General features: G+C 47.3%; 3 protein-coding genes and 1 non-coding gene across 7 annotated transcripts; 2 read left to right on the top strand and 2 right to left on the bottom strand.

Moving 5' to 3' along the window:
• Window positions 1-249: 249 nt before the first annotated feature.
• Ankrd9 (ankyrin repeat domain 9) lies at window positions 250-6,383 on the top strand. 2 transcript variants are annotated; one of them, XM_046453223.2, is made up of 3 exons: window positions 250-429; window positions 1,300-1,373; window positions 1,920-6,383. In XM_046453223.2, the coding sequence occupies exon 3, from the start codon at window positions 1,959-1,961 to the stop codon at window positions 2,922-2,924; it is 966 nt and encodes a 321-aa protein (XP_046309179.1). In that variant the 5' UTR covers window positions 250-429; window positions 1,300-1,373; window positions 1,920-1,958; the 3' UTR covers window positions 2,925-6,383. The 2 variants fall into 2 exon arrangements, with proteins under 2 accessions (XP_046309179.1, XP_046309178.1); XM_046453222.2 differs by having other exon boundaries at window positions 1,195-1,373.
• A 3,316-nt stretch (window positions 6,384-9,699) lies between these two features.
• Window positions 9,700-89,155, bottom strand: Tecpr2 (tectonin beta-propeller repeat containing 2). 2 transcript variants are annotated; one of them, XM_046453057.2, is made up of 20 exons: window positions 89,021-89,155; window positions 84,121-84,411; window positions 71,053-71,181; window positions 70,551-70,682; window positions 66,438-66,595; window positions 62,695-63,007; window positions 59,650-59,782; window positions 58,487-58,816; window positions 56,645-57,627; window positions 54,073-54,256; window positions 52,087-52,260; window positions 49,661-49,841; window positions 48,484-48,625; window positions 43,652-43,892; window positions 42,870-42,959; window positions 41,041-41,274; window positions 33,634-33,782; window positions 12,514-12,655; window positions 11,757-11,906; window positions 9,700-11,483 (listed from the first exon to the last, which is right to left on the bottom strand). In XM_046453057.2, exons 2-20 carry the CDS (start codon window positions 84,337-84,339, stop codon window positions 11,329-11,331), a joined length of 4,239 nt encoding a protein of 1,412 aa, XP_046309013.1. In that variant the 5' UTR covers window positions 84,340-84,411; window positions 89,021-89,155; the 3' UTR covers window positions 9,700-11,328. The 2 variants fall into 2 exon arrangements, with proteins under 2 accessions (XP_046309013.1, XP_046309014.1); XM_046453058.2 differs by lacking the exon at window positions 41,041-41,274.
• On the bottom strand, window positions 16,969-17,095 carry LOC124098378 (small nucleolar RNA SNORA11). The gene has a single exon (XR_006853562.1). It is a non-coding gene; the product is annotated as a small nucleolar RNA SNORA11 (small nucleolar RNA).
• Window positions 89,156-89,210: 55 nt separating the features above from the next.
• On the top strand, window positions 89,211-99,574 carry Cinp (cyclin dependent kinase 2 interacting protein). 2 transcript variants are annotated; one of them, XM_058582218.1, is made up of 6 exons: window positions 89,288-89,513; window positions 92,975-93,143; window positions 93,576-93,672; window positions 94,653-94,782; window positions 97,874-98,003; window positions 98,801-99,574. In XM_058582218.1, exons 3-6 carry the CDS (start codon window positions 93,611-93,613, stop codon window positions 99,001-99,003), a joined length of 525 nt encoding a protein of 174 aa, XP_058438201.1. In that variant the 5' UTR covers window positions 89,288-89,513; window positions 92,975-93,143; window positions 93,576-93,610; the 3' UTR covers window positions 99,004-99,574. The 2 variants fall into 2 exon arrangements, with proteins under 2 accessions (XP_046309029.1, XP_058438201.1); XM_046453073.2 differs by lacking the exons at window positions 89,288-89,513; window positions 93,576-93,672 and adding an exon at window positions 89,211-89,276.
• Window positions 99,575-101,426: the final 1,852 nt, after the last annotated feature.

The following is a 101,426-nucleotide window of genomic DNA, read 5'->3' as shown; positions in this document are numbered from 1 at the left end:
AGCCCGGCGCGGGCGGTCCCTCGGGGGCAACCGGGTTCCTGAGCCCCGCCCCCGGCCCCGCCCCCCGCGCCCTCAAGTTTCTCCGAAGTTTTCCTCAGATCAGGCTGTACGCCCCGCCCTCCGGCCCGTGACGCAACAATGGTGCAGCGCGGCCGCCAATGGGCGGCGGCGGGGACCCGCAGCGCGGGCCAATGGCGGTGGCGGGCAGTCCCGCGGTCCTGCCGGCCCGGGCCGCACTGCGCCTCCCGTCGCCGGCGCCGGCACCGCCGCCTAGCTACCCGACCCAGAGCTCGGCTGCGGCGGGCGCGGGCGGCGGCGGCGGCTCCCCCGTGCGGTCCGTGCTGGGACCTCCGCCTGCCTGCCGCACGGGGACGGCGCGCGCTCCAGCCCGCAGCAGGGACCGGGACGCTCGGCCCACCGTCCCTCGCGGTGAGTCCCCCCGCGCCCGCGGCTAGCAACCCGGGCGGCGGTCCCCGCCCTGCCCAGCACGCCACGGTGAAACCCTCACCGCGCCCGCCACCGGCCGGCAGACACTGGGCTCGTGGGGGTGACCCGCTGCGGCCGAGGTCGGGTCGTGCCCGCTGGGAAGGGCGGGGAGGAACTGGCGGGCGGCCCGGCTCGCGGCGCTGTCCTGGGGCCCAACCCCGTCGCGGAGCCGAGGCGGTGACTCTGCCCAGTGACGTGGGGCCGCCGAACTTTACGTAACGCGCCCGGCGCCCCACGCGTGCCCACTTATTGCACCTGGGACACAGAGGCCCTGACTCCAGGAGGGCACATGGCCACAGCCCAGCCCGCCGTGTCCACCTCTGTAGCCCAGTTGCTGCGAGGGGTCCACCCAGTGTGTGTGGATGTGGCCTGACTGCTGCCCCAGGGCCCTCCTGACCGAAGGCTTACCCTTGCCCAAAGACACCAGGGTGGTGGGGCCGGGGGCGGGGCTCAGGTAGGGGCTGGGGCATTGAAGGCAGGGTCAGAGTTCAGGCTGGGGTCCTCACCATGTTGGAATGAGCCCAAATTGGAACTGCTTTCACCATGACTTGGTGACTGACCTTGGATAAGCTTGTCCCCTGCTGGTAAATGGGTGGCAGTACCAGCATCCTGTGTGAAGATCCAGAAAGGCGTCGGCCGAACTGGAGGGGAGGGACTGCAGACTGAAGTGCAGCCTCTAGGTTGACTTCACCCTTTGCCTCCTCCCAGGGGCACTGACCCAGAGGAGATGTAGGGTCGGAGCCACTCCCCCACTCGCCCTGCTGGGGCTCACAGCCAGCCACAACCGGCCACAATCCACTCCCTCTCCTACAGATGAGGAAGCTGAGGTTTCTTGAGGGAAGGTGAAAGACAATCACGGAACCTGGTGATCGTGTGTCAGGAACCAGGTAGGTCTGATCAGCCTGGGAAGAGGCTCAGGGGGCCTGACAGTGGTAAGGGGTCCGAGGGCAAGATCAAAGCAGAGGTGGGATTGGAGTCGTCGGGGAGTTAGGGGCGGAAAATGGATTTGGCTCAGGTTGAGATATGGGCCTGAGTTTTCCTGTCAACTACCTGGCTTCTTATTCGGGGTTGATGGACCTGGCAGAGGTGGGAACAGGCACTCTTTCCCCCGTTTCCGGGCTGGAGAGGGGTGGGAGACTTTGAAGGGCTGACCAGGTTAGGGTTTCTCTAGCGGGTGCCAGAGAGCAAGACAACTTCAGGGAGGGAGATCAGGTGCTGCCAGATCAAGAAAGCAGGCTGTGGGTTTTGGGCCTAGGAGAGACTATAGGTAGGGGCAATGACTGCAGGGGCCAGGCTGAGGCAGGAGGCAGGTAGGAGAGTCCCAGACAGAAAGCTCAAGGCTCCAGTGGGGCTGTGGGGGTAGATGGGACAACCCACGTCAGAGGGTCGTGATGAAGCCGGAGCCCTCTCCTCACTGCACCCTTTGCCCGCAGGTTGGTCTGTCCTGGGGCCCATGCCTTGAGGCTGCCAGCATGCCTTGGGACGCAAGGCCTGGGGGCGGTGCAGACGGTGGCCCTGAGGGTGCCGGCGCAGCCCGCTCTCGGGCACAGAAACAATGCCGGAAGTCGTCTTTTGCCTTCTACCAGGCGGTGCGCGACCTGCTTCCCGTGTGGCTCCTGGAGGACATGCGCGCCAGCGAGGCCTTCCACTGGGATGAGCGCGGGCGCGCCGCGGCCTACTCACCCTCGGAGGCGCTGCTCTACGCGCTGGTGCACGACCACCAGGCCTACGCACACTACCTGCTGGCCACTTTCCCGCGGCGCGCACTTGCGCCACCCAGCGCGGGCTTCCGCTGCTGTGCGGCGCCCGGGCCTCACGTGCCGCTGGCTGTGCGCTACAACCGCGTGGGCATCCTGCGGCGCATCCTGCGCACTGTGCGTGACTTCCCAGCTGAGGAGCGCGCGCGCCTGCTGGACCGGCGTGGCTGTAGCCGCGTGGAGGGTGGTGGCACTTCGCTGCACGTGGCCTGTGAGCTGGCGCGCCCCGAGTGCCTCTTCCTGCTTCTGGGCCACGGCGCCTCGCCTGGCCTCCGTGATGGTGGTGGCCTCACACCACTGGAGCTGCTGCTGCGCCAGTTGGGCCGTGATGCAGGCTCTGTCCCTGCCGCTGGGGCTGCCTCTTCCGCCACTGCTGCCAACACTGTGTCTGGGGAGCCACGCCAGCGCCGCCTGCTACTGCTTGACCTACTGGCGCTGTACACCCCTGCGGGTGCCGCAGGCCCAGCCCGCCGGGAGCTGCTGGATGACCGACCGCGCTGGCAGCGGCTTCTGGGTGAGGACAAGTTCCAGTGGCTGGCAGGCCTGGCCCCGCCATCTCTCTTTGCACGTGCCATGCAGGTGCTGGTCACCGCCATCTCTCCTGGCCGCTTCCCTGAGGCCCTGGATGAGCTGCCGCTGCCGCCCTTCCTGCAGCCCTTGGACCTCACTGGCAAGGGCTAGACCCAGGGGGTGCGGGATTTGGGGACAGAACTGTTTTTCGGAGCATTGTACCTGCACTTTACATATACTGATCTCTGTACAGGAGAATCTGCTTCATCTGTCACATGCCATGGGGCAAGGCTCCCAGGTTTCCTGGGTGCAGCTGGATCCAGCTCCCCATGTTCCTGCCCAAGTGGGGCTCCGGTCATATACTCCCCTCATTGCCTAGCTCTGCAAAGGGGTGAGGACCAGCCTCCCACTCAGATCTGGAGCTGGGAGTGTCCCAAAGAGGGTGGCTGCTGAGCTGAGCAGGAATTGAGCAGGCACAGGGGGAGGGGACTGACTTGTGCAAGCAGGGGGACGGAATGTGCAGAGGCCTGGAGGCCAAGAGGACAGGCCCAGTGGGGAGTTATGACAGGAGGCTCTCGTAGTGAACTCTCTGGTGGGGCCTGGACCTGATCCTGCAGTTGAGGGGGGACAAGCAGGACTGGGCAGTCTGCTGTGCCAGGAGCTTGGCAGAGGCCTGACCCAGGCTGTGCCTTCCTGTATCCCCACCCTACTCTAGCCATGAGCCCCTTGGGTGTCACTGGCTTCCTGTATCTCCCACTGATAGCTGGCCCACCCAGGCCTGGCTCTGACTCTGTCACCACCTTTTGCTCTTTGCCCACAACTGGCAGGCAGTTTCCTGGGGCTCCTGCTTCTCAGCTCAGCCATTGTACCTGGTAGGCCCCAGGCCTGGGGCCCCCAGCTTCTTATCCCCTCCTGGGGTTAGGTGTGTTTTCCTCTTGGTCCAGGGATGACTCCCTGGCCCACTCAGAGTGGGCATTAGATGGTGTCCATGATGATGGAGGGGTGGGTGTGTCACCCCAGGGGCAGGCTTCTTGCCCGTGACTGGAGAGCTGATTTCTCCAAGAAGATTTGTTACCCTGTGAGTGTGCTGCCATCCTGCAGGATGAGGGGACTGACTGAGAAGATGTACCACTCCTGAGGAGCCTCAGGACCAGGCAGGGTGGCCAGGCTGCCTGGCTGGGGAATCCTGCTGGGTCTGCATGGGCTGGAGGGCTGTGATGTCCTGCCAGGGCACCTGCTGCCTGCCCTGCACCCAGTGTTCCTGAGGGGAGCCTGCCTGCCAGGTGGCAGAGTCTAGGAGGGAGGGCGGGGAAGGCCCAGACAACAGATCTTGCCTGGGGATCTAGACCCAATACCCACTTTCAGGGTGACCTTGGACAAAACCTCTGCCCTGGGCCCTGGTTTTCTCATCTGTCTTCAAGGGATTTTGGACTATCTCAGCTTATTGCCAACCCTGAAAAGGATGTTCCCCCATTGTGCAGGAGTGTGGGGTGGGTGGTATACTGTCCTAGTGGGAATGGAGAGGGAAAGATGAAGAGGGCACACGACCTTCTGAGCCCAGATCCAGACTGGAGAGGGTCTTCTCCCCTCCTGTTGTGCCCTGGACCAGCTAAACAGCCTCTTTGAACCTCTGCACTTAGTGGATACTAGCTGCCCAGCCCCAGGCCTAGGGCATCAAGGCTCCCTGGTTCTCACAATAAGGATGCCATTGCAGAGGACTTTCACTTTCTTCCTTTGAAGGACAGCAGTAGACTGCAGGACTGCTGGGGTGGGGCCTGTCAGGCTTTTGGGAGCCTGTCAGCCCAGCCATTCTGTCTAGAAAGCTGGACAGCTATTGGGTATAGACTTCACATCTCTCCTGTCTGGTGTTGTCCTCTGGGTCAGTGTGTCCAGGGCTAGATGTCCCTGTACTTCCCCTCCTTTAGTGACAACCTTTGGACCCCTGGCCTAGGGGAGGGTCCCTCTATAGAACCCATTGGGACAACCAGGAGGAGGCAGGTATGGGATCCTGCCATCTGGAGGAATTATGGGCAGGAATCCCCAGCTGCAGGAAGGTGCAGGGCAGGGTCTAGGGCTCCGGAGGGTGGTTTGTTTCAGGTACTCTGTGGGGTAACAGTAGTTGTGGGACAGCCACATCATTGCTGAGTGACTGGTTGACCCCTGTGCCCACAGGGGCAAGTGGGTAGAGGCAAGGACACCTTAGTGTTCACTGATTGGGGTGGATGAGGCAAGGGCACAGGGAGTCACAGGAGGCCACAGACCAGAGTGGAGCCTGACCCCGGCACAGCTCAGCAGCCGGCCTGGCCCAACCCTCCACCCTGCAGTGGAGCAGAGAACTTCACGTGGTGCTGGCAGATAAGGTTATCTGGTGCCTGCTGCTGGGAGAGCGAAGGGGGCCCCAGAGTTTGGCTTGCCACACCCAGGAAGGGCTGTGAGGACCCTGGTGCATCTGTCACTGTTGTCATTCCTGGCAGTGAGCTTGCAGGACTCGGGGCAGACCCAGAGGATTGGAGGGAGTCAGAGCCAGCCAGGCCCAGGCCCTTGGCGTATGGCAGCTCTGCTCTTGGTCCATGGCAGGTGACTGACAAACCTCATTCTCTGTGACGAAGCACATTGGTTTGTTGGTTTATTTCTTAAATGTCACTACTCTCTCCCCCTATGTATGACCAAGTGCCCAGCAATGTTCCAAGAGCCCTGAACCCAGCTCATTAAGAAGAGTTCAGTGACCAAGCCAGGGGCCGTGACACATGCCTTAATCTCAGCATCTTGGGAGGCTAAGGAAGGATGGAAAGTTGTAGGCTGGTCTGGCCAACTTGGTGAGTCCGTGTCTCAAAAATAAGAACTGGGAATGAAGCTCAGTGGTTGAGTGCCCCAGAATTCAATCCCCAATAATACAAAAACAAAACAGAACCGTGTATTAAAGGTACTAGCCCTTTGGCACATACTTGGTGCATGTTTTTTTTTTTTTTGAAGGTGATATGGTTATTTTAGCTGTACAAAAGTTTTAACTTTTATGTAGACAGACATCATGTTTATGATTTACGGGATTTTGTTTGTTTTTTGTTTTTTGTGGTGTTGGAGTTTGAACTCAAGGGGTTCTCTAAAGCGCCTGCCACACCCAAGGTAAAGCTACATCCCCCATTCTTTACTTTTTTTTTTGGTACTGGAGATCGAACCCAGGGGTGTTTAACCACTGAGCAACATCCCCAGCTCCTTTTTGTATTTTATTTGGAGAAGGGTCTCACTGAGTTACTTACCGCCTCGCTAAGTTGCTGAGGCTGGTCTTGAACTCACGTTCCTCCTGCCTCAGCCTCCCAAGCCATTTGGATTATAGGAGTGGGCCATTCCAGCGATCCTCCTGCCTCAGCCTCCCAAGCCACTGGGATTACAGGAGCGGGTCACTCTTTTAGATGTTGATGGACCTTTATTTTATTCATTTATTTATATGCGGTGCTGAGAATCAAACCCAGTGCCTCACATATACAAGGCAAGTGCTGTACCACAGAGCCACAACCCCAGCCCCGGTTCTTTATGAGACAGGGTTTTGCTCAATTGTGCAGGCTGGCTTTGAATTTATAATCCTCCTGCCTTAGCTTCCTGAGTCACTGGAATTATAAGTGTGTAATGCTACACTTGGCTACAATTTATTTATCATTTTGTACTGAGGGTTTAACCCAGGGGCACTTTACAACTGAGCTATATTCCCAACTCTTGTGTTTCTTTCTTTTTTTTTTTTTTTTTTTAATTTTGAGATAGGGCATCATTAAGTTGCTAAGGGCCTTGCTAAATTGCTGAAGCTGGCCTCAAACTTGTGATCCTCCAGAGCAGCTGGGATTACAGGCACGTGCCAACTGTAAGTAAGATTTTAAAGAAGTCTTTGGTGGTTTTTTTTAATATTTGACTCAACTAGCATTGATACAGTAAAGGGTTAATGTTAGTAGCCAGGTGCAGTGGCACATGCCTGTAATCCCAGCTGCTTGCCTCAGCAAGCTAAGCAACTCAGTGAGAACCCTATCTATTTCTAAAAAAAATATAAAATAGGGCTGGGATGTGGCTCAGTGGTCGAGTGCCCGAGTTCACTCCCTCCCCACAAGAAAAAGTTGATGTTAGAGATAGCTGATTTTTTTTTTTTTTTTTGAGAGAGAGAGAGAGAAATTTTTTAATAGATTTCGGTGGACACAACATCTTTATTTTATTTTTGTGGTGCTCGCATGCCAGGCAACTGCGCTACTGCTTGAGCCACATCCCCAGCCCCTGAATTTTTTTGAAAATATTTTTTCTTTTAATATTTTTTTAGTTGTCAATGGACCTTTATTTTATTTATTTATATGTGGTGCTGAGAATTGAGCCCAGGGCTTCACGCATGCTAGGCACGTGCTGACCACTGGGCCACAACCACAGCCCAGAGATAACTGAATTTTTAAAATGTAAATTTATTTATTTTTGGAATAAAATATTTACATGGCTCAAAATTCAAATGATACAAAAGGTATATGCTTACAAGCAACCACTGTACCAATTTCTTGTCCCCATATAGAACCTGTTTCTTCCCCAGTTTTCTCCCCTGGAATTGGGAAAAGCCGCAAGTCGGCCAGAAGGTTGGAGAGTGAGCACCATTCCACAATGCTGTCACCTTCCTCCCTCTTCTCATCTCCTTTTTAAAACCGTCGCACCCACACACGGGATTTCACTGACACAGTGAGGAGGGCCACTTGCCAGCACGCACCACACTTCGCCGGGCCTGCGCTCAGGTGGCCTGGCCCTCCCCAACGCAGGCTGCTTTCAGAACTTCCTTATGAGGAATGGGTGCTGGATGTCTTGGTGTTCTTGAGTGCAGGTTTCCAGAAGTGGAGTTCATGGTGACAGGTTTGGGTCCTTGCCCGGTGGTACCACGCCTGACTTTGGCAGTGTTTTTTTGGTGGGGAGGTACTGTGGATTGAACTTAGGGGCACTGATCACTGAGCCCCATCCCCAGCCCTATTTTGTATTTGATTTTTTTTTTTTCCAGAAAGAGAGAGAGAGAGAGAGAGAGAGAGAGAGAGAGAGAGAGAGAGAGAGAGAGAGAATTTTTAAATATTTATTTAGTTTTCGGCAGACACATCATCTTTGTTTGTATGTGGTGCTGAGGATCAAACCCGGGCCGCACGCATGCCAGGCGAGCGCGCTACCGCTTGAGCCACATCCCCAGCCCTTGTATTTGATTTAGAGACAGGGTCTCACTGAGTTGCTTAGTGCCTCACTTTTGCTGAGGCTGGCTTTGAACTCACGATCCTCTTGCCTCAGCCTCCTGAGCCGCTGGGATTACAGGCGAATGCCACCGAGCCCAGCTTTGGGAGTGCTTTCGACACGTGCTCTTCCATCTGCTTGTGTCTGATGCGTTTGTCCCGTGGGTTTGGACAAGGCCTGTGGTAGACACTCCACCTCAGGATCTTACTTGTCATTGCATCCCTCTTTGATTTTTGTTTGTTGTGGTACTGGGGATTGAACCCAGGGGTGTTTTACCACTGAGCCACATCCCTGGCCCTTTTTCACATTTTGAGACGGGGTCTAAGTTGCTTAGGGCTTTGCCGAGTTGTTGAGGTTAAGCCTCAAACTGCAATCCCCCAGCCCCGGTCTCCTGAGTTGCTGGGATTACAGGGGTGGACCACCACACCTGGCTCCCCGTTAACTTACGAGAGGTGTGTAGGTTGGCTGGCTCCACATCATGTTTGGTCTCCTGCTCTGGTTTTGTGCTCTGAGGATTGAACGCAGGGTCTCATCCATGTCAGGCAGATGCTGTATCACTGAGCCACATCTCCAGTCCTGTGCAGGATTTTTGATTTAGACTTTGCATTTTGAAGAAATCAAATTTGTACGTGGACTTTCTTTCGTGGCCTTGTCATGATTTCTATTCAGAAGCCATTCAGAAGACAGAGACTTCCTCCATTTCTTTCTTCCACTTACTATTATTTTGCCAGAATTAAGCAGTGGCCAACATCAGCTGTGAACCCCCCTGCCCGCATCTGCGGCACCTCCATCTTGCATCTCCGAGGATCTGGACTGCATGGTGCTGTGGGCCCTTTGACATGCCAGCCCTCCTGGGGCTCTGGTCACCGCTCTTTGCAGTTCTCACCTATTTGTGAGGTGGCATCAATCACCTGAGCTCCCTACACGAAGGTGAGCATGTTAACGGGATCCCGAGTCTCACAGGGCTAATAGAGGCTGCAAGGCTGCGAGCTCCTAGCAGCACACCTGGCCATCATGGGGCCGTGTGGGCACTTTGGTTATGTGGAGGAAACTTACTGAAAATGAGCTGTACCTGCAAATTTCTCTGAGGAGAAATTTCATGTTTGGTCTCCTGTTCTGGAGCATGAAACAAGTCTCCTTTTTTTTTTTTTCTTAAATATTTATTTTTTCAGTTGTAGTTGGACACAATACCTTTATTTTATTTACTTTTATGGGGTGCTGAGGATCGAACCCAGGGCCTTGCACGTGCTAGGCAAGTGTTCTACCACTGACCCACAACCCCAGCCCCTACAAGTCTCCTTTTAACACAAGTTTTCTCTGATGTCTCTAAAGCCTGGCCGTTTCTTGACACCGGTCTGACATTTCTTGTTCAGGTGGCTTCCTGGAACCTTGGATGTGGTCCTTTTTCAGATGTTAGTTCCTAGTAGGGCAGGGTCACAGAAACCCCACAACCTGCCCCTGGCTCCAAGAGGGCAATCCCTGTGCCCCACCCCACTTTAGGGCCATCCTTCCCAGGCCACCTTGGGTGCATCCTGCTCTGGAGCAGCCATCACAGTGACACCTCCTGGACATGCTGGTGCACATTTCAACCCCCACCAGGTCACGAGGCCAGGAGGCAGCACCCTCCTGCCAGTGAGGCTGGGCTGGAGCGCCTCCCAGCACATCCCTGGGAAATACCTAAGCGCGCCTTCTCCCAGCTCAAGCATCAGACCTGACCAGGTTTGGAAAAAGTCTAGTTTATTGCACGATCTCAAAGCACAACTAAAATTAAAACCAGAAATAAAACTGTGCAAAGCACAGAAGCTAAAAGTAGTCTAAAAGTATCAACTAGACTTGGGTTTAATTGCACTAAGGTCCCACGGGCTTAGGAGGGCGCTGCCATCTGGGCGGAGCCGGCAAGGCACAACAGATGCAGAAGAGGAGCAGCCCACCTGGGGGTGCCTCCACAGTCACCAAACTCTTACAAAAGGGCTCTATAAAAGTGAAGTGGGTTTCAGCATCTCCTGCTGAGATTTGAAAAGCCTCCCTCTCCATGGCTGCCGGGGGGGGGGGGGGGGGCCTTCCCAAGGCCTGTGGGGGCTCCCCAGCCTGGGCAAGGTGGGGTAGCAGCCAGCCGAGAGTCCAGCTGGGAGCTGCCAGGGGCGGGCTCAGGGTGGACACGTGGTGGAGCAGCCTCGTCCTGAAACTCAGATGCCTGTGGACCACAAAGACCACCAGGAGGAGGCCACAGCAACTCTCTACAGCAGGAACTGTGTCACCTACCCGGGCACCAGGCCAGGCTGCCAGTCAAGGACATTCTGGGGATGGCCATTGCTCTGAAGCCCCAGCCAAGACAGGACAGGCTCAGGCTAACCCTCTGGAAGGAACAGAAGGCCCTCCCTTGTCTCCAGAAATACACTTCTCTTCTAAATTTGTAAGATTTGATTTCAAATGAGGTATCTTATGCAGGTTTGTAATATAACAAAAAAGGCAATAATTAGGAGATCTGTCCTCCGAGGACATATCTGGCTTTGTGACATCCACCAGCAGCATTTGACAGCACTCCAAGGACATTTCTAAGCTAGCTACCACAGCTCAGCTCCCCTGCGTCTGACCAGGGTACTCCTGGGCCAGGCCGCCCGAGACAGAGCCTGACGCTCACTAGCTGGCCCCCAGCAGCCCTCACTGTCTGGTGAGGCGCGTTTGCCGCTGGCCGTGCAGGCAGCAGTGAGGCGTGGTGTGCCTGTGTGTGTCTTCAGCCTGCATGGCCAGCGCCCTCTCCCCAACATGGACGGCCCCAAGTTCCTCCTGGAGCAGGCAGTGTGCAATGGAACCTGCCTCTCAGGGAGGAAGTGGGGCCCTGTGAGGAAGAGGACACCATCACCAGGCACGTCCAGAGGTTGGAGGGCACTGACCTGTAGCTGCACTGAGCCCAGGACTACTCACGTGGACACAATCCGGGTGCCCTGTTGCCTGTGCTGGCTACAGGTGTCCCTGGATCCTGGTTCAGACTCGCCCTGTTCCCCACGTTGTCTCCCATAAACAGGACCTGGAGTGTGGAGAATTTGACCTCAGTACAGGGAACTAGTGCATGCAATGGGGCCACAGCCATTGCACCTGCTTGGAGGTGACCTTGGCAAGAGGTCAGAGGTGCTGCTGCTACAGCAACAGCTCCGGGCACTCAGCTGAGGCGCTGGGTGCTGGAATGAGATGGAAATCAACATAGATGAAGGCAGGTGTGGGGCGTCCACGAGAACAGACGTGTCTGGGCAGGGTTAATGAGGCATTGATGAGTGAGTGACTTGGAAATCAGCAGTGTCCACTGAAGAACCTTGGCATTCTCCCTCCTGAGTGGCTGCCCAGAGTTCCTTCAGATGACCTCCCATTCATCCTCCAGGTCCTCAGGGTGGGTGGTGGCCACCTGACTGTTCTTCTGGGTGCCATGTGAACGGCTGAATGTCTTAGTCAGCCGCTGGAGGAGGTAGCCTGGGGGGCCCACTGCCCACAGCTCATCGGACGCGGTCACTGCAAGACAAGAGGCAAGCAGAGACTGTTGTATCACAGGGCTGGGGTAAGGGCACAGGTGAGCTCAGGGACCTGGACAAGCCACTTCCCCAATTGTGTTTCATGGGCACACAGTACCCTGTGCTGGCCCAGAAGCCTGAGAGAGCCCACGTGTTCAGTCCCTCCCGAGTCGTCCCGCCCTCCGTCCTGGCTTTGGGAGTGCAGAGCCTGGTGGGAGCAGCCTCTTTGAGAGCCCCTCTGACACGACTCCGAGGATCCTTCCTGGGCACCTGCCTGTGAAACAGGACGCATTTCCGGGAATTTTCTTCCAGTAGTCCCCAGCAGGGTTTTTGTCTGTGATGCCGTAGCGCCGGGCCAGGTCACCATCTGGACAGCGGGCCCACACGGTCCTTGTGCTCAGTGCCAGCTGGCAGGCCTGCAGCCCTGTGGGAAACCAGGCATCCTGCTCAGCACCTGAGCATGGGACGGGGCACCCCTCCCTGACCATGGCACTTTCCGGGTTCTGCCCTTGTCTACCAGTACTTCCTGCAGGACACAGTGCCCGCTCCACACTGGGCACCAAGGGAAAGGATGCCCACTGTGGGGCTAGCCAAGCCACGAGCGCCTGAAGCCAAAGGACAGAGGGTCTGGCTGTATGAAAGCTGTCATGCTACCAGAGCACCAGGAAGGTGGCCTGGGTCTGCCAAGGAGGGAGTGCGTCTTTATTTCGGCGATGAGATTGAACTGTGGGTGTTCTAGCACTGAGTCGCATCCCTAGCCCTTATCATCTTTTATCCTGAGACAGAATCTTGCTAAATTGCTTAGACTGGTCTTGAACTTGCACTCCTCCTGCCTCAGCCTCCTGAGTAGATCACAGGCGTGTGTTGTCATGCCTGGCTAATGGAGTATGGTGCAGATTCCTGTCTGTCACCTGCCCAACAGGACACCGGAGGCAAAACAGAACACTGAGTGGGGCAGCTGCCACAAACATGTCGGTTGACGACTGTGGCCACGTGTGGGACACTGGGATGGTCTCATGGCTTCTTCCTACCAGGCACGTGCTCCCAGTCAGTCCCCACAGGCATCTCCTCGGTGATCCCGGTCCGGACATGCACGTTCCACCTGCTGTCGAGGGCCCACAGCATCTGGTCGTTGGGACTGGAATGGATGCTGACCAAGGTGACCCCGGCTGGCTGGAAGCAGGAAGAGACTTTTCTCAGAAAGGAGGGAGAAAGAGAAAGATGGGAGGTGTGGGGAACTGAGGACACATGGATGATCACAGGCACGCGGCCTGATGTCAGGCTGGGCGGAGGTGAGCAAACCTCGGGAAGCAAGGTGGATGGGGACTGTGCTAGCCCGCTCTTGCAGCAGAGGCTCAAACCATCCTAGAATGCTAGGCAGGCCAGAGGGACCTCCCTCCACAGCTGGCCCGAGCCTTCAGCTGGAGACAGAAGGGCAGAGGCCTTCAGGTCAGGGAGGGTGGAGCCATGTGAGAGGCACATGGTGGGAGGGTACTCTGGATGGCGCCACCGGCAGCCCTGCTCATGGCAGCAGGCAGGAGGGGACCCGCATCAGAGGCAGCTGGAGCCCTGGCAACCAGCAGAGTGGTTCCTCCTGCTCCAGCTGCCCTCCTGTCTCTGCCCTTGGGCAAGTGATGTTCCCTACTGCCTGGACCGTGGCACACTGGAGTGAGGAGAGTAGGCAGGAGCTGGATCCTGGGTGGATACGGGGACCCCTGCTCCTCAGGCAGCCTTGGCCCAAACCTTACATCTACTGGTCCACTTTTCATAGCACAAGAATAAATCTCTTCGGTGGACTATCCACCAGCCAGCTCCAGTATGACCCAGGGATGCCACCGTTGGTTGAACAAAGCCTCTGTGCTTGAGAGGGCAGAGCTCTCTGGAGGATCCAAGCCTCTGGTCACTGGCAGTTCTGGTGAGCTGCCAAAGCTCTGAGGGACTGGCTATCCCCCACTGCTGATGCTTCCTTTCCTGGACTCTGTTGTCCCTGCTCTGCACTTCGCTCTCTGGGGCTGTTGTGAATATGGTTACGCTACAAGCTACTGCCCGGCTCCATCCAGTGAGCTGTCATGACCCTGGTGGAGGGCTGGGGCTGGGGCTCAGGGGTAGAGCGCTCGCCTAGCACCTGTGAGGCCCTGGGTTTGATCCTCAACACCACATAAAAATAAATAAATAAAATAAAGGTATTGTGTCCATCTACAACGAAAAAATAAATAAATATTTAAAAAACAAAACAAAACACACTGGTGGAGGACTGGGGCTGGGGCTCAGTGGTAGCGCACTTGTCTGGCATGTGTGAGGCCCTGGGTTCGATTCTCAGCATATAATTAATTGCATATAAATAAGCAATTAATAAATAAATAAAGGTCTATCAACAGCTTAAAAAACTAAAAAAGCCCTGGTGGCTCCAGCCGCCAGACACTCTCAGGGCACCTCCAGGGCAGGGGCTCGCCTGCTCCTGTGCCCATCGAGGTGCACTTGTGCTCACCCTCTGGCTGCCCTCGTGGGGGTTTCCTATTGAGTGAGTGAATGGGGGGGTACCAAGTCCCCTGCACATCAGCTCCATGGCTGGTTGGTCCCAACGGGGCCCAGGGGATTCAGACAGAATCTCAAGGACGTGGGCATGTCACCACTAGGAGCCTGTGTCAGCACTGGCCTCGCCTGCCTCTTGTTTCTCTGAATAACTCAGGTTTGGTGTCTCAGAGCCAGATGGGACTGAGGTTGCTGCGTGGCTTGGCATCTTGCAGGCCACTCCTGACACGCTCCCAGAACAGGAAGCTCACCGCCTCCTCTCCCACCCAGGTCGGCCTCTTATGATGAGCTCACACCAGTTCAGGTGGCTCCCTATCAGCCAGCTCCAGTATGTCCCAGGGATGCCACCTCTTGGCTGAGTGCCCATCAGCTCAGGTCACATGTATACTATGACCATCCAAAAGAGTACGGAGGAAACAGATGTCCCTCATAACAGTGGCACCAGCACAGGCTCCATGTGCAACCATGTCAAGGGGAGCTGAGGCTGCTCCACGCGCTCTCTGGGTCCACAGACACCAGGCACTGGGGCATCGCTGTGTGTGGGGCAGGAGTGGGGCACGGGGCAGGAGAGGCAAGGCCAACCTCAGATCCTGAGAGTGGGGAGAGAGTGACTGGGTGGGGGGGGCAGCTCCTTGCACTGGCATTAGTGAGGAGGTGGCTTTAGGGTTGAGGCCTGGAGGACACAGGGCTGCTGTGAGGTGGTGGGAAGGAGGGAAGGCTGAGGAGGACTGCGGTGCTTATGCTGTGGGTCCTTACTGCCCATGCTACCAAACCAGTCCCCGTGGGTCAGATGGGAGGTGGGCATACACCAGAGCAGCCCTGGACCCAGTCACCTTCAAAGGTCAACCCCCAGATGCACTGGCAAGGTCAAAGGATAACTATATGCCACACATGTCACTGCTCTGTTTTGGTGACAGAATGCCCCTGGACCATAGACAGAGCCACAGAGAACCCTGGCCTGCCCTGACTCCTGGCCCTAGGTGCTGGTTGGACTGGGATCTACTGCACAAGGGCCATTCTCTCAACTTTGTTCACTCTACAGTTTAGCCCTGGAGTCCAGAGATGCAGATTGGGGGAGGGTTGTTCTAGGTCCAGCTACAATTCTACTAAGAGTGAAGGGGCTCCAGCAAAGGGAGGGGAGAGGCTGGCCACATGAGGATGCATTGCCAGCCCAACAGCACAGAGGCCTGCAGAAGTGCCCCCAAGCACCCTGAGCACCGCCTACATGCCTGGCCCATGCTGAACACCACCACCCCGGGGAAAGGAGAGCACGCCACGGCTTCAGGATGTGCTGTGTGCTTGGGATAAAGCCAACCCACAGGTTTGAGGACAAACACTGAAAGCATCCTCGGCCCCTATGGACCTGGCACGACAGGCTGTGGGTGGCTATGAATTCTTCAGCCCCACGGAGAGACCAAATCTGAGGCCTGTTCCCTAGAACCTGGGCTGCACCTTCTTTGACCAACAGGCCACAAGGGAAGCAGTACAGGTGGGCCATGCCTGGCTTGAATAGCAGGCAGAGGTGGCCAGCTTTCAGCCTGAGCTGCCATGAGGCCTGAGGCTGAGGAGCCCGCTCTCTCTGCGTCCCAGGAAGTCACCTTCCCAGGACCTGCCAGAGTCCCAGAACTGGAGCAGAGAGGAGCAGTTCCTGCTGGCTCCGCCCCTGTCCTGAGCCAGAGATGCAGATGGAACGTAACAGCCTGTTGGTGGAAGCCACTGACTTTTGGGTAGTGTATCATGGACAACCGGACAGACGGAAGGGACGGCTGTGATGCAGGGGAGGGGCAGGACAGGAAAGAAGGAAGTGGGACTGTCTGCGGGAGGCACTGGAAGGACAACAGGAGGTGGCAAGGGACGTCCCCCATAATCAGGCAGACCCAGGTCAGATGCCCCAGCCTCCCTCCCATGGCCTGCCCTCCTTCTCCTTGCCAGCCCTGCTAGGACACAGGGGACAGCATGCCTTGCTGCTGCAGTGCTCCTAGTCTCCCTGCCAACAGAACGCACAGAACTCCTGGCTTGGGGCAGCCCCATGCTGAGGGCCTGTCTCTGTGGCCTATCGTGCCATCGTGGCACATGTGCCCTGCATATGCCCAAGGTCACCTGGCAAGCTTCTACCCACGTTCATGACTCTACCACATCACCTTCCCAGCCTGCAGTGGGGACCCCCACGTCACCACAAGCTCCCTGAGGGCAGAGGCCATGTCTGTTCCCTCTGTCCACTCAGTGACCAGCCCAGGGTTGATCTTGATGCTGAGGAGGAACTGAGGCTACCGGCAACCACCAACGCATGGCCAATGTCCAGGTGCCTCACTTTTTCTTGTGCAATAAATAAAAAAATGTGTATTTTAGCCAGCGCAGTGGTGCACACCTGTAATCCCAGCAGCTTGGGAGGCTAAGGCAGGAGGTTTGCAAGTTCAAAGCCAGCCTCAGTAAAAGCAAGGCGCTAAGCAACTCAGTGAGACCCTGTCTCTTTTAAGTAAAAAACAAAATAGGGCTGGGGAGGTGGCTCAGTGGTCAAGTGCCCTGAGTTCAATCCTGGTATGGGGGTGGGAAAAAAAAGCTTATTTTGCTACAACTAAAAAAAAGAAAGAAAAGGCAGACGAGCCATGGTTGTGCAGTTACCACCAGGGGTTGGGCTAAGGGTTCTTGGGACTTCTATTATTTCTTTCTATATGTTTTGCAGGACTGGGGACTACATCCAGGACACTTGACCACTGAGCTGTATCTCCTGCCTCCGCCTCCCAAGTTGCCAGGATTGCAGGTGTGAGCCACCGAGCTGGCTTTTTTTTTTTTTTCTTAAAGATTCAAAGTCTTTATTTCTAGGATCTCCCATGTATAAACTGGACAGGCTCTAGGTGGCCACCTCCCCCGCTAAATACTGCAGTTTTCCCCAAAATATTGAGCCCTGTCCTACTGATCCTGTGTAGAAACCACATATGGAGATGCAGGGGTGCACATGTGGGGCATTTGCTGGTAGGGAAGCCATAAGTTCTGTGCCCTTCCTTACAAAGACCCCAGATCCCTGTTGGGTTGTTGTAAACAGAGGAACATTCTTCAGGCCCCTTGCTCCGAGCACACCCTTTTATTATTCCTTACAAATGCACATGAATCTATAATCATCTCAATTTCTTTTATAAATCGTGGTAAAATGCACACAATACAAATTCTGCTATTAGTGACATCAAGTACATTCACAAATTGCATAATCATCAATACTATCTGGTTTCAGAGCCCTTTTTTAATATTTATTTTTAGTTGTAGTTGAACACAATGCCTTTATTTTATTTTATTTTAAAATACTTATTTTAGGTGGTGCTGAGAATCAAACCCAGAGCCTTGTATATGCTAGGCGAGCACTGTACCACTGAGTCACAACCCCAGACCCAATACCTTTATTTATTTATTTCTATGTGATGCTGAGGATTGAACCCAGGGCTAGGCAAGCACTCTACCACTGAGCCACAACCTCAGCCCCTTCAGAGTCTTTTCACTGTCCCAAAGGAGACAAACTTTCAATTAAGGAAAAAGCAAGCATGCTCAGCATGGTGGTATACACCTGTAATCCCAATGACTCCGGAGGCTGGGCCAGGAGGATCTCAAGTTCCAGGCCAGCCTCAGTAACAAAGCAAGGTCTTAAGTAATTTAGCAAGACCCTGTCTCAAAATAAAAAATAAAAAGGGCTGGGGGTATGGCTCAGTGGTAAATGGTAAAGCACCTCTGGGATCAATCCCCAGTATCAAAACAAACAACAAAAAAAGCAGCTAAAATTTTGCTTATTCATATTAAAAAACTCATAGAAATGCAAAAAAGGAATAAAGAACACAACTTACAAAATGGAGCAAACAAGGGGTTTAAGAACCCTGTCTAGTGTGGTAAGCTGAGAAAAGGGGGAGGAGGGAAAGTGGGAGAGGGTAGGACAGACACAGGCCCACGCACGCCTGGGCTTGTGTTTTGTAAGTATGCTTTAAAGATAGGTTACAGGGCGGGTGGGAGGGAGCCAGGTCCTCTTTCTGGGCGTGCTGAATGATTTAATTATAGCCATCAACTACTTAGATGTTCACAGATCAAGGGGCTGCTGGTAGCTGTAAAGCTGCCTTTAAATAAGACCTTGTGGGGACACAGGAAGCTGCCCCATGCTCCCTAGCAGCAAGGCTCCAGGAGGGGTGCCAGTTAGGAGCAAGCAGAGCAGACATCCCTTCTCCTGAGACACCAAGGTCTAGGACATGATACTGCTCTTTTCCATTATTCAGAATCTTCAGTTGGAACCTCTGTGATCTTGTCTGGACGCAGAGTGAAGGGCCCAGTGTGCCCTTGACTCTCCAGAGCTGTGGAAAGGGCCCTGTTCCAGGTGCATGCAGCAGCCTGGACCACAGAAATGGTTCTCCGGTCTAGGAGTTTGTCTGAGTGTCAGGCGCTTCATTTGGACAAGGGGCGCTATGAGGAGATGGTCCACCCTGGACAGGGCCAGCCTGTCTGTGAGTCAGTGGACAGTATGTGGTGACCCAGCTCTAGCAGTGCAGGCAAACCTGGCACTCCCTGCCAGGAGAAGGGACTCTACCCACCACAGACACTGTCCAGAGGCTGCTGCTGCCCCTTTCTGTAGTAGGCACGGTGGCAAGGCATGATCGGATGTGGTCCCAGCCGGTGGCTCTCACTGGAGACCATTTCCCCTGGCATCTACTGAACCACAGGCACCACAGGCAGGGCTATGCTGCCTGGTCCAAGGCCTCACGTAGCCCTGGCCCCTCATTGGTGTCAGCAGGATGGCTTCGGGCTCCTCCCTGGGGGGCTGCCTTGATCATGGGCACCAGCATGCATCTGCCTACCTGCCAGCCCCAGTGGCTCCCAACAGGCTCCTTCCTAGGGCCAGTGATCCCCTGGGCCTGGGTATCTCCTGCTCCAAGAATGGGACCACGCTCTGCATTTCCACTGCTCCTACAGCTTAATGAATTAGCAACCAGAGGACAGCACGACTGAGATCCCAACAATACTTTGAAAAGGGAGGACAGTTAAATTAACTCTAGGCTGGAGAGAAAACGATCTCTTACTAACAGGCTGGCTCTTCTGTGATTTAGGGCTCACAAATATTGGGCCAAAAGGGACCCAGATGACAGTGAAGCCCAACTCCCTCACAGAAGAGAACTGATAAAAAGGATGCTGAGAGGCGATGGGACCTGTCCTGGTCAGAGTGAGCCTGGAGCTCAAACGTGTGGGCTGGAGCCAGAGTTCTTCGAATTTCTAACAGGATAAATCTTTATCACGAGGCGCTTCAACACGTGTGTGTACACACACAGTAGCACAAAACACAATCCCTCACAAACAGGCACACCCCTACACACATTTCCCCCAGCCAGAATGTGAGTTAACTCAGGTGGAACAAAGGAACCGGTGAGAAGTTCACAGTCAAAGGTTAAGTTTATCTAGATTACTTTGAGGACGCAGACAAGTTCAGAGGCGTGTGGCAGCAGCACCAAGTCACTGGCCAGCAAGCTTCCAAGCAACAGCATAAGCCACACTGGGAAGACCCTAGCTGGAAGGACTCCCAGTCCAGACTGCTCTGCCTGGCAAGTGGTGGGTGGAGCCCCCTGGGCTGCCTTTTCTTTTCCCTGTAATGTTATCTCCCTCCCTCCCTTTCTTTTCATTCCTTTAATCCACTTACAATGTGTGGACACAACCAGGAACAGTGGCACACCCCTGTTATCCCAGAGACTTGGGAGGCTGCGGCAGGAGGCCTGCAAGTGTGAGCCTCAGCAACTTAGTGAGACACTGTCTTAAAATAAAAAATAGAAAGGACTGGAGATGTGGCTCAGTGGTAAAGCACTCCTGGGTTCAATTCCCAGCACCCCCCTCAAAAAAAGTGAAATACTGAACTTTATTTTCCTTTGGAGTTCAGGGTCTCACCCTGATGCTGTCACCTCAGGAGCCACTAAGGAGTGTAGGTTTGTGGGGTTCTTTGTTACTGGCCCCTGTGGTAGTTATACTTTCTTTTATTTGGTCTTTTAAATTTTTTTTTAAGATTTATTTTTTAGTTGTAGTTGGACACAATACCTTTATTTTACTTATTTAGTGTTACGTGGTGCTGAGGATCAAACCCAGGACCTTGCACTTGCGCCTCTGCCGCTGAGCCCCAGCCCAGCCCCCTATTTGGTCTTTTTAGTCCTTCTGTGTTTTCCCTGTAGCAGATCCTTTTCCTGCTTCTGGTCTATTCCTCCTAGTTTGGATAAGCTTGAAAACCAGTTACCAGCGTGAACAGCCTTGTATTAAGGTCAGTCAAAGGGTGTGCCCAGGCCTTCACATTTGGTCCTACATGTGATTCCAGAACCCAGCAAGAAAACTCATCTGCTGACTGCAGGGAATGTGCTAGAGGACGACCCCCAGGCAGGCCTCCTGCCTAGCAGGGGCTGCAAAGCCAAGGGCCACCTCTGTTCAGCTCCAGACACCACTGGGGTGATGTGCCACGTGGCAGATGCTGACAAATCCCAGCCTGAGACTCTGCTCCCTGTGTGCTCACCAGGCAGGCTTTGGCTGGTCTACCAGATAAGTGAAGCCCGGAAGGGAAAGGTCCTGGAGGTGACCTATGAACTCAGCTTCTCTAAGGTCATAAGGTCAGCAAGGGACTCTGGTGTCAGTCTTTCCAGTTCTTGCAGCTTTTTTGTGTGTGTGTGGTGATGGGGATGGAACTCGGGGCCTCATGCCTGCGATGCACGCACTAACCACATTACCCCAGCCCACGTTCTGGCAGCTTCACTGGGGCGCACACATGCCTCTCTGGGTCTTCATTTTACCCACTGGGTATGAGTCACTCAAGATTGATGAAGGAGCCACTGGTGCTCACCTGTCATCCCAGCCCCACAGGAGGCTGAGGCAGGGAATCACAAGTTCCAGGGCAGCCTGGGCAACTAGTGAAACTGTCTCAAGATTAAAATTACAAAAGGCTGGGGTGCAGCTAGGTGGGGCAGAGTGCTTGAGAGGCCCTGGGTTCCATCCTCAGTGCTGGGGGAAAAAATAAAAAAGCAAAAGCAAAAGTGAGAGAGGAGGGGACTGCCGCAGGGAGGAGCACTCATGTCCTCTTCTAGGAACTGCCACCTTCCAGATTAGAGACGAGAGCCAGAGCCCAACATCCTAGAGGAGGCAGTGTTTCTTAGGATAGGTTGTTCTGCATGCTACAAGCCCTCTGCCGCAGAGCTTAGCCCTTTTGTGCCTCACTCTTACAACCAAGGATCGACAACATCTAAAGAGAGTCAGTGTCTGCCATGAAAAAGACTAAGAAGAGACAAAGCAGGTGTGATGGGGGACAAGGAAATCAGGAGGGGAGAAGAAATTTTAAAAACTCCTCAGGCCCCACGTTCCTACAGGAATGCTCAGCCAGCAAGCGCCATATCACGTACAACCACAGAATGCAGCCTACCCACGATGAGTTAGACTCTGAGTCAGGTACACTCTCTGTCATTATCCCTAAAAAGAACAAAGAAACAAAACATCCTCAGACAAAAGAGAAGACTTTACAATCATGAAACAATAACAGGAACTGAAGTGTGATCATGGAAATGACCTGACAGAAGGCTGCAGGAGAGGCTGGGCTGTGGCTCAGTGGCAGAGCGCTTGCCTGGCATGGGGGGAGGCACTGGGTTTGATCCTCGGCACCACATATAATAAAATAAAGGATCATCGACAACTTAAAAAAAAAAAAAAGAAAGAAAGGCTGGAAAAATAACAAGGAAGATACCACTGAGAAAGTGGACAAAAGCATGAGATGAAAAATAGGAGGGAAAAGCTACGGAGAGTGCAGGCAGTTTGGGAAGCCCACACCAGCAAGGAAGAATCCCAGTGAGAGCAAACCCAACAGAGAGGACAGAGAGGTGGGACAGACAGGCTGTGTGAGGTGGGCCCAGCACATGGATGGAAATAGGTCCTCGCTAAGGCACACCAGGAACAAAGAGAGCTAGCAACTACAGAGAGCAAGAACAGGTCCAATACCAGGAATCAGGGGTCAGAACAGCGTCAGTCTTCTTGGTAGCAAGGGCTTGATGGGGAAGACTTTCAAAATTCTAATGGAAACTGACACCAACCTGGTATAACCAGCCAGGTTGAGGGTGAAGGTCAATGAAAGATGTCGGTATTTCCAAAAGTTACTTCCTGTGAGCCTCTCCTCTGGAACAAAGTGGAGGATACCCCCCAAAACAGAGGCACCCCCTTGATGGAGACAGGGCTCCATCAAGAAGGAGGTGGGGCAGAGGGTGACCAGGCCAGATTGTAGCCTGCCGATGGGACCCAGGAGAGATTTCAGCAACAAAAAACAGACCACCTGGGGTGTCCAAATGTGTTGAGGCAGAGGTCTGGGGCTGAAGGTGGAAGAGCAACAGAGAGGGTCATCAAGTCCAGGAAAGCAGACACGGCACAGGCAAGCAGCCATCAGTGCCGTTCATCCTTCCCTCCTGTCACAGGGTGCAGGGGCAGGACTGGGGATGAGGGGTGTAAGAGCCTTGTGTTCTCCTCTGCCAGTGGAGTCAACTAAAAACCCCGGGGGAAGGACAAAAAGGTGCCCCTGTAGCAGCTACCCAGAGATACAAATGGAGAGCAGCTCTCCAGGGCAGGGAGCACAGCATACCCTGTAGAACCGCTGACAACATAACTGTTGGACTCCGACTGCGATGACATGGCACTGAGCCACACGTATAGACAACTGGTCCAGTCACCAAGGGATGAGACCATGGAGACCACAGATACTGGAGCAGGACCCTGGGTGTTTCCTTCCTGGTTGTTCCCCCAATCTGCTGCCCCCTCTTTGAGTCACTCATCATTACCACCATCTTCCTCTTCCTCCTCCTCCTCTTCTTTTTTTGGTTCCAGCCTTTTTTATTTTAAAATGGGGTCTTGCTAAGTTGCCCTGGCAGGCTTGAAATTATGATCCTCCAGCCTCAGCCTCTGGAGTAGCTGGGATCACAGGTGAGGGCCTCTGAGCTGGCTGCACTTGATTGTCGTGTACATCCTCATCTGTTTACCCATCCACCAATCCACAGTCCTTTTTAGATGCACCTCAAAGCAGACTGCAGACATCAACATCCTTCTCTCCCTAATTACTCCAACACGGAAGTCATTAACCAGAGCCTGGTATTTGTTTAATATGTTTTCCTGAGGTAAAATTTGCATGCAATAAATGTGCAATTCTCAGGCAGCCATTGCCTGAGCTTTCAGGAACTCCCTCTAGTAATGCCTCTTGCCCCTTGCCAATCATTTCCCTACTGGGCGACAATGGATCTGATTTCCATCAATGATACATTCTGTTTTGCTGTTCTAGAATTTCACTGTTTTGCTGTTTCTAGAATTTCAGAGGCGTTGAGTCTGAGTGCTGCAGGAGCCCGGAGACATGGCTTTTTTCTCTCAGGACAATGACTATGAGATACAACTGTGTTGTTGTATTTCTTTTTCTTTGGCTCATCTGTTTTTATTACCATCCCAGTCCCAACCATAGTCCCTCCGTCACAGAACTGAAGATGGAAGGTCAGAGAGGCTAAGTCGAGGCCATGGACCAGGGCTGTCTGGCGCTGCGGCCTGTGCTCCCTCCACTCCACAGTATCTCCCCTGCCACAGGGTTTGGGCCCCAAATGGCTGCTTGTTTGGGATCTGGTTTCCCATCCTCCTTCTCTGCCCTTCCTGCTTTTGGCTGTGACCTGACATACACATCTCCCAACAGGTGTTGGTGAACATTTTAGGGACATACCTGCCCCCTTCTGCTTCCTAAGTAGAGAAGCCCCAGTCTTGCATTTCGGGCAGCCAGCCCTATAGCTGGGGGCTCCTGCTCGGCACACAGGTGTTGAGCCTCACTACTGGTCCAGCCTGAGCCCCGTACTGACTCAAACACTGCTGTTCACTAGTAGGCCAGGCAGACCTCCCAAACCACAGGCTAGGCACCTCTGCACCATCTGAAATCTGTCATTAAGGAGAAAGCCACCAAGGATAGCGAGTGTCCAAGAGCTGGGCTCCTGCAGCATTCAGACTCAACGCCTCTGAGCTCCTAAGCCACCCATGCCTACTAGGGCAGCTGGTGCCCACCTCCAGCCAGCACCTAAGGCTGCCCGGTCTGGGATAGCAGCACAAGCCACAGAGGCCCCCCTGAGCATACCACAGGCCACCCAGCTGAGCTGCATTGTCTGCGCAAAACACATGGCACATTTCAAAGATTCAGCACCAACAGGGAGAGGCTCTGGCAGTTTTTTTGTTTTTGGTGTTGAGAAATGAACCCAAGGCCTCATGCATGCCAGGCCGGTGTTCCACCACTAAGTTGTACTCCTAGCCCTTCCTTGGTTTTTTAAACTACTGTGATTACAAGTTGAAATGGTAACTTTTTGGATATACTGGGTTAAATAAAATACATTACCAAACCTAATTTTGCCATCTCCTCTCCCACAGCACTGCTAGTCAGCGGAAGAGTCTTCGCTGTAGCTCCAGAACTCTGGCCCTCACTGTTCCAGTCCAATCCCCTGGGGACTTAACTAAAACAGGGTAACCTCCAGATGGCCACATCCAGGGGCCCTGCCCAGCCATGTCACAGGCAGGAGCACCGCATGGCCACCCATGCCCCAGCCTCACAACCGGCTTCCCACTTTCCTCCTACCATCCGCCATGCACTCTGCCTTGGCTTCCTTTCCTGGGCCCAGGCCCAAAGCCCTGTGGCCCTTCAGGGTTCTCTGCGGGCCTCTGCTCTTCCTGGACCAGTGTGCCTGCTGGCACAGAGATCTGACCACACCTACCTTTCTGGACCTTCAGCCTGACTCTCATGAATGTTGGTCCATCGGTGGACAACCCTGCCTAGAGGTCTGCAGGTGCCTGATCCAACCTGCTGACGCTCGGCTCACTGCTCTCCTGGAGCCCTCGTGCGTCCCTTCTCAGTTGGCTGGCGTTGGCCCTGTCCCTGCAATTTTGCAAGTGTTTCTTCAGCTCTATGGCTCCTGCCTTTCCATGTCCAGCAGATGTCTTCTCCAACGGCCACACAGGGGGTCCCCAGGAAACCCGTCACAGGCTCGAAGCTCCTTCCTTCCTTACAAACGGTGGGACCAGGCCATTCAACCTGGCTTTGAGTTTCCAGTGTCCCTGAATGGGTATCAAGATGACAGTGCCAAGCCTCCTATTGGGTGCCCCGCCTGTTCCTGGGCCAGGGTATCTTCCAGGCCAAGACTGTGTCTCATGCTCCTTCTGCTTGGAACACACTCTGGCCTGCCGTCCTACCAATACAGCCCTTGGAAGGGCGTTCTGGCTACCTGTAGACCCTGGGGGCACTCTTGCCCTGGCCAGTTCCCTGGCACTCTACTCCCAGCTCCACAAACACATGGACCAGGAGTTCTTTAAATCTAGTCAATGGGGCTGGGGATGTGGCTCAAGCTGTAGCGCGCTCGCCTGGAATGCGTGCAGACAGGGTTCGATCCTCAGCACCACATACAAACAAAAATGTTGTGTCTGCCAAGAACTAAAAAATAAATATTAAAAAAAATTCTCTCTCTCTTTAAAAAAAAAAAAAAAATCTAGTCAATGGTTTATGTGTCTCCACCGAAGCCTCTACGTGTCCCCAGATGGGGCTGCTCTTGAGTCCCTGGCCCCAGCAATGTGGGCCTCCAGGATGAGGGGTGAGGACTGCTGGCACAACCAGGATCCTCACCTACAGAAAGAGGTGGCTAGGCGATTGTCTTCCAAGGTCTCCTGTTAGTGTGCTAAGATTCTCTGTGGAGGTGCAGGGGAGAGGGAGACCTGCAGGGATTCAGGGTTTTACGGCAAGGAGGTCAGAGGGATATGTTGGAGCAGAAAGGCTGCACACTGACCATAAAATCTGGGTCCTTTGCCGAGTGTGGTATAGGCCTGTGGTCCTGGAAAGGCTGAGGTGGGAGGAGCATGTGATCCTAGGAGTTCAAGGCCAGTCTGGCAACATGGTAAGATCCTATCTCAAACAAAAGAAAGGGCTGGGGATGTAGCTCAGTGACAGTGTCAATCCACATGGGAAACAGGTACCTCGGCCACAGCGGGCGAGAGCATGGCCACTGGGAGGAAGCGAGGCCTGCTCAGGGCACACAGGGGCTGTGAAGCAGTCTCCTCTTACATTGAGGCCCACAGGGCTGCGTGCTGTGAAAGACCCTCTGCCAACTATGCTGGTTACAGAGGTGCTGTGAACGTGAACTGGAGGTTCTCTAACTGAAACAGCAAGCTCTGCTCTCCAAGACGCTATGCACCACTAGAAATGCTCCCTCCAAACCCTTCCAAATGTTAGGCCTGCATCATTCGCTTTGAGTATGTTGTTGAAACTTCTCCCCAAAACCACCACCAGAGGGAGAGGTTTTGCCAGAGCACCGGAAACAAAAATAAAGAAGCTGCTGATGTAAAACATTCCTGTTGCTTCACTTCACGTGCCCTCTGGCATCTACTGACCTGCTCCCATCTCTGATTCAACTGCAGATGTGGCCTCCAGGGAGACAGAATAAGAGGAGACACAGAGGACCAAATGTGATGCCCTATTTATTTCCTAGCACTTGGCAGTATTCTGACTTTCGAATCCTTTATTTTGTTTGTGGTGCTGGGATGGCCCAGGGCCACTCCCAGGCTGAGCACGCTCTCTTTGGGGCCGCCCTCAGCCCTCAGCACCTGTCACTGAATCCTCGTCTCTCCTCTCTTCCCTGGACTCATTTTCTAGGGCCCTGTGCAGAAAGACTCCTTAGGCTTCATCCTGCAATATCACCTGTGAGGTCACTGAGCCTGAGCTGTGCCACCATGCCTTCTCTTATGGCGTCTGCAGTGTCCTGGCGCAAGCCCTGAGCCTCAGAGCCAGAGGCGGGAACCAAGTCAGGGTGTCACACACTTGGGTCTGCATCCCGGCTCTGCCATCTGCTAGTGATGAAATCTCAGAGTTGAGGTTTTCTCCTTCGTTGAGTGAGGTCAGGAACAGTCTCTAGCTGAAATGTCATAAGGACTGGGGGGTGATGTGCTTACAGTGCAACGTCAACACCAGGTGAGCGTCCCTTATACCCTTGTACCTCTGGCCTCAGAAGGGTCCCACAGAGGATCATAGGGAACCTCAGCAGGGGCATCTACTGGTGGGCAGGCCTGGGCCCTAGGATGGGCCCAGCATCATGTTAGAGCTGTGACGCTGGACAGGTTGTTGAGTAACAGGTTTCCTGCAAAGCAAGGAGAGCCACCCCTGGTTTGTCAACATTCTGGGAAAAAGCAGGCTCAAGGACAAGGCAGTGTTTAGAGAAGCACACAGTGAAGGCTTGTGCACAGATAAAGCCTAACATTTCCCCCCAGGAACCAATTCGAAAAGCCTCTTGTATCTGCAAATTCTACGGCAAAGTGAATTTCTTCAGAAGTATGCTAAAAGCTAACCAGAAAAGAAAGCGTGGCTCTAGTTTCTAGTTTCTACTTGAAATAGTTAATGTTTAACAGCCTACCTACCAAGCACGACTTTGAGGTCCTTTCATGTAAATTTGCTCTACTTTGGTCATTTTCCTGGGCAAGCTGTAGATCACCACAGTTAGTACATCTCTCCAACTGAAGCTTTCTCCCTCTTTATGTTTTACTTCCTAGAGGTTATTCTAGAATCTAGTGGAGATAGGAACAGAAATGCCCTCATTATAAACCCACTGCTAGGTGCCCCTGTGGCTCCTTGGTTGCACAGAGGTGCATATAACAGAGGACAGGGTGGCCCCAGCCCCACTGTGGCCTGCAGACCCTGCCTGTTCTAGTCTCCTGCGTCCTGGCCTTTGGCTTGTTGGGGAAGGCGTGAGGCAAGGCACAAGCATGAAGCAACCGCTCGACAATGCTCTCTGCCACAGTACACTCTGCAAACCAGCTCCCGACATACCCTAGCGTGGCTCTGCCATGCCACATGTTCTCCATAGCACCATGTTCCCATGGTCTCACACAATCATGACCTATGCTTAGAGTTATCAGGGGAATGCCACTATCAAGCAAAGCACTGTGCATAGAAAGTGTGCAAGAAACAGCAAAGATTAGAGTGGAAATAGATGAGACACAGAAAAATGGGACAAAGTCAAACCAAAAGACGGTTTTTTGAAAAGATCAACAAAAATTGACAAACCCTGTGGCTGGATTAAGAAAAAGAAAAGAGCTGGCTCCAGTGGCGCATACCTGTGATCCTGGTGGCTTGGGAGGCTGAGGCAAGAGGATTGAAAGTTTGAGACCAGCCTTAGCAACATAGTAAGACCCTTCTCAAAATAAAAAACTAAAGACTTAAATTTTTAAAATCAAAAATAAAAGAAGGGATGTTACTATCCATCTTATCAAAATAAAAAGGATTATGAGAATACTATAAGCAAGTGAACACCAATAAATCAGAAAACAGAAGAAATGAACAAATTCCTGAAAAAACAGAAGCTGCTCATATTGAAACAAAAGAAATAGCAAAAAGACTGAATCAGTAACTAAAAACAGAAACTTCCCACAAAGAAAAGCCTCAGTCTACATGGAAACACTGAGAAATTCTAATAATGCTTAAAATGAATCAACCCCAATCCTCACAAACTCTTCCAGAAACCAGCAGAGGAAGGGACACTGATATCAATGTATTTTATGAGCCCAGAACTGCCCTAATACCAAATCTGGATAAACCCATGAGGAAAAGAGGAAACCAAAGATCATTGTCCCTCATGACTGTGGGAGTAAAGACCCTCCTCAGGAAGGCCTGAGTAGACCAGGTCCACAGCTTGACCAGGGTGTGCACCATAGTCAAGTAGGATGTATCCCAGGAATGAAAATGTGGTTTATGGTTCAACATGTAACAATCAATATGATACATCATATTAATGAAGGGAAAACCCCACGTGATAATCTCAATAGACAAAGAAAAAGCCAGGTGTGGTGGCACACAACGTAATCCTAGCTTTTTGGGAAGCTAAGGCAGGAGAATCACAAGTTCAAGTTTAAGGATAGCCTGAACAACTCAATGCAACCTGTCTCAAAAAAAAAAAAAAAAAAAAAAAAAAGGATGGGGATGTAGCTCAGTGCCTGATGAGTTATATGCAAGTCTAAGTCTCTGGATTCAAACCCCAATACCATTAAAAAAAAGAAGAAGCATTTGACAAAAGTCAGTTCCTTTTCTCAACAAACCAGGAATTGAAGGGAACTTCAATAAACAAAACCATACAGCTAACATTTAATGGCAAAAGACTGCATGATTTTCTCCTGAGATAAGAAATAAGACAAGGACATCCACTCTTGCTGCTTCTTTTCAATATTGAGCAGGAAGTTCTAGACAGAAGAACTAGGCAAGACAATGAAATGAAAGCCACAAAGGAAAAGAAGTTAAAATTATCTCTATTTATGGACAATATCAATTTTTTTTTTGTGTGTGTATGTGTGTGGTATTAGAGACTGCCCTAGGGCCTACCACTGAACTACAGTCCCATCCCCTCTGCCCCCCTTTTCTTTTAATTTTGAGGCAGGGTCTTGCTAAGTTCCTGAGGCTGGCCTGGAACTCTCGATCTTCTTGCTTCAGCCTCCTAAGTCTCTGGGATTACAAGTATGTACCACTATGGCTGGTTTTCTTTTTTCTTTTTTTTAAAGAGAGAGTGTGTGAGAGAGAGAGAGAAGTTTTTTAACATTTATTTTTTTTTTAAGTTTTCGGCGGGCACAACATCTTTGTACGTGGTGCTGAGAATCGAACCCAGGCCGCACGTATGCCAGGCGAGCGCGCTACCACTTGAGCCAATCCCCAGCCCCATTACTATGGCTGGTTTTAAAATATGACTCTGTATACTAGAAATTCTAAGGAGTGTATTAAAAAACTATTAAAATTTAGGGCTGGGGATACAACTCAGCTGATAGACTGCTTGCCTCACACGCACAAGTCCCTGGGTTCAATCCCGAGCACCATAAGAAAACAAACAAACAAACAAATAAAAAACACTAAAATCTAGAACGTGGGCTGGGGATGTGGCTCAAGCGGTAGTGTGCTCGCCTGGCATGCGTGCGGCCTGGGTTCGATCCTCAGCACCACAAACAAAAGATGTTGTGTCCGCCGAAAACTAAAAAATAAACATTAAAAATTCTCTCTCTTTTTCTCTCTCTCTTTCTCTCTAAAATAAATAAATAAATAAATAAATAAATAAAATAAAATCTAGAAAGTTTAGTACAGTTTCCAGACACAAGGTCAATATACAAAAACCTATACTAGCAATGGACAATCTGAAACTGAAACAAAGAAAACAATTCCATTTATAATAGCATAAAAAAAATAAATGATGTAGGAAAAATGTTAACAAAACAAGTATAGGGCTGGGGATGTGGCTCAAGCGATTACACGCTCACCTGGCATGCATGGGGCACTGGGTTGGATCCTCAGCACTACATAAAAATAAAATAAAGATGTTGTGTCCACTGAAAGCTGAAAAATAAATATTAAAAATTCTCTCTCTCTCTCCTCCCTCTCTCTTTAAAAAATAAAACCAAAAACAAACAAACAAACAAACAAAAAACAAGTATAAAACAGTGCCAGGTATGGTGACACATGCCTGTAATCCCAATGGCTCAGGAGGCTGAGGCAGGAGGATTGAGAGTTCAAAGCCAGCCTCAGCAACCTAGTGAGGCCCTAAGCAATTTAATGAGACCCTGTCTCTAAGTAAAATATAAAAAGGGGCTGGGGATGTGGCTCAGTGGTGCCCCTGGGTTCAATCCCTGATACAAAAAAAGTATCAAACATGTACTCTGAAAACTCTAAGACATTACTGAATGAAACAAATGAAGATCTAAATAAATGGAAAGACATCCCATGTTTGTGGGTTGAAAGATTTAATAAATGTAAGATGGAAACACTTCCCAAATTGATTGACAGATTCAACACAATTCCTATAAAACTCTCAGTTGGTATTTTTTTATAGAAATTGACACATACTCTAAAAAACATATTTTTAGTTGTAGATAGACACAATACCTTTATTTTATTTATTTAGTTTTACGTGGTGCTGGGGATGAAACCCAGGGCCTTACACATGCTAGGCACTGTAACTGAGTTACAGCCTCAGCCCTGAAAAGGCACTTTTGAAACAATCTTCAAAGATAAAAAGTTGAAGGATGTATACTCCCTGACTTGAAAATGACAACCAGGTACGCATGTGAGCAGGAGGCACAGGTCACTGCAGCAGAGCAGAGCCCAGGCACTGCCCTACTTGCTACCCAGCGATCACCTGCTGCCTGGCAAGGGTTCCACGTGATTTAATGGGCACAATGGTCCTTTCCGTAGCTGATGTCAGTACACTGCATGTGCACATGTGAAAGAATGAACCCGGATGCCCGTCCCACGGCACATGCCAACAGCAACTCCAAACGAACAAGAAGCCTACACATAAGAGCTAAAACCACAAACTTCTAAAACAAAACATGACTTTGGAATAGGAAACAGTTCTTAAATATCACACCAAAAGCACAAGGAACCAAAGGAAAAAAATAAACATTTAAAACTTTTTTTTTTTTTGGTACCAGGGATTGAACTCAGGGGCACTCGACCACTGATCGGCATCCCCACCCCTATTTTGTATTTTATTTAGAGACAGGGTCTCACTGAGTTGCTTAGTGCTTCGCTTTTGCTGAAACTGGCGATCCTCCTGTTTTAGTGTCCTGAGCCACTGGGATTACAGGCATGTGCCAAAGTGCCCAGCACATTTAAGACATTTGTGCATCAAAGGACATCATAAAGAAAGCAGACAGACAAGGCACAGGCGGGGAGGGAGGGAAACATCCAGAACATACAGAGCTCCTGTGACCGACTGAAAAGGATGACAGAAGGGAGAGTGAGCAGAGCACTCAGATACACAGTTCCTGAGAGAAAATATGCCAATGGCCAACTAACGTGGGAAAAGAAGCTTACTGTCACTGGTCTTTAGGTAAATGTAAACCAAAACCACAATGAGATACCATCTCACACCCATGAAGGTGGCTAACATGAAATGAAAAGAGAAAAAAATTTGAGGGTGAGAATGTAGGAAAACTGGAACCCTCGTATGTTGCTGGTAGAATGTAAAATGGCAGAATCACTGTGGAAGACAACTGGGCATCTCCTTAAGAAGCCAAACAGAATTACCAGATGACACTACAATTCCACTTATAGGCATATGCTCAGCTGAACTGAAAACATACGTCCTCCCAAAGATTTGTACACAAAGTTCACAGCAGCAGTATTCACAATAGCTGAAAAGCAGAAACAACTAGAAGGTCGTCAATTGGTGAATGAATCAACAAAATGTGGTGTGTCTGCTAAAGGGACACTGTTCAGTCACGAGAAGGGAAGAAAAACTGAGAGGTGCTACAGCACGGGTGAGCTGAAACCACAACGCCAAGTCCAAGCCGTGAGGGAAAAGGCCACGCACCGCAGGACTCCATCCACACGCAGCGTGGGGAGCAGGGAAAGCCACGGGGATGGGAAACAGTAGCAGCCATGGTGAGAAGAGGGGGCTAAGGGCTCCAGGAAAAAGGTGGTGACTACCAATTAGTAAGGGGTTTCTTTTTGGGGTGATGAAGATGTTCTGGAGTTGACAGCGGTGATCACTGCACGCCGTGAATGCACTAAAATCATAGGGTTGAATACTGTAAGAGATGAATTATAACTCTTAAAAAGAAATAACACAGGGCTGGGGCTCAGTGGTAGAGCGCTTGCCTAGCTTGTGTGAGGCACTGGGTTTGATTCTCAGCACCACATATAAATAAATAAAGTCCACTGACAACTAAAAAAAATTTTTTTTAAAATAACATAAAACTGTTAGAAGGAAAACAGGAATAAACTCATAGTGTCCCCAGGACAACTATGGAATTGACTACAGGCAAGCTTGCCTGCCCTCACCACCATGCACCAAGAGTGCTGAGCAAGCAGCTATGAAGTGCCCCTCTCTGCAGGTGGACTGCCCCCACTGTGCGTGGGCAGCTGGTGTGTGCTGCATTCCTTACCTGTGCCCTGCACCCTTCTACTCACTTCCACAGCCCTGTGAGGTAGGGAGGACCCCAGCAAGGACATGGCACCTCCCTGTGACCAGGACTACCAACATGGGACCTCCACAAATTCTGTGGACTCCAAATGGGCACTAGCAGGGGTCAGACAAAATGACTTTCACTAAGTCACAACCTGTAATTATAAATCTTAACAGAAATACGCTTAGCACAGGAAGTACATTCATCAGGCCCTTAGCATAACTGAATCTGTGCTAAAATCAGACTCCGCTTGTGACTTAGCTGGTGGAAAAGGCGAGAGAACAAACTGACATCAAACGTAGTGTAAAGTGAAAGTGGCAAAGGGCGGGCGGACAGGAAAGAAGGGTCTGAGACCAGGAGAGCACTTGCAAAATGTGGATCTCCCTGTAGCAACATTTTAGGTGACTTTTACCTCCACCTTTATACTTTTGGGTTTGCTTGATTTAAAAAATAATCTATTTTTAATTATTAAAGAATAATCTATTCAGCCCTAAACGTCACCCATCAAACTCCCAGCTGGGAGTGGCAATGATCAAGGCAGCAAGAGTGCTGACCTCTCTCACTATGTGCTGCAAGGGCAGCTGTGGTCCTTTCTCCAGTAAGTGCATCCTGACGGCTTCATCTTACTAAGGTGCAGGTTCCTACTGGTTAACTTGGCTTACCTGGACAGGTGGTTCAATCATGATCCAGGCTGGGAGCATCAGACTGGGATTCAGAGGCTGGGTGCCTACACGGAAGTAAACTCCACCCCTGGAATCACAGGCCCAGATGTGCTGACTTCCACATGCCAAGCTCGTCAGTTTTATGGCTCCTGTAGACAAACAGAGAAAGAGTACACATACTATAATTACTCCTGTGAAATGGCTCACATTTCATTTCATCTATGAACTTTGATTTTATACTTCAAAGGAAGAAAAGAGGCTACACTTTGGTTGGACTCAGGTGCATGTCCTTTGACCTGCTGCAGCTCTTCCATGTTGGGTGTGTAGACTTGGCTGGGTCTGAGAACATCATAACGAGGGGAGTCAGGAAGGCCCTAGCTGCCCTGCCATCTGCCTGGTGCCACATGGTATCCCTTCTAGGCTGTGAGCAAATTAATCACAGTGCTGCCATCATAGTGCACAGCCACCACAGGCTGGGATAACATTTCAGCACAAGTTCCACCATTAGATTACTACTGCCAGTAAAGTCTGGAGTCGGGGAAGGGAACTCATATTTACTGATAGCCTTGACTCAAATTAGAAATGACTATCTACATCTCCTAAGGAATCTTCATGTTTATATTTCTCTGTTAATTAAACTGATTATAAGCTGAAAAGAAATGGGAGGCGCCTTTAAAAAAGCATTAGGCTGGGAGTGGAGCTCAGTGGTAGAGAACTTGCCTAGCATAAGGCCCTGGGTTCCATCCCCAGCATTACACACACACACACACAAAAAAAAAAAAAAAAAAAGAAAGAAAATTAAAGTTTATGTGGCAAAAATGTGCCACTGCTAATAGTTACTGAACAGCCACTACAGGATGGGCTCTCATTTCAAACCTCACAGCCAAGATCACACTTATTATTGTCCAAGTTCATGCAGGAGGCCAGCCAGGCTTTTACAGAGAGAAGTTTGCCTGGGATTGCCAGTCTAGAAGGTGACTCAGTCTGGAGGCCAAGGCTGGACCCCCTTTGAACTTGAGTCAGCTTGACTTCTCTACAACAGTCACTTCTGACCTCTTAGGCTTCACACAACAAAATACACAGACATGCAGCATCTGTGTCCCATCTGTTTCCACAAACAACCCCAGTAACCTATACCATCAAGATGTGGAACATTTTAATCACCCCCAAGTTCTCTAAGGTCCCTTCCTGTCAATGTTCTCTGCCCTGGACACACTAAACAGATCTCTATACCAGAGGTAAGCGTGGTCTGTCCTAGCAGTTCACAAAAGCAGAGCCGGAGTGTATGTGCTAGAATGTGAGCGAGCCTCAGCCTTGCTCACCTCGCTCTGCTGCTGAGGGCACTCCATGTACGTACATACCTTAGCTCCTCCATCCACCTAGTGGTGGACATTGGCTATATCCACATTTTGCTGGTAGAAATAGAACTGCTAAAATTATTCTTGTAGAAAGTGGATTTTTGTTTGTGTGTGTGAACATGTATTTTTCCTGAATAAATGATCTAGGTGTTGCTAGGCCATATGTTGGATGAACGTCTCATTTTAAAAGAAAAAGCCAGTTTTCCCAATGTAAGTACCATTTTACATGCCCACTAGCAGAGTGTGCAAATTCTGGTTGCCTGTGCTCTCACTAACATTTGGTTCTGGCACCTTCTTCATCACAGCCTTCTAGTGGGGGTGAAGTTGTGTCTTATCTTAGCTTCAATTTATGTTTCTCTGCTAACCAACCAAGAGGTTGAGAGCTGGGTGCAGTGGCACACACCTGTAATCCCAGCTGAGGCTGAGGCAGGAAGATTCCAAGTTGAGGCCAACCTAGGCAACTTACCTAAACATTGTCTCAGGATAAAACATAAAAAGGGCTGGAGATACAGCTCAGTGATAGAGCTCGCTGAGTTCAATCCCCAGCAACACACGCGCATAACCCTCTCCCCCACCCCGAATCTTCTACTATGCACGTGGGCTATCTTCTTTTGTAAAATGCTTATTCAAATCTTCTGCACATTTAATTAATTACAGTGTATTCTGATTAGACAGATAGAGGAGGTCTTTCTATATTCTGGATACAAGTTTTTGCCAGATACATGGAGTGTGAATCTAACCTATGGCTTGATTTTTCATTTTCTTAACTTCTTTTATGTGAAACCTTAATTCAACAGCTCATTCTAAGTTCAGTGCATGGTAAAACGGTGTGTGGCCAGTCCAGCTAGCATTGGGGCTGGGTGGGGCCTAGCAGCCTGAGGACGGTGCCCCTATTGCACAGCCAACACTGGCATGGGTGATGGCTCACAAGATTGCACCACAACACACCAGCTACCCTATGGGAAGCTTGCCACAGGTCATCATGATGCCAGTAAACCATAAGCTCACCTACAGGGACTATTCCAGCTACCGAGCCTTCAACCTGCCCCTGGAGCTCCAGGCAGTAGCTTGGTATGCTAATCACACACAACAGGAATGCACTGGGCCAGGTGCTCAGGTGGCAGTAAATAATACTGCCAGGAGGACACAGAGAGTCCACAGGACAAGGTGAACATGCTGGAATATGTACTGCGGTGTGCAGACCAGCCTGTTCTGCACTAGAGTCAGGAAGAAAAAAGAAGTTTAATGGAGGGTTTTTCTGCAGGTTTTACCTCTCAGAGAGTGCATGACATTCATAGTCTGTTCCACAGGGATATGTGCCAGAGCCTGCTCCCTCCCAAAACCCTCTGGGGCTCCTTCACATTCCCCAGAATCCAGCAGGGCAGCAGTGGTGACTAGGATGGTGACTGGTTCGGTAATGGGCTATGAGCAGAAGTGATGAGGCACTTTACTCCAGAAGTGCAGCATGTGCCCTTCCAGCTTTTCCCTCCTACAGGTACCCAGGTGGTGAAGCAGCAGAGCAAGGGTGGACATCAGAAAGACACTGCCTGGGGCTGTGGCTATGGCTCAGTGGCTGAGCAACTTGTAGGTACGAGGTATTGGGTTCCATCCTCAGCACCACATAAAAATAAATAAATAATATAAAGGTATTGTGTCCATCTACAATTAAAAAATACAAAAAAGAGAAGAGGATGTGCAAATTGTCTTTCCAGACAGCTGCTTTCGCCTTGTGCCCTGGGCAGGCTGAGGGCAACTTGGAGCAAAAGTGGGGATCCTTCACAAGAGGTGGGAGTCCCATTAACCCCCAGACTAACCGCATGTGATGGCAGCTTGTACCTGCATTTCAGCTGGGTTGGTTAATTAATTTATTATTATTATTATTATTATTATTATTATTATTATTATTATTTTTGTGGTGCTTGGGATTGAACCCAGGGCCTCACAAACGTTAGGCAAGCACCCTATCAACTGAGCCACATCCCCAGTCCCCTTATTAAAATTTAGAGACAGGGTGTCACTAAGCTGTCCAGAGTGGCCTCAATTTTTTGACTTTTTTGCTTCAGCCTATCAAGGAGCTAGGATTACAGATGTGTACTGTGTTTTACTTTTATTACCAGTATAAGGCCAAATACAGGATCAAATTGCATAACCCAAAATTACTTAGAAATGGAGTTGTAAATACTACTTTCTGCCATTTAAAAATCTTACTGGGTATATACTGTGGTCAAGCATTTGGTCCCTGCCTACAAAGCCTCTGTCTTCCATGAGCAGATGGCTAACGAAAATAGCAAGGTGGACTCAAATGACTGCGGCACCAGAGGCAGCAGCAGAGTGCTCAGGGAACACTGTGGGGAAGTGTCAAGGTGGGGACCCCGACTGAGGCAAGTTCAGGGTCAGGTGGCAATCTCAGCTGAGTCCTGAAGGAAGAGGCAAAGGCAGGAAAGTCCAGGGAGGGGCACTCTAGGCCCCAGAGAGAAGCCAACAGCAGGCAAGGCAGTGCTCACAGTGAGGGCGTCAGCGGGGCAGTGGCAAGAGGCTGGGTGGGGCAGGTCAGGATCAATTTTGAGGGCTTGGGTGCCATCTCAGCCATGACAGCTTTATTCAGGTGGCACTGTGGAGCCATTTGACACTGAGGGCAACACCACCTGAACTGTGTTTTAGGAAGACAGTGCTGGCCGCATGGGAGGAAGTGGGCATACTTGGTGCTCTGGGTGGATACTGCAGTCCTCCAGTCCTGTCAGGAGGGGGCTCCAATAGTGACTGTGGGAGGATGGGAGGAGAGGGCCAGATAGCATGGGAGAGTCTTTGAGGCAGAAGGAACGACCACCGCTGGCTGGACTGTTCAGTGGTGAAGCAGAAACTGCTCAAGAGGGCTCTGCCCAGCTGGGGGCACGGCTCAGTGGCATGCTTGGCTAGCATGCATGCCGCCCTGGATTTGATCCCTAGCACTGCACAAAGCAAATGAGCAAACAGACAGACCAGACTCTGCTCTTCCCTTCAGAATTCAGTGGGAGTAGAGTGAAATCAGAAAAAACAAAACAAGGGGCTGGGGATGTGGCTCAAGCAGTAGCGCGCTCGCCTGGCGTGCGTGCGGCCTGGGTTCGATCCTTAGCACCACATACAAACAAAGATGTTGTGTCTGCCGAAAACTAAAAAATAAATATTAAAAAATTCTGTCTCTCTTTCTCTCTTTAAAAAAATAAAATAAAATAAAGACAATGTATTGTTCTAAAAAAAAAAAAGAAAAAGAAAAAACAAAACAAAACAACAAGAACAAAAACCAAACAAGTTTGGGAAGGATCAGTTTGACACTGAACAGAATCCTCAAAGGCAGAGTTGGTCCTGAAAAGGCCACGGTCCCTTCACTGCCACGGCACCCCAGGGCTGGCATTTATAGCACAATGCTGCATCGCAGCTCATCCCAGAGGAGTAGCCCAGGCACATTAGTGCTGACCAGACAACGCTGCACTAGTCAATGTTGCCTGAAGACACCTGCCAAGGACATCAGATGTGGGGTCCTGGGCAGAGAACTGACCCCACCTCAGAATCTGAAATCCCTAACTTAAACAAATGTTTTCAAAGCTCTCCTGATCCACCTCTTCTCCCCATGGCTGCACAGACATGCCTGGAGTGGACCTTGTAAGAGGACACCTGGTGCCCTGGTCTGCCAGCCGGGTGAAGGCCAGCACCCCTCCCACTGCGCCCTGTTGCCCTGCCCTGCTCCAGCAGAAAATCTACCGACTCTAGACTGCCGTGCTCCTCAGGTTTATGAGAAAGTGGTGGGGGCTGGGGATGTGGCTCAAGCGGTGGCACGCTCGCCTGGCATGCGTGCGGCCCGGGTTCGATCCTCAGCACCACATACAAAGATGTTGTGTCTGCCAAGAACTAAAATAAATTAAAAAAAAAAAATATGAGAAAGTGGTGCAAGGAGTCTGTTCGTCATTCCAGCATCAACCAAATAACCTAATAAATGAATAAGATCTAAAGCTGAAAGCTAGATAGACTAAAAATGGCAGAGCTTTTCAACATAGGATGCTGGAATCAACTGCTTGCCCAGTGGTGCAAGCCCAGCCATCTGACTGTGCACCCAGCAGTCCAAGGATCAGCCCAATACTGAGGGCTTGAGAGTGTTCCCCAGTAAGTTGTGATGCCAAGAAAGCTCACACTTAGATGGGACTCTTGCTGGATCACCTCTGGGTGGTGTGGGGTGAGGTGGTGGCTCCTGTTCCCATTAGAAAGACGAGACAGCGTCATCTTTGAAGGTGAAGAGTAGCTTGCCTAGGGCCCAGCTCTCTGCACACAGCTGGCACTGTGTCTGCCACTATGTCCTGCTTTCTATTCACGCATCCAGCCCTCAGAGAGCACCTATGAAACACCACAGGGCCAACACATCCTAGACTCAGGCTTGTCTTTTTTTTTTTTTTTTTTGGTGCTAAGGATTGAACCCAGGGCCATGTGCATGCGAGGCAAGCACTCTACCAGCTGAGCTGCATCCCGTCCTTGTCTTGTTCTTGCTTCCTCTCCCTCCTAAGTTGAGACTCAATCCTGCTGAACCTAGGATTCTCCTCTGCAAAGAGTGGTCACATTCCCAGGAAGCCCAAATGCACACCTCAGAGACCGGAACACCCTAGCACGGCTAGCAGGACTAGACTGAACCAGGGGCAGGCAGGGGCCATGTGGGGATGGAAGGCCCAGGCAGAGTGGGCTGCAATGGCGTGGCACCTGCATGATGCCCCCTCGATGTGCACCCCTTTGCAGTGTGATGGCCTTCCCTTGGAGGAGCCAGGTGGGGGTGATGTTGGTGAAATAGTTTCATTCCTGACCCAAAGTGTGCAAATGAGCATGGCTTCCCCCAGCTCTACCTCCAGAGGAACTAGCACCTCTCCCAATGGGCCTGGTAAGGATGACTAGAGAAGGGCTAAGGACCAGTGTGTCTCTGGACAGATGAGATTTCCCAGGGCAGACAGCAGCACCAGCGTTCAGATCACTACCAGCTACAGCCTTGTCTGGCAAAGGCTCTCAGAAAGCCAGAAAGTGACCAGTAGGTCCAGAAAGCCCAAAGCACAAATACTCACAATACCCTGGAAAATCCCTAGCTGTGGCAGGGTTTGCTTCAGGAACAGCCGGATTACGTTCAGGGGCCTGATCTCTACCCAGCAGCCTGTAGGAGTCCTGGTGCCAAAAGCGAGAGTGGCTCTGTGCTGGGCCAGGCTTGCTCAGGGCAACACCAACTTTATGAAGAGTGAGACCCTGCCATATAGGAGGGCCTGGGCAAGGAGGGACAGCCAGCCTCTCTGCTTGCTCACTTCCTTCCTCATCCTCTTTTTTTGTGAGTCTCCGTGGTTGTATTCTTGACACTGGACACTTGTCCAATTCAGAACACTGGTTGTGGGTGCACAACAGCAGGAGCCCTTGCTGCAGGGGAGGGCACCCCACCCTGGGAGCCATCTGCTGTGGCCTCCACCTTCATATAAACCACACTCAAACTTCCTAGTTGGTCAGGAATTTACTTAGAGAATGATCTTATGTCATGGCTTATTTAGTACTTCATGGACTATGAATGAACTATCTGCAAACTGTGCCGTATACTACTTGGCCTACTCTAACTCCTGGGCCCAGAGAAGAGCTGCAGTCAGTGGCACATCTTCTTGCCCTGGGTATGAGAACCCTAGACACGTGCTGAGAGCCTCTGCACTGGGTGCTCTCCCAGATGTCGAGGCGCAGACAAATGTGCCATTGGTCCACGCACAGGGCACATCCCTTTTCCAGATTTAAAGGTCACAGAGCTACAACCCATGTTCAGACAGACTGACAGAGGCAGCTGCGCCAACAGTGCTGCTGTACGCAATTCTTAGTAGCAACTTCTGAATACCCAAGGGTAGCGGGTGAACCGCCTCACAAAATCAAGAGGCCCATTTCATCCGGAAGAGTGACCAACCAATCTCCTAAAACCCAGCACCTGAAAATCACATCCAAGAATTCACCCAAGGCAAATTCAGGGCCCTGAGGCAATCGGGATCCAGCAAGCACACTGACAAGACAGTCATACCTAGCTGGGAAAGGTCCAGCCTTGTCCAGTGCATGCCTGTGGGGCAGCTCTTGGATAGCGTCCTGATAAACACCTGGCCGAGGCTGTCCAAGGCCCACAGCGCATCCCGGCAGGCAGCATAGGCTCTCATCTCAGCGTCGGGGGGCAGCTGCACTGTGGAGGGGCGGCTCTCTGGGCTCTGGGTGCTGATGCTGCACAGATCCTTGCTGCTCTGGCACAGCCACAAAGAGCTTCCTGTGGAAAAGGTTCATGTCTATGATGGTGCCCTGTTTGCAACAAGCCACCTGCCCTCAATGCACAAGGCAGCTTTACCTTCAGGCACACACACCTGACACTGTCCGCAGATGCTGGCTGGCTCATACTCCATACTCACCCAGGCAGGAGGGCAGGGGCTTCCATGTACTTTAAGTTAGAGAAAACACCATGACCAGCTGGTTAGCCAAATCAAGCCTCAGATATTTTAAAGAAATGGAAAGAAAGTGGGACTTAGAAGGTTTTATGAAGGCTATAATGTGGCTCCCGTTTACATCAGGCTGGGAAGCCTTTAACACAGACTTTAAAAACAGACTGTCAGACCTTACCAAGAGGAAGGACCTTTCCGAAAGCATCAGCATCAGTCCCCTGCAGAAGTGGGAGCAGCAGTTCTGCAGGAGGAGAGCACCAAGGTGCTGTCCCCACCCTTCTACTAACCAAGCAGGACAAGACCTGGAAAGCTGGAAATCTCCTCCTTCCAGCCTTGCCTCAAAATGACCCTTCAGTCCCTCTACCATTTCAGTGAGATTTTAGATTCTGTTTAAAATGCAAATAATCCCTGAAGAAGTTAAACCCTTAGTCACAGTATGAAAGTGGAGTATTATTTAAAACCTGTGGTGAGATTTGTTTTGGGGTTTGATCATTTATTGAATTTTGAAAACCTGAGGGAAGGCCTGCCATATGTCTGTGCAACAGTTGCAGAAGAGCCAGGCAGCTCCCGGGGAAGTGTGACAATGTGCCTGCAGCACACCCATGACATCATGAGGAGAGGGTCAGTAGAGACTGAAAGCTGCCACCCATCAGCTCAGGTCAGTCACTGTGCCCAGTGAATCTGTGCCAACCCAGGAACAACTTAACATTTTCAGAGATTTCTGGCAGAACTGTGACCAGAGCAAGCTAGTGAGTAAGCACGAATTACACTGACCAAGTGACCCACATGCTGGAGACTGATGGCTTGAACTAAGTACGCTGCTTCCTCCTTATTCATAGACTTATGGTGTTTTCTTGCTGACCCAAAGTGCAACCCTGGGAGGAGGCCCTGACACGTCACCTAACTGCTGGGGCTCCCAGCTATCTGGTAGCAGCACCGTTTCTCCTGACTCCAAAGCCATGTTTTGTGAGGGGCCATGGGTTCTGCACAGACACAAAGCGGCAGGAGTTGTGCCCTTCATTGGGGCACGAGTGTGGTACTCAGGGTAGACAGAGGCTGCTAGAGGTAACAGAAGAATTATCCAGGGCAAATGGGGAAGGTGCCCAAAGAAGCTATGGCCCCTGAAATTTGCTGCTGGGTGACCTGCTACCAGCCCTTGTGACCACACTGCACAGTCTCTCCTTCACAAAGACACTCTGCATCAGTCTCAGCCACCTTGACCACCCCCTGGAGGCTCTTCTGAGCAGGCTATCCAGCACAGACCCTTGGTTCACCTACCAGGGCTACTGGCTTGAGACACTGTCATATCCTCTGTTTCAAGAACTGCATGGCTGCATCTCCTCACCCACTGGGCTATGGTCAGACTATAGTCTGAACTTTTTCAACTACCAAACCATGCACTATATTTCTCTACAGGCTGACCCACCTTCCTTGGTGGGAGCAGCAGAAGCCAACACAAAGGCCCATTTGGTTGCAGAAGCTGTCCCCCGGGGAACGACATTATTCCAATAAGTGCCTGGAAAGAATAAATAATGAATTAAAAGAAAGAAAAAGATGAAAACATTTCAGAGTTTTAGTTCTAGACTATAGCTGCCCACAAAACCACTTACAGCTGATTCTATTGTCCTGGGATTAAACAGTCTGAGCCAGGGCATTTCCATGAACATGGTCAGTCTGGGCCCCATCTTGTCTGCAGAGGCCCAGGGAGATCAACGGGGGAGGAGCTAGAGCCAATTTATTAAGAAAGGGTTCACTCACAGATCTGGCTGGTACCTTGTATGTCCTATAGGAGTGATAATTTCCCTCCAGGAAATGGACCATTCTCACTACTAGGCTCTGTGGGCTTGGATAGATGTTTCCCTTTAAATGTGAAATTATTAACATAAAAATGGGCATCATTTGCTTTTCTTATATCACAATAGGTTACAAGAGGAAACTGATTATACAATGTCTAGAAAATGGGTCCAAGTTTTAGGAATGACACACTGAAAACAGAACACGGGGGAGTGGTGATCAACGAGGCAGAGTGCCCCCATGCCAGAAGCTCCATGCCATTGGTGCTGCACTACCTTTCAAGATGGAATCTAAAAGCTTTTCTGCAGGAGGCTCTGGGTTTGATCCCTGCACCACACAAAAAAATTAATTAATTAGATAAAATAAACTGGAGCTGCCTATCAAGCCAATCTGAAAACAAAGTGATCTGCCCACCTAAGAGACTTCCTTTGGCCACGTGGAACTCATTCTTGCCTGCGCAGATCCAGACGCCACTGTGGTTAACTCCCAGCAGGCTGGGCTGGCACTGAAGCTGCTGAGACCAAAATGCCAGGCGCAGTTTGTCTGCTACCTTTTCTACAGGCGCCTGGGCTGCTGTGGCCACCGAGTGTGTGGCCTGGATAATTGTCTGGAATAAGCTGCACTGGTCAAACACCACGTAGTCCGTGATGCTCACCTGGAAGGGGCAGAAGAGCAAAGACCTGTGTCAGCGCAGTCGCCAGCACATGCTCTGCCGCCAAGCAAGGTTCTGCCACATCCGCACATCTGCATCTCCAGTAATGATGGCCAGGCACCCAAACGCACACGTGCATACGGGGTCTGTGAGAGGGCTGGGAGTGTGGAACAACAAGCTACTAACTGCCACTGCTTCGGGGTGGGATTGAAAGTGGTGGAGGACACTAACTAAAAAACAAAACGAAACAAAACCAAAAAAACCTATAAATAAATTAGAAAGATCAGTAGGGTGGAGGGAGTAGGGGAGGGAGAAAGTGCTGGGGACTGAATTAGAGCAAATTATATTCCAATTTTTTTAATTGTCAGTGGACCTTTATTTTATTTATTGATACGCGGTGCTGAGAATGGAACCCAGGGCCTCGCACATGCCAGGCAAGCATCTGCCACTGAGCCCCAGCCCAGCCCAGCCCTCCATGCTTTTTTGATTAGGTCAAAAGGTATCTTAATGTTATTTGCAACTGGAAAGAATAAAAAGAAAGTGGTGGAAGAAAATGTTTCCATTGTATTTTACATACTTCCATATTACTTGGATCAGTTACTAGGGTGTATTATTTTTGTGATGAAACAGCATTCCTTCCCACTCATTCTAAGTCATTTATTCTAATGAAAATGAGCAAGAACAATTTTGCTTTTAAATTCAGATGTTGCCAATAGACAATAATATACAACATTTAGACTAATAATGAATTAAAAAAGTATTATAAGTAAGAGGATGAAGTAATTTATGTCTTAAACCAGGACTACCAACATTCACGCTAAGCCACCAGCATAAACCAGGATACCTCTGGGCACCTACAAGTCTCCTGGCTCAGAGGCAGAACTTGCTTCCATAACATTCCTGGAAAGCATCTGCACAGACACCTCCGGAGATGCTTTTCTAGGCAATCACTTCCCCTGAGGGGACTTCTCCCTTGTTGGGTGGCTGTGACTGAAAGTGAGTTCTTTATGACTGCATGACTTTCTCTCATAGTTCTGCAGGTTGGGTTCAGTTACAGAGATCCACTCCTGCACAGATGCTCACTCCCTCTAGGAGTCACGCAAAATGAATGCTGAGAGTGATGTTACTTATTAAAGGAAACTTAAAAATTAACAAACAAAAGGGGCTGGGGATGTGGCTCAAGTGGTAGCGCGCTCGCCTGGCATGCGTGTGGCCCGGGTTCGATCCTCAGCACCACATACAAACAAAGATGTTGTGTCCACTGAAAACTAAAAATAAATATTTAAAAAAAATTAACAAACAAAAAGAAAATACAACACACACTACTTCTTTTTTTCGATTCCAGGGATTACATCCAGGCTTTACCAGCCCTTTTTTAATTTTTAAATTTTGAAACAGGTCTCCCTACTGATGCTGGATTTGAACTTGTAATCCTCCTGCCTCAGCCTCCAGAGCCGCTGGGATCACAGGTGTGCACCACCATGCCTGGCTCATACTATCCTTTCTTGTCTGTGAAAGGACTAGGGTGGCTATGAGAGCTGTCCTAACTCAAGTTGACACAGATTGGTTTTTTTGTTTGTTTGTTTATTTTTTTATATGGTGCTGAGGATTGAACCCAGTGTCTTACAAATGCTAGGCAAATGCTCTACCACTGAGCCACAACCCCGGGCCCTGATACAGTTTTAACCACACGGGGTTCAGACCCTGCTGCAGAGCTGCTGCCACATTCAAAACTCTGTACGCTCTCTCCTGCATGGCTGTGCCATCTGCATCAGAGTGCTCTGGAGTGAGTGGCAGGACGCAGGTGCTGCAGCCCTGAGGCTGGCAGCCATGCTGCTGAGTGGCAGACAGCAGAGTCCTGGCTAAGGGCCTGCACTGCTGCGCATGACACTCACCCGACCTGGGGAGTAAAGACACTGCCAAGGGTATCCGTTAAATATGTCAGACTCACCCCCAGCACTCAAGATGTGCAAAAAAAGCAGAATGCAGATCACAAGAGAATGGAAAAATTTAGCAGCTAAACACTGGCTACAATAAATCAATCTTATAGTATTTAAAATAACTCTGCTGCAAAGTGTTTCAAGATGGTTCTGTCAAATAAAGTTTCTCTGAAGGTAATGTTATAAATATTATGATGAAATGAGATCTCCCTTTCTGGAAGTGAATCTTTCTTTTTGGTGGTGCTGGAGATTGAGCCCAGGGCTTTACATATGTAAGGCAAGCACTGTATAGCCCCAGCGAGACCTGGCTGGCTTTCTTTCTTTTTTTTTGCAGGGGGTACCTGGGATTGAACTCGGGGGCACTGAACCACTGAGCCACACCCCAGCCCTATTTTATATTTCATTTAGAGACAGGGTCTCACTGATTTGCTTAGCATCTTGTTTTTGCTGAGGCTGGCTTTGAACCCGCAATCCTCCTGCCTCAGCCTCCTGAGCCGCTGGGATGACAGGCGTGAGCCACCACGCCTCACCTCTAGCTTGCTTTCTTTCTTTCTTTTTTTAATATTTTTTAGTTGCCAATGGATTTTTCACTTTATTTATTTATATGTGGTGCTAAGGATTGAACCCGGGCCTCACACATGCCAGGCAAGTGCTCTGCCACTGAGCCAGAACCCCAGTCCATTTTTTAAAAATATTCTTCTTTTTTTTTTTCAGTTGTAGGTGGACACAATACCTTTATTTATTTATCTTTATGTGGGGCTGAGGATTGAACCCAGGGCCTCACCTGTGCTAGGTGAGCGCTCTACCACTGAGCCACAGCCCCAGCCCACAGCTTTCTTTATGCTACTTGAAAAACAGACTTTAGCCAGCTCTTCTTTGTGAAGTGGCACAGCCGTCTCCTGCTTCGACAGTGCTTGTACAGAACCCACTGTTGAGCCAGCAGCCCTTCACTACCTCCTCAGTGCCCTCACCACCCCAGGCCTCCACACCTCTCCTCAGCCACCTCCCTGCAGACACATCAGAACTACCCCAGGACTGGGAGGCCATTGTCAACTGCCTCCTGTGCCGACTTGTCCATGTCTTACTACTCTGTGATGATGTGGCTCTGAAGTACTTTGCCAAACATGTTCTTCACCAATCTCATGAGGGGAGGGGGCAGGGCAAGAAACCAGACCATCTCGACTGGGGGGTGGGGCTGAATGTAATAGGATGTTCTCTAAATGGGAAGAGTGGAACCCTGGAACTGCATGAGGTGGCCATGACAAAAACGACCTCCACTTGCGTAATTGCATAGAGACTCATCACTTGTGTGAGCAGGTGAAATCAAAGAATCGGGTGCCCATGAAGACAACTTGTGCAAGATGGCAGCCCCAGAAGGAGGCATGGCAGAATCTCTTCGACAAGCACAGCCACGAAGGCAGTGATGATGAGAGCTAAGCCTCAGGCTGACCCCCCACAATCATGGAATGACTTTTCTGGTCACCAAGGCAGTGTATGCATGTTGGGGTACCTTTACCTTTTCTATAAGTTGTACCAAAGCATCCATGTAAGTGCTTTAATTTGTATTTCTTCAAATAAAGGAACCTGGTACCCCCAAAACACAAACCATATATATATTTAGTACACATATAGATGTGCATATACATGTGTGTATCTGTATATGGTTATAAGTACACAGAAGGTATTTTAAAATCACATAACTTTATAAATATTACCTAGAATATCCCATTAGAGACAGATATATGCAATATACATGTTTATCAAGGAGCAAATGTGACTTATTTTCTCAAGTTCTCATCTGGCAGAGCAGACAGTGCATGGCACACCTCAACAAGGCAGATCTGAGGAGACAATAAAACCCGAACCAACAGAGACACAGAGACATAAAACGGAAGGCATCGAGCTGGGTGTGGTGGGAAATGCTTGTCGTCCCAGGGACTCAGAAGCTGACACAGGAGGATCACAAGTTCAAGGCCAGCCTGGGGAACTTAGTGAGACCTGTCTCAAAATAAAAAGGGGTTGGAGGTGTGGATCAGTGGTAGAGTGGTAGAGTCTAGAATGCATATGGCTCTGGGTTCCATCCCCAGAAACAAACAAGCCCACCCAACTATAAGATGTAACGTATCTCACAACTGTCAGGGTTACCTCATGACCACAGAGAAGACCGGGAAGCGAAGCTATTAAGGGGGAAAGTGGGTGCTGCTTGACTACTCCCTCTGGCTTCTCACAGCATCCTCCTGTCAAGGAGCATGTGGGAAACTCTCCTTTCTCTGTTGAAACATCACTGACTTAAGAGGTCTTTCAAGCAATTGTTAACAGATGGATTTTAACTGTGGGTTGGGTTTCTCTTTTCGTAGTATATTTGTTCCAAATTAAACATCACTATTACCTAGGTCTTCAGATGGCTGCCACTGGGTTTACTTAGCTTATAATGATGAATGTCTAAATAAATAAACAAATAAAATCTGCATTACTTAAACAAGGAAAGCATGGCGAGTTACCCCTGATGACAAGTCCTTGTGTCTCACATGTGCTCAAATCCAAGTGTCTGGCCCACAACAGCAAGAGTGAGTACTGTTCATATAATCCAGCCTCCTAAGGAAGAGGGGAGGAAGAAAGGAAGTGGAGCCCTTGGCCAAGCCCAGAGCACCTACTTGCCACCAGTGGCTGTCATCTCCTTGCGGCTTCTTGGGAACCACGCCAGTTCTGAACCATAGCTTTCCACGAATGTCCAGAGCCCACAAGGTGTGCTGATCCCCGAGAGTTATGCAGACAGGCTCCAAAGCTTGCTTTTCACTAAAAATGAGCAAGAGAACACGAGATTCAGTCCTCAGAGTCAGGGCCGCCCCACTGCGTCTGTCCTGGTGGGCTTGCATGAAGAAGAAACATGCCCCTGCTAGGTGTGAGTGAGTTACACAACTGTGCAACAGAAACTGTCCAGATGTGCAGTAGTTGTTCAAGAGCCAGAATGGTGGGGAAAGCTATGGAGAGACAGCTACCTAAGACAAGTGTGAGTGGGTGCTGACGTCATCCCAGGCCAAAAGCATCCCCATCACTACCCTCTCCTCCCCTAGTAATCTACTGCGAACTCCCTCATGGGCCCAGTGATGTCATGCAGCCAGCCCCAGGTAGATGCTGCCCTCTATGCAGGGTTTATCTCTTCCTCCTTCTGGGCACGTTCATGACAGCTTTGAGGCTCAGCTACTGCTTCTAGTGGCATACTGCCTCCCAGCCTCTGCAGGCAGTCAACAGTTCCTTGGCACCATGCACTCCACATCCCATCAAAGACCCTCTGGACTAACTGGTGTCCACTATTATGTGGCTCACCACTGGACTGGCAGCTGATGATGGCAGAGCCAAGTCTCAGCCATCCTGGCTCACAGCACTGCTCCCTGAAGGTTCACTGGCTGCCTAAATTCAAATCAAGACCGTCCTGGTCTGATTATTCCTAAGGACTAAATTTCAATTGACTAGAATGAAAATACAACAAAGTGTCTGGACCTAAGCCATTGTAGACTGAACAGAAACCGTCTGCCAACAGGCAGTTCTGAATGGAGATGACCACGAGAGACTTATGACTTTGAGGCTCAGGGTAACACAGGGCAGCAGCATTTTAAAAACAGCTCCAACTTGATGCCCTGTCTGCTGGCAGAGGCAGGCAAAGAGTGTCCCCAGACCAGGCTTTCGAAGTTAACTCTGACAACTCAAGAGAAGCCTATCATCATGAGACCTTTAGGGGTTGGCTCTGCCCAGAAAGACCTGCATGAGTGGCTTGTGGAGAGTCACGCTGAGGAGAACACAGGAGAGGACAAAAACAGTGCCTGGCCTTACCTGACAATGTCACACTTCCACTGCTCCCCTTCTGGACAGAAGCTGCTCACGCCCTCCCGGTACAGGAGGGCCCTCTGTTCTGTCAGTGCCCACACCACACTGTTCCGGGCTGTGATCTGGGACAGTGGGTAAGGACAGTCGACCTTCACGGCTCGGGCACAGGGGCGATCCACGCTGAGACCTGCCAACAAAAGGGAACAGAGGGCCTAAGGATGCAACATCAGTACTTCACACTCTACCATGAATCTGATGTTTGCATATTTTTCTTTTCTAGTACTTTGCCATATTCTTTCATAATGAGTGCCTTTATTTTGAAGGTTTAGCCAACAAAAAGTAGTTAAATTTTGCTTCAACATGACATGTGTCTAAGGCAATTTTAAATACTCTTTGGAACTAAAGGATTGTAATTCAGAATTCTCTGCTGTCCCAAGGTAACTTTAGATGTTCTGGAGAAGCCAGGTGTGGTGGTGCATGTCTGTAATCCCAACTATGTGGGAGGCTGCAGCAGGAGGATCACAAGTTCAAGTTCAGCCTGGGCATCTTAGTGAGTTCCTGTCTTGAAATAAAAACACAAGGGCAGAGGGTGGACCTCAGTGGCAGAGTGTCTGCTTAACTTGTGTGAGACCCTGGGTTCATTTCCCAGTACTGCAAAAACAAATTTTTAAAAAAATAAAACAAAATTTAAAAATAAAAATGGACTGGAGATGAAGTTCAAAGGTAGAGCACTTGCCCGGCATGCACAAAGCCCTGGGTTCAATTCCAAGTGCCGGAAAAAAAAAAAAAAAAAAAAAGTTCGCAGGTCTCTTTTACTAGGAAGGCTGTACCCCTTCGGGCCTCAGCTGCTGCAGGGCCTCGAGCCAACAAAGCAGCTCCCCTTTTCTCTGCTTTCACCAGTGCTAGATGCAAACCCCTCACTTCCCAGATGAAATCTGAGGTCTGTTAGTCACACTGCAAGTCTGTAGCAGGGCCAGAGCTCCCTCCCTGACTCCCTGTCCCTGGCTCTTCCCCTCTTCCTGTTGTCTGTCGTAATTGTAACCTAAGTGAGCTCAAAGGCCACTCCTAAGGGAGCTGGCAAAACAGCTATCACCTAAAACCTTGTGTTCAATAGCCTCAGCTTGCAATTAGGTTTCAGTGCTATGATCATAAAAGCACCCACAGTACTACCCAGATGGGAGTCACTTGCAGGATTTCTCATTGTACATTCTTGGGCAACCCACAGGCGCTAATGCATAGGTTCAGCTGGGGCTCATCAGAAATTACTGCCCTGGTAATTGTGCTGGCACTCCTGGCTAAGAGTCATCTTCTCTTCATCCCCAGGCCAAAAGCATCACCTCTTCCCCACGTCCCAATCCCAAAGTTTTGGAAGCTAAATGTGTCTATGCCTTGCTACACCCATTTTCACTTAAAGGAAGATGGAAGAACTAGATTGGAGAGCAGGATCTGAAATGGCCTGAAGCTGGAGAGGCTGCCCACCATGTGCTCAAGGCTCCTGGACACCTGAGAGAGCCAAGCCAGCCAGAGCTTTCAATCTCAAGAACCACCCGCAGCTGATGGTTCACAACAGATAAATCATGCTTTTGGAACTAGCAATATTAAATGATTAGAAAACTAACCTTTACATAAATCCAATATAACCTCTTGACAACCCGAACATAACTTCTCTGCCCCTAAGTCCTTCACAGGTATCAAGAGATCACAATGTTGGGCTGGGGATGTGGCTCAAGCAGTAGCGCGCTCGCCTGGCATGCGTGCGGCCCGGGTTCGATCCCCAGCACCACATACAAATAAAGATGTTGTGCCGGCCGAAAACTAAAAAATAAATATTAAAATTATCCCTCTCTCTCTCTCTCTTAAAAAAAAAAAAAAAAAAAAAGAGATCACAATGTCACAATGTTGTTGGCAAACCGTTTCCCATTGTGCTGACAGTACATGAACACTCGCTCACATTGCAATTTGTTTATAATAAACAAGTCCCACTGTGCCACACCTAGCAGCTGGAGGTTTCCCTAAAACTAAAGAGTTTTCTAGGACAAGCTGAACTTCTATATAGAGCATGTATTTCTTGTTTTTCTCTGACAACATGTAAATAAGCACATAGAGCCAGTCTTTGACCTGGCTGGAAAAAATCCAGCCACTCAAGCTTCAAGGGGGAGATGACTCTAAAGTCATTACTTTGTTTTTCTTCCCTCTAAAGATTGGATATCACAGGATATGTGATCTGCAATGGTTAGCCACAAGAAGATTCTGCTTTTGTATCTCGCTAAAAACCCCCTCAATTTGTCCCAAATCTGTGTCAATATCAGGAAATGGCAAACTCCTAAAAGTTTTTTTTTTTTTTGTGTAAACGGGTGGTGAGCTTCTGAACTATGTGTTACTAACAAAGCAGGCACTCAAGAAGCAGAGGTGCTAAACAAGCCCTCCGTCACCTGTCTGTAGGTACAGGTCTCCGTTGGTTCTGATGATCCAGGCTGTGTCATCACTCAGGGCCACAAACACTGCCTGGGGCAGGGCTTCATACCAGTGACGCTTCCCCTTGATGGTGACTTTTCCACAAGCAAAAGCACGGTTAGATTTCTGCTCAATTTTCCAGAGAAGGGCTCCTGTGGAAATAAGAATCCTACTCACCATCCAATAAATACTAGAATTTCCTAAACAAAAACCTGTACTCTGGGTCCTGTAAGGGAGAGATTTCTAACTCACATCCTGTTGGTTCCAGCCAACCATGCTGAGGCTTGAACCCTTGGCCACCGCCTGCCAGCTGTGTCTCTGGGCATCAAGTCCTGGATGTCTCCAAGCCTCAATTTCCTTATCTGTGAAATGGGATCACCTCCCACCTTATAGGCTGGTCTAAAGCCTGGAGATGAGGGGAGAACCATGACATGCATGTGGAGCTGAGCATCTCACAGGGCAGAGAAAGACACCCTGTAGCCTGGACGGAGGAAGTGCCCTGATAGATATCCTGCCTTCAGGGATTCAGAGGGAGGGACCACTTCTGGGCCGGCTAAATGGAAGACATGCACAAAAAAGACGCATTGAAGGGGATTCTGAGGAAGAGAGGAAGGAGGAGCTGTATATTGGAAGGATGCAGACAGGCCCTCCAGATGGAGGAGCGGTACCGGACAAGGCAGGCAAGGTGAGGAACCACCGGCTGAGAGCAAGCTGGGCTGGAGCAGGGGTTCTGTCAGGTGGCTAGGCCTGGGTGCTCCCCAACACCACACAGCATGGGGGCCCTAGTGCCCCTCAAAGATATGGGCCCTGAAGGACATCTCAGTTGACAACATTAATCTCAACAGAAATGGGGAGCTCCAACCAGAGCAATAAGGAACTGAAGAGCTGGGAGATACAAAATAATTAATGTGAACAGGAGAAAACCAAAGTTTCTAAGTGGCTGGGGAAATGAACCCAGAGGCAACAGGAGAACAGTTAAGAGGCAGCACCAGCTAGTGGAGGGGCTGCTCTCTCAGTCAGTCTCCACAGAGTAAGTTCCAAGCCAGGAGTGAAAGAAAGCGAACAAAACAACCCTAAACAAACTGGTATTTAAAATGGTGACAGGGACAAGGGAAAGTACACAGAAGTTCAGAGTGAAGTTACAGGAGCCTTGTCTGACTCCCACTTCAAGGCAAAACCCATCTGCTTCCATTCCATTCACCCCACCACACTGGAATACATAGAGAAATGGCCAGGATTAAGCAAAACGAATCCGAGTCATTTTGGTGGAACACGCTATAATTCCAGGACCTAAGCAACTTAGCAAGACCCCATCTCAAAATAAAAAACCAAAAGGGTCAGGGATGGAGCTCAGTGGTAAAAATGCCCCTGGGTTCAATCCCTAGCATCAACCAATAAATTAAAACAAATTAGCAGACCCTCTTTTCGGAGTGTCTGCCTGAATTTACTAAGGTACCTGGTCATGGCAATGGAAAAGTAAAGGACCTCCCTTGTACACTTGGGGAGTGGACTGTGCACCCAGAGCACACAGCTCATTAGAGACAAATTTTAAAAAGAACACCAAACTGGACATATCCGACACATCCACGGGTCTGTCTTCCTTAGTTCAGTTGCTTTTCAGTGACACTGATGAAGAGAAATACACTTTATTTTTATAAGGACATAGTATATTAATATATCTTTTTAAAATCTTCAATTCGAACTATTTACATAGCTTACTAAAATATCTTCATGTGTTGCCATTGCAATTAATAAAAAAACAAAAGCTCAACAGAACAGCCATCGTACTATTAACTGATGTCAAAGGAAGAAATTCTCAGTCTTTGGAGGAAGCACCTCTCAGGCCTGCTAGGAAAGGTCAGTCTGCACTTGTGTGCTAAGCTGTTTGCACCTGGGAGCTGGGAGCTGGGGAGCTGGGGAGCTGGGGAATTGGGGAGTTGGGGAGCTGGGGCCGGGAGGCCGACCTGAAGGGGAGACCGCCACCTGCTGGACCGCATCTTCAAACTTCTGCCAGCGCAGCCCAGCGCCTGGCAGTGCACTGCAGAACAGGCTGCCTTTGTAGTCCAGGCACCAAATATACTTCTCGGAGACCGCCAAGCTGAGTATGCCATAGCCAGGACCCGAGTAGCCCATCCAGCTCTCTGCAAACTTACAAGGACAGAGTGGGTCAGTTCCAAGGCAGGGGATACCGCTGTATCCATCCTACTGTTGTCAACGAGAAAAGTGAGCAGAACATCAAAATGATACAGCTGAGAGGGTCTTTGTGAAGCCACGCAGAGACTGGTCCCTGCTTTCTTTGGAACTCCCACTTAGGAACATCTGGAATAAGACCCCTTAGCAACCCTGGGTGACATCTGGTCAGGTTGAACTTCTTCCTGGGCATGAGAAAGGCCCTGGCTTCAGTCTACTTTAAAGGAGGTGCACATCAGCACTCACTGCAGACCCACTGTGTGTGTCTGCCTGTTGTGGGTACGCAGGGGAGCAGCTCTCCACTCTTTTTCACCAGCTTTCTAAGCACTGTTCCCACCCTCAGACATGTGGTGTGGCATATGCGGTGGCTGTGAAGGCCTGGCCAAGGCATTCTAACTGAAATTGGTACACTAAGGTTTCATTGCTAGGATTCTTTTAAAAATCAAAACTAAACACATCCCTTGTACTTTAACAAATTTCTAAAACTGCACAGGAAGTTGATATACTCACTGAGTACAGATGCTCAATATGGAAGTCAACTACTTCAGAGAGAATGGTGTTCACCTCTTCTTCTGCTCACCATGGCAAGCCTTGCTCCTGACCCTTCTCCCCACAATAAAATACCCACAGAATGTCTTGGCTTTTCAGCTGTCTGGTTCAGGGCAAGGGGGGGTGGGATTTGGAGGGGAGAGGGTCCTCAGAATGCCAGGATCCCTCTCACCTATGTAAGGACTTTCCTATACCAGCCCCACAAACAAGGTCTACCTGGCTGACGCCCTGATGGGCCTTCCTGCAGCCCTGTCTACTTGACATCCTCACTGAGTCCACTTGACCCTGAAGATCTGGACATGACCTGGCCTCCTCTGTAGACTCTGAGGCCCAGGAGACAGGATTCACAACAACCACCATCTGTGCTGTGATATCCCCAGCAAACACAGCCTGGCAGCCTGGGCATGTGGGAACCAGTGGGTTCAAAAATGCACATGGGAGGGCGGAATGAGAGGCCCACCTGGTCTCCACAAAGCAAACAGACACTTCACTCTGATGGCCTCACAGTACAGAGGATGGGAGAGGGTTCTGGGGCCCATTCTGCCCTTCCATTTACTAGGTGATCTTACACAACTAATTTGACTCTTTTGAGCCTCAATTCCCTCTGTTAAATGGGACAATAGTACCTGTTTTGTAGTTTTTAAATTTTATTTTTATTTTTTGTGATACCAGGGGATTGAACCAGGGGCTGTCTAACACTGAGCTACATCCCCAGCTCTTTTTATTTTTTGAGACAGGGTCTGTTCAAGTTACTGAGGCTGGCCTTGAACTTGGGATGCTCTTGCTCAGTCTCTCGAGTCGCGGGGATCGCATGCGTGCACTACTGTGCTGGCTAGTTCACTTTTTTTTTTTTAAGAAGCAAGTATGTTAACTTGTAAAGGGCTCAACAAAGTCTCTGTATATGATGAGAGCTGACAAAAGTCACACACTATTAGCACTTGAGAACCCAGTGGAAACGTGGGGAAAGCCCCCATGGCTCTAAGTGAATAGCCAGCCACCAGCTACATCTCATAGCCACAGTTATAGGAAATGTTAGTTTTGAAACCAAATGCTTTTATACTTCTAATGGTGATTACTTGCTAAGGAAAGTAAGCACTTAAAAAAATCACTTTTTAATATAAAATGCCCAACAGCAGTTAATAAGTACCTCTTAATTAGAGGGGCTGTAGGCCCACAGGAGTCTAACTATACCAAAGCTGGTTTCTGCACAGCATGCTGGGGAGTTTTAGGGCCACTGCCTGGAGATTGAGAGACAGCAGTTCTGCAAATAGCTGCAGTCCCTGCTGATGGTGTCTAGGAGGTATCTGACTGTGGAGGGTAGGGAGCACCCCATCTTTGACCTCCAGAGGCTTTCCACACCACAGCAAACATTGCTCTGCCCAGTGATTTCTGAGAAGGCCCCAGACTAACACTAAGTGAACATGCTGCCCTGGCCTTGCTGGGTGGGAATAGATAGCAAGATGCTGCTTCTGTAGGCAGTGGGTCACTGAGCAGGGCAGAAGCAGTTCAGGCCATTCAAAGTCTCTGTGCTGCAAACCCCCCAAATCCAATCTTTAAAATACCTTTGGCCTGGGCTGGGCGTGTAGCTCAATGGTAGAGCACCTGTCTAGGGTGCACCAGGCCTTGGGTTTGATCCCCAGTACTGTGAAATAAACAGACACCCTCCCCCGCAAAAAAAAGCAAAACAAAAGAAACATATTTGGCCTGCACATTTTGCAGTAGGAATATAATTTTTTTTCCACATCTCTTCAAAATGAAAAGCAGGTATAATTAAGCCCCCATGCCTGTGTCACACACCTGGTCCAACTTGAGCAGTGTGGCGTCATCTGCACCTGGCCGGCTCAGGTCCTGTAGGGAGTGACTGGCTCTGAGCTCTGTCACACTAGTCTCTGAGGATGAAGATGGGAGCCCGTGAGCATAGATGTCCTCCTCGTCACTGGACGTCAAAGCTTGATCCCGAGAAGGCTCATGAGTGCTGGCCACTAAGGCAGGGACCAGAGGAGTCAACTGTCCTCCCACCCTCCACATGTCACATTCAGAAGCAGGGGTTACTTTCTGACCTGTGTCATCATCAGTAACAACACGCCAGGGATGTGAGCCAAGGGAGTCAGGAGCTCCCAGGTGGGTTAGGCTGTCCTCTTTGCTGCTGGCCTCTACAGTGTAGTCTTCATCAGCTCTAGTCCCAGGAAGCCACTGCTCAGCACTGGGGGCCCAGCAGGGGATGGAATGCAGCACGGGTGAGTCCAGGAGAGGGGCTTCAGAAGTGCTGTGGGGAGCTTCAGCCTCCATGTCTTGTAGCTCAAGTGCCTCAACAACACTGCCCTGTTCTCGGGAGGGTGTCTCTTCGTGCTTCAGGGCATCCTCCACAGGAACAGGCTCTGCTTTGAGGCCTGTGATCTCACCATCTTTCACATCTTCCCTTGGGAGCAAGGGCAAGTCCAGTACCCCATTAAGCAGATGTGTCTCCTGTGCACTGTTACACGGAGGGACTTCAGTCCTAAAGTCATTTCCTTCACCCAGCACATCAGGGGCAGACTCAGGCACTTCCAGGACACTAAATGCTTCAGGGTCAGTACTTCCCTGAAGGATGGTGTTCACTTCAGCACTGAGGCTGCTTTCCTGGTCAGGAGACTCTGTGCTTAACTGATCCACGCTACTGCCCAGAACACTTGAAGTCAAGGACAGCAGGTCGGTGTTCAAAGACAGGGGACTATCACCAGGACACTCAGAGCAGGGAGTCGATTCAAGGGAACTGTGACAGGCATTCCTGCTTCCACCTTCTAATTTAAAATGAGAACATTCAAAATAAGGGTTGATTCCACATAAAGACATGACTCTACATTGACAGCGAGAGACTACTTATAAAACACATTTTCAGTTCAAGAAAAGACCCCACAATTTAAATGTGAAGGATATTTAGTTAGTGAAGAATAAAGCCCTTAAGTACAAACTATTCCAAAGCAGGATGTTTTATATGGGCACAATACCATACTCACCAATGGGCTCTGAAGCCCAAGAAATGCTAAGCAGAAAGTTGGGAGGGAACAAAGAGGTGTGTTCAACTGGGTGACACAACTTGCTCACGCACCAATTTTAACAATTATTAAAATGCTTAGAAATTTGGTAACATTTTCCTTTAATACTGCAGTGACCTTGAGCTAGGCAGGCTCAAATGGTACCAGCAATAAAAAGTTCAACGTGAAAACCCGCATTTGCAGCATCCAACACTGAACGTATACGTAATGTCCCATCACCACACCGGCACAGAGCTTCCTGTTTCCACGACTTTGCATCCATGATTGTCGACTCTCTCATCTAACAAATGATCTACATGGATAAGTCGATACTGTAACTTAAATATGGAAAAGAACAAAACCCAGACCCTTGAAGCAGGGTGTGAGCACACCAACCAGAGCCCTGTTGCCACAGCCTGCAGTCATGTTTCTTGGCTAATGTGTGAACTACTATACAGTTCAACTCCTCTGGGGAGGAGGGCATTTGTTTTCTGAAGACCTTTTCTGCTTTTCTCTGAGTGGGCAAGTGCTCATTCAGTAAGCAGCAACACTCCTACACGGGGAGATGTGCCCCTTCCCAATGGGTGTGGTCAGACTGCCCCATGGGGGCTACATGAGTTGGTACCTGTCCTCTTCTTCTTCTTCTTCTTCACTTTGATAGGTTTCACAATAAGCTCCTGCTCAAAGTCTTCCGAGCTGATGACACTGAATCTCTGTGAGGAGGGTTGGTTGCCCTTGCCTGATTCCGGGACTACCTGGCCCCCAGGGGCCAGCAGCCCAAAGCTGCTGTCAGTGGAGTTGAGTGAACTACTTCTGCTACGAGGCTCACTGGCTACCGAGCTGGCCGCGGAAGAGCCTCTGAGCCTCGTCTGGGAAGCTGTGGCCCCTAGTGGCTTCTCCAGATGCTGCATGTGGGCATGCTCCGAGCATCCTGATATCTCCAGACCATCTCTCACTGAGAAAGAAGAGTTCAAGTCAATAATGATCATCCAGATCAATGTGTACTTATTCCAGTTTGCCAGCCTAAATAACAGCTGCCACAGAGGGAAGCAAGGTTCCTGCCTACCAAAGAACTGAGCAATTCTAAATTTATAGGAACACACAGAATTCTAGGAATTCTAAATTCATAGGTGTGCGCTACTGGGCAATGAATTCAGAGCCTTAAACACGCTAGGCAAACAAGCCACCACTAAGATAGTCCACAACCCTTTAAAAAAAATTTTTTTTTTTTTTGACAGGCTCTTGCTAAGTTGCCAAGGCTGGCCTTGAACTTGAGATCCTCCTGCCTCGGCCTCCCAAGTAACTGTGGTGATATGTGTATGCCACACACCAGGACAATCAAGTGGTTTTTGATTTTTCCTTTCTACTCACCCAAACTTCCTATCTGCACACCAGGAGGACAAGGCCTCCAAACGTGAGATGGTCTAACCTAAGCCTTACATAGCTAATTTCTCATTAAAGTATTATGGGGTTGGGGCTGGGGCTCAGCAGAAGAGTGCTTGCCTAGCACGTGTGAGGCCCTAGGTTCAATCCTTAGAACCACATATAAAATTAATAAAATAAAGGTATTGTATCCAACTACAACTAAAAAATAAATAAAGATATTTTTTAAAAAAGTATTGTGAATATTATTTTCAGAATAAGATGAAGACTCCAAACATCTTCTTCTATAAATAAACTGCAATGACTTAACTGGCAGAATAATGGTCAATTTTATAACTATAAACTGCATGCCACAGAGAGAAGCACTTCCCATCACACAGGGTGCATTTAATGAGAAATACAAACCTATTGATGCTAGTCCTTCAGGTCTGCTCGAAATTCTTATAATGTTCCTATCTCCCTTTAAGAAAAATATTTCATTTTCTGTGCAGGAAACAGATACAATATCACCGGATCCTTCCAAACCAGCAACTGTGGCCTGTCAGAAATAAATAAAATCACAAACCTAGATAACAGTAATGGTTCAAAGGATAAAAAAGCATGTGTAAGAATTTAAATATGGATGCACTTTGTTATCACTTCCTGAAAATTCCTTTTTTTTTGGGGGGGGGGCGGGTACTGTGGATTAAACATGGGGATGCTTAACTACTGAGCCACATCTCCGGACCTTTTTAAAATTTTTATTGGGTTGAAGACAGCGTCTTGCTAAGTTACTTAGGGCCTCATTAAATTACTGAGGCTGAACTTGTGATCCTCCTGCCTCAGCTTCCAAAGTTAGTAGGCAGCACCCTGTCTCTGGCTGAAATATTTATGAGTAAGTCAATCCAGTCAGGTAGTATCTGACAGATGTGACCTGGAGTTGTTCAATTTAGCAGTAGGGTGACGTGACCAAGCCAGTAGAGCCTCTCCCCATCCCTCAGGCTCCCTCCTCAGGCCTGCTTGGCTTCCTGATCCTTACAATGTGAAGCTCATCCTCCTTGACAAATGCAGGGGCCTCTGCCATCCATGGCCTGGTCATCCTGCCTCAGCTGAGCTTCACAAGCAGGGAGCATGTATGCAAATTCTAGTCCCATTCTTCCACAGCCCACGCACGCTTTCTTTCCTGTCCTGCTGGGGAAGTTCCAATTTTATCCAGATGCCATCTCCTCATGAACTGTTCCCTGACCAGCTCACATTCTTGGGCAATGCTCAGGACTCCCTGGAGGCTTGTTTCCTATAAACCTCCATGTGGTACATCTCTCCTGGGCTGAAGTAAGTGTTAGCACATCTAGCTCCCCCTGCTGCGGGAAAGACCAGTGTGCCTGCAATTCATGACTTCTAAATGAATATAAGAGGGGAGGAAGGGTGTCCCCAGCTAAAAACAGACACACAGGACATCCCAATTCCACACTGCTTTAGAGACAGTTTGTGCTTTTCAGCAAATAGTGTAAACAAGAGGCCAGTTCACAGCAGAAGATGAAGAAAGTCTCAATTCTCTGCTTGCTAATTTTCAGGCAGTCCTAACAAACAGCTAGAAACAGGACATTAGTTTCTGAAAGCTGTCAATTAAGTTGCTCTGGGGAGGTGCAGATTCAGGTGACAGCCGGCACATCTATTCACTGGCATCCATCAACATGTCCTTGCCTATGAAATGAAGTTAATTATGAGTGTTGAGTAAAGCAATGGGTAAGAGCTGAAATGAAAAGGACAGATGGACAATTACAAAGTATCTTAATGCCACTAATTATCGGTTCAAAAGGAATGGGAAGAAGAAAAGTTAAGTTCTCTAAAACTAGGGAAAGAATAAAAAAGAAGTCTTGAAATATCTCTCATAAAAGAAAGAAAGAAATTCAAGGCTGGAAGGTGACCCCTCAATCCAATACCCTGTATGCCCCATTTACAAATAAGGAAGTCATGGTTAGACAGATGGGAGACTCTAGGTTATAGGGAGAAACAGGCCAGAATCTTCTCTTGGGTCCCTTTTCTTTCTACCAAACCACTATTTCCAGGCATGGGTGGTAATAGTAATTAAGGAGACTTCAATGGGGAGCAGATGAATATAATTTGGCTGATGTACACCAAATAAGAACACCCTTCACTGGGGAGTAAGGCCAGGCAAAAGGTCTGTGTTTAGGACAAGAAGAAACGGAAACTAAACAGCTTTGTTTAAATCTTTCTCTAATAGTGACCTTTTATCATTCTGATTTAAACAGAAATTGTTCCTGCTATGATTTAATAATGATACTAGAAAATTGCCCAAGATATGTCATTAAGTTAAAAAAAAAAAGTGGAAAAACTGGCAAAATGATTTAGCTCACTCTGTGTAGAAGAACAGGGTGGAGAGCAACCTGGAGCTGAGTAACACTGGAGAGCCCTGGGGATGGTTATTCTGAGTGTGCTCACTATGACCCAGGAGGAAAGCATGACCTGTGGTGAAGCATGTGCAAGGTGCCTTGGGTTTAGTTGCAGCAGAGGAGGAGAAGAAGAAGATACATGACCCAAATAGATTACAAAGAAAAAGTTTTCTTTTCTTTTTTTTTTTTTTTTACTGGGGATTGAACTCAGGGCTGCTTAATCACTGAGCCATATCCCCAGCCCTTTTTTACATTTTATTTAGAGACAGGGTCTCACTGAGTTGCTTAGGCCTCACTAAATTGCTGAGGCTGGCTTTGAACTTGTGATCCTGCCTCAGCCTCCCAAACTGCTGGGATTACAGGTGTGTGCCACTGCGCCTTGCTAATTTTTTTTTTTTTTTTTTTTTTTTGGTACTGGGGATTGAACTCAGGAGTACTCGAGAGCCACATCCCTAGTCCTATTTTGTATTTTATTTAGAGCAGGGTCTCACCGAGTTGCTTAGCACCTTGAAGTTGCTGAGGTTGGCTTTGAACTTGCGATTCTCCTATGTCAGCCTCCCAAGCAGCCGGGATTACAGGCATGCGCCACCGCGCCTGGCAATTTTGTTTTTAAATAAAAATAAAAACCACAATTTCTTGGCAGGGCATAGGACTATGAACATCAAAGCAAACTGTCTTTTAAGATCTACGAAAATTACCAATCCTTAATTTAATCTCCTTGACTGGCCCAAAAGAAAAAGTGAAACATAAGACTCAACAGTGCTACTTCTTTTGGGGCTGGGAATGTGGCTCAAGTGGTAGCACGCTCGCCTGGCATGCGTGCGGCCTGGGTTCGATCCTCAGCACCACACACAAAGATGTTGTGTCCGCCGAAAACTAAAAAATAAATATTAAAAAATTCTCTCTCTCTTTAAAAAAAAAAATTTTATATATATAAAAGCCAAAAAAACAAAAACAGTGCTGCTTCGTCACTCTCTGAGCCCGAGGAAGGACACTGTGTGGATAAACATCCTCTTTGCTCTTTTGACACCAAACTTGCGTAGGTCCCATCACATACCTGGTTGACGGTGTCCAGAAGGTAGATGCTGTACTCATTCCAACTCAACACCCAGCCTTCTCTGAAGAAACAGGAAACAAGCCCCAGGTGTTTCTCAGGGGAGCTGTAACTTCCCCTGTCAGAGGATTCCAGGCGTGGGTATAGCTCGAAAGGTGCAACTCCCCCAGCAAAGACGTCCTTTAAGATGAATGTGGCTTGAACAGTCCCATGGACATCAGCCTTCCATAGCCGGAGACCAGGCCGAGAGGCATACAGAGTTAGATCACTCTGCTTACACAATCCTGGTATAAAACAAGCACCAAATTTCCCAGTACTAAAATCAGAAGGAAAAAAGAAAGAAAAGACCAGGCATGGACTGATTTAAAGCGATAAAGATATGTCAACCCCTGATACTAAATACAAGAATTTATTGGCTAAACCCAAATAATTGATGCTTTCCCTTGAGCACACAGCCTGGTTTCTTTGAACTATCAATGAGTATCCACTATGGTCCAGCCCCTGTGCCTGGCATTTTATCTCCAAACTCCCATTTAATCCTCACAACAACTCCATGAGACAAATATTATAACTTCTGACTTAAAAGAGGAAACCAAGGCAGAAGGCAACAAACCCAAGACTGTTCCTTGTTCTCCCTGTTCTGAAATTCTATTCCTGTTAACATGATTACTATGATTACACCAATGTCCTGTTAAGTCTTTTATTTTTTGGGGGGATGCCTACTGGGGATTGAACCAGGTTGTTTTAACCCTGAACAACATCCTCAGACCCTACTATTTTTATTTTGAGACAAGGTCTAAGTTGCTGAGGCTGGCCTCAAACTTGAGACACTCCTGCTTTAGCCTCCCGAGTCACTGGGATTACGGGTGTGGCCAATGTCTGAGTTCATGCCAATGTCCTAGATGAACAAATTTTATATCTAGGAGTACAACAACCCATCTATGCTGTTGCCCTTTCAGAGTTTCTCTAAACCCATCAGAGGGACACAAGTTCCTTTTGAATCCCTGGGCTTTTTTTTTTTTTTTTGCTCCCCCCATTTTTAAAATTATGAAATATCTGACACTCACAAAAGAATACATATAATAAAATTTATGAAGCTTAATGGAAATGCTCACTCAGGAATCCAACTTAGGAAATTAGTCACTGGCCACACCACGGATGTACTCTGCCCCCAAAATTTCCTGCCCATCTGCCCCAGCTGTGACCACTGGACTATATTTTGTGTGTATGGTTCCCTTGTTTAATCACATCCACATATCCCTACATACTGTATAATATAGTATTATCTTTCACTGTATTAAAAAATAATATGATTGGGCCTAGGGTTGTGGCTCAGTAGTAGAGCACTTGCCTAGCATTGGTAAGGTACTGGGTTCAATTCTCAGCACCGCATATAAATAAATGAGTAAAATAAAGGTCCATCAACAGGGTATAAATCCCTGGCACTAAAAAAGAATGTAAAAATTTGAGCACCCATTAACAAGAGAGTGAATGAGTTATGGAGTACTATATATCAGTGAAAGTAAATAAGCTCTGTAGTTTCAATCAAGAATAAACCTTAGAAACATAAGGTTAAGAGAAAACAAAAAAGCAGGTAGTAACAGTATATAGATAACATCATACTTCCCCCCGCCCCGTAAGAAGCATCCTCTCACCCAGGTGAGGCTCTTAGTCTCCACCTGCCTGCATCCCTCATGGCATTTATGTGGCCCTATCCTTGTCTCACTGACCAACTCCCTCTGCCAGCCCGTTCGAGGGCAGAGGCTGGGCCCCACGTTTCACTCACAGCCCCATTTCTCCCACACACTTGCTGAATGAAGCACTGCTTCCAGGGACGGGCAAGCCCAATGCCCTCCACAACTACCACCTAAGACAACATATGACAGAAAGACGAACCTTAAAGACCCAAGAGGCAGACACTTTTACCCTCTTGTCTCCACTTTTCTAAGGTTAAAAAAAATACCAGGGCTGGGGATGTGGCTCAAGTGGTAGCGCCCTCGCCTGGCATGCGTGCAGCCCGGGTTCGATCCTCAGCACCACATACAAACAAAGATGTTGTGTCCACCAATAACTAAAAAATAAATATTAAAATTCTCTCTCTTTAAAAAAAAGAACTAAATTAATAATTTAGAACTAAATTAATAATAAAAAATACCATTCCCTCTGAAAAGGGGACATATTCCTTATTTCTCTATCCTGGATGAGTGTCTGGCACAGAGCACACCTTCAGTCAAAGCAGCCAAAAAACCTGACCACACGACACCCAGCAGAGGTTCATAGAAGCACCCGGGTCACTACCCAGGTCGGAGGGATAGGTCTCAGGAGAGTCTGCTGGGCACGTGACCCACGTGAAAGTGAACTGCTTTTAAATCTCCTTCCACTCTACCATCCTTCTAGGAGACAGTGCAGGAACACACTAGCAGGTGGGCCAGGACCAAGCACCAGGCAGAAAAGAAGGGTCCTGGCAGAGGGAGAGGCAGAACCCAGATCCACAGAGTCACACTTTTCTGAGGGACCCAGGACCAGTGGTGACCACTGCTACAAAGAGGCAGAGTGGATGGAATTCAGATGGCATTCAGCCTAGAAAACAAGCTGAAGGGGAGGTGGAGTGGGTCTCAATAGCTGAAGAGCCACCATGTAGAAAAGAGGATCAGCTTTCACTGTTCTGCTGCAAAGCATAGGACATGGCTGTGAATGTGACCACAGAGCTGGCTGCACCCGGCTGACCTCACCCGGCCCCCCTGATAATACATCGCCGACGGCACCACCAGTCTTGGGGCTCTCACAAGGCCTGCCATTCTCCCCACTCTCCACAGGGCCAGCCTCAAAACCTCTTCCTGTTCACTGGCCGACTTCCTCCCTGCCCGGACAGACCCCTTTACTGAGGAAGAGAAAAGGGAGACATAAGAGCTCCTCCCACCAGCCAGCCAACAACCAGCCTGTGCCAATACCCCTGCTCCCCACCCCATCATGGCTTCCTGTTCCCTCCTCACGGTAAGGAAAGGTCAGCTCTTTGGTTCTTTCTCCCCTTTCCCCTTTCACCCCCAAGCAAACTGGCTCTGAGCTGTTTTCTGGGCTTGGGTGGGAAGGTGAACTGTGGCTCACAGACTTGTCTGTCCATCTTTTCCCACTTGTCTGGTGTGATGAGAGACTTGGGCCTCATCCTTCTCTTGCCGTCCTCCCTCCAGCAGACCAGTCACTGTCCTACTCGGCTAATCCCACTCATTGTGAATGCTGCAGGCCTATAGGAGTCTTCCCGGGCCCCAGGCTGGGAGAAGCCTGTTTAAACTTCTGTTGCCCCACAGCAGTCAGCAGGACCGACAGCAAGGCCCTCTCTGTGCTCCAGTTTTCACGGAGGAGCATGGCTATCCTCCTGCTTACTGGGCCAACCTGAGCCTGTCACTGCAGAGTGCTCCAGCAGCAGGAGCACAGAGGCACTCAGGAGACTGAATGCCTGGGGCTGTGTGGGGCCAGAGCCAGGGCAGATTCAGACTATGTCACCCTGAGACCTGGCCCCTGAGGCAGGGCAGCTGTGCCTGAAGGTCACTGTAGCTCCCCACAAACAGTCCCTCCTCCCTTCTAACTCAGACAGGGTGTCCTCAGCAGGCTTGGGCTGCCAGGAACCACACGGAACCCCAAGCCAAGTGCCACTGGCCCACATCTGCAAATAGGAAATCCAAGAGACCTTAAAGCCACTCTGTCACAAGGCTCCACATTGACAGCAAGCTGTGTCCTGTGAGACTCACCTTTTCCTTGCCTGTGTTCCAATCTGCCTGACAGACTTCTCTTCAGTGTAGAAGAGCAGGCTTCTCTGCAAGGTGGAGATGAGCAGCACCTTCTGACTGTAGTCCAGCTGCACGATGGAGGACGGCTCCTCCAGCACCAGCTGGGAGTTGCAGGTGCCCTGCGGAGTCCAGCCAAACCTGCGCTCAGTGCTAGGCTGGCCAGGGGCCTCCCAAGACTGACACCCTTCCTGCCAGCCGCATTCAGGCCAACCCACACCTCACAATGACACCTAGCGGGTCTCTTCAGAGTCAGTGTCAACCCACTGCCGTGAAATTTGGAAGAGTCCTTCCTAATGAGAAAACAATCAGTGCTAACACGTTGGACAAGAAACACTTAAAATTGGTTGAATTTCTCTTAAAATATTCTCTGTAAACAGTCAAAAAGAACCCATGAAGATCTAACATAAAAATGTCACACTGTGCGTATTATTTATCCTATCACAAGCACAATGGATGGGACTTTCTATAAAATTACTGTGACAACAATTAGCGCTCCTGTGGTACTCTCCCTCCACAGAGCTCGATGTAAAGTAAGTCCAGCTGAACAGCTCGTGGAAAACAGGAGGCTAGAAAGAAGTTAAAACAGCATTAAATACATGAGATGGTATTAAAATAAGATGGTCCTTTCTACCCACACAGGGAAGAATTCTAGTAGGCATTTTATTGCTAATACAATCTATATTTTGTGGTGTTAAAAATCTGCTTCTCCAGGGGCTGGTATAGCTCAACTGGTAGATCACCTGCCTCACATGCACAAGGCCCTGGATTCAAAACCCAGTACCACAAAAAATAAAGATAAAATAAAAATAAATAGACAAAAACTTGACTTTTTTTTTTTTTTTTTTAAATCTTCTCAGGAGCTGGGGTTGTGACTCAGAGGTAGAGAGCCTACCTACCATGCGTGAGGCACCGGGTTCAATCCTCAGCACCACATAAAAAAATTAAACAGAAAAGAAAGATATTGTGTCCACCTGTAACTAAAAAATAAATATTAAAAAAATAATCTGATTCTCTAGGAGCAATTCCAATTTGCCTAAGAAACACTGCGGCATATCACAGACCTCTTTGGGGGTGAGCAGGGGCAGGGGTCAGTTTTAAGGGTAAAATTTGCATATAGTAAAACTTGCCATTTTGGTATATAATGCTATCAAGTTTGACAATTTGACCGCCACCACTATCAAGATAGAGAAATTTCAATTCTTCCCAAACACTAAGGACTCTGAAGGCAGATTCTTTTCCATAAAAGAATTAGTTAGAATGTAGATTTATTTTCAGTTTTTAAGTTAGCTTGTAATGGAACTGAGTAGACTATATTGTATAAAACCACACATCCTCTCATGTCTTTTTTTTTGGCAAATCTCATGAAATACTTGTATCTTAAAAATGTTTCAGCATGCTTATGGTCAATTTTTTCATTTACTGAGTGGTGAGGCATGGTGGCCTTCTCTCAGCTCCTCACCAATCTGCCCACAGGTACAGGTAGTGGAAGACTCTATAGTGGTAGTGGCAGGAAAGGACCCTCAGCACTCAGAACAATACACATTTCCATAGAGCAACTGTTCTCAAAGGGGACCCCTCTCAAGGGTCCGCCAGGCCAAACACACTTTCATAGCAATACTAAGATGCTACTGCCCTTTCCACTGATGGTGCAGGAGCCACAGTGGGGAGAGCCACCTGGAACCTCAGCTCAAACCAAGGCAGTGGCACCAATCACTATCAGCAGTTACTATACCCTTCAGCACTGTGCACTCTCGTCAAAACACCCAGTTCACTGAAGATCAACCTCTCTGATGCAGAAAAGTGCTCATCTCACTGTCTTGACCCTTAAGAGCAGGCACCTTTGTACTGGATGTGAGAATGGGGTGTACACGTTCAGTGCTTGTGCATACGGAAGTACAAAGTTCCTTTGAAGGACAGTACCTATGCCATGGCTGGAGTTGGGAGGTGAACCAAATGCCTTTTTCACAGAACACCTTTCTACTTCAAATACTATAATTATTCAAACTTGGGTATTTGAAAGACATTTTCCTTTTTTAAAAAAATATTTTTAGTTGTAGATGGACACAACACCTTTGTTTATTTATTTATTTTTATGTGGTGCCAAGGATTGAACCCAGTGCCTCTCACATGCTAGGCAAGTGCTCTACCACTGAGCTACAGCCCCAGACCAGGAAGACATTTTCTTAAGAAAAAAAAAAAAAAAAGCAAGCCTATCACTTCAAAAGAGGACAAGTGATAGTATTTACTTCTTTCAAATGCAGATGAGAATCTTGAAAATCTGCTCCTGTGTCTGTGAACTAGACAAGTCTTGATGGCTAAAGACTTTTACGATCAGATTGATTATAATATTAACAAAGGTGCTTTTTTGATACTGCATAATAAAATGTGTCAGCATCTGGAGGATGCACATTATCCTGTGAATCACTATTTCTGAAGTGACCAACACATGATGCTACAAAACCATGCACAGGTAAAAGATTCCATGAAGTGCAAGATAAGACTTCTAGATTTTAATGAAATAGAGTGTGAAAAAATCATCTCTGTGGTTTCTTTCTTCCTTTCTTTTTTAACAGATACAGCTTTTTAAAATAACACCTTTATTTTATTTATTCATTTTTATATAGTGCCGAGGATTGAACCCAGTTCCTCACACATGCCAGGCAAGCGCTCCACCACTGAGCCACAACCCCAGCCCCTTATCCCTCTGGTTTCTGATTCCATTTTGTAACTACTCTTTAAAGAAACTCTCATGTGTCATGTGTAATTGTAACCTTTAAAGAACTACTATTTGTCAATTTGTGGATATTATTAAAGAAGAATATCCACAATTATCTGAAGGCTATCAAAATACTCCTTCCATTTCCAACTACATGTCTGTTTGAGGTTGGATTTTCTTTATATACTCTTGACTCAATGGCAGCAGATTGAATAAAGAATCAACTGCCTTATTATTAAAAAGCCAGACATTAAAGAAAATGCAAAAATAGAGAGCAATGCTACTTTCCTCATTAGTTTTGAAATTACATTCACAAAAATGTTTTTGTTAAATTATAATGTAAGGTTTATTATTTCAAAATATAGTTAATAAATGCTTTCCAATTCCTCAGTTTCAATTTCTAATGTGGTATGCTTGACATAAATGAAAGCTCTTTGGGTAGACATTCTAAGAGCATAGAGGTTCTGAGATCAGAGAGCTTAAGAACACTATGGAGTATTTATAATAGGTCCGTCCTGGATCGGAGGGACTGAAAGCTACTCAGCTGGTAACTGGTAACTTCTTGGAAATTCAGCACTGGGAATGAAGGCTACAAATGAGAAAAAGAAAGGACAGTAACACCAAGTAGTTCAGTCTAGTTGTCAGACCCAGGACAAAACAAATAAAACACAGGCCACTGGCCTTTGGAGATGATCCTGGGTTGGAAGAGACACTGGGCCTGAGCTTGTGCCCCCAGGCTGGTTACTGGTTCTACAGGATGAGAACACAACAACTCCAAGCACCCTTGTGACAAAGGTGAGGTGGGGCAGAGCACCTGCTGTTCCAACTCTTTCCCTTCCTGAGCATCTCCTCCCACATGAGGTCATCTCACAGGCCAGGTCCTGCTCCAGGTAAGCTCTCTATCCAAGGAGACACTAACCTTGTTCACAGTTATGACTGGACAATGCTTCCTGTCACTTCTGCTTTCAAGGAACAGGGAATGACAACAGTTTCTTTTCTAAGTGGTCAGAACAAAGAGCAGAATGAAAAAGCAAATGTTTCACCAGACTAGTGACAAGTGTTGGAGGACTAGGCGTGTTTACCCATCTGAGCACTTCAACGTATCCAAACAACACGTGGTGTCCCACAAGTATGTATATTATTTATGTGTCACTTAAAAATAAAACAAAGTGACTGCTGCAGTAGGCAACTCTTTAGTCACAGAAGTAGGAGCTCACTGGTAAAATCCATGAAAGAAAATGTGACAAATAACAATTGAGATTATATAGGGACTATGATCAAGAATATAAGCTGACCAGTAAAATACAACTATAATCATTCCAAGTATTAGAAGGCATGAGACAAGAACATTGATTTACCTGGTCTAGATCCAGAGAAGAATAGACAATTTTCCCTTTGTCATCTCCAGAGAACAATTTCATTCCATTGGGGCTCCAAGCCAGAGCAGTAATGCTATTTTTGTGAATACCAGTGACATCAAACCTCCGAAGCTATGAATAAACAATAAAAATACACACCAGGAAAAGAAAAGAATAAATGTTGTGACTGGGTTACTCGGACAGCACTGCTATTTATGTGGGAGCTGGTTTTCCCAGCCTGCTTTGCCACTCATAACCTGCATAAGGTTCCATCTGTCCACCTTCAAAACCCACAGAGAACACTCCAGGAGAATCAAGCAAAAATGGAAGTACCCACACGTACATACTTTGTGCCAAGTGTCCAAGCAGGAACAAAAATGTTATCTACAAACAGCACAAAGTTATGCTTTTCTGAGAATAAATTTTTCTAGGTAGATGAAGATTTCTAATCCATGAGGAATTTGCCACCAAATGAAGAAATGCTAAAATTATGAGCACCTACCTGTTTATTTCTCCCTGGCAATGAAGACACAAGTTGAAAAACCGCAACTCTCCCAGAGGCTGTGCCTGCTGCCACAAGGTCATCAAAGCAGCTCAGCAACTTCACGACAGTGATGGATTCTGTTTTCCCCTAGACAAGGAGATACACACAACAGAATCCATGAGCAGACAGGCTTTAAGATGCAAAAGGAGGAAGACTATAACCAAAGGTACAAAAACCTTCATTCCAGGGATTCCTGACTAGAAATGATTGCAAGTTAGACAATTAAATCTGTTAAAAACCTTTTCCTTTCTAAAGTCCCATTCCTGGTTTTTTAAAATTATGTGAAAATACACAGAAACTAAAATCACCATAACCACCGTCTGTAAGTGTATGTTTCAGTGTACAACACATCCATGACGCTGTGCAACTACCACCGGCTTCCAGCTCCCACATTCCTTTCACTTTGTACAATGGAAGCCCATTCAACACGAATCCATTCCCTCTACCTCCTGCTCCTCACAGCCATCATCTAAGTATCTCACCAAGTGGAATCACCCAATGTTTGCCTTTTTCCTGATGGGCTTATTTCACATCACACAACATTCTCCAGATTCATTATACATGCTAATAGCATGCATCAGAATTCCTTTTTTTTGGGGGGGGGTACTGGGGATTAAACCCAGGAGCACTTAACCATTGCGTCACATCCCCAGCAGGTTTTTTATATTTTTATTTGTAACAGGGTTCCCCAAATTGCTGAAAACTTGGGATCCTCCTACTTCAGCCTCCTGAGTTGCTGGGATTACAGGTGTGCACCACTGCACCCAGCAGATTTTCTATCATTTTTAAGGCCAAATAATATTTCCTTGTGTGTCATACAAGTCACACTTGGCTTATCCATTCATCTTACCCATTTTAGCTCTTGTGAATAATGCTGTGAACATGTTTGTACAAATACCTCTTTGAAATCCTGCTCTGTTTTCCACTGGGTGATAGCCACCTGGAATTCCTGAATTATATGTAATTTTACCCCTAATGTTTTGAGGAGCCACCATGGTGTTTTCTAAAGCAGCTGCACCATTTTGTGTCCCACTAACAATGCATAAAGGTTCCAATTTTTCACATCCTGGCCAACCCTGTTATTTCCTGCTTGGCTTTTTTCTGTTTTGGTTTTTTGGTAGTAGATACCCTAATGGGGGTGAGGTGGTATCTATCCCACTATTTCCCTAATGCTTAGTGATGTTGAACATCTTTTCATGTGCTTATTGTCTATGTGCTTATCTTTTCTGGAGAAATGTCATATCCACTGCCCATTTTTTAACTGAGTCATTTCTTCTCATTGAGTTTGAGGAATTTTCTATGAATTCTGGATATAAATAATCCCTTGCCACACATTGTGACTCACAAAAATTACCTCCTAATTTGTAAATTACCTTTTAACTCTGTTGATAGTGGCTCCTGAAGTAGAAAATTTTCAATTTTGGATTTTAATTTGAATTCCATAAAATTTTTAAAATTTTTCTTGTTGCTTTTGCCTTTAACGTCATATCCAAGAAATAATCACCAAATTCATAATATAAAGCTTTATGCTAGGCTTTCTTCTTCCCATTTGTTTCAGGTTTTATGTTGAAGTCCTTAGCTCACTTTTCAATGTGGTATTAGGTGAAGGTCCACTTAATTCTTCTGCATGTAGACACTGAGTGTTGCTAGCACCATTTGTGGAAAAGACTGTCCTTTCCCCATCGAGCTATATGCTAGCCTTATCAAAAATTATTTGGCCATAAGTGAGAGTTTATTTCAGGTCCATCTATTCATTTCATTGGTCTATATGTCTATCATTTGGGGGGGGGGGTCACGGGATTGAACCCAGGGGTGCTCTATCATTGAGCCACATCCCTAGCCCTTTTTTACATTTTTCATTTTGAGACAGGGTCTCACTAAGTTGCTTAGGGCTTTGCTAAGTTGCTGAGGCTGGCCTCGAACTTATGATTCTCCTGCCTCAGTGATGTCTATCTTTATACCAATACCACACTGTCTTTAATTCAGTATGAGATCTCTAGCTTTGTTCTTTCTTTTTAGTTGCAGATGTACACAACACCTTTTTTATTTTTTTATGTAGTGCCAGGGATCAAACCCAGTGCCTCTCGCATGCTTGGCAAGTGCTCTACCACTGAACCACAACCCCAGCCCTAGCTTTGTTTTTCTTTTTCACAATTATTTAGGACACTAGGGGTCCCTTAAGAATTCATGTGAATTTGAGAACAGGTTTTTCTATTTCTGCAAACAATGTTGATATTTTATAGCAACTGTACTGTATTTCTAGATCACTTTGACAAATATGGAAACCTCAAGTCTTGCAATACAGGAACATAGGTTGTTTCTATTTACTTAGATCTTCTTCATTTTGGCTATATTTTGTACTTTTAATTGTATAAGACTGTCACCTCATTGTTTAATTCCTAGATATCTTTTTCTTAAAAAGAAAATGCTATCTTAAGTGAAACTTTTTAAAAATTTCCTTCTCAGAATGAGTGTTTAAAAATATGACTTAATTTTGTGTGCTGACCTTACTTCTATCTTGAATTATTAGTTCTAACTATTTTTTGTGGGGAATCTTTTTGTGGTGCTGGAGGTTGAACTCAGGGCCTCTAAGTCACCTCTCAAACCCTGTGATATCTTTCTCCATTTTTTCATCTGCAACCTATTTGTGTCTTTGAATATAAAGCAAGTCTTTTGTACACAGCAAATAATTTGATCATTAAAAAAGATACATTCTGACAATATCTGTCTTTTGAATTTAATCAATTTGATAATATCTTTTGAACTTACATTTAAATAATTACTGGTTAGAAAGGATTTATTTCTGTCATTTTGTTATTTGTTTTGTTTAATGCATTCTAACTTTTTGCCTCCTTTCCTGCATTACTGTTCTTCTTTTCTTTTGTCTTGTGGTACTGGGGATTGAGCCCAGGGGTGTTCTACCTCTCACCTACATCCCTAGCCCTGTTTTTTGAGACAGTATCTCCCTAAATTGCTAAGACAGGCTTTGACCTGTGATCTTCCTGCCTCAGCCTCCTGAGCTGCTGGGATCACAGGCATGCGTCATGGTGCCTGGCTAAGCTCTGTCCACTTTTCTTTAAACATTTTTCTTTTTGTTCCTTAGACTTGATCATTTCAATCATTCTGCTTGAAGTTCATGAATTCCTTTTTCTGCTTGCTCAAATCTGCCTTTGAAACCCTCTTAAGTCAACTTTTTAATTTCAGTCATTGTTCTTTTCAGCTCTAGAACTTTTTTTGGTTTTCTCTTTCTTGATATTATCATTTCATTCATACATCATTTTCCAATCTTTCTCCATATCTTCCTTTAGTTTTTTGAGGTTTTTTTTTTTTTTTTTTGTGTGTGTGTGTGTGTGTGTGTGTATGTGGTGCTGGGGATTGAACCCAGGGCCTTGTGCATGTGAGGCAAGCACTCTACCAATTGAGCTATATCCTCAGCCCTATTTTTTGAGCTTTTTTTTTTTGGGGGGGGTGGGGGGGTGGTACCAGGGACACTTGACCACTGAGCCACATCCCCAGCCCTATTTTGTATTTTATTAGAGATAGACTCTCACTGAGTTGCTTAGCACCTGGCTAAATTGCTGAGGCTGGCTTTGAACACGTAATCCTCCTGCCTCAGCCTCCTGAGCTGCTGGGATTACAGGCATGTGCCACCACACCCGGCTTTTTGAGCTTCTTTAAGATAACTGTTTTAAATCTTTGTCTAGGTCCATCATCTGTTTTTTCCTTGGGACAGTATCTATCGGTTTACTTTTCCCCTTTGGACACATTTTCCTGTTTCTTTGTATATCTGGTAATTTGTTTTTGAAAACTAGCATTTGAATCTAATAATATAGTCATTCAGAAAATCAGATTCTATATTTTTACACTGTTGGTGGGAGTATAAATTAGTACAACCACTGTGGAAATCAGTATGGAGATTCCTCAAAAGACTAGGCATGGAACTACCATATGACCCAGCTATGCCACTCACGGGTATGTATCCTAAAGAATTAAAGTCAGCATACTACAGTGATACATGCATACCTATGTTTAGAGCAGCACATTCACAACAGCCAAACTATGAAGCAGCCTAGGTATCCATCAATGGATAGATGGATAAAGAAAATGTGGTGTATACATATATGCAGTAAAGTTTTATTCAGCCATAAAAAAAATAAAAAATAAAAAAGAAGCAGCTGGACATCATGGCACGTGCCTGTAATCCCAGTGGCCCAGGAGGCTGAAGCAGGAGGATCATGAGTCTAAAGCCAGCCTCTGCAACTCAGTGAGGCCCTAAGCAATTAGCAAGACTGACTCAAAATAAAATACAAAAAAGGGCTGGGGATATGGCTCAGTGGTTAAGTGCCCCTGGGTTCAAGCCCTGGTACCAAAAAGAAAGAAAAAAGAAAGAAATCAGGGCATTTTCAGGAAAATGGGTGGAACTAGAGACCATTATGTTAAGCAAATTAAGTCAAACTCAGAAGGGCAAGGGTCATATGTTTTCTCTCATATGTGGAAGCTAGAGAGGAAAAAAGAAAGCTGAGGGTGGATCTCATGAAAAATCAAAGGGAGATCAGTAGAGGAAAGGGACCAAGGAGTAGGAGCAGGGTGGGAGGGGGAAGGTGCTGTGGAGAGACACTGGCCAAATTGTATTGTTATATTGTGTGCATGTACAAATATGTAACAACAAATTCCCATCATTTTGTACAAATTTTAATGTACCAATAAAAAATGTGGAAAAAAATCAAATTCTACTCTTTCCCCAAATTCTGCAGGTGTTGTTATTACTTTTGGTGTTGCCTAATTGTTGTTTTTCTTTTATTGTTGTTATTGTCTGCTGTCGTAAGCAGACTCTCTGCCAAAGGGCAGCCTGGTCTTCTCACATCTTTTCTGAGTCTATACTTTTTCTAGGACAGGAACACTTTTTTTTTTTTTTTAATATCTTTTTCTGCTACTGGGGATCAAACTGAGGCACATCACCAACACTTTATATTTTTTGTTTTGAGACAGGATCTCATTAAGTTGCTGAGGCTAACTTTGCAATTGCTAACTTGCAATCCTCCTGCCTCAGCTTCTGGAGTAGCTGGGATTATAAGTGTGTACCATGGTGCCTGGCTACACAGTCATATTCTGATTTTCCTCTTTTATGTAGTGCTTTGCAATGTTTCCACAGGCAAGACCTCATTTGGATGTGTATGGAGTACTGGTAAGTGGACTATCCTATGTTGTACTCCAAATGAACCACAAAAGATGAAGATTCTAGCAGAGTAGTGCAGCTACTGAAGAGCCGTCTCCTCTGTGCAGGAGGCTGTCCTCTCCAACTGAGCACACAGTTTTGGGAGGGATGCGCGTAGAGCTGTGAGGGAGGAAGGTGACATGGGCCTTGTCAGCCAGATCACGCTCACATCTTCGATGACCTGTTTTTCAGTGTCTAGACCCCAAAAGGGGAAAAAGAGTAATATGAAGGGAGAAGGACACACTAGCTCTTAAATCCTCTAGACGTCACTTCAGCTGGAGAGTCAGGGACATGTGACAACAGGGTGAAGTATAACAACAGCTATCCACCTTTTGGACACACCTCTGTGATCAGAAGTAGCAATCAGCATTCAGAGCATAGATCCCAAATATGGAGAAGACAAAGTATTATTAGCCCATCCTGGATCCTGGCACAAATTATGTGCAAGATGTTCCAGAAACATGTGCACAAGTGTGTTTCACAGAGCTAAGAACAAGGGAAGAGCATCTGCTACTGTGCCAAGAGCTCAAAATGACGGAAATTAGCCACAATTTATCCTTCAAGCCTTCCCTGGAAATCACAAGCCTTAATAGATTCCAGAGTTACATCAGACACATTCTGCAGGTGCAACTGCTGACTAGCAGGGGAGACAAATTACTAGTTGCTTCCTACCCACTATCTTCCCAGAATTCTTTTTTCTTGCTTGAGGATTTTTAATCTACAAAATAACAAAATTTTAAAACTCATTTCTAATGGAGAAAATGTTGATTAACAGTATGAATATGATGAGCTCTCATTAAGAGAGAATGAAAGAGGTGTACTTCCTGAACAACAAAAGCAAATACAGAGTCTGAAGTCGGAAGATCTGTTGCAGAGTCAAGTCTACTGCATTCTGCGCCTCCCCAGGGGCAGTTTCATCACTGTGCAGCAATGGCTGCCTGTGATCTACCTGTCTCACAGTCTCTCTGAGAGGACTAATAAGACACCTGAACACGATTTATAAATTGATTCCTGGCATTTTGGTTCTTAGATCAATAATTATATAAAATAACATTGACTTGACCTTCATAGGTTAGTTTATTTAAAAGAACATAAATGAGCAGCACACACAGATATTCAGGCTTACAGCCCATCTGAGTATATTGTATTTTGAAATCATTCATTCAGAAAAATTGACCTTGCTAAGGTATGTAGCAATGTCTCCCACACACCACTTTAATCACAGTTATCAATCTGCCAAACAGGTAAGAATACCCTCCCCATTCTGGGTATCAAGTGTGCTCTACAGTTACATAAACTAAAGTAGGTCACAGTCCCAGCCTCTCATAGATCTGCCTCTGCAGACATGCACATGAAGAGCTGCCTCCAGTGCGTGGGGTGGTGATGCCGAGCTCCCTTTCATCTAGTGCTCCAGAGCTTCCAGAATGTTTCCACGGGCTATAAATACATCTATTGCCAGATTGAGACACAGGTCAAGAGACTTGAGTCCTAAGCTATGGGAAGGAACAGAGGGATCCCTGAAGATTCCGGGTTCTGCCAGTGTTCTCAGTCAGGTGTTACTGATGACACTGCCTAGGAGTAGAGTGGAGGAGGGAGGGAGGGAGACCAGGCAGGACAACCAGCCAGCAGCCCATGGCAAGGAGTCGGGCTGGAGTTAACAAGGGCCTTAGAAGAGCAAAGTGGTAAACAGAATGTGCCACCAAGGCAGTGAAAATGTGACAAAGACCCCCACCCCAACCCTGTCAACCCTGGTGATGGCAATAACAAAAACAGCACGATGACCTCTCCTGTGTGTTCTCCTGCACCGGGCAACTTGTTGAGCACACTTCATGTGCTTTACTGAATCCAGAGATAGGAGGACAGGTGCTGCAGCTATCCTCATCACAAACTAGGAGCTGAGCTCCAAGATTTGTCTAAGGTAACACTGCTAGTGAGAATCCAAAGTCAGGATTCACACATAAGCACGACTCTTTCCAGGGGACCCACTATGGCTCTGTGTTCTCTGCTTCTGTGAGAGAGTCCAAAGGGCTTGCCGATGGACAGTTTGTGAGGCTTACGGAGAGTACGGAGACTGATAGCACTTCTGCAGTCTAGAGATGGATAACAGGACACCAAAGGTACTCTTAGCAGGATTCATTGACACTGCTTTGAAGCAGGAAGGACAAATAATATGTTTTAGATACATAGTCTTTTTTTAAAATTTATTTTTTAGTTGTAGTAGAACACAATAACTTTATTTATTTATTATTTTTATGTGGTGCTGAGGATCGAACCCACGGCTTTGCACGTGCTAGGCAAGCGCTCTACTACTGAACCACAACCCCAGCCCCTAGATACATAGTCTTAACACGGTAGCAAGAGGTTGACAAGAGAACACTTTCCCTGGGAATTTGTCACTGTAAAAATCACCACATAAGGAATCAAAATGATCTATTAGCACTCTTGCCATATCAAAACACAAATTCAAAATGGCTGCATAATTTTTCTAAACAAATGGTTTCAAAATCAAAATTATCATTTAGGTAGGCAAGGAGCCTCAGTATCTTATTAGAAAGCACGTATTCAAGTGTAGTGCTTGAATATGTGCTTTCTAATAAACTAACGTGCTTAAAGCTTAGTTAAGATGGAAAAGACATTAAATCTGTGTACATATGTGTAGGAAAAAATACAGTCCAACTAGGGCTTGGTCCTCTCTGCAATTCCATGCATCCACTGAGGGTTTTAAATGTATCTCCTATGGATCAAGGAGGACTACGGTATATTGGTTTGTGTACCAAAAAACAAGACCCAAGGTGGAATTAGACAGGCAACACATCCATTAGGGAAACATTGATGAGGGGAAGAAGGAGAAGCACTCAGAAGAGGAAAGGAGACTGCCAGCTCAAGATGCAGGTCCATGACCTAAGGAGAAGGAAAGAAAAGGCTGAGTAGGTGAATCTCGGGTTCCAGTACAATTCAACGGACTTTTGGTCGAGTCAGTGGGGTTGCCTGGAGCCACAGGAATGTTCCTGCCATAGTGTCCCTGCTGTACGCAGTCAGTGGCAGGCAGCAACCAGTAAGTGCTGGGCTTTGGCCATGGCAGTTAGGGTACCATCAATTATGCTCCCATAGTAGGAGGTAATAATAAAAATTAGACATTGACAAAAAATCTTTTAAAGAGATAACATAGCCAGGTATGGTAGCACATGTCTGTTATCCCAGTGACTCAGGAGGCTGAGGCAGAAGGATTGCAAGTTGGAGGCTAGCTAGCTTCAGCAACTTAGCAATACCCTAAGCAACTCAGTGAGATCCTGTCTCAAAATAAAAAAATAAAAAGGACTGGGCGTGTGGCTCAGTGGTTAAATGCCCCTGGGTTCAAACCCTGGTTAAAATAAAAGAAAAAGATAAAATATTCATTTTTTTTAAATGAGTGAATCAGGATTCATAATACCACTTTTAGCATACTCAAACCCTCAAGGCTCCACCATTAATAATTATTAATCTACCATTAATATCTTTTTAACACTTTATTTCATAAAATCAGACCATCATTTATTTATTTATTTATTTTGGTACTGGGGATTGAATCCAAGTGTGCTCTACCATCAAGCTACAGCCCAAGGCCTTTTTGTTTTTTGACAGAATCTTGTTAAGTTGCTTAGGGCCTCACTAAATTGCTGAGATTGGCATTGGTGGGATCCTCCCACCTCAGCCTTTCAAGTTCCTGGGATTATAGGTGTGAGCCACCACACCCAACCCAGTCCATCATTTAAAACACTATTTAACAATGATTTTTTTAAAACTGAGCCAGTGTCATTAAAATACCAATCCAAGTCAGGCAGATGCAGTCAGCTCTGACAGGTACAGAGAAGAGACAGGCAGGTGAGCTTGCTGCCTATACAATGCCAATTGGCCAAATACAAAGTGCCTCACTGATGGTTTGTTTTCATTTTTAAAAAAGAAATAGATCATAAATACATGACTACAAATAGCATAATATGTACAGTCTGAACAGCTATGAGTACTCGCGGAGTTTGCCCCTGGCTTGGGAAAGGAACCATTCACAACACCTGGAAGCTCCCATGTGCCTCTCCCTAATGGCAGCCTCCCCAAAGCCCTGCTCCCGAAGGATTGATTGTTCATAAGCTTTTATCCACAGCTTCACCCAACACATGTGCGCCCTTTAACACGGAAGTGAGTGGTCCTGCCTGACACTGTTCACACTTGTGACAGCACACAAAGGGTCTGGTCTCCACTGACCTTACCCAGACACTCTATCGTTTCTGGGTCCTGCACTTTATCAGCCCAGGGAGCTAATCTTATAATGATGCACCAGAGACTCCAGTCTAAGCCAAAATGTCAACAGCCACACAAACCGGAACACTCACAGATATGACTCCTACCTGCTCCCCGCACTGGTCAGTCAGCAGAGGCAGCAAGTTTCAGGCCAAAAGCCACTCGGCAAGCAGGAAGCCATTTCTGGCCAAACAAGTGTCCTGTCAGCAGACCTTGGGAAGGGTCCCACTGCAAAAGTCAAGGCAGCCTAGGCCTCTGCCCAGAGCCAGCCACTCCAGGGGTCACTGTTCCCTGCATCCCCACTAAACGGGTGGCTGGGCCTGAGTTTCCCAAGAGACACAACAGTCTATCCACTCATTCCTTCCATCACATTCTCTTCTCTTCTGTCTTCTGGCCTACATGATGTTCTTCTGTCTCTTCAGATGATCTTGCCTATCTCAGACCTCACCAAGAGTATGTTCATGCTTCTGCCTCCCTCATGTCCAGTTTCCTAGGGGACACATATTATTGCCTTCCTAGTGGCAACATACTATCTCACACAGAAACCCCGTAAACAGAAAATTTAAGGAAAAGAATCTTGATTTGAAAAGCACCAGGATTGATGTTCTGGACAACCCTCACCAGTAGGCTGGCATCGGCTAACCTCTCAGGCTCCTTGGCAGGCAGCATCTCCTCTACCCCCAGAAAAACCATGTCAGGACAAAGCGCTCTTGATGAGCAGACTTGTGGGAACTGTAAAGCCCAACAAAGCTTTCTTTTTGAGCTGCTTCTGCTGGATCAAAGTCAACCTTGAGCAGAAATTGCCACCATAGTAAATAACTAGTAGATCTGGAGTGTTTTTAAATATTTAAGAAAACCAAATAAGATAAAAATTCACAAGATTGTATCAGTATTTTCCTTCTTTACTAACAAAGAACAACTGCTTCAAGTTTGAGTAATAACACAACCTTTAATGACCTGAAAGTTACATACAGTATTTGCTTTTCTGGAATGCCTTTCTTGACTCTACAGTAAACCAGCAGAGAGGATGTTGCCGGAGCTGAAGGAAGGAGCCTGGCTGGGCTGTCACCAGAGAATTTCAAGGAGGATGAGAGACATGTGAAGAGGAAACATGCAGACTGCCAGCTGAAGCCTCAGCACTTGTGAGATGAACTTTCTTTCCAGGTGCTGGAGGTTGAACCTGGGCTGGCACACACTGGGCAAGCTCTACCACTGAGCTACTTCTCCAGCCCTAAGTGCTTTTGAAGTGCTGACAAAATTACCACATCAAGTAAGGCTGGCACTTAGCTTCATTTTCTTCTATATTCATGTCCAGCTGTCCACAGAATTTATTAGGAAAGACTTTATAATTTATTAGGAAAGACTTTATAATACAGATTGAACAGCCCTAATCCAAAAACCCAAAACCCATATACAAAAGCCAATGCAATGCTCAACAAATTTTGGGTTTTGGAGTATCTCGATTTTTGGATTTTCAGATTAGGGATGTTCAACCAGTAAAGTCTACATGACTTTTCCCTCCTCTGACAGTACTTTTGTTTCACCTTCTTTTTTGACACATATTTTCACTGAGTACAGAATGCTGGCCTGGCAATTCTCTCAGCACACCAGAAGGCCACGCTTCTGTCTTCTAGCCGGCTTCCGACGGGAAACCTGCATCATTCACATCCCTGCTTCCCGGCAGGTACATATAGCACGTTGCTCTTCTCCAGACCTTTTTAACATTTTCCCTTAACAGTCTTTAACAGTTTGATCACAGTGTCTCTAAGTATAGATTTCTTTGATTCATCCTGTCATTGTCAGTTTCATAAATCTTCTTTGTTAAGTGTTTAAAGTATTTGAGAGATTTCAGATACACTAAATTCATAGCTACAAAGATTAGTTGTGTATGGTCCCTGTGTTCGAGGGAATGTGATCAGTCAAATCCATGAGATTTATGCAAAGAAAAGGAGCATTAGGAGTTCTAATTTTGACGCAAACACATTAATGCAAATTCCAGTATGCCCAAATTTGAACAAGGTGCTGCCAGTCAGTAACTTCCCAGTCTCGTGAAGCTTGGCTATACTCTGCCTCGGCTGTCTTCCTAGTAAATGCAAATAATAATAACAGTGACTTCGTGTAATGTTTGTACAGATAATATGAGATAATATATATAAAGGTTTAAAATAATCCCTGGCATACAGTTAGGGCTACATGTGTGCTAACCATTTCCGTTATTTTAAAACAAGCACAGAGTTTAAAAAAAAAACTTTTGCAATCTAAAATTTAATACATTGAATGCTGATTAAAACTGAAGTGTCTGTATTCTCCTAAATACAAAAACCCTTTCTTAGACCATAAAAGCCTCTAACCACAGGCAGAACAGAGTCCCACAAGTTCTTGTGGTAAATATCAAACCTGATCATCTTTGAGCCTCAGAAAAGCTATGTACTCAATACAGATACTGACTAAATGGATGAATCAGACTACAGTCCATCAATACGTGGTGCCAACTGTACCACGGTCAAACAATGTCCCCACCAACATCGATAACACAGAGATGCCTGAGTCAACAACAGTGTAGAACATAGATTCTCAGGATAGGCACAAGGCATGCACAATTGTCATCACAGCTACTCAGGAGGCTGAGGCAGGAGGATCCAATGTTCGCTACCAGCCTCTGCAACTTGGCAAGACTCTATATCAAAATAAAAAATAAAAGGGCTGGAGATGCAGCTCAGTAGTAGAGCACCCTGGGTCCAATCCCCAGTACTGCCAAAAAAAAAAAAGAATACAGACCACAGATTGGTTTAAGATGTACATAATCTGGCAATTCATTAATATTGACATAAATCCTTTTTCATGATAATATCATAGAATAACTAGAGATCATTCAAGTTAATTAGTGAGGGCACTTTGAAAATAAAACATTTAGGAAACAAATACCTATTTTCGACACTAAAAGTATTAAACACTAAAATGCTCTTTTAAAATGATACAAGAGGGGGGCGTGTTGGCGTACACCTGTAATCCCAGGGGTTCGGGAGGCTGAGGCGGGAGGATCACCAGTTCAAAGCCAGCCTCAGCAACAGTGAGGCAGTAAGTAACTCAATGAGACCCTGTCTCTAAATAAAATAAAAAATAGGGCTGGGGATGTGGCTCCGTGGTCGAGTGCCCCTGAGTTCAACCCCTTGTATCACAAAAAAACAAAAAAGATGCAAGATTATTTTGGAGACAGGAAAAAAGTTAAAAACAATGTTAAAAGTTAAAAACAACTCAATTAGGGCTGGGATTGTAGCTCAGTGATAGAGTGCTCGCCTAGCATGTGTGAGGCACTGGGTTCAATACTCAGCACTACATAAAAATAATAAAATAAAGGTATTGTGTTCACCTATAACTAAAAATAACCCAAAAAACTCAAAGATAGTCCTAAAGTATTGTTTGGGCAAAGTATGGAGCCTTATTCTAGCAAATAGAATTACCCCTCCCAGAACATCAGTGTGTTAAACACCAGACACAGCGCAGGCACACTAAGATGCAAGAAAAGCAATTCTCACCTCAAAGTTGTACTTCTTCATCTGGCTGAGGTGCCTGCAGTACAGATAGAGCATGCCAATGCTGCTGCCCACTGCGATGTAGTCCTGGTTGGTATCGAGCGCTGTGAGGTAGACCATGATAGAGCGGAAACCCTTCTGGATCTTTGTGGGGATGGCATTGAGAAGATAGTACAAAGGGCAGAACTCTCTGAATGTAACAGGCTCCGATATCGATGCCATGGCCCAGGTTTCCAGAGACACTCTTCAGGCAGGAAGAGGAATGATGATTTATCATCTAGGGAAACCTAGGGGCTACAGAAGGTTTACAGGTCTTTAATACCCATCCATACTGAAAAGAGGTAATTTCTAAACAGTAGGAACATGAAACTTTCAGGCAGGTAAAAATTATAGCTGGAGCTTAAATGGAGAAAGTAAAGGAGATGTTACTGAGATTATATTTGAGCATTTTAGTTCAAAATGTAATTCAATATGTACTTGCCTCTGTTTTTATGTTGTTCTCAAGTAGCTTAAGATTCAGACAGGAAGGCGATGAAAGAGTGAGACACAGAACCGTAAGTAATTAGGTGCTAATCCACGGGTCTCGATGAGATGAAGGAGAGATCAGTGTGGATTAAAGCGAATATAGAGAACATTTCATGGAAAACATCCAGAACTTTGAAGCACAACAGGTTAGACAGTTGCTTTGTACTAGAACAGTGAACCCATCCAGATGCAGAATTGCACTCCCTGTGTTAATGAGCTGGGAAGAACAGGTCCTACAGTGCCTACAGCCACCTTAGTGCCAGAAGCTTAGCACCTCACACCTGGGCCACAAGGAGCCCCAGGCCTCTTTGCATTCTGGATTCCAACCTTCCCTGAATCAAGATACTTCATCTTTATCCAGCACAACATGCTTAACAAGGTCACTCCTTAAATCTTTGCCCTGCCTTAGAAAGCGGGTGGCATCATCCAGAACTTGTAGAAAAAGGTGCTGGGGGATGGAGGATCACGAGACTCAGCTGAGACTTGAATCTAGGTCTTTTCCAAGTCCTGGGTCCTTGCCAACTCAGTGCTCTGATGGACAATCAGCAAGTAGAGAGAGATGCCCTGTGTCTGATTAGACCTGCAGGCATATTTCAGTATTTTTAGCTCTTCAAATTTTACAGGGTTTTTGTTGTTGTTGTTGTTGTTTGTTTTGTTTTGTCCTGGGATTGAATGCAGGAGTGTTTTACCCCAATCCTTTTATTTTTATTTTCAGATATGGTCTCATTAACTTGCTGAGACTAACCTCCATCTTGTGATCTTCCTGCCTCAACCTCCCAAGTAGCAGGGATTATAGGCATACAACACCCCATCTGGCTATACAATTTATTTTGAAAGTCTGGCTACAACACCAATAATTATTTTAAGTGTTAAATTCTATGGCAGGCTGCTTTTGATGGCGTATGCATGTAAACCCATGACTCAAAAGGCTGAGGCAGGAGGATCACAAGTTCCAGCCCAGCCTCAGCAACTTAGCAAGGCCCTACGCAATTTAGTGAGATGCTATTTCAAATAAAAACTGAGAGACTGAAGTTGTAGCCCAGTGGTAGAGTGATTGTCTAGCACATATGAGGCACTGGGTTTGATCCTCGGCACCACATAAAGAAAGAAAGAAAGAAAGAAAGAAAGAAAGAAAGAAAGAAAGAAAGAAAGAAAGAAAGGTATTGTGTCCATCTACAACTAAAAAAAAACTAATAATAAAGCTGGGCACGGTGGTGCACACCTGTAATCCCAGTAGCTCAGGAGGCTGAAACAGGAGGATCACCAGTTCAAAGCCAGCCTCAGCAATGGTAAGGCACTAAGCAACTCAGTGAGACCCTGTCTCTAAATAAAATACAAAAGGGCTGGGAATGTGGCTCAGTGGTTGAGTGCCCCTGAGTTCAATCCCTGGTACCCACCCCCCAAAAAATAAATAATAAAACTTGGTGTGGTGGTGCATGCCTGTAATCCCAGAGACTCAGGAGGCTGAGGCAAGAAGACTTTAAGATCAGTCTCAGCAACGTAGTGAGGCCCTAAAAACCTTAGTGAAAAAAGGGCTGGGGATGTGGCTCAGTGTTTAAGTGCCTCTGGGTTCAATCACCAGTAACTCCCCAAAATTTTTAAAATAAAAAATAAATAGGGACTGGGGTTGTGGTTCAATGGTAGAGCACTTGCCTAGCATGCATGAGGCACTGGGTTCAATTCTCAGCACCACATATAAATAAGTAAATAAAACAAAGGTCCATCAAAATCTAATAATTATAAAAAAGAAATGGGGCTGAAAATATGGCTCAGTGGTTAAGTACCCCTGGGTTCAATCCTTAGTACTAAAAAGGAAAATTAACAAGTAAATAAATTCTATGGCAGAACAGAATGGGATTGAGAGAGTAATTTCATCTTCAAGATGAAATTCTGTCACTTCCCTGCTCCCATTCCTGCTAGATAACCAGTGCTCACAGGCTAAAGCCTAACCCAAATATGGACATTTTGACAAAAAGATGTCTCTAACTCCTCCCAGACCACTCTTCCATCCCCATTCTTGGTCCCAGCTGCAATGAACTATCCACCACAGACCTCGAACACACAACAATCTGTACATATTTGCAAAGTCCCTTTCCTCCCTTCCCCATTCACCCGTGTACATCCTAGGATATAGTCCTCCTCTATCAGGAAGTCTTCAGAGACACCCTCAGATACTTTGTCCTTCTCTACTTTCCCAGAAATTTATGAGAACAGTTTTCACAAGGCCCCACCATTATCTGCTTTCTATTTCCTTCAATGAATTCTTCCTAGTCTTTACTTATGTCCTTTGGGTCTATATACTTTGTGGTGCTTCGAAAGACCAATAGAAAGTATAGTACAATCAACACTCAACCCATATTTGTTTATTATTAATTGCTCTCAAACATTATGCCAGATTTCCCCAAGTATGATAGCCCTAAATATAAGATAGTGTCAAAAATTCATGGGAATACTTTCATCCAGGTCAAAGAACACATTCTTGTTAAACTGAACACACGTTTTGAACAACAGTTCACTTCTACCTCAACAATTCACAAAGACACCAACTACTACCTCCTGATTCTATCAAGCTCCCTGGGTATCACTGTACCTAGAACTCTCTGCACGCTTGATGCCAAAGCTCATTTTCATTATGTGTATAAGGATTTCCTGATTTGCTCCTTATCTTTCCAACTCGATTAATTACTCTGCTTGATGCCATTTCCTTCCTTTTCTCCCACTAAGTTACAGTAGCCATTTTGTCAAATTATATAGAGGCTAAAATAAGCTGACCTCCTCCTTAAACCTGAAGTGTTAACTTCTCTAAAAGAAAAACTGAAAACAAACTTAGGATGAAAAAAGATGATGTGGCTACAAAATAACTTAAACCTAGCGAAAGCTTCTTCATAAATCCTGCAGAAGAAACTCCTTATTCCATCTTGTCCATCACTGGTTTCTAAGTGGGTCATGAAACTCAAGTGGAGTAGACCCTATGGCAGCAGTTGATTCTCATACTGGAAAGTTCAAAGGCCAGACCAGAGCTCCCTGAGGGCAGCAACTGGGTCCACATGGCAAACCACAGTATCCTTAGGGCCTGGCACAATAGCTGGCACAAAACATACTCCAATAACTACCTGCTGAATGAACAAATACTGGATGTAAATCGAGTCACCAAAAAAGCAAGGTCAGAGGTCTATCAACATGCATTATATCTGGGTGTAGGAAAGTTCAAAAATTCTTACAGGTTAGAAGACCAGGACTCAACAGTGACAAGGGGCTATAGCAGCTTCATGGTCAGATTCTGCCCATGCCTGAGATCTGGCCATCGGAATTTCCCAGAATTCCCTTCTTTAAAGATTCCAAGACCTTGGCTGCAAGGAAGCAGTCAACCCCAAGTGCAACTCATCATCCCAATAGATGAGAAGAGGGTGTATCCCACATTCTACCAACAAACCGAACAGAAGTGACAACAGAATAAAACTCCCCTATCTCAATGAGAAAGAGCTGGAAAACAAAGAGCAGGTAAGAGAAATGGAAGTCAAGTGGGAGAAACTAAAGTAATGAGAAAGTCAGAAGACATAAGAAGGGACCAGTGGAAAGAAAAAGAGAACTACACGGCTGAAGCAGGAAGATCACAAGTTGGAGGCCAGGCTCAGCAACAGAGCAAGGCCTGTCTCAGGGCGGGGACTAGGAGTGCTGCTCAGTAGTAGAGCGCCCCTGGGCTCAATCCCCAGTATCAAAAAGAGAGGGCAGCACCGATGGAGGGGATGACAGCAAGGCTATTTATTGAGATCCCTGCACCAAGCACTGCTTTACTGCAGGCACTGGCCCACTTAATCCTCCCACCTCCCCCGACACAGACGCTGTTATCTCCACTTTACTGAAGATGAAACGGAAGCTTTAGAGAGGTGGCTGCGCTTGCTCCATCCCACTGCTGGGAAGTGGCAGCGCTGTGACCCGACCCCGGTTTTGACTCCAGGGTACCCCACTCTGCCTTATAAACGGATTGAGAGGGGAGTCACTTAACACCTAGGAGTCAAAGCCTGCTGAGGCGGGGGCGGGCGGAGGCAGGGACCCGGGCTGGGCGGCCCGGGGGACGGATCACAACGTCAATCACGCGGCTGAGGCGCCTGGAGCCCCGAGGCGGGTGGGCACCTGGGCAGCGAGGGGGAAGAGCAGGGGCGCGCGGCGCGGGCCCGGGGCGGTGTCGAAGGACCGGGCTCCGCCGAGTCCCCTCTGCGGCCCGCGGGCCTCTGCCAGGCGCTCCGTGTGCTAGGGTGCTGGGTCCCCGCCGCTGCGCGCGGGCGGACGGTGGCTCAGGGCAGCCGGCGAGCAGGCGGTGGGGACCCCAGGGCTGAGGCGAGGGGACGTCGGCCGCCCGCGGCGTGGCCGGACTCACCTCCCGCGGCAGCCCCTCCGGACTCGTCGGCCCCGCGGGGCCCGAGGAGGCGGGGATGGACTCCGGGCCGCGGGGGCCGCCGGGAGCCCGTTCCCTGGGCAACCGGGCCGGCCTGGCGAGCGACCACCGACTCCGCCGGGGGCTAGAGCGGCCGAGCCACAAGTGGCGGCGGGCGGGGCGGAAGTGACGCTAGCGCTTCCTGTGAGTGGGCGGGGCTTGGGTCTCCTTCCCGGGATTTCTGCCGACCGCATGGAAGGTACGTGAGAGGGCTAGATTCCGGGTTGAGGAGGCTATGGGCGTCAGGCTTTTGGTCGCGGGCCGGGCCGGTTTGATTAAGTGCTGTGGTGCCTTGCCCAGCCCGGTGTGCCGGCCCCGCGCAGCCTCTGTGGTCGGCCTGGGGCCATCTTTGCTGCGCCTCCGTTTTTTCACGTGTGGAGTGACAGCTGAACGGATGATGTGTGCAAAGGAGTGTCAGCAACCTGACGCTCGAATGGTAATTATCGTCATTATTTATTTATTTATTTGGCGTCACTGGGGATTGAGCCTATGGGCTCTCTGCCACTGAACTACATTTTCAGTCCTTTTTTATTTTCTGAGACAGTCCTCTAAGTTGCTGATGGCAGGTGTGTGTAGAAAGCCCCTAGTTTCAACCTCAGTACCACAGAAATAAATAATAAATAGCAGTAATGGAGCAAATTGGGCGCCAAGCCTTGCATGCCCATCACCTCCAGAAACTCTTACTTGAACTGTCAGTGAAGGTTGCCAGAACATTCTGCTTGTAGAGTGCTCACTGAGCACCAGTAATGTTTTAAGTCAGCTCCATTTTGCAGTGAGAAGCCCTGGCATGAAGGGGATAAGTAACTTAACCACTGGGTTATGCCTCATCTGCCCTGTTCTGTGGCTCTGATTACTGTTCTCTCCCTACTAGCCTGTGAGTTTCTTGAAGTTGAAGCTGTTTTTTGGTTCCTAAGTATGTACTAGTATAATGCCAGATTCGTGGGACCCCAGTAGACCTCCAGGAGCCAATTCTGATGCAATCACACAAGAGTCTTTATTGCAAGCTGGAGCCTGGACTTTATTGCAAGCTGGAGCCTGGACTGCGTTTCTGACGCAGCTGTCCCAGGGAGTAAGCCCTGGTGCTTTGTCCAGTGAGATTTTATAGGTTTTGGGGGGATACTCTATGCATCACAACGTCACACAGGCAAATCATTCCATACCGCAGGAAAATCAAACAACAACTCTTAACATTGATTAGCACATTCAATGGCAGGAACAAGTTGGGTAGGGATGTTTGGTTAGTACAAGAGGGGGATTCGTTTGAACTGATTGGTTTAAGCCACGAGGGAGTACGTGCTGAACTACATGGTTTCCCAACATGTTATACACCACCATAAACTACTGGGGGGGGGGTCATCTGGCATCCCAGGTATTTTCCCTGTCTCATGCTGATTGGTGGTTGCTGGGGGGTTGCTATGGGTTCTCACCTAGGCTAACTGAGTCAGGGACACCTGGTGCAGCAGATCTCTCCTGTTATTTGCAGACAAACAACTCAGCAGTGTGGTTATGTGCCTAGGAGTGCTCTGTGGGTTTTTCCAAGGACAAGGGCCATGCCCCTTTCCTTGGACAGGCCTTGAGGTAGAAGCTTTTTTCAAAAAGGAGTCACATCAGTTTCTCACTAGGTGCCTGGCAAGCAGACAGTGAATCAGATGGGATCCTCATCCTCAGGAACCCCTCCTGGGGAAGAGAAAACCTTAGACAATTTCACTACAGATGATGATAAGAGCACTTCCTCCACCTAACACATTTTATTCAGCACCTACTATGTGCAGAAGGTATGAAAGGGAACAAGATAAACAGAGCCTATTCTGGTTGGACTCAGTCCAACAGGGACTGAGGCACCTCGCTGCTGAATGTCAAGATACCTGAAGCATAGGATGTTCCAGTTACTAGTGCAGTGAGTCCTAACCCACCTTGGGGGATCCAGGAGACTTTATGGAAATGATTTTCTAAAAATCTAAGATCATGCCATTGCCCTCCTCCAAGCACACTGCTTGCTCTCCATTGTACATAGAACAAGCCCAAACTTCCTGTCTTGGCATGCAAGGTTCTAATTGTGAGGTCCCCTCTTAACACACTACCCGCTCCCCTCCATTTTATCCTAGCCATACTGAATCTGGACTGGTTCTTGGTCATTTATCATCTCTCGCCCCTTTGGAAAGTCATTTCCACAGCAATGGCTATCTTATTCAGGCACTTCATCCTTCATGCCTGACATATTGTAGGCAGCCAGCAAACATTAGTTGTTTCAGAGTGAATGAAGAACCAATATACTTAAAAGAAGAACCCTCTAGAATGCCAGGTGATTGAAGACACACTAATAGCAGAAACATTCTAATTCATGTTGAAGCTTATACAGACCCAGCACTGAGGCACGGATTGCAAGTGGGAAAGGATCAAGCTGAAGAAAGGTGTGCAGACTTGGGTAACAGGGCCTTGGACATCAGATGATATACTGACCCTTGCCATGGGCCAGCCCCTCACAGCATTACATAGGCATCTACTCTCAGCAACACTGTGAAGCAGATACTATTTTTATGAGTCTACCCTCCAAACCATACAACTTTTGTGTGTTCTGTATTCCTCCAGGGCCATGAAGTGTCTGTTGGGTTCTCAGTGGAGAAGGGAGTGCTGGGGTAGAACAAACTGCCCGGGAGGCTCTTGGTGGTCTGGGGACTGCTTCCTCCAGACAGTGGGATCTGGGTTTGGCTTGAGGGAGGCAGCACTAGCCTGAGAAGGAAGGAGCTTTTAGAAGAAAAACACATGTGCAGAGGCCTTTTCAGGAGCTGCTAGAAGCTTGGCACAGTGGTGCACATTTGTAATCCCAGTGACTCAGGAGCTGAGGTAGGAGGTTTGCGAGTTCCAGACCATTCTTAGCCACTTAGCAATGCCCTAAGCAATGTGGCAGGACCCTGTCTCAAAACATAAACAGGGCTGGGGATGTGGCTCAAGTGGTAAAGCACCCCTCGGTTCAATCCCCAGTACCAGAACAAAAACTGCTAGGTTCACTTTAACTGGAGATCATGAAAACTGGTATTGCCAAGAGTGCCAGGGCCTGATGGAGCTGGAACTTCCTCCTGAGCCCCAGGAAAGGCAGAGGCGGTCTCGTCAGGATTCCCTTTGCATCTCTGGTGTCCTTCCTTCTCAGTATCTTAGAAGCTCCAATGAGCCACACGTCTCTGAACAAAGTGCCTGAGACTGGAGAGTGGGAGTACTAAGGAGTCAAGCCAGATTATCCTTTAGGAAATGGAATGGGAGCCATCTAAGGGTTCTCGCAGAGAGTTACAACTTCACTTCCAGCCTTTGAAAGTAGTTAGAATGCCAAGGTCAAAACTTTGTGGAGGGCTGGGGATGTGGCTCAAGCGGTAGCGCGCTCGCCTGGCATGCGTGCGGCCCGGGTTCGATCCTCAGCACCACATACAAAGATGTCGCGTCTGCTGAAAAAGTTTAAAAAAAAATAAAAATTCTCTCTCTTTAAAAAAAAAATGTTTTAAAAAAAAAAAACTTTGTGGAGCCATTAAGCTAGGAAAGGATCAGCTATATCTGATGTGTCTTTTAAGTAATTTTTTAAAGTTTTGGCTTTTCTTGTTTTAGAAACTTTCATGTTTATCCAGACCTTAGCTTTTGTGACATTTATTTGTCTAGTTGACAAAGAATGTTAGTTTGGGGCTGGGGTTGTGGCTCAGTGGCAGAGCACTTGCCTTGCCCATGTGAGGCACTGGGTTCAATCCTTCTCACCACATAAAAATAAATAAACAAAACAAAGATATTGTGTCCATGTATAAGTAAGAAAAATCTTTAAAAATAGAATGTCAGTTTGTTGACAGTTAATAAGACATGTGTCCTCCGACTATGATCATGTTTTCCATAATAATTGTGTTTTTCTTACTCCTACAGCAAAGACTCTTGGAGTTACAACACCCAGAAAGCCTGTCTTGTCAGTCAGTGCAAGAAAAATTAAGGACAATGCAGCTGACTGGCACAATTTAACCCTGAAATGGGAAACCCTCAGTGATGCAGGTTTTACCACCGCAAATAACATTGCCAACTTGAAAATCAGTTTATTGTAAGTACATTTAGAGTTCCTCACACTCTGAACCTTCACCCTTAACCATTGGGCAGAAGAGTCATGGGAGTCTTTTAGGGTAAGAACTTACCAGGATAAATGAATTTAAAAATTAAATAGTAAGCAAGAAAAGCAGTAAATTATATATGCAAGTATGAAGTGTATATGAGCATTTTTTTAAGTACTTGAGCTTATGTTTATTTATTGTATATACACATTTTTTTTTTTTTTTAATATTTATTTTTTAATTTTCGGCGGACACAACATCTTTGTTTGTATGTGGTGCTGAGGATCGAACCTGGGCCGCAAGCATGCCAGGCGAGCTCGCTACCTCTTGAGCCACATCCCCAGCCCCTATACACATTTTTTGGAGGGGTTCCCTTAATCATGGAGCTTCATCCCCAGCCCTTTTTATTTTTTATTTTGGGACAGGGTCTTGCTGAGTTGCTTAGAGCCTTGCTAAGTTAATGAGGCTGGCCTCCAACTTACGATCCTCCTGCTTCAGCCTCTCGAGTCACTGGGATTACAGGTGTGTACTACCACACCCCACTACTTATTGTATATATCCATTTTAAATACAAAGTTATGCTATGTATTATTCATGGTTACATCTGTGTATAAACTTATAAAAATAGGTTAAAGGACCAGACATGGTAGTGTACTGCTGTTATCCCAGCCATTGAGGAGGCCAAGGCAATAAGATCACAAGTTCAAGGCCAGCCTGGGCAACTTAGCAAGACCCTGTCACAAAATAAAACATAAAAAGGGCTGGGGATGTGGCTCAGTGGTAGAGCATCCCTGGGTTCAATCTCCAGTATTGAAGGGAAAAAAAACATGATACAGGCTTAACTCACAGTACTGGCACCTTCTAGGACGAATGGTTGGGTGGTAAGTAATGAGACTTCATGTTCAGACTGTTACATTTTCCTTGTTTTCAAAAATTTTTCTTCCTGCTCTTGTTGTTGTTGTTGTCATTGTTGAAACTAGGTATCACTCATTGCATTGCCCAGGCTGATCTCGAACTCTTGGGCTCAAGTGATCCTCCTGCCTGGTCTTCCCAAATAGCTGGGGCTACAGGTGTGCATCACCACACCCAATTTATTTTATTTCTTAAAAAAGACAAGGGACTTATGAAAAATTATTAGCAGTTGCAAATTCTAATTAAAGGCTTTGCTTTATTCTATTTTTTTTAGTTGAAGATGGATGTAATACCTTTATTTTATTTATTTTTGTGTGGTGCTCAGGATCAAACCCATTGCCTCACGTGTACTAGGCAAGCGCTCTACCACTGAGCTACAACCCAGACCTGCTTTATTTTTGCGTTTTTCCTGTATAAGATTTTAATTTCTCAAAGTTACAATTTTAAAATACCTAAACACCCCGCAGCTTGCCTCTGTCTACTGGCAGAGCCTTCAGCCCCTGGCTCCCCGCTGGTTTCACCAGCCTGTGCTCTCCTAGAATGGCCATGCACATCATGGACTTTAACCCATTATTTGCTATTTTATCCAGGAGTAAAGACAAGATAGAATTAAATAGCAGCAGCCCAGCTTCCAATGGAAATGAAGAAAAGATGTATCCACAATATGATAAGGAGCTTGAGGTGCTATGTGAGGAACTACAGGCCACCTTGGATGGTTTGGTAAGACCTACTGGCCACTTGTGGTCACTGTCACTGGGTCCAGTGGACCTCTTTGGGGTTTGCTCGACCATTTCTGGCATTTAACACCATTGGTAATTCTTTGCTTCTCAGGCTTCTCTGATGCTCTCTTCCTCTACCCATCCCACAAATCTTTTTTTTTTTAATTTTGGAACAGAAGTGATGAGTCCTGCCTCTTGGGGTTGGGCACATCTTTTAGTTGTTGATAGACCTTTATTTATATACAGTGCCAAGAATCAAATCCAGTGCTTCACATATGCCAGGAAAGTGTGCTACCGCTGAGCACCAGCGCCAGCCCCTCATCCCACAAATTTTGATGTTCCCCAAGATGTGGCTCTGGACACCCACTCTTTCTGCACAGTACATTGTCCAGGGCATTTCGTCCACTTCCAGAGTCCACAGAGCGAATGTTTTAGGCTTCATGGGCCAGACCATCTCTGTCCTTGTACTGCTCAACTCTGCCTCGTAGGGCAATGGCAGTATATATAAGCAAATGGATGTGACTATGTTCCCATAAAACTTGGTGGATGTAGAATTTGAATTTCACATGATTTTCATGTATCACAAAATTCTATTCTTCTTTTGATTTATTTCCAATCATTTGAAATGTAAGCACCTTCTGAGGACAGAGTATGTATAGACATTATTTGTAATTCTTCCACATGGGAACTTTGTCTCTTCTCCCTTATTTGTTAATTATTCAATTTGTCAACTATATCAGTTTGGACTTGAAAGGTATTTACTTTATACTTTGGGTTGTGATCCAAATCTATTTTATTTCTTGCTCAGATTGTCCCTACTTTGGCCATTGGGAATGCAGTTGGCTCATATGTCCCTTTGAAAGTCTCTCTTCACAGTGAAGTTTGGTTTGGTTGTGGATTTTGTGAACACTCTGCATTTGCTGGCATTGAAAGATGTTCCAGGCTCATCTTGTGCACGTCCTGCCTCAGTCTTAGAATAATAAGTCCTCATTCTATGTTCAAAAACCGAATGCTGAGATTGTAAAGCTATTATTTTTTTCCTATTTGCCTCCTAGCATTTGGAGAGAATAATTTCCCAGACTCAGCTTCAGTAGTCTTTATTTAGGGGGATGGGTGGGGATACCAGGGATTGAACTTGGCCACTTAACCACTGAGCCACATCCCCAGCCCTATTTTGTATTTTATTTAGAAACAGGGTCTCACTGAGTTGCTCAGTGCCTCACTTCTGCTCAGGCTGGCTTTGAACTGGTGATCCTCCTGTCTCATCCTCCTCTGCCGCTGGGATTATAGGTGTGTGCAACTGCACCCTGCTCAATAGTCTTTAATAAATTTGACCTTGGGTGTTGGTGCACTCCTTTGCCTGAGCTGGACTCAGTCTCTCAGCAGTCTGGGTTCGCTTCTGGAGACACTCTTAATGCTGAAGTGTGAGCATGGTCTGCTGCTAACATGTTATCAGTTCATACATGCATGACCTTGTCCCTGTTGATGGCCAAGCTGCAAAATTGGGCATGGCCCTTCTAGCACAGGGTCATGGCTCCAGGATTTTCCTCACTTTCTTCATCTTTGTAAGTTTTTCTTAGAGTCAGGGAGTTGCCACAGGATGCAGAGGAAAGCACAAAGGATTGGGTGTTGAGAGACTTGGGGACAGAAGGCCTTATTTCTATTCAAGTTTGGCCTTATTCTTCCTTAGTTCAACCTTGAGCAGTTTTCTCAGCTATGAAACAGAAGTGATGAGTCCTGCCTGAAATATCAAACCTAAGATTCAAGAAAGGAATCTTTAAAAATCAATGTTACCAGGCTGGGGTTGTGGCTCAAGTGGTAGAGTGCTCGCCTAAGACACGTGAGGTACTGGGTTCGATCCTCAGCACCACATAAAAATAAAATGGAGGGGCTGGGGATGTGGCTCAAGTGGTAGCGTGCTCGCCTGGCATGCGTGTGGCCTGGGTTCGATCCTCATCACCACATACAAGCAAGGATGTTGTGTCCGCCGAAAACTAGAAAATAAAATTAAAAAAAATTTCTCTCTCTCTCTCTTTAAAAAAGAAAAAAAAGACTGATTAAAAAATAATAATAAATAAAATGGAGATATTGTGTCCACCTTAAAAAAATAAAATAAAAAATAAATATTTAAAAAAAAATCAATGTTACCTAAATTTAGTGCATGCCCCTTCAGAGGTAATTTGAGGTGGTTGGAAGGACCACGTGCAAGAAATTAAGATTTTGATGATTCGTATGTTTTTTATTTCCCCACCCCATGCTCATAAAGTCAGTTATGCCAGGAGTTAGAAATTTGATCTTAGTAGACCTGTGCTACTTAAATCTGAAATCCTAGTTTCTTCTATTTATTTTAACCTTTTTTTGTGTGTGTGGTGCTGGGGATTGAACCCAGGGCCTTGTGCATGCGAGGCAAGCCCTCTACCAATGAGCTGTATCCCAGCCCCTTCTGTTTATTTTATTTAACAACCACTCATATAGCTCCACTAGGGGCTTCCAGTAGTCACTCCCCCATGAAGGCAGACACCACACTGGCCCGCTCTGTGCTGTCTCACGTACACAGCAGGGGTGGCTGTGCGAAGGGGGCCGTGAAGCGGCTCAGGATGGAACCTGGGGTCCGCTGGAGCACTGCCATTTCCTCCTGTGTCAAGTGAGCAGGCTGCCATTCAGTACCATCGTTTTATAAATAAGGAAATAGCCTCAACAGGCTTTCAGTATCTGAGTCAGAAATTAGTTTGTTTTATGCTTCTCTCCCATGTTTGGTCCCATAAGAGCAGCAGACCCTGCCCTGGAATTCTCCAGGTCTTGCTGAAACATGCTGTTTAATTGTAGTGCAGTGGAAGATAGCACGCTCTCTACTCCAAGACTGGAAATCCGGGGCTTATTGGGGAAGTAATCCAAACTGATGAAACCATAGCAGCTGTCCATTGCCCTGCAAATTTGCTCTCCGTGGAGTTAGTGGCATTTGGTTATTACAGTTTGGGCCTCAACAGAAGTACTTAGCTTTGAAATCTAGTGAATTTGAAACTGATTTCAGTTTTCAAATAATATTTAGATTTAAAATAATGTTCGCATATTCCAAATTGATATCTTTTCAGACCAAAATACTGGTGAAAATGGAAAAGCTGTCTTCAACTACCAAGGGAATTTGTGAACTAGAAAATTACCATTATGGGGAGGAGAGTGCTCGGCCCCCTTTGTTTCACACGTGGCCTACGACCCACTTCTGTAAGTAGTTCTTGTGAGTCCATGTTTAGGAGGATAGAGGTCAGGAGAGGATTTAGTACCATTTAGATTAGATGAAGGCATCTTAGAATGAACATTTCTTCTAGTTCTAATTACCTAACAGCAAAGAAAATTCAACGTAGAGACTTATGATACAAGTTGCTGTTCTTGACTCTTTAAACCCAATAGAATGAAGTCCACCTCCTCTGTGGAGGCAGAAATTCCTCTTTTATTTATTCTTTTTTAATTGAGGAAGAAATTGTTTTGTCTGTTTATTCAAGATGACTGCAGCCAACCTCATAGAAAAGGACTATTTAGAAAAATGTAATCCATCACTTAAGCGCTTTAAGGCACTTTTTTTTCTTTCTGTGACTGGGGATTAACCTGGGGTGCTTTACCACTGAGCAACATCCCCAGCACCCTGCCCCCTTTTTAAAAATTTTTTTTATTTTGAGACAGGGTCTTGCTAAGTTGCTGAAGGAAGGGAGAAAAGAACAAAATTGGCTGGCCTAATAAGCTGGTTGTAATACTGTCAGTTTGAGGCAATTCTCCTGTCATGGTCACTGCAGGTCACCTACAGGTTAACACAAAGGCCTGTGCTTATTTTTGATCTCGTGCTCCTTGCTGCATAGCTAACGTTCCTAACTGGCACCAGCCAGAGTGATGGACACACTCCTCCTCCTCTACTGCAGTACTGCTGTTGGTTCTGGCTTTTCACCAGGAGCCTCTGAAAGCGTGGCTCCTGGATTGAGCTGCTTCCTTGAATGGCTGCTGGTGAGGGAGACTTGCTTCTGTTTCAGATGAGGTTTCCCGCCAGCTCTCAGACATGTACAGGCAGGAGCTGCTCCTGAAGCGTACTGTGGGTGCAGAGCTGGCGCACACAGTGGACCGGGACCTCATCCTGAGCTACCTGTCAATGTGGCTGCACCAGCCCTACGTGGAGAGCAGCAGCAAGCTGCATCTGGAGAGCATGCTGCTGGAGACAGGGCACCGGGCCCTGTGACCTTTCCACTCAGCTTGGCTCCAGACCACTGACATCTTCCCTGTCCCCCAGTGGGGGGGACATGGTGTTGTGCCCAGGACTAGAGCCTTCTCTCTGGCCTGGCTGCCCACCAGCCTTCGTGGGGTTCTGGACCACATGGCAGCTTCTGTGGCCTCTCCAGGGGTGCTCACCCCTGCTGTGGCCACCCTTCCTTTTTGCCTCGTCTACCTGTCATTCCTGACCTGATGAGTTCCTGAACAGAGAGACTGAGGGGTCCGGTTTTTGTGAGTTAAGTGTACTTTATAGGTCACTCACCTTGATGTAGAAAACCCCTCATTACATATTTTTACTTTATACCTATCTGTATTTAGATTTTTATGAGCACATATTCTATGATTACAACTAATGTTTAAAATCTTATAGCGTCAACTGGGTAAAGTTTGGCATCATGGAAATGAAAACTGCCAACAAAAACACAGCCATGGTCTGCATGTCCAGGATGGGACAGGCCAGTGAGAAGTCCTCTGATCCCAAACCATGCACATTCCATGGGACTGTGTATGCTGTGAAATTGAATAAATGTTTAATTGTGGTGTTGTGTTAGCTTCTTTACATTTAATCATTAACATACTACTTATCTAAGTTATCAAGACCATTTAAACTTTTTTTTGAACTATTTTTTTTTTTTAAGTTGTCAATGGATCTTTCATTTTATTTATTTATTTATATGCAGTGCTGAGGATTGAACCCAGGGCTTCACACATGCCAGGCAAGCGCTCCACCGCTGAGCTACAGCTGAGCTACTCGGAACCTTAACTTATCAGCCCAAGACTATTTTAACTTTAATTCACCAAATAAGACTTACTTGTAGAATTTATGGCCAGGAAAACCTCAGGAAATCACTACTTCTGATTCCTCCATTCTTTTTACAACAGGCCCTGTCATACAGTCATATGACAGTCATACAACTGTCCAAGGTTCTGGACAGTAACTGGCAGTCCCAGGTTTGCTTTCATTTTTGGACTGAACCCAGGGGTGCTTAACCTCTGAACCACTTCCGCAGCCCTTTTTGTATTTTATTTTGAGACAGAGTCTTGCTAAGTTGCTCAGGGCCTTGCTAAGTTGCTGAGGCTGGCCTTGAACTCATGATCCTCCTGCCTCAGCCTTCCGAGCCTCTGGAATTACAGGCGTGTGCCACTACCTCTGGCAGATTTGCTTTGATTTAGTTCCCCTGAACTTATTAGGTAAGCACTCCACCACTGTTGACCCATCCTCAGCCCTTAATTATTTTTTATTTTATTTTTTATTTTTTTGGCCATACTGGGAACCAAAGCATGAATCTAGCCAGGCCAGCATCACCTGGACTTACTAGGACCATGAGTATAGCCCCAGCCCGTTTTCTTTTCTTTCTTTTTCTGCTCTGCTTTTTCCTTTTTTGCCAAGCTACATGCTCAGCTGAGTGAGGGGTTCAGACAGACATAAGATCCTGCACAAAGACTGTGGACCCAGAGGGAAGACTGACTTGCAGAGAGCACATGCACCAATGTCACTTCGCATCACAAAATAACACAGGGTGTACATGCCTGTTCAATTCTGCCATACCTTCCCAGAAATATCCCCCTGGGCAATGTGGGCTTTAGCCTTATGAAGCCAAGGTTCTGTGGTCCAAAGAGCAAATGCTGTCAGAGAAATAAAAGTATGCCCCCAATAAAAGACTGCATGTGACAGAAGTATTTTGAGAGCAAGTGAGGATTTCTTACTGTGCAAGCTGACCTATGAAAAGCACCTAATAGCAACATTTCTTAGGATTTCTCTCTTCTCTGCCTTTGCTGTACTAAAATCCAACTATCATAAAAGTGGACAGTCAGACACCTTATAATCTGGATGCCCCTGGTTAGCATTTGGCTGGGCTGCTGCTATCCTGTCGTAGGCTCCACTGCAGGCCTAGATGCAAGGCTACCGGAACCAGCTACAGAGTGATGGGCAGGACGGGGCCCAAGAGTCTGTGCTTGTCAGCTGCCCACCTGGGAGAGGTCTTGGCATGAGGTCCATCAGTCATGTTTCACAAAGTATGAAAACTCAGAGAGGAGCCTGAGGATTTGATACTGTGAATGCAGGCCTTCAAGGGCATTTCAGGAGCTCTTGATGATATGTGCCCCAGGCGCCTATCAGAAGTTGCTCAGGAGAACTAATAGGATTGATGCTGCTAAGGCCAGAGAAAAGTAAAGAGCTAAATAATGAATAAAAATAATGACTCTGCAGAGCAACTTCTATTGGGAAGGAACAAGGAAGAACTCTGAGGCCATTGTGGCATTTAAAGTTTAGCAAAAAGATGGCTCCCAGGCGCACAGATCCTGTTCCTCCAGAAACCCTGCCAAATGACAAGAGGCACATGAAAACTCTGGAATCCACCTAGACAGAACATGATTGGAGAAGGATAACAC

The sequence above is a fragment of the Marmota monax genome, unplaced genomic scaffold (genome assembly GCF_021218885.2).
Source record: "Marmota monax isolate L192 unplaced genomic scaffold, Marmota_monax_Labrador192_F-V1.1 WCK01_AAM20220418_F8-fsc00190, whole genome shotgun sequence".
NCBI lineage: Eukaryota > Metazoa > Chordata > Mammalia > Rodentia > Sciuridae > Marmota > Marmota monax.
Note: the sequence above shows the minus strand (reverse complement) of the source record. Positions and strands in the feature narration are given on the sequence as shown.

Coding starts and splice junctions, on each gene's coding strand:
- Ankrd9 (XM_046453223.2), top strand. CDS start 1,959: ATGCCTTGGGACGCAAGGCCTGGGGGCGGTGCAGACGGTGGCCCTGAG.
- Tecpr2 (XM_046453057.2), bottom strand. CDS start 84,339: ATGGCATCGATATCGGAGCCTGTTACATTCAGAGAGTTCTGCCCTTTG. Junction 59,783..62,694: donor TTCTGGACACCGTCAACCAG/GTATGTGATGGG, acceptor TATTTCTGACAG/GCCACAGTTGCTGGTTTGGA. Junction 11,907..12,513: donor TGACTGGGAGCACGTGCCTG/GTAGGAAGAAGC, acceptor GGTTTCCCACAG/GGCTGCAGGCCTGCCAGCTG.
- Cinp (XM_046453073.2), top strand. Junction 94,783..97,873: donor AGGCCACCTTGGATGGTTTG/GTAAGACCTACT, acceptor ATATCTTTTCAG/ACCAAAATACTGGTGAAAAT. Junction 98,004..98,800: donor GTGGCCTACGACCCACTTCT/GTAAGTAGTTCT, acceptor CTTCTGTTTCAG/ATGAGGTTTCCCGCCAGCTC.